We start from the raw sequence: 126,528 nt of genomic DNA, 5'->3' as shown, positions 1-126,528 counted from the left end.
TGAATATATCTCCTGGTTTCAGCTGGGATAGAGTTAATTGTCTTCCTAGTAGCTGGTACAGTGCTATGTTTTGAGTTCAGTATGTGAAGAATGTTGATAACACTGATGTGTTCAGTTGTTGCTCAGTAGTGTTTAGTCTAAAGTCAAGGATTTTTCAGCTTCTCATGCCCAGCCAGCGAGAAAGCTGGAGGGGCACAAGAAGTTGGCACAGGACACAGCCAGGGCACCTGACCCAAACTGGCCAACAGTGTATTCCATACCATGGGACGTCCCACCTAGTTTAGGAACTGGGAAGTGGGGGCAGGGAATCGCTGCTTGGGAACTGGCTGCGTGTCAGTCAGTGGGTGGTGAGCAATTGCCCTGCACATCATTTGTACATTCCAATCCTTTTGTTACTACTGTTGTCATTTTATTAGTATTATCATTATTAGTTTCTTCTTTTCTGTTCTATTAAACCATGCTTATCTCAACCCACGAGTTTTACTTCTTTTCCTGATTTTCTCCCCCATCCCACTGGGGGCGGGGGGGGGGGGGGGGGGGCGGTGAGTGAGTGAGTGACTGCATGGTGCTTAGTTGCTGGCTGGGGTTAAACCATGACAATATAATTTATAAAAGTATATGGCATCTAATAATTGCATAGCACCTGCTAGAAGTGTCTGCTACAAAAGCAGAGACATTTTTCATAATCTGGTCTCTGTGCTGAAGAGCACAGCCACTAAAGGCAGCAAGCAGCCTGGTCTACTCCCTTAGGTGAACCTGGAACATGAAAGGAGATGGGGAGAAACAACACATTTGAATTCAGAGGGCTAAAAAGGTGAGGAGGAGCTGGGAGAAAATATAAAGCAAGAGCTCAGGAGAAGCTCTGAGTAGGGGAAATAAGAAGGTGAGCAGGACTTGGAGTGGAGGCAGCTGGGATAGCTGTAGGAAGAGCAGGTGGTGGAGAAAGTGGGATACAGGCATAAGGAGCAGGGACATTTGGAGAGGAGAGAAGGCCTGGGATGGATTACAGGCGCACACACTGTGCCCACGGGCTGCTTTTCTCTAAAATCTGGAACTGAGCCTCAGAGACCCAAATCTCTGTGTTACTATACTGCAGAGAAAATGTGTCAAACCCATTGGGTGAGTGTAAGTTGCATGCATCGCAGCAGCCTGCTATTGCTATCAATTATTTTGGGTAGCGAGCTGGACTGCAGATGTAAGGGGTTTAAATGCAGCTGCTGGTGCCTGTTTTAGCATTGGTACAAGTCCAGGTGTTAGAAAACCTTTTTTAAAAATTATCTTTAAATTAGGAGGTACATTATAAATCCAGACAGTAGGTATAAAACCAAATCCTCAAAAGCCTAAGCTCCACTGCTGTGATTTGGAACTGCAGCTTCAGTCCTATTGTGCGTCTGCAATGTGACAGTCGTTACTTACGTATCATCCTGTCTTCACTCGATCCTTGCCTCATACCCTGTGCAGATTTATTCTCTGAATCAGCATAGTGCTGAGAGTGAAACTCTTCTCTGCAGGGCCCCTGCTTCATATAGGTGAAGAGAATGGATGGCCTTCTGTGGAAACCACGCAGAAGGAACAGTGGAGTGCAATGCTCTCCTGGCTTGAAGCAGCTGGTTGTGCCAGCTTTTTTGCTGGAGGTCACTTGTGCATTTCTGTCATTTGGTGCCCAGTATGAGTGGCCTGACTGGGATGTGCAGAAATGCTAATTTCTCCAGGATGTAGCTTAAGCAGTTAGGAGTTTTGCTTGTTTGACATACCATCAGGGCTCAGTGACACCAGGGGTCAGGTGCAGTGCGAAGCACCTGCAACTGCTGGAGCTCTTGTTTTCATCTTGTCACCCTGTTCTTAAACCTGTAATATACATTGTTATCCCTGTGTTACAGCAGGGTTGCAAAGACCAACTCTGAAATGCCATGCTCCTCATGCTCCTCTTTGTAGTTTGTCAGCGATATTCAAGAAGGACTCGGCTGATACAGGTATTAAACACATCTCAAAGGCGTGGGGGAATGCTCACTGTCCTAGGTCTGGATTCACTGTATGGTCACCAAAGAAAAGTATGTTCCTAGTTTAGGGGCTCTGAATCTTCCTCTGCAGATTCACTGATTTTGTCAGGGACATACTCACCTAACATTAGGGCATATATCTGCAGAGGGTCCTAATACTATACTCCATATAGGAATTAAACTGTGTGCCTTAAGGCTTGGGATTACTTGTAGAACATGAAGAGGCAAAAAACCACTTCTCATTGAACTGAAAGACACTGTGGTCTTGTGGAAAACAAAATAACGAGACTGAAGCTAGAGACTAATTCAAAGGAGAATCAAATTAAGGTATGCTAGATATTTTTGAATGTTTGCCTAAGCAGACTTACTGATCCTTCTGGCATAGTTTTCCACATGCTTAGTGATCTTTTTTGGCATAGTTTTGTATGTTTATAATATGTACCCACATATGCATGTGTGCAATAAACTGAATCGAGGCACCAAAATGAAGCTGACCCTCTCAGGCTTATATGCCCTACGGTGCTCTGCTGGGCTTCTACCTGTGTCCTCACTGTTTGTGTGACCAAGGTGGCATTTGCTGCTGACCTGCTACACCTGTACTAATGCTGGCAGTTGAGCTGTTGTGACTGATCCTTACATTAGGGCTGGATCATTGGGGGTTTATTAGTACATATGCATGCGCAGTCCCATGCTGCAGGTGTTTGCATGGTTGACACCAGGTCTAGCAAGCAAATTCCCTCAGAACACAAGTAGGTTTCCTGCTGGGATTGTTGTCATTGTGTGAGCCTCACCTCCCATATTTAAAGCAATAAAGTTATTAAATGGGGAGGGAGGGGGAGCAGAGGGGCAGTTTCAGCTCAGCTCAGCAGCCTCATCTGTGCCTTTGTCTCAGCTTTTCCAATGAAATATGTCTCAGTTGTTTTTAAATCTTTAAGTGATAAAACACTTGGTGTTTGTTTCCCTCAGACAGCAAAGAACTGCAGTGAGGGCAGCTTACTGAAGCCAGGTGTGGTTTTCAAGATGGCCTTAATCTGAGCTTGTCTTCAGAAGGCATTACACAAGGGGAGAAAAGCAAGTCCTTTGGATCAAACCTTAATCTGTTGACTGGCCTCCAGCTGCTCAGGAGGATGGCTCATAGGAAAAGGAGTTGTCCAGCATACCTTGGGTAGTTGTGGCCTTGTGCCATAATACAGAGAGCACCACAAACCTTGCTGCGGTACAAACCCTGAAGACCGCTGTGGTGTTCGGCTCCGTCCTAATGAGCCGCACTGTGTCAGACCTGGCCTGGCTCTGCAGAGGGATAAGCCTTTTGGACTCATATGTTGTATCGTGGGAAGAACAAGCCCTCCCATTCCACCCCAACCACTTTTGGTGGTATTGTTACAGCACCTTGTGCCTCTTTGGGGAATTCATCTGTAACAGAGTCCAGCTCTAGTAGGAAAAGAAACAGACAAATTGGCTTCTCTAGTGTGAGTCCCGGTGATATTTCTAATTGTTAACTGCAACATGTTTGTATAAATATCCAAAAGAACATGCTAGTCGGGATCTGCCCTATTGCTTGGAATAGCAACAAGTCTTGGCCACAGTGACACAGGGAAAGGGAAGGCAGTTCTGCTGCTCCTGCCACACAACTTCATCTCAGCATGCTTTTCCAAAGTCAGCGGACAGCTATATGGTCAGAGGAGCAGGTTGAGGTATGGTGGGATGTGCAGAAGAAGTGCGTGGTCATGGCAGAACCGGCTCTGTCTAGTGTCTATTCTAGTGTCCCCTCGGGCTGTCACTCAGGTCTGCAGAGCTGTGATATTGACTGAATTGTAATTTTTGCTGTGGTTGGAGCTGGTTTTTCAGGTCTTTCTCAGCTGGGGAAAAGGGTAGGAGGAGACTGCCTGGAAAAAACAAGTGAATGCTGGCAGCTGTGTGCAGACACTCCATGAGTAGTTGGACTGCTAATTTTCTTACTCCTTTATGCTCACCAGTGCAAGAAGTTTACAGAAGATGAGGTAACGAGTTTTGCTGGATCTCTTCCTAAGGCCCTTCAGCTCCTCACAGCAGCTGTGGAGAAGAGTCCGGGAGCAGCTTCCACAGGAGTTCAGAGCAGAATAGAAAGTATCTAACAGGCTCTTTAAAAAATGCAAAGGCTGGCTCAGGGTCCATAAGGCCTTTTCTGATCACATTTTGGCTTTTAAACTACAGGGAGCCTTAGCCCAAATACAAAAGCGTGGCTGTTTTGGAAACAAATCAAAAGCAGACATGAAGTGTGTGTGTGTGTGTCCCACACACACACGCCCTTCAAACCCTCCCTTTCCTCTCCTTCCTCAGCCCTAAATATCATCAAACATTTTGTCCAAATCTCAACAGCTTGGACCTGAAACCTGTTTGCACACAAATTCTACCAAAAATGCTTCTGGGGTTTTTGGGGGGGTTTGGTTGGGGTTTTGGGGGGTTTTTTTTTGGTTTTTTTCTTCATGGCTGTGTTATTTTACTGAGTGCAGGGACTGTGTTTTCATTAGGGGCACTAAAGCCTTTTGTCACTTAATGCTGAAGCAAGTTAAGAATCAACATGCAGCTGGCAACGGGTGTTTTGCAGCTGTTAGGACTATTGCAGGTTAGTCCACTTTCTCTTGGACTGAGCTGCCTCCCTCTGACAATGGCAAAATGAGTAGTTGTATAGCTGCTTTGTGCTCTTAAGGGTACAATTTTCCCCTCCTTTTTCATTTTGAAGGGGTGTCCTTTCCCTCTCTCTCCATCCTTGTCCACCTAGATTAAGTCTGTTCTGGCAACTTTCCTCCTCCTTTGGCCAGGGAGGAGGAAGCAGGGTGGGAAGGGAGGAACAAACAGCTGTCCTTTAGGCTTCAAATCAATGCAGCTCCTTAGCAGGCCAGCAGTGTGAGCTCAGTCATTAGGAAAGCTGCTCTTTCATTCAGGAGGTGGCCTGAGCCAATTCTCCCCCAGTCCAGCACCAAAGAGGTAGGGAGTTTGGTTCTCTCCAGCTTGTAGGACCATTGGAGCTGGCACAGGCTCTTATTCCCAGTGTTTCATTCATGCAGTGCACTGGAGGACCATTTTGGCACTTTTTGGAGGTTAGCCTGTCTCAGAAAACAGCATGTGCTGTGCATGCCTGAATTTCCTCCTCTTTGTGAAAGCCACCTTCCCCTGAGATTAGGAGTGGATGTAGCAAGGAGATGTGGATTTTCCAGTTAAGCCCTGCTTGGGTTAAACTTCTGAGTTGAGCAGGTTTTAAGAAAATGAGATGGATGGGGTCAGCACCTCAGGTGCTATTAGTACCATAGTTCCCCTTGACCTGTATGGGCAGTGCAGCCTAGCAACCGGGGGTCCTGCATGCAGGGACAGGGATGGTGAATATTTTTGTGATCTCTGAGGACTTGCAGACCTCACCTCAGTCCTGGTGAGAAAGGTGGCATTTGCCTTTGCCTTCTAAAATGTGTGCTGATCCCCTTGAAGTTTTCCTGTAAACTGCATGTGGATCATGGCTCTGCTACACTGGTGTGTTGTATGTTGGGTTGTATTGTGTCATTTATATGTGCTGGAAAGTATACTGAACCCCCAGGAAAAAATAGTCAGACCAGAGTTGGACTGACATACACTTAGACTAGTCCCTGACTAGCACCAGTAAGGTATAGCACTGCCCAGGCCAGCCTTAATGGTACCGCAGCATTAGGGGAGATAGTTCAGGACTTGCTGTCAACCTGTTTCTGAGCGTTCTGATCTCTGAAGTGTGTTTTGATCTCAGGGATGTGAGTGGGGAGGATCGCAGCTGGAAATCTCATTAGCAAATAATAGGTCTTATGTGCAGAAATCTGCCTCGCTGACATCTTGATCTTATTCTGCCACTTCTGATCAGTAGAGTTGAAAATTCATTCTTGTTCTGCAAGTGTGAACACAATGCCAGTGCCCTGGTTTACAAGTGATGGTGGAAAGAGCCATGGTATGAGTGGCAAGGGGGATTTTAGCATGTTTACAGGAAGAATTTTACAGATTTCCTAGTGTTGCTGCTAGAGAAGTTCATTTTTTGAGGGATACAGAAAGTGCTGTCTACGGCTATGGGATTTGAAAGATAAATATCCCTGTAATAAGGCAGCAGATCTCATTTAGCTGCAGAAAGGTTGGTTAGTGGAAGAAGTACTTCTTTCTCAGGTGCTCTGTTTTCTCCATGATTTTGGGTGTCTAATAACCTTCTGCCACCTGGCACACTGCTAAGTGGGCCCTAAATCAGTAATGATCCTCAAATCTGAGAGCTTGCAGGGTGATGACCTCACTACTGGCAACAGATGAAAAATGAAGTAATGCAATGGTATACTATGCTGCCCCAAATTAAATATTTCCACCTTCAAAAGAATAGCCCTACTCTCCAAATTTTAAAGAAACCTTTCAAGATGCTGTTGTGCTGCAGGCAGGGACATATTTGTGGTGTGTTGGAACAGCATGAGGCATGCGAGGAACTCCAGACTGTACCTTAGCACATGCGTTCCCAATGTAAAGTGGGAGGGGAGGCTGCACAGCCTTGGGATTGTATCACATTCTATACGGGCATGTGATTTTCTGGCCTTGCAAGCCTCCCGGTCCTCTACACTTGGGAAAGTTACACTGCTGGAAGACAGGTATCAATAGTGCCATTAGGTCCAGGTAGGCGTTCCTTGAATTTGCAGGGTTGTAAGTGAAGGTGGACTCTGCAGACCCCGAGATTAGCAGGGTGGTTCTGATTGCAAGGAACTCCTGTCAGCAGCTCTCCAGAAATTTTTAAAAAAGAAAGAAAAAAGGACAGAAAAAAAAAAAAAAGGCGGGGGGGGAGAAGCCTGTTTTTTCCTCTGTAAGGGCTGAGCTGGTTCTGCAGTGACAACAGTGTGACAGGCAGAATACAGCAAAGATGCACTAAGGGTTTATCTCAGCCTGCTTCCCTGCAGCGAGTGGAGCGCCGAGTTCCTTGGAGCAGAAGCATTAGGGTAAAGCTGGAGTGTTGGGAGGCGGGGGAAGACTTTGATTTATGTACTAGTAGGGTCTGTTCAATCTTTGGTCTGCCTTGTTCTCTTATTTTCTGTGTTGCTTATTTTTGTCTCCCTGGGTACTTCTCCCGAGACTTCTTAGCTCATTTGTGTTTAATCTTCCCGATTTGTCTACAGCCTTGGTTGCTCTAATCTCTGCAGGTCACGGTGCAGTTTGCATGTTTGTTACTCTTTGGCTGTTTGCTGCGATCAGCACATTTGATCATGGTTGAATTTACATCAAAGAAACACCTGACAAAGAAGCAGGCCTGATAATAGGCTCTAGTTTCTTCTCGGCAACCCAAATGGGTAGAGGCAGATGAGGGAACACTGGCAGGATCACAAGGGAGTTCATGCTCTACTTTCAATGTGGTGTGCTTTTTTCTCCTGCCTGATGGAGCACTGCAGGACCCTGCTGCTGCTGTAGGTTCCCCAAAAATAGAGCTGCCACTGGAAAAGAGGAAAACAAGACAGAGGTGAGCCTTGCCCTTCTGCAAAACAAACCCACGTGTGGGAAACTCTTAATTAACTAGAGGGGAGGAGGAAAAGACTCTCCTGCAGTTGCTGTTGTAGCTGCAGAAGTGCAGCTCACAAATTACAGGTGCCCTTTCCCTGCAAGGACAGTTGACTCAAATGCCAGGGTCAAGAGAGATGCTACAGTCAGAGTGTGATTGTTTCCTGCTTCTTCGGAGTTGGTCAGAGGCAAATAAATTCAAGACTGGCTTCTCTAGCAAAACACTTCAACTTAAGTGTCTAAATAGGGATTTTGCATTTGCTTTTGTTTGTAGAATTTATGCTGCCCAGTCAATTTTCCCTGTCTAGAGTTTGCTATTAGGAGCTTATTTTATATAATGGTCATATATAGTTATATATGGTTATTCACACACACAACTATAGATACGTAGAGATAGATACGTGTGACATTTGATGCAGTCAGGATTATTCTGTGAGGTACTGGATGCTGTTTAGATTGGTGTCAGGGTCCAGTACAGAGGTGTCTCACGAGTGCACCGCTCAGGGTTTTGCAGCACATGGGAGATGCTCATCTTCTGTGTTGCAGTGATGTATAGGATGCTGAGAGGAAAACCAGTGGCACCACATCATGTCTCCTGTAGGTTTCACCTGCTGGTGTTCAGCAGCTGGTACTCTCAAGGCCTGCAGTTCTCCAAGAAATAAGTGAGTCTCTGGGCTCTGATTGATCCTGGGAGGCTGTGTGTGCTTGCCCTGGGCTAGAGACCTCTGACAAGGGGAAAGCTTAGCTTCCAAAAGGCTGTGAGGGGAGATTTGGAGCAAGAGGATGTCTTTGTTCCTCTGGCGCAGCATGCAGCTGCAGCTTTAGGATAGGAGGTGTGAAACCAGGAGTAAGTGCAAGCCTGTCTGTCTGAAGGGGAAGGAGTGTGTGTGCTGGAAGCTCCCCGCAGCTCGTCTCTCCTCCTGGAACACAGCCAAGGACTGCAGAGGTGCTGGCGTGCAGGAACCCCAGCTCTCTGTACTCTTCTGCACAGAACTAAGCTTTCTTATTCTTTCATTTAACTCAGGTTAGCAATCCACTGCGTAAAACCTGGGTGTTTTATGGGGTGCTGTAAGCTGGAGAGGGGAAGGGATGAGATCCTGTGTTCTTTGGCTGAAGGACAGAAATGGTAGCTGGAGCTATCTGGTGCTAGAGCTCCCTGGGCTTCCGCTCTGAGTGCGCAGGGTTAAAAGCAACAGCCACCTTGGAGGGATTTCCAGCTCCTTTTATTCGAAGCAGGGTTGGAGATGGCTGGTTTCTCCCAGCTGTGAGTGCTGTTTCCCAGGAGAGCTGAGGATGGACAAGCAGGACAACCCTTCGCACCTGACCTGCTGGAAACACCATTGCCTAAGGGACCAGAGGTGCCATGCTGCCCAGCTGCTCGCCTCTAGCCCTGCTGTGCCCCTGTAGTACTGATCGCCAGCTGTTCAGGTATTAACAGTGCTCTTTAAAAAAAAAATCAAACTTGCCTGCAGTGCTATGTAGGGACTCCGGTATTCAAATGAACTCATGATAAATGGAAGTATTGGCTCATTAAATATTGCTTTGGAGTTTGCCCTTGGGAAGGCTACAGTTTCATAGTGTAGTTGTGATTTGAGATGGTCCAAGTTCTGCTTTGTTTTTGTGGGTTTTTTTCTTTCACAGATTTCTCTGTGTTCAAAGCCACTTTCAGTTGCAAGCTGTTAAAACAACTTCCAGCAAACTGTCGCAGCCCATCCTTGTGTGTTTATGAAATAGAAAAAACACCTTTATTTTGTTTTCTGCTGTTTTAAAACCAGGCTTGGGTGTGACATTTGTAGTATCTGCTCTTTGCTTTCTACTGTTTCTGCTGAGGAGTGTGGTGGGACATCTGGAAGCTGTGAATTATGAAGGCAAGGTGCGCTACAGCCCAGCTTAATTTAAAAATACAGCAGTTAGAAGAACACATCACCTCGCTCCCACTTGTCCCCTAACTCATGAAGCAATCATATTCTGAATGAATTTGAATGGATAAATCCCATCTATTTCTCTGGGCCCACGGGAAGGGCACTCTGCCTGTCCCAGCCAGCCAGGCTGTGTCCCCCAAGGCATCAAAACCATGGAGCAGCCAGTGAACTCAAGTATTAAACTCCCAGCAAAAAGCAAAACAGGAGGGGGGTGAGGCCATTCTGCTTTTGCTTTCTGGAAGTGCATATGGATGGCTGCCTTTTCTTCCTCTGTATCCCAAGGGTTTAACTCCTGGCTGCCCTGGGTCTTATGTTTGCCTGCTGCCTGGGTAGGTGCAGCTACAGAGCACAAATAAGCAGAGGCTTCAAATGAAACAAATCAGGAACTGAAATGAGAATCTCACTGTGGCGTGGCATCAAATCCTTCGATTGCATTAGTCTGAGTGGAAAGTCAGAAACCTGCATCCCGAGATTAAAAATAACTGCCTTCATGAGAGCAGCGAGATTGCCCACTAATTGTTGGTTTACAGGAGAAAAGCAGAAACATGCTCAAAAATTGGCTCACAATAGCAGTTGCTGTATCATAATCTCCTGGTTCCTTTCTTGCCTTGCTAATAAGAAGTAAGACTAATTTAATTTTTACAGCGTCCCAAATCTGTGGCTATAGGATTCAGAGACTTAATAAGATTCTCCTGCTGAGCCAAGAAAAGCTTAGTGGTTTTTAGCTTACTTTCTTCTTCTGGGTTTCAGTTTTGGGACATATGTACAGTGCCTGAGACCTTTTTTTTTTTTTTTTTTTTTTTTTTTTTTTTAAAGCCTGTATTTCATCAGCGTTACTAATGTCTGTTTAAGTTGTTATAGGTGTAAATTGGTTGTGCTGGAGCTGGGTAAAATTGTGAGAGAAAAAAAGACAAATTTTGGCAAAATGAAAACATTTTATGAGTTGTTTAGATATGCCAAACTTTTTTTCTGGAGAGAAAAGAAAAAAACCTAGTTTGTTTCAGCAATTTCCAAATGAAAGGCTTTGAGATTTTTTTCTTTGAAGCAACTTTTCATTTTGAATGATCTTTGGAGCTAACTTTTGTAAAGGGCTGAAGAGTCAAAGTGAAACATCTGTTTCAGTTGACCCCAAATGGATATTTTTTTTTTGGAAACTTTTTTTTTCAGGATTGCCAGCGAACCAAAAAATCAGTTATTCACCCAGCTTTATATACCATATACCGATAGAAACTTCAGATCACCCCAGTGACTGTTTATGTAGTGCAGCTGCCACTAAGCCCTCCATTTATATGTTGGTAAATTATTATGCTTCTCAGGGTTGCGTGAGATAATAAACCATCAGTAAGTGCCTGGTTTTTCTCCCTTGGCTTAACAAGGAGGCAATGTTTTACAAAATATGTTTCTAACTTTATTCTTGTTGCGTGGCAGGTATTAACTTTGCTGGCCGGTGTACAGTTGCAGGACCTGTTTTATGCAGAAGGCGCAAGTTAACTTCTTTGGAGACGGCTGTGTTAGGAGAAGGCGTCGCCTTAGGAGCTGTTTTAAAGCGGTGGAGTTGAGCTCAGCTTCAGGGATAGCTGTACTTCAAAAAGATGAGTGCAGTGATCAAGAAAAAACAAAGCCCCTAATTTCAGAGTTAGCCACAGTCAAAAAAACACATTTAAAATGTGCTTTTCCTATGGTTACTCTGGGTGATAGATTATATATAACATGAAGCTATTTATTTAAAACAGGTTGTTTTAACCCTTTTCAGCAGGGTGCGTTTTCCCTGTATAAATATTTATCTGCAGATGGCGCAGTGCATTCTTGAACAACAGGGCCAAATTGCCCATTCTACTGAAGCTGATGGAAAAAAGTTTAGATTAATTCCTGCAGAACAGAGACCATAACCAGAAATTGTTGGTCCTGCTCACCTGGTACAGATTGCAAGTCTGGCAGAGAGAAAGCAGTTGAGCTAAATAGGTTTGATCTTGCTGTTCATCTTAAATCTTAATTTAAGCTTAAATCTTGATGCGTCTCAGGTGAAGGCCTTTAGCATTTAGAACAGCCCAAGAAAACATGCTCAGTGTGTTAAGTGCTCCTGAGGTTGCAGTTTTTCCTTTGTGCCGCTGTCCCACTGAGAACTTACCAGCCAGCGTGTGTTTCAGCACCCAGCCATAATGCATAAAGCGGGTTTGGCTGGGCGTGGGTGCTAGACAGGCTGGAGCTGCCGTGCCCGCTCTGAACCAGTGCCAGGAAGGCACCGGCTAGGCTGGGATTAACTGGAGGGGAATATTCTTTATTTTTAATTTTTTTTTTTTTTTTTTTTTTTTAAATCCTCGCCTTTGGAGAGCACTGGCCCTGGCTCAGGTCGAGGCATGAAATGAAGTTGGTTGGAGCCAAGCAGATTCGCAGCCCCCCCAGGAGCAGCCTGTGGACTGTGGAAAGGTCAGTTTTTCACACGTCCCTTCTGAGGACGCTTCAGTTCAGCAAGTCCCGTGCCCTTGGAGCCCTTCTCCTTTCCCCGGTCTTACTCGCTTCATCCCCTGTGCCTCCAGTCCCCCACGGGGACCTGTTTTCTAGGCTCCAGTTTGATCTCCAGGTGCCAGCTCCTGCCTGGAGGGAGCGGCAGCATGGCAGCCGTGCCGGGAGGAAGGTCGCGGCGGGAGCATGGGGCATGGGAGGGGAGGCAGGAATAAGAGCTTCTGGCAGGAGGGAGCAAGTTGGGACTCGCCGCCTTTCCGAGCTCATTCCCAGGGCCATACTGGAGAGCCATCCCTCTGGCCCAGCACGTTTCACTCTCTTTCTCCCCCACTCCTTTGCCTGGGATTACACAGTCCGGGGGTGTCTTTGCTTTTGGGTGTGGGACTTCAAACTGGTTGAACCAATTCGTAGTGGGTGATTCACTGGACGCGTTTCGGCCCTTGCTTTGTTCCTGCAGCATCTGTCAGCAGTTTGCAATTTTTACAGACGTGCTAGCTGTCGTTCTGTATCGCTGCTATCCTGGGAGTCCCCGCCATGCAGCAGGCACTGCCCCGTCAGGCAGTGGGGATGTGCAAATCGTAATCATACTCCTTCCTGCAAGTAATTCTGGGTGTCCTCGTGATCCCTGAGCCATTAAGTCGAGGCTTTTCAATAACCCAATTTGAGTGGCAGAGGTGATTCGGTGATTTTATTTTTTTTGGTTGCATTAGGGTTATTCACTTAGATTGGACAAATGTAACCATCCAGAATTTGCTTTACAGTAATAAGCAGTGAGACTGGTGAGGCCACACAGCATTTGGGGAGTAATCTGTAGCACTGGAGAGGTGGAGGTGGTGTTTTGAACCCTGCTTAGAGCTGCTTCTGCTCTCTGTATTTGAGGCTGTAGCCAAGTGGTGGTGGGGGGTCATCTAAACAGGGGTGGCCTTGCTGCCAGCATTGCTTCTGCCAGAGCTGTCGCCTGCATCTGAGACGTCAAAAAGAGCAAACTGCAAGCTCAGCTCTTCCCTGGGTATCCTGCCCTATTGCTTCCCTGAATCCAAGGGAATTCCTTGGAATTTCCTTTCCAAGGTGGGAGCAACCTGGCCCCTAGAGCAGCAAAATCCAGTTTTCCTTCCATGGCTAAGGCAGCTGTGAGTCAGTGCGCTTGCGAGGTTCATCAGCAGGAGGAACTGGTCTGAGGAACCGTGACGGCGTTGGAGCACAGCCAGCTCGGGTCTGTGCTGATGGTGTACCCTGGGCTTTGCTTTCTCCCTGTTTGACAGTGTCAGAGGGCAGGAGACAGAGCAGCTGCTGCTTGCAGAGGCCACTACGGTCCACAGGTAACCCCCAGAGGCTTTTTGAGATCCTGGAGTTGAGCTGCCCTGTCCTGACCCCCAAGCCTCGCCTTGGACAAACGGCCCACAGCTGGGATCAAGTCTTGCTGCTGGACCTGGATTATCTCTGGGTGGTACTGGCCAGCCCCTGAGTGGGTTTTGGGTATCACTGCTGCTTCCATTTGTACATGTTTCCTCCTGGGGGATATGATCTGGGTCCAGACCCTGTTCTTGCTTTCATCCAGTGAAAGCTGAGGGCTGGCAGCTCATCTCACCAGACCTTCCTCAAACCCTGGTGTAGCCTAAAGTGGTGTCCTTGCAGCCATATTCACAGAGATCCATGCCTGTAGCCTGGAGGGAAGTAAGATGTTCTGGTGCACCTGCGCCAGGTGGTCTGTTGCTTTAAAAATGGAGTTACATACAGGACGGATGTTCTCCAAATTGAGAATAGGTGCTCCACAGCCCTGAAATGGAGCATTGCCTTGTCTCTCTCTAGCTGGGGGCAGCCATCAGTGGCTGAAGTGACCCTTGGTCCCATTCAGGGTGGCAGAAGCAGCTTCTTTACATTTGCTGGAGGCGAGAGATGCAAAAGCAGAGGGCTTTGCTTAAAAATGGTTGTCTTGAAATCAATAGCCCCTGATGTTCATGTTGTGAGCCAGCTGTCTGGCCTCACTTGAAAATGCTGCTGTCTACTAAAACAGCCAGGACTCAAAGCCCCCCGTCGTCTGTGGCCCCTGGGTTCACGGCCCCTAATGCTGAAGTTCCCCTCTGGATTTTTTCCCAGTGGGGTCTCCTGCTTCCCCTCCCCCCCCTTAATTTAAGGTTTTATTAGGCAGATCTGCTTCCCCAAGCTTTCCCACCAAACAGGACAGGCAGGGGAAGAGATGCAGACTGCTTGGTGTGACAATGCTGAAGGGTTTAGGAGGAAACCTTTGATTGAAGTAAGGTGCCACCTTGGCTGCAACCATATTAACACCTGGCAGGTCTGAGGCAGGAAAAGGCAGTAGTAGGTGACGACATTAGAGCAGAGGGAAGGGGGTTTCATCCCTCTGTGCCTCCTACCCCAGCGCAGACCCCCCACAGCAGGCAGGAGTGGGCAGCAGGAGCTCGCTGGCCATGTTTGCTCTGCTGAGGGATTGCGAGCAATACAGTAAACTCCGTTTGGAGCAGCCTGAATAATCCCTGCCCGAGTATTGTCTTCTAGCAAACTTCTAGGGGTTTGTGGCTTTTTTTTCTTTTTTTTCCTTCCCCTCTCTAATAAAGGCAGAGCTTGGCACAAGCACAAAATCTATGTCATCCCTTCTCGCACCAGGAAAGGAGACGTAAAGGCAGCAAGTAATGAAGGCTGTAGGCCAAACTGTGCAAAGGGGAGGAACAGGGGGAGGGGGAGGAAATCCAGTGAATAGTGGGAAAAGGAGAGGAAGCAGGAGAGGAAATAGTCCGGGGAGAGTAGCATGAGGTGGTTAAGGCAGGGCCAGAAGAATGAAAGGAAATCCTTGCAGAAATGGGCGATTTGAAACCTGTTCTTCTGTGCCCCATGATGTGCCTTCCCCTGGCAGATGCTCTAGATCTGGAGATGTTTGGGGAGGAACTGGCTGGCTTTTGGGGACATGTTGGCTGGAAAAGGAAGAGGGAAGGAGGACAAGAAAGAAATCTCCCTGCCCATGATCCCAGAGGACCTGGCATACCTGGAGCATCAGTCCCAGAGGATGAGTTTTGGAAGGTCGGTATGTGTTCCCAGCCCACTGCCACACACAGGGCTCCTGTGGCCACAGCACACGAGATCTTGTGGCTCCTTCCCCTTTCCTGGCCATCTCATTATTTGGAGGAGAAGGGGAGGTGGGAGGAAAAACCCATGATCTTGCTGGCCTGCTGCCAGTTGCTAAGGCAGTTTCTTCAAAAGGGGGAGGAGCTGTGGAAGGAGGGAGCTGCCTGGAGAGGAGGTAGACGATGCATGCAGGGACCAGGTGGAGAGAGGAGCCCGCAACAACCGAGCAATGGAGGCAAGTGGGACCACAGAGGCTCAGCGGGACGGAGGCTCAGCGGGAGCAGAGGTGGAGGAGCCTGGAGGAAAGGGGTGAAGTGGAAAGGGGCAGGGAGAAACAGCTCCTTGCACAGCTCTGCCATGGAGCCAGAATCCCTACGGACCTGTCTCAGCTGATCGGTGAGCTGTGGTTCAGAGCAGCTCTACAAAGCATTGCCTGTGGCTGGAAGGGGTTTTTTTCCCCAATGGCTTTTCCCTTCTGTGGTTTCTCTGGCGAGTACAAGATGCATGTGGTCTGGGGAAGCTGGCTCTGCTGTGCGGGCAGGGCCGGGAGCGGGGCTCACTCCTGTTGCCAGCACTGGGAGGAATGTGTGTCCCTCCGGGTCTGGATCAGATATGCAGGTTAGATGCAGGGAGCATTATCCCTCCTGGGTGAGGGCACCTGGAGCACGGTGGGACAAGGGTGCCTTTTGCTGTCCCCTCCTTACCTCGGTGCTGCGTTTGAGTGTTTTTTTACCTGCCCACATGGCATATACTTGAGCAAGGTTTGCATAAGCTGGGTGACTGGCCGCAATACCCCAATCTTCCAATTATTTGGGCCCAGAGAGAATCTTGGTGGCTGTTGTCAGCTGTGGAGTTGCTGCACTGGCTTGTGGTGATACTGAGCAGCAGTAGAGCTGAACGCAGACTTGGGCCAGCTCTGGGCCATTGCTGCCAGCCAGGAGCCGCTGCTCAGCACTGCAGTGACTTCTCTGTCTGGAAACCTGTCATGGTTTAACCCCAGCCAGCAACTAAGCACCATGCAGCCGCTCACTCACTCACCCCGCCCCACCCAGTGGGATGGGGGAGAAAATCGGGAAAAGAACACTCCTGGGTTGAGATAAGAACAGTTTAATAGAACAGAAAAGAAGAAACTAATAATGATAATGATAACACTAATAAAATGACAACAGCAATAATGAAAGGATTGGAATGTACAAATGATGTGCAGGGCAATTGCTCACCACCCGCCGACCAACACCCAGCCAGTCCCCGAGCGGTGATTCCCCGCCCCCACTTCCCAGTTCTTATACTAGATGGGATGTCCCATAGTATGGAGTACCCCGTTGGCCAGTTTGGGTCAGGAGCCCTAGCTGTGTCCTGTGCCAACTTCTTGTGCCCCTCCAGCTTTCTCACTGGCTGGGCATGAGAAGCTGAAAAATCCTTGACTTTAGACTAAACGCTACTTAGCAACAACTGAACACATCAGTGTTACCAACATTCTTCACATACTGAACTCAAAACATAGCACTGTACCAGCTACTAGGAAGACAGTTAACTCTATCCCAGCTGAAACCAGGACAAAAAACCACTCCTGAGGCACACTGGCAGATGCACCTGGGAGAGGAAGGGACTGTCCTTCAGTCTTGAGGGCACCCCAGACTCCTGTCACCCCAAGAAACGGGCAAGTGCCTTAGTCCCCTGGTGTGGTGTCAGTGTGAGATACCTCATCCACCACAGGTCAGTGCCTGCACTGAACCCCAAACCTGCTTTCTGCTGCCCCCCGTGTAGGCGAGCTCGGAGCAGGGGCTGGTTGCGGAGAAATGCCTGGCAGCTGCCAGGGAGTCTTCGGGCTGGGGACAGACACTAGAGGGAGATGCAGCTCATCGGCTCCCCACACAGGTACCCCATTTTAAAAGCCCACAGCAATTGTTTGCCCTTGCTGAGCTGGAAAGCCAGAGGGTTGGAGCGGGTGGGAAGCCACTCACTTAAGGAAGGGGTAAGTAGGGCTCTGTGTGTAGCCTTGACGTTCTGGGCCGGAGGCATCTCATATGTCACAAGTGAGAAAACAAGCTCTTACAAGGTAGGTGGCAACAAAACTGGAGCAGCTTTGGGAGTGCAACAGTGGCATCTCCTTGCGTCCTGCATCAGGTTGATGCACTGACAACTGGAAATGTGTGTACAGGAGCCAGCAGTCTGTCGGTGCAGGGCGAGCACTGTTGTAGCCTGGAAGGGAGCAGAGCCGCCAAGGGAAAGCGTTCGCACTGTAGTCTCGGGTGCGTTTCACCCCTTTGAGCGTGGCGCTTGCTGAGCAGACAGAAATTCAATCCCTGGGCTGGCTTTAATTCTTCCACTTCTCCTTTCTTTGCGTTTCCAGGGCCCCACGTCCCTGCAGCCATTTGTCCCCAAGCGGCAGCTGGTGCGCAGAGGCCTGTGCCCCGCTGCTGGCTGCTGCGCCGGTAACATGAGCCAGTTTGCTGCAGCAGAGATGCTATGTGTGGCATGTCAGGACGGGGAAAACTCGCTGCTTTTCTGTCTGGTTTTTGGTTTGCTGTAAATCCAAAATGGAGCAGTCATGTTTCTGTGGGTGTAGGAGGCCCGGCAAAGCATGTGCTGGGGGGGCTGGGAGGGGGGTGACTTGTGCTGTGCACCACAGCCGGGGCCAGCCCAAACGGCACTCCGGGGCTGTGCTCCCTGCTTTATTGCTGCAAAAGGCTTGAGCCAAAGACAGGGGTGAGATCTCCCTCCTGGCTGGCCCTGAAAGCGAACACCAGTCACCTGAGGGGGGGAAGAGGGCACTGAGAAATGAAGCAGTGGATTAAGATATCAGATGTTTCCTGCTGGGATTTAATGCCCTAAAGGACCGTGCATTATAGATATTAAAACTCGATAGATTCCACTCTCGGCTAGCCTAGTGGCACCCAGGTGAGCTGTGTGAACCACATGGCCCAGCTCAGAGCTGCGGCTCACACCATGGCAGAGCCAAGCAGCTCTTGGCACTTGTAGTCCAAGAACGGCCACAGAAGAACACAGCCACCGAGGGCACCTCTCTGTGTCGGGAACAAAAGCCTCAGGCCAGGAACAGGCCTCCCACAGGTGAGGTTTCTCTTGTCCAACTGGGCTGGCCCTCCCTTGTCCCCCTGCGGGGAGAGACCCCTCTCCTGCTGAGCTGTAGGGTCTGTCCCCCTTACCGAAAGAACAAAGCCAGAGTTTATTTTAACTGTTTATTGTATAATATAAAACTACAAAAGTAAGACTGCTCATTTCCATGTACATTTGTCCAATTGTTTTTTTTGATTACAGCCCATACCTACATGTGAATACAGTAATCTGGTTTCAGATGTATATGTCTGTAATATTGCATAGAAAAGGCACAGCTCTAAGGTCTGTGGGAGGGGAAGGGGAAATACAGCCTTTTTTCTTTTTTTTTCTTTTTTTTTTTTTCTTGACAATAACAAGCCCTGTTCAAACAACCATGCACTGAACATGTCACACTATTTACACCTTTTCCAGAATCTTAGCCTTTACAGGCACTAGTATGGATTACGCTCAGAACTAGATAGGAGTCGAGGTTGGGATTTTATCTGCAATTTGTGTTTTTAAAGAGGTTCCAGAACTTGCATTAGGCTTATTTTCAGAAAAAGAAAAAGTGCTTAAAAAAAGAACTAATTTTTTCTTCAAAAATGTTCAGTCTCATTAATTAATAGCACTGAAAGCAACTCACACAGAAGCAGGATACTGAAACCTGATTGGGGGGGGGGGGGGGGGGGGCCCACAACAAAACCAGAAGAATCCCAGTAACAGCAACAAAAAGTTCATGATGTGCTGGAGCGAATTAAACCGTTGTCAGACAGGACCCATTACAACTTAACCAATTTAATGGTGATAAAAGTGTAAACTTTGGATTCAAAACATTGGTTATAAACTACCCAGGGTATTACCACACAGCATTGAGGAAAACCAAATTACCTTTCACAAGGTCCAAATTTATTCTTAGCGATTGCTTCAGTCAGTGGCTTTACTGTCTTGCTGTTCCAGCTGGCTACAGGGAAGGTGCCAGATTGATGTATTTATATAGGACACTGCTCGACGATGTTCTCCTGAAGAGTGAAGTTCACCTTCCTTTGCATATAGGGCTGTGTGGTCCCATTAGGCTCTGGAAGGGGACCTGTAGTGTCCAAGGACGGACTGGTCAGACGCACAGAGCAACGTGGGTAGCTTGAACTCGAGCAAGCAAACCCTCTGCCACACGTGCAAACTGCGGTCGTGACTTCTTATCTGGCCTTACCTTCTGACAATGAGGTGGTGTCAGCTCTGTTGCAACTTCTGAGGCTGGAAATAACATCCTGCAACTTTCTTCAGCTGTCCAGCCCCAGGGACTTCAGCTAGGCTTCCCGTGAGTGTTTAAAAAAAAAAGAAAAAAAAAGAAAAACAAAAAAAAAACCCCACACCTTTTTCAAACATTTACCAGGTCAGCATGATGGAGATGATTGCATATGCTCCCGTCTCCTGTTGCAGATTCCAGCAGAGTGCTAGGGGAGGCCAGTCTCAAGAAGCTGACAGGGTAGGAGCCTGACTAAGACTAATTTTGAACATCAAACTGTCCCTCATCCATACCTTTTTTGCATATTTCAAACAACCAGACCCATATTAGAAAAGGGGGAAGGCAGGAAAAAGTCATGTGAACCATGCATATCCTGACTGGAACTCAATTAATTTTCTCTGAATCTGGCTCCCATACCCTTTTTCATATAGATTTACATTCCTACAAGAGAATACATTCCTACCATACATTCTGTACATGTTACAATCCAGATGTTGTTAGCTTCACAATAAAATAAATATATTTACAGAAGGAAAAAAAAGAATAAATAATTTATGAAAAACAAAAAAAAAATCACTTCAAATCCAAAGCTCTTTTATTCTGCTCCCATCTTGTCACTTCATTGCACATTAATGTCAATCTCCATCCCTGGTGTAGGTCTCAGAGATGTTCCATGCGTGGCTGCTGTTAGGACCATGGCAAAGGCCACGCTAGAGACCATGCGCGGAGAAAGCCACAGCTGAGCCCTTCCCTCCGTAGCCTGCTAACCTTTTTCTTAGTCCCATAAGTCAGGTATGTTTATGCCCTATGGGATTCCTGTAAGGACTCTGCCATAGGATATGTGCATCAGCACCAAGGATACACAGACATTGTCTTCTGAGTGGTAAAGTGGATTTAGAGCTTGTCTCCTGTTCTGCGGATACAAAACTTCAACTAACCCTGCTTAACAGCACAGCTCTCCAAAAATGGCATTGATGTGAACTCTTGCCTAGCATATGGCATTTGTTTAAATGCATAAGTAATCAAAAAAAAAAAGGGGGGTGGGGGGCAGCTCCAGCATACTGTAAATCAGTTTTTAACCATGGTAAGGCAAGTGCTTACCAAGTTACCGTGTGAAACTGTTGATGTTATCAGGTGCCTACAGGTTTGTGCCAGACGCACTACCCTTGCATATTAGCCTTCCCAGTTACTCCTGGTACAAGAGGTGCAGAATCCAGCAGGGCTGTTTTGTTTTCCTACAAGGGCTGAGCAAGGTCCAGTCACTGCTGGGTGCAAGATGGAGCTGTCTCCCCTCCTTCCCCAACCCCTCACTTCCGATGGTCCCTAAAGCTACACTTGGTCAATGGTTTTCTGTTTGAAGCAGTAACTTACTCTCCCCGCCCCCCCAGTCTGTGTAAGGTAACAACTGCAAATCCATCAGCATCCCGCTGCTTCACTGAGTTTGGCTTGGAAAAAAGAAGAAAGCAAACACCACCACACCACCACCCCCCCCCACCCCCCCAGCCAGTTCCCCCCATCAGCCCCACATCTCACCCTGGCAGATGAATTAGGAGCCAGAAGTGCATTTCATAATTGTACATGACGCATTTCATTTTGAGTTCCTTCATTGCAAAACATATTTGCTTTTATACTGTGTCTGTGTGCATATCTGTTACATCTATCTAGCTATATACTAATAAATATACATGGCCTGTTTTAAAGTGCCAATTTATAAAAAGCCGCCTCCTTAAAAGGCAGACAAGACCCAATTTCATCCATGACAAGAAGGGAGCAGAATTGACTGAACATTGCCAAATGACGTAAAACATAATTTAAAATTTCTTAAATAAATATAAAAGTTATTCCTAAAGAAGCCATAGGCATGTCAACAATATAGGTTGTAACCGGCGCTCAACAGCTAAAGTACCATTGAAAAACTAAAATGCCATAGTAACTTCAGCAATAGGCATGATACATCGCAAACTTTTTTTTTTTTTTAAATTAAATGTACACCACAATGAACTTAAAAAATGCTATTGGTGCAGTAATGAGACTCAGGTCTCAGGGGTAACGGGACCATGCATAGAAAGCTGTGTCTGTATATTCATTGTAAAACGGGTCTATAAAGTGTAAAGCAGGTAACACAGTTGATGCAAGAAACCAACCCTATACGAGATGCCAAGGGATGTAACACGACTGGCTCCAGTTTCAACAGCAATGGATATTAAAGCAAGTCCATCCAGTGCAGTTAAGAGATGAGCTTCACTGCAGTAATACTGAAGTTGCCTTTTTCAGCACTTAGCACAGTGAGGTGGGGAAAGGGAAGGAAAATGCTCCAAGAAAGGGTGAATGGACGCTGTCAATCAACACCAGTCTTCTGCCCGCTCCGCACATACGCCCATCGGTCAGGAAGTGGGCAACGGGCACGTTCCCCCTCAAAACCATTCCCCGGAGCTTCGGGTGAGGAAGTGCTGATCTGCCGCCATGTTAAGGTGCTCCACGTCACACGGGATGGACGCCCCGGCGCTGGGGTGGGGAGGCTGCAGCCGTGGTGGCGCTCAGGACCTCTTTGGGTGAAGTTCCACAACTGTTTCCTGCCAACTGCTTCACATACGTGTTGGAAAAGGACATGGCTCTAAGTTTCAGGAATCACAGTAGTGTGCAGTGGGTACAGCAGGGAGCAAACATTTGTGAAACTCCTGCAGAAGCAGCTCCCAGCCCTTTCTTAAAGCACTTTTTTGTTTGCATTCAGGGAAACCGACTGCAGGCTTATTTGATCCAATTTTCTCTTTTGCACCATACACATATAAAACATTACAACTCTGTATAAAAGTACAAGTGGTTCTTGTACATCTGAATTATGCAGGAACTATGTGAGCAAATCCTATCAAAATAGCTATTTTTCTGTGTGTATAAACAGCATTTGTTTTTAGAAAAAACAATATCATAAACTGCAGAATCTGTACAAAAATATAAAATAAATTTGGGCAGCAGTTTCTAAACAGCCATGTAAATGCAACACTTAAAGAGGAGCAGGTTAATGCCTCCAAAAGGCTGAATTGCTAAGTCAACCTATACAGGGCTAAAATGGTATTGAGATTATCTAAATAATAAAATTTTTTACCTCTTGCAATAAAACTTATAGAAAAAATAGACAAATATGCACATGCAATTTACAGCTTTCCCCAACATAATCCTTGTGCTTAGCTTTTACAATTTTTTTCTTTTTTTTTTTCTTTTTTTGTAATAACATAACATTGTCTACAATACATATTCTTTCCTATACCAGGATATTCGGTCTTCCTTGAGGAACCACTTTAAAAAAAATACATTAGAAGTGGTCATACATGGATGAAGGCACTCCAACTCTGCTTGAAGCAAAAACTAGTGTGATCCTTTTCTTTTCAAAAAAGGCAAGCAAGGACGCATGCACAGTGCTGTGAATCGGGGGTGGGAGGGACTATGGAAATACTACCAAGTGTATATACTGGTACTTAAAATTAAAAAACAAAAAGTTGCTATATTTCTATATTTTAAGACCCAACAAGCACCTCCATGATGTGATCCAGTTCTGTGAGGTCCATTTTGAAAGGCTGATTTGGAGTTACTGGTTGACTGCTGTATGGAGCAAGAGTTTTTAGGAGCTCATCTGCTGAGACAGGTGCCATTTTTGACGCAGGCCCCGTGGCAGACGTGCAGGGGTCAAAATCATACATGGACGTATCAATGTCAGCAAACAGAATATCATCCAGGGTCAAGTCTGTGAGGAAACCTGTGGAAGTTGTTATCTCAAAGTTGCCAGGTAGTGAGTCCATGAGTTTTGATTCAGCCGTTCTGCTCTCTGGGAGGCCCTCAGGCTTTTGAACGTTGGACTCGCTGGGGTGGTCTTTAGAGTCATCGGCTGCTGTTTCGGCTGCTACTGCCTCTGCGGAGGTAGGTGTTGGACAAAGCTCCTCAATTTCGTCCAAGGCTGAGGAGAAGCTGTCCTTTACTGGTTGGAGAGCAGGAGGTGGTGGTTTTGTCGGACCATCATGCTGGACAGTCGGGGAAGTGCAAAAAGTGTCATCCTCAAGCAAAGAGGCTGGGGTGAGGCAAGACTCCAGGGGCGTAGTGCTTACGAAGTCAGCAGGGAGAAGGGGCTGGGAGGCGAGATGGCTGAACGCTGGCTGGGCCTCGCGGAAGTTGTCGCTGAGAGGGTCGGCGGGCTGCGAAGAGGTCACGAACACAGGCCTCAAGCTGCCTTCTTGTTTGAGTTCTTCCTGGATTCGCCTCAACATGTTGTTAATTAAAACTGTCTTTTGCAAGCTTGGCTCGGTTAATGGCCTGTGGTTATAAAGTTTCATAAGGGAAATGTTGAAGATAGTCTGACGCTGTAAGGTGTAAGACACCTTAGAGGGACCGTCAGTAGGAGACACCACTTTGCCTTCCAACCCATCTTCATGCTCGTCAAACTTCCGCTTTCCTCCTTTCCCCAACATATATCTGAAAGGAAAGAGAAGAGACCAATGAAGCCAGCAAAGCTTGAAGCCTGTTCTTCCCACCTGAATCACCATCCCAGTCCATCTACTCCCTTGTACATGCAGCATGGACAGAATGGCCACTCTGTCCCCTCCTCACTTACTCCTAACAGTCAAAAGTGGAAATCTGTCCACGTAAATAACTCACTCATGGCCCACAGCAGTGTGATTGAGGAAGCAGAAGCTGCCTGAACACAGTGCTGTGGTCCATTGCGTTTAAGTACAGCTATACTGGTAAATTCCAAGCAAGAATTCAAACAGCTTCTATAAAACTCAAGCCCTTGCACGCTTGGCAGCAAATTTCACTCTTGCGTACATTGAGCGTATGGTCCCCAAATATCTGTATGTAGGTGCACAAGCTACAGATACCATACTGAACGTTTGTTTAAATTTCCTGCCTCATGTGGTACTATGCGTGGGAATACAGACGTAATACACCAAGGTTCTTATAACGAATTTCCCTTTTTATTCAAAAGTGTGCACATAGGGGGAAGGGGACCAAGGCTCAAGCAATCGTATACCGAGAGAAACCTTCCTGGTGAAGTCGGGAGATTCAACCTTTTAGCACACCAGGATAGATGCATAGCTGACCTCGTGGGTTTATTTAATTGATCACCTAAGGACTAAACTACTAGAGCAGGAAATACAGTCATTTCACTCGGAATTAGATAAATTACAGATGAAGATGATCCGTCAGGTCTTTCAGTCTGATCCCCAAGACCATTCTCTGCACTACGCTCTGCTGCTGCAGCCAGGGCCTTCAATCCTGACAGTGCCTGGGTCCCAGTTTGAGGATGGGGACATATGCCTCAGAAAGCTTTAAAGGAGTTTGGCGTCTCCTGAAGCACCGAGCACCCCACTCCAGGAACTGAGCCCCCAGGAGCACCCCTAGTTCCACACTCTGAATCCACATGGGACCGTGGGCCTTGCCTGCCCCTTACACTGGTGGGGGGGGATCTGCTGTGTCCCCACCTGCACATGAAACAATGGCAGCTCTGACAGAGGGCTGGGATGGGCTGTGCTCTCACCCCCTGCTCTTCTGGGTATGGGAAACATTTTCACACAGCGGTGTTTGAAATCCTTTCCTCAGCTTCTGACTGGCTAAGGCAATGCCAACAGCCTTTGCTTCCTCCCATAAGACTTTCAGGAGCTTGCTAGCCACAGACAGAATAGCTTTTGCACCACAGCAAGGATGCATCACTCCAGATGCACCATTCATCTTTGCTTCTCTCCCAGCAAAGCGTGTTCCTCACTCAGGACTACATCCATGTCAGGTTTCATTTGAGAACAAAAGAATGCCATAAGGCTTTCTAAAGAACAAAAATCAGCATAAACGCATGTGCTTTTCTCCTGGTCAGATGGCAGATTTTGAAGAAGGAAACAAAGGGAATTTTATCAAACTTGCCCCACATTATAAATAATTTCTGAGCTGAGAGTAAGTAGGGCAGTTTAATCCCCAGTGCTGTCTCTTCCAGGATGTTTCAGAGCACCTGGAAGTGCTCCTCTACACAGCACAGTCCCAGCCTCATTTTGTCACCATTATTTTTGTGACACGAAGATCCCCCCAAATGCAGAAGAATGAAGGAATCGCTGTACTGTGACAAAGGCACAACCTAATGTTATACATCTGAACTGGGAGGGCGTTAGGGTCAGAAACCCTCTGCCCCACACCACCACCCACCTTTGGTGAGTAGCCAGGGTTTGGTTTGTTGAAATATCCGTGATTACTTGGATGAAACAGCACAGTCCCTGTGACAGGCACTTCTTTCAGTGCTTGTGAAATGGCAGGTTCCCTTTGACTCTCTTCCCCACTACCTGCATGGACCCAGTTTACCAGACAGGCTGTTTTATCACATTTAAATCAAAACTAGAAGGAGCAGAGGCCGTTAATACACTCACTTGCCTGTCCCATGGGCTGCATCAAATCAGCTGAGGAAAAGTCCTGCTGAGACGGGTAGGATCGCAGGCATCGCAGAGGAGTAGCCCACGTTTGGCCTACTTCCACATATTAGGGCAAATGTTTGGCTTTCCTCTCTCATTTTTCCAGGTAGAGTGGTGAGGTGCTGGAGCGCTAACCCAGCTGCCCTTTTAATAGGATCAGACAGCTCCCTGTTTATCCCTGCATCCCTCCCTCCATTTAACAAAATGCTAATAAAGTGGCATGAAGATTTCTGCCTCGTTTAAAAAAAAATAAATAAAAATAAAGGAGGAAGATGCTTTCCAGCCCCAGCTACCCAAAGAGAAGTTGCAACAGACATATATATCTTTAATGCCAAACCTGACTCCTCTCATATGAGCTTTATTACGCAGCTATCATCTAGGACACAAAACTTACCTTCCTTATTTGAGTACAATTCCCAGTTTCCCCAGTGGGATCCGTGCCTGCAAAATGACTGCACCAGGCAGGTCTAACACCAATTTGATTGTCATACACCAGTTCTGCAGACAATGTAGCTAAGGACTTGCAAACATCTCCAAGACTGGCTGACAAACATTTAAAAGCAAAGAGCCCTTGCAAAGTGGGAGAAAGGGCAAAAGAAGCCAGGGTTTCAGTACAAAAAGAAAAGAGCTTCAGAAAGTATTTGCTGGATGTTAAAGCCAAAATCAGATTGGGTGAAGTGAGCCTCTTCTAGTTAAAAATAAGTCCCAAATCCAGATCATTTTCTAGCATATTATGCAATTAAAAAAAGAAAGGCAGGGGGAGGGAGAAAGCTGAGCAGAGCTGAGGAACGGGTAGGCTGCCATCCAAGCTCCTTGGCCAGCTACCAGCAATCCCCGCGCCTGGAATCTCGGGTGAACAAAACCCCTGAAATTTAGCACTACTGCTGAAGTCTGGTTTTTCTCTGCTCCCTAGTGTCACTTCCATGGACTACTCCAGAGCTGTGCACATGGGTTTGGGGCGTGAGGGGGGGCTTTGCTGTTCAAATGTTCATGACGGACAGGCTTCCTTCCACTTCGGACAGATAGAGCAGGAAAGGGAGGACCAGACTAGCAAGAATCGAAACCCCTGCCCAAGTCCAGCTCATTTTCAAGGCAACAGCGGGTTAGGAGGAGAGCTAGCAGCTTTCCATCCCTTCCTACTATCTCCTCCTCCTGAAAAAAGACAGACTCTGTCCTAAAGACATACCAATGCTCCTTCTGCAATGCTCTGTTAAAGGAGAAATTTTTAAATGGCTTGGGGACTATGAGAGTTTTGAAGTTTGTCAGGCTCTGCCAGGAATGTATAAAAATATTAACTGTACAAAGCAAACCTTTTTCCCTGTGATAAAGAAAACAGACCATTCGGGTGGCCATGCTCTGTTCCCTGTGCTCAATTATTAATTATTATTGTCAGGGGACATCAGCAGGCATTTCGAATGAACCCAGTTGAGCCCATTTGCATCCAAGATTCAGGTGCTGGTAGTTAAGACATTTTTTAAGCTTATCAGTAAAAGCTATGGAATCATTAGTAAACACAATGCTAACCTCACTACGTCATCTTCCAGGAAGCTTAGAAATTATTCAAGGTTTCCTGTATGTATGACTGTCAAGCTTTCACATCTCACTCAATCTTCACATAGCTTGGTTCAGAGCTTGTCCTTTTAAAAGATGAAATAGTTCAAGCAACTCCCAATTTCACCTACTAGCTTTTCAGCACAGCTTTCAGTTTCCTTTCCCCAGTAATGCTCTGTGAAGCAGGTTTAACCATTAAAGCAGCAAAGCAGGATGCCAGCCTAAGCAAGGGGGTTTTATTCCCCAAACAGGGGGCTCAAATGAGCACCGCTAGACTCTCAGCTTTATTAAGTTTTATTTTATTCCCTTCTCAGGCATGCAAATGAGAATTGTAAAAACATTTTCCTCCAGTCTCCATAAATCACTTTATTCATTCTAAGTAAAGCAAGAAGGCAGTATCTTTTTAGACCAACTGATAGGAGTTGGTAAAAACAGACATGCTTTCAGGCTTGCAAGCCTTTCTCTGGATCTCCATAAAGGAATTTTATAGTTTCTGACCATCAGAGCTTAAGACAACATTGTCTATTTGTTCTTTACAGTTCAAACCATCTCTTCCTGCCTTCAACCAACAGTTTCATGCCTACATTAAAGAGACCAATGTTGCACATCTTAAGATACTGAACAACATTAAAAAAAACCCCAAGCTGTACAATACCAACATTTGATCTGGTTCAGTTCTGTTCATCTCAAAAACTTTGCTCCTAGCCTTTCTAGCCAAAGCTCCTGCTGGGAAAACGAAAATGCCAAACTTACAGATTGGGTTGGCCAAAGATCAGTACAAAATGAGATATACCTGCACCCTCCCAAGTGTCAGAAGACAGAGTTGGCCTACCAAGTCATATGGCCATAATGGGGACAGCAAGACAACATCAACCCACCAAAACACAAGACTGGACAGGCAGCAACAAAGGGTCACGTCCATGGAGGGTCTTTTGTGCATCTATTTTGGCTGAGCAGCAATCCCAGCCAGATGTATTTCTGCTGCATGTCCATCTATCTGCCAGCAAACATAATTTTGGGGCCAAGCGTTAAAAGCTGAGATGGCATGTTGTTTTGTTGTTGTCATTTTAATAAAGGGTGTTGCAGGGGTTTTGGTATGCAAGTTAGTTTTCAATGTTATTTAGGTACGTGGAACCAGAAAGCTGAAGAAAGGCAATGGAAAAAATGCATTTATCCAGGGATTGGGACAGGGGGAGTTACTTGGAGGTCTTCCTCAATATTATGCACCAGTTGGCTCCCACTCTGGAAGACCCAGACCCAAAAGCTGAACCATTGTTGCTGAGATGCAACTTGCTTTTTTGCCCATTTAGGGTGATTGCACGTGCCTCAGAGCCAGAGAAACCCTAGCATTGTTTGGGAGTTGGCTTTTCTTAATTGAAAAACAAAAGCAATATATATTTTTTTCATTTGCATGTCATTTAGCTTCCTTTTATTAGCTCTGCATGCTCTTCAGACAGAGGTGGAAAAAAATGCAGTTGGGGCTCAGCAGAAAAGATAATCAGTCTGGAGCGGGTGGTTCTCTGGAGTCAACCATCATCGATTAAACACAGAAAAGCTTGTGCAATGCCTGACTATGTCTCTGAGCCCACTTAGTGACGAATCCTTCGCTCTCCAGAGGACAGAGGTACACACACATCACGAGAGAAGTATTGTATTTATCGATTGTACTTAGAATGTTATACTTTGTCACTGCTGGACTATTTCTGAAGTCTTTAATAATTGGGAGTTCGGCATAGGGAAGCACTAGATATGTAAAAACAGAGGGGAAAAGTGATTAGGTTATCTCACCAATAATAAAAATACCCTTTAACTTTAATTTTCGAAAGCTTAACCGTTTAGTTTAAGATGTCTCTCAAGACTGAGGGCTTCCCTTGGAGATCAGTTCCACAACCTGCTAGTCCCTCCCTACTCATCAAGGCAGACAGGAAGGAAAAAAGAGGAACTAAACACCAAAAGGGACAGCAGAAAAGGCTTTTTAAGAAGTCACATTTCCACTGACATATTTACGCCACCCTATCAGTAGGCCTAAAGGATGAACAGCTTAATACAGCAAGGTTCACATCTAGAACAAACGCCATGTTGCTTAAAAAGGTAAAAGCATCAAACCCCAGAGTCCACAGGCAACCATTCCTCTCCACACAGCCAAATGCCAAAAACCAGACGTGAACAGCAGGGCTTGTGCAAAAAGTGGAGTTTAAAGCAGGACTGGTTACTTTCTGAAATCTTGGGTAATTAAAACCACAGGAGAGAGAGAAAGAAAGAAAAAGGCAACTTGGGGGAATTAAAATAAAACACTACTTCACACATACATGTGTGAGAAAAAAAAAACAACCCACAAAAAACATCCCTCCCCCCATAAAAGACCCCAAACTGCAAAGAGAGTACTGAATTTGTACGTTTCATTCCCAAAACAAAGTTTCCCAAACTTCAGGTATAAATAAACCCCACCAGGGTTTCTCAGAGACTCTATCCAGTAAATTACGCAAGCGCCTTCTGTGTCACTTCTGGCACATGAAATATTATTTTCCTCTCCTCCATCCCTCACTCCTCATCCTTAAGGGTTGCATTGGCTGTATTCTGGCCCAACGGTAGTCAATGAATATTTTGTTACTGACTTCAGCAGGACCAGGATTTGGCATAGATAGCTGCAGGACCAAAATAAAAAGGCCTTTTGTGCCAACTGGGTTTAACTGGCAAGACGAGGACTAGATCCTCTGAGCTAGCAGAGGCAGGCTGGGTTGCCATGAGGCATTTCAGTGCTGCTGCATCCAGCCTGAGGGACCACCTGAAGTTGTAATCAGTCCCCATGGGGACTTCAAAGCATCTGTCCCCTAGAGGTAGGGAGGCAAACAGGTAAACCTCTCCCCATCCCTGTTTCCACATCCCCAAGGCCATGGCAGAGAGATGGAGAGCAGCCACATCTCAGGAAGACCCCCTCGGGACAGGACTATGGGCTCAGCCACCACAGAATGATGCTCCTTGGCCTGCAGGATCCTGGCAAAGCAGAGCAAACCTGCCCCAGCAGCTGGGAGCCAGCCTGCTCTCTGAGAGCGCGGGCATCCTCCTCCCATTCAAAGCTGGAAAGGAAGAGAAACAGTGGAGGGGAACGCCAGTATAAATCTGGCACCCTCTCCTAGCCTCGCTAAAAAACAAGGAAGAAAGCTCAACAGCCTCAGTGTCAAGGTTTAACTCCAGGACTGGAGCGAATAAGCAACATGGACTTTCAGAGGCGACAGCCACAGTGTGATGAAAATCACCCCTCCTTGAAGATTTCATCTGTTGACACTGGGGTCTTTAAATCCTGGCACAGCAGCATCCCCGGGAGCTAGTACAGCATGTACCACGCAGTAACGCACGGCTACATTCAATATGCTGCAGCTGGCTCGCAATTTGTACACTGATGGGTGGTATGGGTTTTTCCTTTTTTTTTTTTTTTTTGCAAGGCTGCTTCTCAGGCTCTGATGCAGATTTTACTTATTCGAGTGTAGTGCGTCCATGTTGCCTGGCTAGAGAGGACTCCTGACAACTGCTGCCTGGTAAGAACTGGGTCTCATGTCACATGTGAGTTAAAAAACAAAACCCCCAACACCAGAAAAGAGGTACAGAGAACAGAGCTGTGCTGAGGTTTCTGTCCTTTCCAGACCCTGTACTCAGACATTCCCCATTTACAAGGTTTGTTTTCCCCAACACTTACATTGTACATTAATTCTGGCAGCTTTTTTTTTTTTTTTTTTTTACACTGAATGAGGTTTAATAAGCACTTACAAAATTCTCCTTTAGAGCTATATCAAAAAATTGGCCTCCTGGGTAGCTCTGTGCTTCCAGAGAGTACAGGGAATTGTTTTTATGTTTGCAAGTCTTTGCTGCAAGGCTGTTGGTGCCAGCAGTAACTGTAAGTGGCAGGTATTTCTCCTGTATATTTTATAGGGACCTAACTTGGATCTCATCTCCTGTGGTGGATGGATGAACCTCAGCTCTTCCGGAAGAAGCAGAGGCAAGCAAAGCTGCTCTGCACCCCACTCCTGCATTTAGCAAGAAAGGCAGCTTCCCTCTCCCTACAGAAATGCAGCCTTAGCCCCCTGCTTTAGGCACCTGCAAGTGAAGACTGGGGGAGAGCAGTTAGCAAGCTGAGTCACAGGGGTCTCTTCTAGTCTCAAGTTAAAACTGAAGTAAGAAGGGAAACCATAGTGGGTGACTTTCAGAGGCTAATCTAAGCAGGAATTAGTTAGGGACTGTGCAAGGATATCTCCTGGCAAACACAAGACAAGACATCAGAGGAAGCTCAGACTCTCATTTGCAGAGCATCTGAAGTCATGCAGCTCTCACAGGGGTTGACTTTGGCATTCGGAGCCTGGAGTCCCCAGGTCCCCAAAGGAGTGTCCATGTTAATCAGAAAGTAAGGTGAAGCCTTCCCTAGCAAATAAGCAAAGCAATTATAAAACCAGTCAATAGTGTAACACCAGCCAACGTGTTCCAGCGATATTTTGAAACTGTAATCTGATCCTACTGTTTCCATCCTCGTGCCTTGCCTGCTCTCCCTTGTTGCATACTGTACTATTTGAGGCCCAGAGGGCAAAGCAAGCTCTTGCTGTTTGTTAATGATCAGAAACTGCGTTTCGAGCAATAGCTCTACATGCACCACCCACACTACTTTCTTGATAGTTTCTTAAACTTGCAGCCCATGGAAGCCCTGCTAGAAGGCTCTCTGAAAAACAAAAGCGAGCAAAACAACCAAAAATATGACTACAAAGTTCACTTCTGCCTTCAGTTTCCAGCTCCTTTTTACCATGCTAAAAAAAGGCAAAGCCACAGTCGAAGGCAATCTCCAACTCTGTAGTGTGTTAAGTCTTGCAGGAAACATATGCTTCTATTAAATTGGAAACAGTTTCTAATGCTGTCAGTTTGCTAAATGTAACATGTTCCCTTGGAAGAAGTGGAGTAGTTTTAATGTTTTTGACTAACTGCACACACCAAACAGAGTATGTCTGATAAAGCTGGAATGGGCTCCAATAAATATAGCTTAGAATAAATTACTGCCTCATTAAGTAATTGTTTGGAAAAAGGAGAGCAGGTTTTCTAGATTATAGCTGTGTTATTAAGGGTGTTTATAATATTAGGAATTCTATCAGGGTAGCAGAACGTAATGCAAGTTTAAATCAGACAAGCACTTGTTAGCTCATTAAACCATTAAAGACTACCCTGGCAGAATTAGAAGGTGAACAAGACCGCACAGGTTCTGTATGTGAAAAGCTAGCTAGGCGTATTTCAAACCAGCTGCAAGGCTGAAGTCGAGCAAAAGCTCCCAGCAACTCTGACAACTTCTTTTCAGTACGAAGCAAGAGGGGGGTATAGCTTTGTAACATAACAGGCCTAGAAAACATTTATTCAAAATAGGTTTTATTCACATACAGGAAGGCAGTTGTCTTTACTGGAAAAAAGAACAGGTTTGGATTGCCCAGCAGAAGTAATTTCTATCTCAAAGGTCTCACACAGCCAAAATGCCAATTCTCCAATGTTCTGCATCAGACAGGACTTCCCATCCTTACAACAGCACCCAGCAGATGCAAACAGGACCCCAGCCAGTCCTTTTTCAGTCTTGTCCTTAACTGGAAGTTTTATGAAACAAGCTTTCTATGACTGCTAATGCTGCCTCAGCCCTTCACAGGCTTGGTGCAGATGCGGCCCTGCTGACCACCAACCCCAGCAGTACCTGCTTTGAGCCAGACCAAGGTGGAGGATTCTCCCCTTTCCGCTACCAGGAGCTGTTTTGTTAGGGTTAGTCACTGTGGGGAGAGAGATTTTCAGCAAGATGGCAAAGCTGCTCTCTCCCCCAGGTCACTTCTGTGCCAAATCCTCTTTACATCCTTCCCCAGGACGGCTGCATGCACCGTCTACTCACAACAGCACCCGTGCTTACCACACAGGAGCCTCCTCACTGAGGATCAGCTCGCCTGAGATTCTGTGTTTCCAAGAGCCACCCAAAAGAGCTGGGCTGAGGTTATTCTGAAATTTGGGTCTCCACGTGGCAGCGTTAAGGAAGCAGCCAGGCCTGCCAAGCATGAATCAAATTATACTGTGCTGTGTACACACAGGCTGAGTAACTCTGCTGCCAATATCAAAAGCTCAAGGACTAGGAGCTGCATTACACACCTGGGTATCAGTAGTAGGAAATCAGAGCTGCAGTAAATAAAACCAGGCACAGCACTAGGCCAGATCCTCTGACTTTACTACGTGATTAGCTGATTATTCAGCAGACTCTGCTTGTTGTCACCCGAAAAATATGTGAGGGCTTCTATGCACAAACCTCCCTGGGATCAGCCAAGAAGCTCCCCCTGCTCCACATGGCTGTTTCTTTTCACAAGTCCGGCACTCTGGGCCTCCTTGCACAGGAGTAGGAGATGCTGGTCCCACAAGCAGGACCACGGCACGATGAAATTTCCCTACCAGTGGGCAGAGAGCCATGCTGGAGCCCGTGCGCGCAGCTCCATGCTAGGAGAACCAGAGCCATAATCTCTTCAAGAAGTGGAGCAACAGCAATTAAGACGGCTGTGTACTGCTTCAGGGCCCAATTCAGCCAAGGGCTGACTGCCTTCCATTTCTTCCTACTGCAGAGCCGGCAGGCATCAGCACAGTGAAAGCGCTGGCTAAAAAGAGGCACCTTACTTGCAAATTAAATTCAAAACAATCTGAAAGAGCTAGCACGGCCACCAGAAAGTGACACAGGCTAGCAAACACACGCTCCCTTTTCACTGCTAAAATTACATGCCTGTAATGACAAGATGCTACTGGTCAGACTCTAAGGGAGAATGATGAAATAGCAAGACTGGCTATACATCCCTCCTCCCCTGCAACATCGCTCTGAACAATAGATTATGGCAACATTGTGTTATATTGTACAAGACATCTCTATTGGCACATGCATGTCATGGCCCAGCTGATATTTTTAGCATACGTAGGGACTGAGTATTGTAGACCCATCTTCACTGGATGTGTGTAATTCCTACAAAGGTTAATGAGAATTGTGCGTGCATCCAAGAGAGACGAGACCCCTTTGTGTATAATAAGAGAGTTTCTCTCACATAGGTATAATTACTTGGACTGAATCCTTGCTTTCAAGCGTATTGTAGCATCTTTTCCCCAAAGATACCTTGTTTTTCCCCCTTGTCATAGACCCTTAATAAACACACACACACGGGGGGGGGGAAATACCCACACTACTGTGGAAAGAATTGAATGGTTTGCCAAAAAGTAGGTTATTGCTCTGAAAACAGTGTTGAATAAATTATCACAGTCAAACGGAAAAGCAGTGAATAGCAGGGGGAAAGAAGAGGAGGAAAAAAAAAACCTCTAAAGAAATGTATAATGCAAAATGCAACATACATCCCAGCAATGACAAGTCATTTTAGTTTCTGGCCTGCAGATTTTATTTGCTAACCAGTTTCTCACTACTGAGAGTTAAAAGAGGAGGAAAGAAAGGTGTTTCCCTGGCATTTTTTAAAGCAGCTATGCAGCATATGAGTTGCTTTCAACTTTTTTTCTTAAATGAAATGAACACAGCCCTGCAAACAAATATATTCTGTGAAAAAGCACCCACTCACCCCCAAGTTTCCCTTAAAGAGGTGGAAAAGCTGCAGGATATTTCTCCACCACCAGTGAAAACAAAACAAAAAAAAGAAAGGTAGTTAAAGTTTGACATGAAAGTTTGCTGAGACGGTGTTAAGTGATGTTAGACAAGATGATAACTGTTGGCCTTTCAGTCCAGTGTACTAAAGCTCTTGTGTTTGTTGAAATACAGCATGTGTTTTCACGTCCCACGAAGGAGCCTACTGAAAACTGATAGAGTGAACTTTGGCCAGCCTTGAACTATTCTCAACCTGTAACAGCTACGAGTTAGAGACGAAAGAGATCCCATTTTTCGTGGCACCTGCTTGATTTCACAATAAAAACTACTACACCAAAGTGATACCCTTTAAAAGAGCCACCATGGGATCAACGTAACATTTGTGTAGTCATTTTAACATTCGCAAATAAATTGTTTAAACTTATATGGGGACACCCTTTTAATAGTGTATCTTAACAACATGTTTATTAAACCTGTATTTCGAAGCAGGCTTAGTACAGGTCAATTAACATGGAACAAACAAACTTAACCACAAACTAAGACTTTGGAAATTGGGATTGGAAAATACAGAAGGAGAAGAGATCAGGAAACTGAAACTAAATGTCCTAAACTTCATTTCGTATTCAGTCAGGCACAACCCATTCACCTCACCCAAGGTAGTATTACGCTGATTCTCCCCACAATTAAAAAAATCCCCACACCACAGCACATGTGTATCACGTATGTTCCCCTGCCAGCAAGGGGAAGCACAGCAGCAACATGAAGCTTTACACTATATGTTACATACACAGAAAACATTCTCTCTCTTCTACTCATTCACAAGTGATTTGTGGAATACTTTAGTTAGGGGAGGAAAGGGGAAGGGGTTGTTTAGAAGAGCCAATTTTGCCAAACAGATGGAGTAGGAGGGTAAGGGAGACCATGAGCTAGACCACAGGAGGGTAACCTAAGCAGGTTATTTATTGTACCCCTGGGACAGCCAGCATGGAAGTACCTTGGTCAAAATCCCTTGGACAGCAGCACAGACTAATAAAGTGTAAGTCACTCCTCCTACACAGGGACAGGTAAAGGCACAAGAACCAACTGGCAACAAATCATGCTACACCAAAAAATGCTTAAGAGTGGCTTCTCTCTCACATGCACACAAATACACACACACAGAGTGATAAGAAAGCAAAATGTTACCACTGTTTAAAAAAACACTGTGGTTTGCGCATGAACGCCAGCCTCCTGTCTTGATGAAATGTGTATTTTTAAAATATGCAAATAATATACATGCACGTGTACATGTATCTATTAAATGCTTCTTCCAAGGGTGAAAGAGTGCCTGTGAAACACATGAAAAGTAAAGAGTTTGTGGAGGCACCGGAAGATGATGATGTATTTCTGAATTAGGTTTTAAAACTTCATTTTGCAGCTACCTGAAGTTAAGACAAAGCTGCCTTTAGGCATCTCAAACTAGTCAGACCTGCTGTAGCAGTTGCAGTCTGCTTCAAATATGCCCTCCATGCTCCCTTCAACCTCCACCCCAACATATATCCGCATAGTTTACCTCCAGTCATGGGTGGTTCTTTCTATAGCGCTGTTCACTCAACCTTATTGCCTGCCTGGCACGACAGGAGTTTTTTAAAGACTAATGTTACCAGCTACTGTAAGAAACTGTAAGAAAACAGCCAATAATTGTCATGTTTCCATTAAAGGTGAGTGTGGCTCAAACAGCACAAGGGTTTCCCAGGGAGATGGAAAATACGGGATCAGGAAAACAGTTGTGTTTGTTACAGATCATCCAAGCAAGTTTTAGAGCGGGTTGAGATCTTTCTACCAACTCAGGGTTCCTTTGAGAAGATAACTTCTTTCTTCTGCTACTTCCATATACTGCCCAGTTTTAAAAATAACAATAAAAGAAAACCACCCACATTTGCATTTTTCTCTTTGTATTCTACTATATTAAGAATACAATTTTTATTCTAACTTCACTGGGAAGAGCAGCTGTCAGATGAAATCCAATATATCTTACTGGTGTGAAAGCAAACAGGCTTTGGCTCCTAATAATTACACAGACTGAGACTCATGTCATTCAACGCCACTTAAAACTCAATTCCAGAGCAGTATTAACGAGAAATTCCTCTTTAAGCCCACTGCTCCTCAAAACACTGATCATGTTATATAGGTTGGAAACTTCAGATGTTATATGGCAACACCTACGATTTTACGTACCAAGCAGAGCAGAGTACCGAACCCAGCCCCTTATTTGGAAGAATAATGGTTTTAACTCGCCCAATGCAGGACTGAGCATAGTTTTAATATCACTGCAGCAGCCTGAATCCACAGTCCTCTGATGTGGTGGTGGCTGCTGTCTCACTTGAGCTAGCTGAGCCTCCACTCTCAAAGAAGGGACATGTGAAAACCAAACAACTCGCTCTCTGGTGACTTGACAGCTTCTCCGGTCCTTTCAAGCCATCTTGCTTGTCATCATAACCTAAAGCCATTCCTGAAGACCAATGAGGCTGTACCTCCAGCTGCTCAATGCCCCTGGAGACTGCCCCAGCTCTCCCTCACAAAGGTCCCTCAAATCAGCTTTTCCCCACCCAGGAATTCCCCTTTGCACCTGAGCAATCTCCCAGCTGCAGGTCTAGCACTTCTTCACAGCTCCTCCTGGCCACTTTGCAACAACACCAAGCATCTGACACATTCATCGGGAGCCATCAGTGAAGCAAATGCCACTGTGCAGTTTCTATTCTGCACAACAACACAAGGTTTAATACCCAGACAGCCATGAGACAGCGGGTAGGGACCCTGCTGTGATCGGTGCTGTACAGCTGCAGGACACACAGGCCTATTTCTTCCACAAAACCTCTGCTGTCTCTCAGCCACACGTTTGCTTTGGAAGCTGTTTTGCTCAACTTCAGCGCACGGAACCACAAAGTTAACACTCCATTTACAGGGCCTTCTTTCCCCACTTGTGTTGAACAGTCAGCATTGTTATCTTATTTTTTGTTATAGTGTTTGCACTGGTAATGCTGAACAAACCTGAAGCCTCCACTACAGCAAACACAAAAATTGACTTTGTTCATAAAAGAATTAAAGAACTAACAGATGTTGAGGGTCTCTCTCCATTTACAGAAAACAGGCATTTCTTCATGACAGCACAGTTGCTCTGACTGACGGAAGTTTAGAAATAAAACAAGTGGCAGAAAACATGCAATTACATCCCCCTGAAGAATGAGCGCTGTTCTCAGATTGGCAAATTCCATTTTCGACAGACTATTAATTAGGAAAAGATTCATCTACACTGAAGATCTGTGCTTACTGCTTACATTTAAGCTGGACCTTGCTCTCTCCTTTGGAACAGTCCTGATCTTTGAACCTGGTAACTGAAAGCTGCCGCTTCTGGCACCGATTTGTGTGCATGTGCATGTTAAGGAACCATTGCAACTGGAGCTGTCTTCTCATGAGCCAGTTATACATATGAAGCTGAGTTAAAAGGTGTCTCTCTTGCCACCCAGCCCTTATAAAAAGTAGATCACCAGAAGACTACTTACACTTTCAAAGTACTGCATTCTCCTTGCTTGACAGATTACACTGTAAGATGTTACATAAAAGCAAAAATAGTCACAAGTATTTTGGATCACCTGTCTAGTGTTAGCACTGCCAGAGATGAACTGTGCCAGGAGTGTTTTACATCAGTGTGAAAAAAGTCAGAGTTCCTAAAAAAATTTTTTTCCCTATGAATTATTTATTGGAAAAATAAAAACAGCTTCTGTAAATGATGGCAAAATCCTTCAAACTAGATATTGCATAAGATCTGTTGTACTTCACGGAAGCTAAAAAAAAAAATAAAATTTAGTATATGAAATTTGATGTTTTCCTTGATATTAGGAGATGATCTCAAACTCCCTGATGCCTCTCAGGCAGACAATTCAAGTGCTTGGATTACTTATATTATTATTTCCACCAAAACACTGAGAAACTGTCATTTCATCTTTCCCACTAAAAAGAGCAGGTGTATAAAGGAACACAATTACAATTCTTAATAAATCAGCATCTACAGACGTATTTAATGCTCTTTAAGACTGCTTCATCTACAGACAAAACCTGAAGTACCTACGGCTAGCAAGTTTCTTTTTGTTTTTAATCAGCTTCAGAGAAAAAGAAATCAGCTTGACACGAAAATCAAAGCTGTGTTTTAATATGCACAAAGTCTAGCTTCATTCGTTAGCAGTCCAATCCAGTTCCTGCAGAAAAGGAGTGGGTGGTTTTTGCTACCAACTTAAATGGAAGTAGGATCAGTCACAAAAGGAGGAAGATCTACAGTTGTTACTTTAGATGCTGCAATACTTGCCTGGACAATGGAAGTATTCCCTAGGACACACTCTCAGATACCTGTCTGTCAGATACCTGTCTGGCAGCACAAACTACTAATCCTCCTCCTATCTCTACCACCACCACTAGCTCATTATGTTAAATTAGATTCCAAAGATACCATCTTATTATGTAAAAATGCATGCATTTTAACTTCAAGCAGAAAGGGCTACTTTCAATTTACCCTGCTTAATCAACTGCTTAATTTCTACAGCAATATAAGCACAAGCAGCAGCAATCTTTAAGAAAAACAAGTCGTTTCTACAGTTCATTTTACCATGTGAAAGCTTCCCATTGCACACAGATGGAAACTGAGGTGCCTCTGTCAATTTTATACCCTGTGAGAAGCCTGTAAGACACAGGCACCTTCATTTGTGCAGGGGAATCCCTAAAAAAAAAACAGAATAAAAAGGTAGGAAGTGTCATGTCAACTCACACAAATAGAAACTGTTTACTCCATTTGAGAGACACAAGCATAAAACTGATGTTAGGGGGCAGCCAAGCCCTCTACCACCATTGTTTGAGCAATAGCATATCCTACAGTGGCCAAATCCAGCACCCACTGACAGCAGTGAGAGCCACCCTGCTGACTTCACCGGGCACTAGCTGAAAAAGCCTGGACTTCCCTGATCCCGAGAGCTTTGGGCTTGTCTGAACACAGACTGCCACACGCAACAGCTCTGGCATACTGTGCTGAAGTTCGAGTAAAGGGGCTGACAGCTCCTCCAGATGCAGATGAAATGGGCAGATTCGCTTTATTTTACACCGGCAGCTGACCCGTAGCTGTAAATGAGCCACCAAGGGTCCCAGAGGACTGCACAGAAACCCCTCCACAGATTTTCAACAAAAGTGGCTCTGGGTTTTCCAGCTGTGCTTCACAAAATGCAAGAAACAACAGCAGGTGACTGCACTCCTATCTTCACACTTTAGTATAACTTATCTTTCCAGATCCTGACACCCTGACATGAGTAGAGCAGAAAATGCTCTAAATGAAAGTGGCATCACAAAAGGATTTTTTCCAAGCGTTCCCCCACCCTGAAGGAAGTCCCAATAAACAGTTTTTTCACCATTGTTTCCAGAAGATGAACTACCCTGCTCACAAAAGCCCCCCAAATGCCTGTTTCTCCGTGCTGGCGGTGCTCTCAAGGAAGACCCAAGTGTGCTATTGCTCAGGGAAAAGACATGCTAATCCCCCGCCCTGCTGCCGCCCTAACACCAACCCCTGGAAAGGTCCAGCCAGCGAGGCCAGCCGGGTCCTGCCCAGCCATATGTCAGCTTTGCTCCAGAGACGTGAGAGTCTCCCCAGGCCCTTTTAGCTCTCCTGGCACTACGGCACGCACTTTTAGGGGTACCCTGAAGTCCCCACTCTTGCTGGGAAAACGGATCAAGGCAGCAGCCTCCCGGTTCAAGGGGTTCCCCGGCACACACGCTAACTTACCGGGATAAAGCCGGTTTTCCTCGAGTCGGATGTAGCACGGCTCTCGGGAGCACAACCGCCCGCACTACCGGGGGCGGCACAGCAGCCCTGATAAGAAGTATATTCCAACTACACGCACGCACCTGCTTCGGCCCGGAATCCCCGTGCGTCGGCAGGGGGGGTGGGTATTTGAAAAGCAACTCCGCCGCTCTCCCTCCTCTGCTCATCTCAGCACGATCACCCCCCGGAGGAGAGGAGGAGGACACCCGCCCCGAGCGCCTCTGCCCGGGCACAAATTTAAAGGTAGAGATAAAACAAGCCCCGATGACTCGTAAAGCCGGGGGGGGCCGGGGCGAGGTCCCCCCGCTCCCCCCGAGACGGACGCCGCTGCCCCGCAGCCCCCCAGCCCCACTCACCACATGCAGTTCCACCTGAGAACTAACGCATGGAGGGGGGGAGGTCGCAAACTCTCGCCCTAGAGCAGCTCCATATGTCGCCCCCGCGCCGCGCCGCTCCGGGGAGGGGCCGGGTGGGATGCGGAGGAGGAGAAGGAGGAGGAAGAGGAGGAGGCAGGCGCAAGCGGCGTGAGGATTTAAGCCTCCGCTCTGCCCCGGCGGCTGCGATCACGCAGCATTATACAATGGAGGAGGAGGAAGAGAGGGAGGGCGGCACCAGCCCCGGCTCCCAGCACTTGCCGCCAGCACTGACGACAGGGGCGGCTCCGGCGAGCTCCTCGCCCTCCGGCCCGCGTCAAAGCTCCGCCTCGGCCCCGGCCTTCCTCCCTCCCCCCCGCCCCCCGCTCCTTCTCCTCCCCCCGCTCCGCGGCCGCCGGCGCGGCTCCCCGCGCTGCCCACGCGTGCCTCTGCCCCGGGCGGGCGGCGCGACCCCCGCAGCGCGGCCGCCGCCGCCGGGGGTTCCCCGGGGAGCGCCGGGCCCCTCGCCGAGCCGCGGGCCGGGACAAAGCGGGTGCCAACGCGCCCCGACCGCAAATATGAGAAGTATCCCTGCTATCCAGCGGCGAGGACCCGGCCGGGGGACGGGGCTCGGCTGACCCTGGTCAGCCCTGCTCCCCCGCGGGGCTGTCCCCCTGGTCGTCCCGCCCCCACCCCCCCGGTCAGCCCCCGACCAGGCCAAGGGGGGGGGGGGGGGGCGCGCTGGAGAAAACCCGGAGTGCTGCCGGCCGCTCCCCGCCCCGGGAGCTCACCTGGGAGCCAAGGGAGGCAGCGGCCCCCCTCCGTGGGATCCTCCCTGCTAATTTGGGCTGTGCAGATACCACCGAAGCACAAAACTGAGGCCAAACGGAGATGTTCGAGCGCACGAAGACTTGGGGGAAGGGGAGGAGAGCTTGGCACCAGGCGCTATCTGGAAAGACGACGATTATTTTAAGTTACCTCAATGACCGTGTTTCGAAAGGGACTGTAATCCCAGCCAGCGCTGTAGAAGGCGATTCAAACACCTTACAGTTTTGGCTGCAGCCCCAGCGGCAACTCCGATCATTCCGGCCTTTCGTGTTCCACTAAACCGGTTGTACTTCGGGACAATAAAGCTTTTAGACCTAACATAAAGGCGATTATTAGTCATTAATATCACGACTCGTTTAGGTATTATGCTCAAAATGGTCTGTAATGATTTGTGATCAATCAAGCTGATGGTCTTGTTAGAAATGAACTTCCAGTTTCAGCTAGAAAAACGAAAAGAAAGAGAAGGATACTGTTAGAGGGAAGATTTCTTTAACCTAGAAATTGTATGTCAAAAATCTACAAAGAAAAAAAACAACAGTTAAAATGGTGAATCACCAAAACAGAAGGACATTAAGCGACGATTTTATGGATTCTTAAAATTATAATTGAAAAGACCCCATCTAATTGAGGTGTAAACACCAAGACTGGTATTTCAGATAATACTCTGCTGAAGCCACTAAAATGGGAGGAAAGGGCATCAGACCTAAAAACTGCTGTTTGACTTCACCAGTTCTGGAGGACTCGGCACACCCTTCCCTTTCCACCTGTGCTATCAGCTATTCCTTTGAGGAGATCCAAACTCTCTCATCCTCTGTCTGTGGTACAGAGGTAGCTCTGAACCAGACTGCAAAGCAATTCACAAACCCTTTACTGAATTTTGACAAGCGACTTGTGAATTGCTCAGGAGCTGGCAAAAACTAAAACTACAGTTTCCCCTGGCTGGATGCTTTCCAGCAGCAAAGCGCTGATATTTGGTCCTTCTACTTTGGAAAACTTGTCTCTTCTTAAAATTACAAGAGTCATAATAAAAATCACTAAATAAAAGGAAAAGATTAATTTTCTTTAGGGCCTGAGTGGAGTGGTACCTGTTCAGTGGGCTTCAGCCTACTCAAAAGCCAGCCAGAACATCTGTAATATTAGTACATTTTTGACCGGGGTTTTTTTGCATGCCAGGTCCACTGAATTTCATCAGGGCCACATTCTGCTCTCCTTTACACTGGATTTGTAACACAGCAGGATCTGGCTTCCTGTAATTGCGCTGTGGATGCACCCAGCCGAGCAGTGCCTGCCTTTCGGAGCTCAAAGTCCACAGCAGGTTTACAGTCCCTATGCCTGGGTGTGTGCACACTATCACCAGCACTATAGGCATAACCACAAACATTTACTAAATAAGCAGCTGGGCTCCAGTCTGATATCATCGGCCCCAGTGTTGCCATGTTATACTCGGCAGTAAAACATCTGAGCCTGTACCGTCCGAGTTTTAAATGCTTCTGACTTTGTTAGGTTGCTCCAATTTTACACTAGCAAAAGAGAAAACTCACCGCCCCTTCTGTTTCCTACTGTAACTCCCCTGGGCCTTTCTTGGCAGGAGTTTATAGTCACGCTGTAACTCAGATTGTTCCTCCGAACACAACTAGTACAACCTGCATCCACACTCAGAAGCACTCTCAACTGAGCATAGGTCATAATACAAATCGATATGAGTAGAGCTCCTTCCTACGCTTTGCGCACAGCAGAGGCTCCATCATGGCGGGACAAGGTTAGGCTACACAAGGCAAATAATCCTCCCACCAACGGCTCCTCACATTGCCTTGCATTTAATGAGACCTTTCTGGCCAAGAAACTCTGTTCTGCAGCTCCAGAGCAATCTTGACCAGAAGGTGTCTGCAAGGCCCAAACACGGTTTGCCCAAACATGTTAGCAAGTGCAGAGAAACAGCCTGCAAACTGAGCCACAAAACACTGTACAAGGAAGTGTGTCAGCAAAGGCTTCCAGAGCCTGCAGGAGCGGGGGGAAAAGTCTGCATGTCTGCGAGGAGGTGCCACCCAAACCGCATCCCATTTTGGAACAGTGCATGCAAGGGCTTCCCGAGGAGCAGTAGCACAGATGTAACTGTGCAGTCGTAGCCTTGACACATACCCTCGAACTGCGCACACATGAAGATGACGCGCTAGAAGAGAAGGAACTGAACTGCATTTTTCTACAGTGGTACTGATCGGACGTGGGCCACAGGCATAGTCTAAGTGCAGCTTTGTCTTTGAGCAAGGACAGTCAAAGCTTGCCTGATTGAGACCAGATCCCCTGTAGATCATTCAAAAACCCTGCTGGTGTTAAAGATAAATAAATGAACAAACAGAAATCAAAGATTGGAAAGATTGGGAGGGGGGAAACAGACACTGGACCTACATAGGGCAATTCATTAGAAATACTACAGACTGCCAGGTAATCTCTGCCTATCAACGCGTGTGCTAATTAGGAAAGAGTGGCAACATTTGGTGTACTGGAACACCAGCATCCCTCACGTTTTTCAAAAAAAGAGGCAGTGAACTGCTTCCTATGTTTCTAATTGCATCCTTGGCCTTTTTCTTTCTAATTTCAGTACACGTTAATACTGTGAGATTTCATCATATAATTGTACAACACATCTTCATTTTCTCCCTGGATGTATTTGCTTTAGTGCATGCAGGAACTGGCAGGTAAATACCTAATACTGCCCCCAGAGCAGACAACTTTTTGCAAATAAAGACCCCATCAGCATGGATAACTTGGGAAAAGCTAAACAAAGGGCCTGCCTACAGCTAAGGATACTCGTTCCACTAGAGCAGCACTCCCCACCGAGCAATGCAGGTCTCATGGGTAGCAAGCATGCTCCAAGCAAAGGTGTGATTAAACACTGCTAAGACCTCATACCATCTCCGTTCAGGCCAGCTCAGGGGTCAATACTGACCTTCTGAAGCGGAGCCCTTCTCATGCAGGGCTCAGCCACAAATAAAAGCAAGCCCCTCAAAAAAAAAAAAGGGGGGGGGGGCGGTGCTGCATTACTGCAGTCTGCACTTGTACATTAGCAGGGAGGGAGCTGCACCTGTAAGCTGGGCTGCTTTCCTTGAGATTTCAATTGCTTTTTTTCTTTTTTTTTGCTGGTGCTACTCTTCCACTGTAACAAGGCTGCCCCACACGTCCCAAGGCACAGAGGAATCCGTTAAAACTGAAGGAAGGAATGCCCCCCCCTTCTCGCTCCAATTTTAGCTCCTTTTTTCCCCTTCATTTTCTGCTTTAGTTCATGTTTTTCTCCTTTAATGTTTTTGTGGCAGTAGGAGAAACACCGTTCCCTAGAATGCATAATATGCTTAATTATCATTCTCCTTTAGTTCTCTAGGAAAAAAAACTACAGGAGAAATCAGTTTAATTAATGAGTATGACCAAATGCAGCCTTAGTTCTAATGCAGTATCATATATTATATGTCCAGTTGGGCAGTTGATCTTACTTGGGTAAAATGAACAGAGATGCAAAAAACCACAGAGCTCATGAATCAATATTCTGAGTGCAACTAATCCCTTTTGTATAGTTATTCTAAGCCTTCCTACAGATTTGGATGCCAACGTCTGTTCCCAAATACTGCTTTTGGCTTCAGTAATGCAGGATTGGGCCCATACAGTCTAGTAATAGAAAGCTGTTGCTTGGCAGTACCAAGGGTTGTGCCACATGGTAAATTCATTAAGTAATCAAGAAAAAAATCCCTTAACTCCAAGATAGGTCTCAAATAATCATACCCAGTAAAAATCCCCAGTGTGTGTCAAGGACAAGGGTGGCAAGGTTTCATCTGAAAGTAAGACTTGGTGATTGAGATGCTTTTCAAAAGAGCTACTCTTCACATATTAAATTATTAAGGAAATATTATGGAACAGGATTATCAGGAAAGGAAAAAAAAAACAACCCACAAACAGTGTGCATTAGCTGGCTTAGTCAGAGGAGGTTTTGCTGCATTCCTCATGCATGGAGATGACTCCCTCCCTCTGTAATTCCCTGTGCACTCCCAGTCCTCTGGAGACTGCTGGTGTGCATCATCCTTGCTCCAGCTGAAACACTCTGTCCTCTGTTTGGGCTGCCTACCATTGCCATATATCTTCTCACATCTTTTTGCCTTTTCATAAAAATCCGTGTTCCTTACAAAATCCCATACAGGCTGTATCACCTGCAAGATGTGCTTCATTTTTGAGCCAGACAGTTCACATTGATGCCGTCTGTACGGCACATGGGCTTCTAAAACAGTCTCCCCTTTGCACTGTGGCTTCTCGAGACATGGTGGATTGTACTTTGCATTGAGCTGAGTTTTAAACAATTTTAGGCTGCTTTTCTTTCCCTTTCAGTGCTCACTCTGCAGTCTCTATCAAAAGCACAACTCATTCTTTTCTGGAACACTTGGTTACTTTTTTGAAGAGAGGCTAGGCTGGTGTCCTGATATTCACCTCATACTGGGGCTAGTGGATGAAGAGAAAAAAAAAATCTGCAGATAAAACCAAAGGCTCTGTTTTACAACCAAGGAGGGAATACTTTTAATAAAGAAAAACCACAGAAATGGTGGGGAAAAAATACAGAGAGATGGCCAGTCTTCAGGCCTAATTAACCACTGGTGTAAACAGATGTCACTGCAATCAAGCCAGAAGACTTCGGCCACCCACTAGTCTTGAGCACAAACCCAACATGAGCCTGAAAATCTTAACAACATGGAGTTGTCAAACATGTGATCCACGCACATACTTCAATGCAAAGGTCATCACCATCTCCTTTATGCTGATGGACTGCCTGCTCCTGGTTCACCAGGGGAGAGCAGCTCTACTGATTTGGCTTACCACGTGCGCTGCACATATTACAGCCCCTTTTCTGAAGCAAAGCTACTCTAACAGACCTCTGTGTGGAGCCATATATTTCTGGAGCAGAGAATTCCCCCCTGCCCCCCACCGTGCTCTTAAGTGCTCTTGAAACCTGGAAGAGGCCTGGCTGCATAGGCAAGTTGGAATATGTTTAGCACTGCTCAACGCTGCTGACATGCCAAAGGCTCAATAGACCAAATGGGGCCACCAGTTGGGTGACTAGAGACTTCTATTAGTGGATGTTCCTGGTCAGATTTGTCACATGAAAGCATTGTACACCAGTAGCAATGTGTTAGAGGCTGAGAGGGCAAAACCAAAATGGTGTTGTGGCTACGGTGTTGATGTAGGGTTTTATATAGCATTGCAATAGGTTATATAGGACTTAAACCCATGTCAGTGGAGTTTAATGTGTTCATGCTCAGATGCATTACTGGGAAAAAAAAAAAAACCAACAACAAACTATTTCAAATCCTTATTTACATGAAAACATGAGTTAATACACTGGTATCCAAATGAATGTACCCACCTCTAGCTGCTTCTGCTGGCTGGAATACAACCTGCAGAGCATATTAAGACTCCTACAGTGTTTTGGGGGCTTGGGCATTTTGTTTAAAGCTAGTTTCTGCAGCTTCTTAGAGCCACTAGATTCAAGGAATGCTTACCAATTAAAACAGAGGCATTTTCAAGGTAATTCAAATTTGCAATGATAAATCCTTCCTCTGACTGTCCCAGGTGCAAAATTCTTTACAGACTATGTTTATCCATACTCCTTTCAGACAGAGGTTTCTGAGGGTCTAATTTTAAGTAAACAGTGAGTGACCTACACCACTTCTTTATTAAAAAAAAAACAAAACAACCAAAACCAACAACAACAACCAACCACAAACCCCAATAAAACAGAAGTTTAATCTGCAGGGCCAAATTTAGAAGAGGGGGAAAAAAAAAGAGCTGGCAAAAAACCTAGCACAAGAACATCAAATGTAGCATAAACTCCCACTGCCATTCTGTTCCACTACAAATAAATGAAGATCACATAGAACTGAACTCATTGAGTCAATGCAGTGAATGCACAAGTCTTTCCATTTTAACCCTTCATAAAATGTGTGATTTCTTAGATTATGTGCAAAGAAGAGATTAAAAATAAAAGAAATTTGAAAAAAAATGGAGTGACTGAGTACGTCAGATGCTTTTACTGACTATGCCTGTGGTAATGATTCATTTTGCCTCTCTACATTCCCTCGTGCTAGCACAGCTAAGAGTCAGCAAAAGCTCATACTGTATATGCAGGTAAACAGACTATGGGTGAAGTATGTATTTCTTAACTCTACCTAAAACCACCCCTTGTAACAGTCAGAAATGTATTTTAGCTTTCTGAAGAAAAAGAGAACTGCACAAATTAATTTAGGTTCTCCTCTAACCTTTTTTATGCTCTCTCACTTTAAAGTAAGGTGTTCATTGATAGCGACCATTAACCAAAGGCTAAAAGATGTTTACACCTAATTAGTATTCCCAAGCAAAGATGAAACACTAAATCACTGCAAACCCACCCAGTATTTAGGATCTACCACCAGGACAAAGAAAAAAGCTGAAAATGTACCATTTATCATCACATCACAGTCCATCTTTCCCTTCCTTTCACACCTCTTAAACTCTCTTTGTTCCTCCTACGGTGGCTTTGGGGTGGTAATGTCCTTGAAATGTGGCAGGGGGTCTGGAAGAGGGGAGAGGCAGCTCTCCTGTCTGGTCACCCTCATCTCACACAGCATGTGTCAGAATTTGCGGGGTGGGAGGGTGGGGTGCGGTTGGGGGAAGATATGTTGTGGGCAGGATGGCACAGAGCTAGGGAAGCAGATGCTACATGTGGCATACTGGTCCCTAAAGCCAGCAGTGGCTAAGACAGCCATTAAGCAGCGCTCTCAAACAGTAATAATTCTCCCTTTTAAAAAAATTTTAGCCTTGGGGGGGGGGGGGGGGGGGGGCAAAGCAAAGACATGATGGGAGTACAGAGGGGAACAAGCCACCTTGTAGAGTAGACACAAGAAACATGGAGGGAGAGCTGCATCGTCATCTATGGCATTGCTACTGAGTCCAGGGTGTTCTCTGGTTTGACCTCTGGACAGCAGCAGGAGAAGAAAATACCACAAGGAATATCACTGAGGCTCTCCCTGCTTCTTCTCCCAACTACAGACTTTCCCAGCATAAAGGGATGGGCAGAAGGCTTCCAAACCCCTCTCTCTTTCTCAGAGATCCACTTTCCTACAGAGGTTCAGCTTTATGAACCAGCTTCTATCAGTTTTATTAACAGAAGGAAAGATGTGAATGGCTGTCTTGAGCCATAACTCTCCACAGCCTGCCCACAAGAGCGGCCACCAGTCAGATACTTCACAGAAAGACACCAGCCTATTTGCAATAGCTGGGCAGAAATAGGCACCCTCTGCAAGAGGGTCACAGCCAGGGGCCAGCCAAGTCAAGGAGGGATTGTTCATCTGCTATACCTCATGACCCAAAGCATTTTCTAATCATCCGCACACAGGGGACATTCCTAGTGTGACTCCTGCGAAGCAAAAAAGTCATCATAAACCCCAGTTACTTTGCTTGCTTACTTACACCTATAGTCCAGTAGTGTTAACCTTCAGGTTAAATATTTTTCTTTTTTTTCCCCTAACCTGCTCTTCTGCTAACCTTCCTTTATTCTTAACTGGATGTTCAGCCCCTGCCATAAGAGCAAAAGAAGACGTTAAGCAGATGTCAAAGTGCTGATAATTTGACTCCACACACATACCCAAATACTATTCTATGTGCAGGTCAAAAGACAGAAACCTCTTTTTGCTGCCAGTGCTCTTCAAAGGAAACTCTTTCTCATCTGAACAGCTGGGAAAGTGCAAGTGCCCACTCCTACTCTAGTTGTGGGGTTCGTAGAAAGAGCTGCCCCCCAAGAACACCAGTATGTGTTACTCTTACCAGCAACAAGGGAGGCCTGGCATTCTATGGGTTTGTTTCAGTTTAAACCCAGAACAACCTAAAACAAACCACCTCTGTTAGAGAAACATTGTCTTCCATGAGATGTTCAGGTGAAAGACCTCAGACTCCCAGCATATTTTTGCTAGCTGTCATGGCTGATGTGGGTGAAATCATGAGAAGGAAATGCATTTGCTGTTCTGAACTTTCTTCTTTCATTTAGCAAAGATTCCCCTTAAATAAATGGAAGCGGGGAGATCTTGAAATAAGCCCTAGCAAGTTTTAATCACACTTTTTTCTTCTTGCGAGCAAGCCGTCATTCAGTAGCTAGGTGGTTCTAAATAAAGAACTCTAGTCAACAACAGGAAATAACTCCCACAGAAAAAAAAGGGCAGAATACAAACTCTCAGCAACTCTCGTACATAGCTTACAACGGCCTTTTGTTCCATGCACATTAATTCTAAAATCTTTACTTTTCAGAACATGTTTTTGCTCTAAGTAATTAAAACTTTTTTTCTTGTTGAAAGTACGGATCCCTTGCTTGCCTTTTGCCCAAAACAGTTGCATTTAAGAGTTGAAAAATCACAAGCTATTACCATTTCATTTAATAAGTAAGGACATTCTAGGAACATCACATGATGACCAGGATTTTCAAAAGTTACTGATGGTGGGTTTTTCTCTTTTTTTTTTTTTTTCCTTTTCTTTTTTTTTTTTTTTGGCAGGGGGAGGTGCACCATTGTGTCCTCAGCTGTGAACAGTTTACATCCTTCTTAACATTCAGAAACCACTTCATGTTCAGAAAGTACAGAGCACCTGGTCTGTGGGGAGGGGGATAAAGGAGAAACCACACATCTTTAGCCACTTTTTAAAAACTCAGGCTACTGTCTACAATCATCAGCTTTTAAATTACACAAGACATCATGGGCCAGTGCCTGCAAAGATTACCAGCAAAGACCACCTGTCCTCTTCTGCACAGTCTTCCCAAATTCAGCAGAAGAGCCTGGCACTGGAATCTAACGTGGCTGTCAGACAAGTGCCACACATGGGAAGCACTGGCTGTGCTTTTCAGAGGAAATATTTTCAACCACGACCCCAGGATATCTGGAGTTTTGACAGTTCAGATTAACCCATCTGGGTTGAAGGGCTATTCCTGCCTTTGCTGCACAGGTTAGGCGGATAGGACTACAGCATCCCTGCTGATCCCACTCCTCAATTCTCTTCCTCCTCCCAGCCTGTGGTTCATCCTCTCAATAGGAAAACAGCAATAGTGCCTGGCTATGGGAGAGAGCTGAGTTGTTAGCAAAGCTGATTGGAGCTGAATGTGTTCAGCCTCTTCAGCCAGGAGAGTACAAGAAGATGCACCTTGTTCTGTTGAAGACAAGGTGCTCTGACATGCTCTAGGAGGAAATCCTATCTAGTATAGACTCAGGCAGAAGGGCAGGTAGGATAAAAGCCTTTAGAAGATAGTGGAAAGCAGGCTGGGAAGAAGCACAGACCAACCAGGAACAGAACATACAACTCCAATTAATGAGAAACTTAGCCATACCAGGACTCGATGGATAAGAAACCAAGGGAATATAAACGGGGGGGGGGGGGGGGTCAAAACACAACACAAGAATTTGTTCTGGTTAAACGTTAGGCTGTGAAACAGCATCTAAAGCTGCTTTAACAGGAGCCTGCCTAGCCTACAGTGCTCACATTAGCTACACAGACAGTTCTATATTCTTGTAACAGAGCTTTCAGGAAAACCAGCATTAACAATCTGTTGGTTTTGTTGGGTTTTTGTTTTGTTTTCTTTTTTTTTTTTAGTTCCTTAAAGTTTTCACTTTTAGTATGGTGCTGTCAACAACCAAGCTCTTCTATTAGGTGTCATTTGGGAACATACCTCAGTCCTACCCTAGCTTCCAGTTTATGCTGAGCAAAGATGATCCCAGGTTTCAAGAAAGTGGATAAATTCCCCTTTTCACCCTCAAAGAAACTTAATCTGCAATCCCTCTTGGAGAGGTAAGATTGCTCCCTCAGTGGAGAAGTACAACTCTAAAACATGCATATTGTATACTCAGGCCAGATTCTCTCATCTCTATAAGGACGCAGCAGACACACCTTAGTTTATAAGAAACAGGAGGAGACTATCTCCATACAAAACTGGTAGTATCAGATGAGAAGAACCTGGCAATCTGATCAATACACAAACAGGTCCCTTTGCTTTGCTGGAGAAGAGGGTTAGGGCTAGCGAAAAAAAAAAATAATGCAGATTGCAGGATGAAGCACAACATAAAAAAATACATTACCAAAATCCCTGAAAGAATACACTAGTTGACTCCATCGGGCTTTGAAAAAGTGTGGGTTTGGTGTTCCTGGGGCCGGGGGGGAATTTTCAGATGGCTGCTGCTTGTTAGCTGCCATGGATAGGTCTCTGCAGGAGGTGGGAGAGCTTCTTTAGGAACACTGCTATCATTTGTGGCAATTATCTTCTGAGTACAAACATGTATATTTTAGTGGTCAGCTGATTCCAGCGTCTCTCCATCAAATCACCTCATGTGGCTCTGTCACATTACAACTTAACTGTAAAACCAATTTCCATTTTAGAAGTAAGACCTGTTTGAATTATAAAGCTGCAAGAATCAAGGTTACAGATCCAGACTAGATTTTTGTAGCTGGAATATGTGCACTAGCTCAGCGTGCACCCATGTGTACCTTTGTGTTCATGTGCACGTGCACCATCAAAAGTTTGCAGGAAGAGCAAATCAAATTTGCTTCCTAATGCAAAATGAACATACAGGCTGAAGTAACTCTGCGCTCAAATCTAGCCCGGAATAAATCTTGGTGGTTGTATTATAAAGTCCTCGAAAGTGGGTTCAAACCTGAACTTGCAATTATAGCCTTTTCTGGTTTGGAAAATAGATGTCACTGCTGAGAGGTCCATACTCCTCTTGAACTTTCAGAAAGGCAGAAAAATCAACGTAGCAAAGGATCCTAGAGCAGCTGTCCCACCATTTCCCAGCTCTCACCCATTAGGTTAAATACTACAACGATTTCAGTGGGACCAGCACACTTTAAAAGATGTAGTCTCTCTGTCTTTTTTGCTCTCTCACTGAATGATATTTCTGCCCACATGCACTGACACATACAATGTCTAACAAGGCTGTGATTCATTTTCAGTTCTAGTCATGCTCACAAGTGATGTAGCACACTTGCTGTGCCTTCAGGATCTGCGTAATTTAGCTTCATTTTCTCTGCCCCCACCCTGCATTAAGTGAAGTTCCAACTCACTTGGAAGCCAAGTCATCTCCCACCAACTCACCCTCCCACCTGCTTGGGGGATGTGTACAGCAGGAGTCTGAATAATAATAATAAAATTAAATTAATTTTTTTTAAAAGAGAGAGAAGGGGATGAGAGCTTGAGAGATATCGTGAGTTGTTAGAAAGCTTTCTAAGATCTACAGGGAGTGAATAATAATAACAAGGGGATGTATACTACCCAATCACTGAAGCAGCTGTATCAATCCTGAATCATCTCCTCTAACATATTAAAAGCAGCAATGTGTCTTGCATCGTGAATATCATGCATGTTCATGCTAAAAAATGATTGACATTAAATATGAATCCCTGATTTATAAAGGTAAACACCTCCTCAGTCTCTCCCACAGTACCCTCGTAGTGACCATTCACTTGTCCTCTGTCCTGTTGCAGTGACTTTGACCAAGCACAAATGTCAGTGAAAGCCATTAGGACATCCCAACTGCAAACCTCTCATATCCAGTGGCTACCATCCATCATGAATTACATGCGGTGGTTTTGTGATACAAATTACAAGCTGCTTCTGAGCTAAACTCCGTGTATTTGAGGCATGAGGCCAAGCTTGAACAAAGTGAAAGACAGGCTTTTTATTTGATAAATCTCATTATGTCGCTGGCATTCAAAATTAATCTCAGACACAGAAATGCATCACAAAGTAGTTCTCTAGTTACTTGGAAGAGCCAAGATGCTTTAACATGTACGTTAAAAGGTGTTTACACCCCTGTCACACTGATGTTTCTAGCTCTCCCCCACCTTCAACCTGGAACTATTTTTTGATGGAAGAGAAATCTCGATTTTTCAGAAGAAAAACAAGTCAACTGCATTTCTTCAGCAAATGTCCCCAGACAAAAGTGAGTCACTGCACACTCCTTCAAGCAGATCTTAGTGATCTGCATTATTTCCTTAATCCCTAACTGATGACACAGGGAAAGAAGGATTAGCACCAAAAGCTAGAAGATACTTCAACATCATAGATGTAATACTGAGAGGGTCGCTGTCACCACAGATCTACAGCAAACTAAGAGCACACATACAGCCTTTCTTCCTTTACATGAAACATGTATGCAAGGCTCCCAACCACATAAGATACACCCCCAGGTAAGCAACCTCTCCTGTTGCTGACCCCCATTCATGAGCAACACAAGCAAGCCAGAGCAGAGATTAAAATCCCTACTTGCTGTAGGGGCCCATCTCCTCCTCTTCCTCACTCACTAAACGCTCACTTAGTTTGGCCATGCAGCTCACCAACCCACTTAATAGCATGTCCCCAGTGTGGGCACACTTAACCATTCTGCAAAGGCAGAGCCCAAGAGGACACCAGAGTTTTGGGCCATCCCAGGCTTGTCCAAACCTAATGGTTGGAAGAGGTGGAGTTCCTCTCTCTGCCTTCCCACCACCATCCTCTTTTCTGCCAGGAGAAGCCTTGGCTGATCAGGAGCTGAAGAAATGTATTTCCTCATGGTCATTTGTTCCCAATCCCTTCTCTTCCTCAGAAGCTCTCAACTCTATCAAAGAAATGGAGGAGTAACTACAGCCCGGGAAGGGTTGATGTGCATTTCTGATGTATACCACACATGACTGGGAAGGAACTGGATCACCCCATGAAGCTGGTGTCATGAAGGGCTCTAGGAGCTCTGAAACATTCGGAGAAGGATAGTTCCTGGGGTGGGTACTTGTTGGGAGTAACGGGTCAGGCAAAGAAAGCAGCGGACTATCATGTCAGCAGACAGGCTACTGCCTCATTTTGCAAATTGAAGAAATGAAGCACAGGGAAACTACAGGATGGTTTATTGTGGAAATGAAAGTCAAGGCCATGTGTTTTGATTTCCAGAGCACTCAACACAAGTCCAGCCTTTCTCATCCACGAAGTCATATTGTAAACATCCTCAGGGCAGGGCCTGCACCTCTCGTTTGCTTTATGTCTGTGGCTTCCAATCTTTCCTGGTTTGCAGATCCCTTCATGCTTTCCAATAGGGCTATGCATTTAAACCTGCTGACAACAGGCTTGCTTTCCCTGGCTTTCCTGCACATCTTGCACGTAGCCTGTGGATCCTTGTGAGCCGAAAACCACAGTCTGTTCTCCGTGGCCCTTGCTGCAGATTCCTGTGTGTCCCTCTCTTCCTGCTGATCCTTACACACCGCAAGTCAGCAGCAGGCATTTTCAAAGTAGCCCTAACTCAGTCTAGTTGCCCTAATTCAAGACAAAAGCGCAGAGCTTCCCTGTCATTTCAGCATTTCCCATCTCAAGGTATGGGAGCTGTTGATCTCCCACATGAAAATACATTATGCTGTCAGCCCAGCCTAAGGGCTGTTATTTAATTTACTTGAGGAGGTAAGTGAAAGCCCCTTCATGCAAATGCTTACAATGCGATCTGGAAAACAGCAGGCGTAATTAGATAAAATGGCAGCAAAGCCCACCAGGGAAATAATGTTAATTCATGAGGATTTTCCTCTCCACCTCCCTCTCAGCAAGGTTTGAAGCCGGGGGGGGGGGGGGGGGGGGGGGAGGGGGGGGGGATAAAATAAAATAAAAAAATCAGAATGGACCTCAATGATCTATCTCTTGGTGAAGTAGAAAAAACAGGACAGCAACCAGTGGGGTCATCTAAAAGATGCCTCAGCATGGCACCTTTAGCAGGATTGGCAGCCCATGCTCCTGAGTGATGAAGCACTGAAAACAAAAATTGCTCTGTCACTGTCATAAGTTATTCTGAGTAGAGACATAATGAGCCAACATCCCTAAACTTCACATCATCTCCTGACCAAGGCCTAACCAGGCAATGAAGAAGATTTGTCACATGATAATGTCATCACTACAACCCCCTACCCCTGGTAATAATAAGAAAACCAGAGCTCTTTTGCAAGTCTTGAGAGCAGATCTGGATTTCCAACCACTCACAAATTCTTTCCCTCAAAAACATCCAGGAAAGGGTTTCGACCAAACCGTATCACAGCATCATCAGTAAAGGAGAATGCTAGGGCACCATGTTCTCAGCACATGGGGCACCAATACAAACAGCAGCAAAGCTCCTGAATGGCAGCAATGCTCTCGCAGCAGCCTTGGGAAGACTGTAGCTCTGTTTCAGCTTCTGCCAGCTTCTCCCTCCCACCTAGAACCCAGCCAGGAAAGTCGCCTCCTGATTGCTGACCTGCCACTACCAAAATGGATTCCAATTAGCCAACTCACTCACGGCTATTAGGAAGAGAGACATTTTTTGTTGTTGAGTAATTACTCCTCATGAAATGGCTTACACCCCTAGTTGATTAGGTCACAACACACTGTGAGCAAACTGATGTAACAGAGATATCTTTAACCTGATAAATTAAGGCATACTTTCTGGATATAGAAAGCTTAATTGAAGGCATGCACAGGGTACTTACCAAAGGCATCTAGACACAGAATTGTAACATTCACAAACAAACAATGGTTGAGATCAAAAGCCAACCCATACACATCCAACTTGCATATTAATTGGGGGAGGGGGGAAGCTGGTTTGTTTGCTTGCTGTGAGGATAGTAAATGACTCAAAGTGAACAGAGGAATTTGACATCAGCAGTTAAATATGTAATGGCAATATTCAGGTGGCATGTATGGAAAAAAAAAAAAAGATTTTGTTTGTTTGTTTCCCTATATACTTTCCCCCAGCTAACAGAGCAAAAACAGCTTCTTCTAGTCAGGGATTCACTTGTTAAAGCAATCAGAAATAAACAAAGTTTATACAAAGCCCAAGTAACCACATAGTAAGTGTGCCACAGAGAGGGTTCCCAAAACACAGCCCATAAAGCCCCCCCCCAAAGAATCTTTAACCACAATCAGCCTGGCTTGTATTACAAATAAGTTTGATTACATTTTCCCACCCTTCACGAAATCCCAACCTTTAGTATCCCTCCACAAATAAAACTTCCGCTGCCTAGAGAACAGCAGCTCCACTGCCATTTCTATCAAGTCATCCATCGTAGTACACTCATTTACTTAAAACCAAACCCAATTCCCCAAGCCTGTAAATACCAATGACTTCCTGATTTTGGGACTTGCCCATCCATTAAAAAGGAAGCCGTTCGCTTTACAGACCATGGCCCTAATCTTTCAAACAGTTACGCCTGTGCTTAGCAGGAGCACACGAGCACTTCAGTCCAAAGTAAGCATTTGTCAGAGTGAGGCCAATATTTCCTGTTGCAGTTAAAAACACATTATACAGTTAGGATGGAAAAATATGACTGTGACATAAAATCAACCCTTCTCTTCCCACTTCGGGGGTGGGGCAGGGAAGCATTCACAACATAAACATATGTGACAAAGGCCTGAGTAAAGTGAGTGCCATGAACAGCTTTCTACCCTGTTGGTTTCTAAGTCAGGAAACTGACTGGGTGTCATTTAATCTCCTAGATTAAAATCACTTAGCGAATATTGTATTGTTTCACTGTTCTTGCTGTCATTTCAGCATTTGGGGCCTCACCGGAGCTCTGCTGCTGGCTAACTTGCCGCTAATGAAACCTCACGCAGGAGCAGCTGCCGGAATCTGTGTCAAACTGCATCTGGCACCCATCTATCTTCCAGCCATCTAAATTCACCTCTGAAATCATACAAAAGCAGCCGCAGAGCTCCCTGCAGCCAATCCAACACACCAGTCTTTGTCTCATCAAACCTGTTAAGCAATTTAAAGCAATTTATTTTTTTAATTCGCCTTGTATTTTACAGCAGCAGCTTTTTCAAAAGAAGTGAAGAAGTTAAGAAAAAACTGGGGGTGGGGGGGAGAAGGGGAAAAAGTGCCGCCTTTGATTTTTTTTTTTTTTTTTTTTTTAAAAGCCTGTCAAGCTCTCAGTAGACTATCATTAAACCAGTTTTGGCTGAAACTGTATGTTTAGGGGCTTTCCAATGGAGACACTCTGGTGCCTGCAACACTCAGACAGGGAGGGGAGGCTTCTATACAATTGTTGAATTGTTGTCATGGCTATTAAATATGCTGTAGCACAAATACCCAACAGGGCTGAAGGTTTGCAGTGTATTGGCTCTGGAGAGGTATCAAAAATACTGGTATTAACTAGCAGATAACTGAGTTATACAAACACTGAATAAAAGATTAAGTCAAAAGTTTTAAAAGGTTTATTAACTTCACTCCAATCCCTTCCTACCTTCCTCCCCCTCGCCCCCCACTTGGGGCTTAAAGTACCCTGTAAATTCAAAATATTTGACATTTAGTGTAGCGTTAATTTGACTGAGTCTCCTCTAACATTTGAGGTAAAACTGCCTCTACTCTCTTTGCATTTTCTGCAGAGGACAGGAGTTTTGCTCCACCATCTCATTAGGCTTACGAGCGGCAGTTTGAGAGAGTGGCGCAGTAAAGCCATGACTTGCTGACTAAAACAGGTTAATGAAAAACAGGCTAGTGACTGAAATTGAAACTTCTCATTTCTCTCAAGAAAAGGGTGTATTGTCAAGATAAAGTAGAGCCTAGCGTGTCTATTAAGCAACTTCCAGAGAAGCGCTGCTCAAAACAGAAGCACCACAAGCTCCACAGCATGAGAGGAAGGGACACAGTCCCTGGTGCCCGCACAGCCACAGCGCTTGGCTGGGCCCTGCAGGGAGAAATACCATCCTCTCCACACCAAAACCCAGCCAGCTGCCAGGAAGAAGCATTAAAGAACATGGTGTGCGGAGGGCATGGGATGTGCTGGGCTCCCTTCCCAGGGTGAAGTTGTCCATCCAGCCAAACAGGTCACAAGCCAGGTCTCAGTGACATCCAGCCGTATGGCATGGAGAACTCTAGGTGAGTGTGCCAGGCCTACCATAAGGGCACTGGTGGGCGAATTCAGGAGGTGTTTCTTAGACTGAACACTGCAAACAGCGGAAGGAGCGGGAGAAACAGGATCTGTCAACCCGTCTAATTAAGGTGCATTTTCCCCACGCACACTCATACCTGTCTCTCCAGGCTATAGGGCCCTCATTTCTTGCCTCAACCCAAAACAGACAATGTGTTTTGCATTGCTATGACAATTTGTTCTCAGCACTTCTCAGGAAGGAGAAGCACAATGTATGTGTCCTAAGAAAATGTTTGCACGGTCACAGATACCTCCGTCTCTGCTGCTAATTGCATTGTATCCATTCCCTTTGCAGCTAATCTGTTGCAGCAAGAGGCCCTGTTACTCCATGCTAACCCCATTTGAAAAAAAACCTGAAAGCGTGCTCTTCTCCTGCGAGCTTTCCAAAGTAACCAAGTAGACAAGAAGTCGTGTTCTTGTCTAGAAGTCCAGCTGCTGGCATCACTGCTCTTTTACCCGCTAAGAAAAAAGAAATTTGTTTATGCCCTGCGTAGGGTCACATTATAAGGATGCCTAAAATGAAATCATCAGTGCTGAGAGGCTGAGTGAATATCCTGGGTGGCCCGCTCCAGTCCCCAGTTGAGATCTGCAGTAGGACTGACAACAGCCCCAGTACCATGGCCACTAAGAAAAGCAACATAGATCAACAACTCATTTTTTACAGGTCAATGGGCTGACCTCTGGGCAGCATTGGAACAAGTCAGCATAAAGGTGACAAAGCTCTGTATGCCATTATAAATCATCCAAACCAGCCAGCAGAAAATCCGTGCACTGATGGAGTTAGCTTATACCTTTTTCTTCCTTTTCTTTTTTTCCTTTGTAAACAGAGTTCTCTCCCCCGTCATCTCTGAACGCCCATATGGCAGGTATCACGAGGGGCGTTCTCACATCCCGCTCTCCGAGAAAGCTGGTTCTGCTAACCGAGCACTTGCACAGCACGCTCTGTGTCTTGCTGGACGTCACACCAACAGATGACGCAAGCGATGCCTGTTGTCCGGGTGGCGGTGTGTGACCCATTTCTGGGCCACAGAAGTTTGGTTTGGGAGGAATGTGCAATGTCTAGTAAGAGAAGGGGGAGGAGGAGCAAATCATTGTAAGAAAGTCAGGAATGAATCCTAAAGCCTATGTATTGGCTCTGTGTTTTCAGAGGGAAGTAAGAGGCCAAAATGAAAGCACAGTGTCACAGCCTCAGGACCTCACCATCAATCTGGAGTGGAAGTAAGGAGGAGAAAGCATCCTCACTGTGGGAAGTAGAAACTTTTGCTGCTTATGGAACTAATGTCCCCAAAATCTGGTTTCCTTAACAGCACATGGCATCAAGAAGGAAAAATACTTTAAAGACAGATAGGCAATTCCCTCCTCCCCTGCCTTCCAACAAGCCCGTTCATTCAAAACAATGTGTCCCTACTTGACCATTAATAGACAGTACCTGCCCAGCACCACTACCAGGTGTCTCAGGTTTTATGCATGTATGTTACAGGTTTTATGCATGTATAAGCTGTCCTATAACTGGGGAAAATGTATTCTCTGTTCACTTACCAGGTGGAGTATTTCTTCAATCATTCCTCTCTCACGTGATGTACACAACCAAATGAGCTCTGTAGCAACAAGGTAAATTTTCACAGCTAACTCTCCCTCTTGCAGGATTTTCTTTGGCATGGGTGGAAGCATCGCTGGTTTTCTTGTCACTTGATGGTTTTGCCATATTTTAGAGCAGCTCCTCTGACCCAAAAAGACACCAGCACTGTCTTCACATACACATACAAACAGTACTTGAAAATTTTGCCTTCAAGTCACAATCCAGAGGGCATCCCACAGAGGTTGTGAAGAGAAGGGAAGCAAAAACTGTTGATTTGCACAATACATAGTGCTCCTTTAATTAAAGGGGACTCGCAGTTGGTCTGTACATACTTTCTTGAAATCTTTGGGGCTTTCCAACCCTCCCAACCTACTGATACCTTCAGCCATAGGGAAGTCTTTGCAGATCCCTGTGGACAAGCTGTCCTGGCACTTCAGTCTGCACACACAACCCCTACAGCTCTGTGGTTGGTTTGTACTATGTGGCAGGTACACACTGCCTCTCCAGAAAAAAGTAATACCACAAACAAAAACCCCCTCTCCAAAATACCCCATTCCCTCTATTGATTATAGAAATCTCCCCAGTTCCAATTTCCAGGAACTCCTGGAAAAGCAGGAAAGCCTTTGTACCTACATGCCTTACAATATCATTTGAAGGAAATTATTATTTAAATAAAAAAAGTAAAGCCGTTTTTGATGGGGAAAACCAAAAAACTGAATAGAGCTGGTTTTGTATCAGGTGCTGTGATCATTAAATGAGTTTTTCTGTAGTGTAATAGTTTTCAAAACAGGGCAGCCAAGAATTCCCTTCTCCAGTTATCTATAAATCAGGGCTGGAGAGAGAAGAAACAGTCCCAGAGTGTGGTATGCATCGGTCTGAGCAATTGCTCCAGCAAGTCATGCAGGTAAACAGCTACTCAGCTGCAATTAGCAAAAAAAAAGGCTATCAACAAACCGAGTACAGAGAAAAGCTTACAAGCCTGCCAACCATCCACAGTTATCTGTTTAAAGAAGGGGGAAAGGCAGCTACCCTCCCCCCCCCCCCCCCAGCAGACACTGCCTAAGACAAGCAGAGACCAGGTTCCACTTTTAGGGGTTTAAATCGCAGAAAAAGCACCAGACACAGGGACAAAACCATTTAGCAAAGCAGTCATCATGTCCTGACCACACTCCTCCATGAACACTGTGAACAAACTGTGCAAACACTCTGCCTGACAGGCAAAGGGGCAGTCACAGGGCCAGTACACTTAACAGTATGCTTGAGCCATACCTGAAATTGTAGGGGCCACCAGAAGAAGGCACAGAGATCAAAGCACAGAGCAAGGGAGGAAAGGAAAGCACCTGAATAGAGAGGGAAATAAGGGCTAGAAATTGGGCAGGGGTCTTGCACGCAGTGAGATAAAAAAATATATACACAGCTGCAAATGGGCACAGGAAGAGCTCCAAAGGAAGGAGGTGGGGAAGGAAAGGTAAAGGGAAGAGGGGGATCTAGACCTGATTATGGCAGCAGGAAAGTTTGGGGGCTTTTCACACCCACACACACCCACACACACCAAGGATGGGAAAATTTGCTAAACTAGAAGCAAAAGATGATCCAGTTTGGACAAGAGGTTTAAGCAGAGGAAAATCAAGAGAAGAGAAGGAAGTTTGGAAACTTGTGTAGAGAAGATAACAGCAGGATTTAGCAACCCTAAGGAATGGGAAGGGGGATGGGTAAGGAGAGGGGACTTAAAAACAACAGACATGCAAGCTATGTTTCATGGCACTAATTCAGCAAAGAAACAGCCTCAAATGGATGTAAACAATGGACTATTCATTAGGGGTTTCATTCCCTGCAACCCAGCAAACTATTGTCTACAAGTTTTAAATATTCCCTTCACACACACACTATATTACAGAAAATATGAAACATCGGATAATCTCAACAACTTGCCTCAAAATCACTGCCCTCAAGCATGCACCATGCTCAGCAGGCTCTTCTTCTGACCATCTGCCAGCACATGTAGGAAAATAAATGATTAGACCCCAACACAGCAGTTCTATAGGGGTCTGAAAGTAAAAACCACTCCGCAAACATTTGAACAATGCATAAAATGTTTGTGAAGCTTAAAATGCAATTCTGCTATTGCCTGCTCCCATCCATCTCTCCCTCACATTTCAAGTAGGAGGTGGCTGTTCTGTGTGTCCTGTCCCATGACCACACCACCACCAGTGATCTTTGCATGGAGAGAGCTGGACAGCCTCCCACAGCTGTGCCCTACCTGTCCTTGTGCCATCTCTAGCACAGGTAATCAGTCTCCTACATGCTATACTTTGCTTTCACACTGCCTGAGACACTGGGGCCAACAGGGAGCAAAACCTGGCTTGCAGAGCCTGCAAGCCAGGCTCAGGGCTAAGGAAAGATGCTGCTGTGCTTCGGCAGCTGATGGTTGCTTATAGCAGCTGACACTTCGTAAGTAGTTAGGATCAGGGTTTTAAGCTTTTAAGCCAAGTACTGCTGGTGCAGAAATCATCAAGAGGTAGTACAGAGGAAATCTAATGGTGCTATTTCCATTTGGCTTGGACGAGGCAAGCCTTGCACATCTGGGGTCAGACTGTGAGCCACAGCAGCCAGCCTGAAACTCATGCACAGCTTTGCATGAGTAAAAGACAGGCAGTGACTAACAGCAAAGGTAGACGAACTCTGTGGAGCTTTATTTAAGCTGTCCCACCCCAAGCGTCCCTTCCACCTTGCAACAGGAGCCTCCCACACTGACAGGAGATGATGCTTGCTTGTATCTCACACTACCCATCTGACACAGCAGCTAAAACAGCAATTCAGAGTTTGGGGCTACATTTTCAGTTGCAGAAGGTACAGATACATATTTCCTTCTGATGCCTCTATTATGGTAAGGGGCAGACTGGAGAGCTAGAAAATATGTTTGGCATCAGTATTCGCTCATTTGAGCATTGTCTTATAGAGCTCTCCAGTAATATCCCTTCCTGAGCACTAGGGTGCATAACAGGGTGTCGTGGTTTAACCCCAGCCAGCAACTAAGCACCACCACACAGTGGCTCATTCACTTCTCCCCCTCCCCCCTTCAGTGGGAAAGGGAAGAGAATTGGGGAGGCAGTAAAACTCAGAGGCTGACATAAGAACAGTTTAATAGGACAGAAAGGAAGAACCTAATAATGATAATAATAACAATAATAAAATGACAATAATAAAAGAATTGGAATATACAAAACAAGTGGTGCACAATGCAATTGCTCACCACTCGCTGACCAATGCCCAGTTAGTCCCAAGCAGCAATTCCCACCCACCAGGCCAACTCCACCCAGTTTATATACTGGACATGACATCACATGGTGTGGAATAACCCTTTGGCCAGTTTGGGTCAGCTGTACTGGCTGTGTCCCCTCCCAACTTCTTGTGCCCCTCCAGCCTTCTCACTGGCTGGGCATGAGAAGCTGAAAAATCCTTGACTTAATATAAACACTACTTAGCAACAACTGAAAACGTCAGTGCGGCATCAACATTCTTCTCATACTAAATCCAAAACATAACACTATACCAGCTACTAGAAAGAAATTTAACTCTATCCCAGCTGAAACCAGGACACAAGGCATGCTAGTATCATCTGTATATCCTCCTCTTATTCTCAAAGGTAACTTGGCTGTTTGGGCTGCTCCAGTGCAAGCACTCGCCACCTCCGATCTACAGCCCCTTAGAGGGAAGGGTCTTGTGCTTCCCAGTAAAGGGCTAGCAACTGTGGGAGGCATTTGTAGGGTAAGATGGAAGAAGAGGCAGGTTACCTAGGCTTCCTTTTTCCTCACCTATGCAAAGGCACCTGCATAAAGGACTGTTCATAGTGCGTCCTTCCTGTATTCATGGGCAAAGGCTCAAAGGACCTATCTAGTCTGCAGACCTGCAAAGCACAGGCTGTACAGCCTCATTCAGTGTCTCTCATGTCTGGCAGGATATGACCTTTCAGGAATACAGACAGCCTGTCTGGAGGACTGCAGCGAAAAGCTCCTGACAAGAGGCTGTCTCACAGCATTTCTTCCTCTTGCCCAGGTCCAAAGTTACATGAGCACAGTGCGTCTGCTCAGTGTTACATCACATTGTTCCTACCATGAAGTACTTAGATGTAAGAAGAACTTGGACTCCCTTAAGGTTTTCACTCAACTTCTTCAAACTCTGACTCCTTGCGCTGAAGGTCTGTGGAGAGGAGGAAGGGAAGAAACAACAAGTCTTTTCTTATCCTTAGTCTTGGGCATATGGGTAGCAACAAAGCACTTAATTCTGTTTTGTCTGTTATCCAGAAGTGCTGTGTGTTTCATTGAGCCCTTCATTGGAAGCATGCAAGCAACACACAACCCACACAGGAAAAAATTGGCCTGGAAGTCGCAGGAGGAGGGGAAGAGCTCAACAGTTTTAATTCAATTTGTGTCTTTCATATTGCATGGATGCTCTTTGTTCATATTATGCAGTCCACAAGCGGCACACACAACAAATCCCTGTCCGCTACACTGGGAAAAGTAAAGACAGATAAGCTGAAAATATGCAAATTCATTTACGTTTCCCCTCTCATCTCAAGCATGCTTTTACATATTCGGTCCACATTTAGGGTTCATGTAGTTCACAGAGTATCTCAATATAGCAATTACACACTGACAACTACTGTGGTTTAGGGACACCTTCACAACTGCCACATGAGCAGCAGGAAGCAAAATACTTGCGTACAACTCTAAAATTCCCCTTTTCAGCTTTCTGAAAAGCCCCTGGGTTGGGTATAAGGCAGCCTTTGGGGCTGTAGGAGGTTAGCCCCAGAGCTTCTGCAGCTCTATATGTGTTTTAATTTTAACCTAAGCTTTCAGTGTGAAAGGAACACAATTTCTACCTCTTTTCATGATGAAGATAGCCACCAACAAAATGTGAACTGAAGGTTGGGCAGAAAAACTGAGGAAGCGCAGAGAGCAGCGGGTGTTGTAAGTCACATGTAGTCTCCAGCATATGGGTAACAGTCACACTTAAATAAGGAAATCAACTGTCAGTCCACTACTACCCTTTCCAAAATGAATCTCTCTACTGACTCCCAAGAACATCCAGCTTCAAAGGCTGAGTGCCTGCTTGCAGGAACAGGCAGGCAGTAGAAAATACACACAGGGAAATAACCTGAGTTTGCTCTGCTCCTCTCTTAGTCAAAGTCCTTTTCACTAAGCGTTTTTCACTGAGCTACACAAGAAAGAGAAGCAAGAGAGGAAGGGGGTGGTAGGAGAAGGGAAGGGAGAAATACAGCATTTCCCATCAGCTCTAACAGAGGAAAGGCATGGTGGGGAAATGGTAGAGGAGCTGGCTGCAGATGTCTTCCAGCCAGACAAGTGCAACTGAGGAACAAAAAGGAGTAACACATGGAGATCAGGGAAAGGAAAACCAGCACACAGGGGAAAGACCAAGAGAATACACAGGAAAGAAGAGGGTGAGGAGGCTCTTCTTTTGGTGGGACAAACTACGGAGGAAACTGCCAAACACATACACCAGTTTAAGAATGAAAGAGAAACACAGCTGAAGGTTTGAAGAAAGTATCCAAACACAGAAGAGAATAGGCTCTGTCTGAGGAAAAACCATGGTCTGGAAAACATCAACAGGAAAATAAATGCTAGCAAGGAGGTGGAAAAAAGGTAATGAGAAGGGGAAAAACAGAATACAGGCGTTTGGCTTTCTTTTACACATTGAAATCTTCACTCAAGTTCATGTCAAATTTCAAGAAGAGAGTCTCAAATCTCAATTTCAGCAGAAAAGATCCAAGTTCGAGTTAGTCCATAAAGGATATTTTGCCACTACCTCTAATATGCCTCCTATCACAACCAAGGACATGCCAAATATCTGAAGCAGACTTGGTTTAAAAGCTAAAACAGTACCAGTAATAGTAACAATTCCTGGCTGAGTCACATTTTCATTTTAAGCTACACGCATTACCCATTCAAAGGATTTCATTTGAAAATTGTTATTGTTGAAGTGTTTGTTGGGTGGTTTTTTTTAGTAGCTCAGATAAGTAGGAACAACATTTCCTGTAGTATGGATGAGATGCTTTTTTGAACATAACAGGGTTTTTCCTTCCTCCTCTTCCCAGCCCTCACACACCTCTATTGGTGGGAACTTTCCTTGCAGACACTGTCCTTCCCAAGGACAGATTTAGAGAAAAGATGATTTCCCTTACACAGTTTTAACACTGACTTGGGGGCTGATGAAAATGGTCACTTGGGTGTGCTGTGCGAGCCGATGAAGCTGCAACCAAATGTCTTCACTCTTTCTCTTGTAATTTGATACCTGGCTTTAGCGATCCCTCCAGCTCTTGAATTAGGAATGGAAAATATGAGAGCTCTGTTTCACAGCAAAGGTTTAGAAGGGGGGGGGGGGGGGGGGGGGGCCGACGACAGACATCTCAGGGCTACTTGCAAATGGTATTTGCTTTACGCTGGACTTTAACACCTGACAGGAACAACACATGTAGGCTCTGTGTACCCACATATACATACCTATGCCCATACCACAAAGCACTCCTCAGCCCTGTCAGAGCTGGTGGTTTGAAGCCTGAACCCAAATCAGGCCTGAAGCCTGATTTCTAAAGCCATTCCCTTTACTGTGTACCTCTCGGTTCCAACTGCTGTGGGTGCAAATAATGACATTTAAAGGCAAACAGCTACCGCTAGCTGCTGAGGGAATGACACATTAAAAAAGCCAATAGCTGCTTTCTGCATAACTGCAGTTTGTTGCAAGCGTCAAAAAGGATGCCGGGCTGGAGGCTTTATAAAAATGCTGTCCCTAATCAACATGCTCAACTTCCAAGTCCTTTGAAAAATATTTTTAAAGTATCTCTCTAGTTATAGGTCTTGTTACATGCTCTCAGCCACACAAGTAGCAAATTTCAAATCCCCAAACAGAGTACAAGAAACCCCACACAAACACAGCACTCACGGCAGTTTGCAGCATAACCAGCATTCGCAGACTGCCCTCGTGCACCAGTGAAGGGTATAATGTGTTCACAGGCTCACAAGGCAAAACCTGCTCCCTGAGCATTGTGGCTCAGCCATTTCAGTGACACAATTACAGCATTTGCCAAGTAGCTTGCATCATGTAACATGCTGTGAGGCTTTTCACGGCAACACGACTTGCAAGCTTCCCTTCGGAGGCCCATCCCCAAAAGTACTGGGGGGCCTGCTACAAAGTACTGTAACTCCTGACACCCACAAGCTTCCCCTACCTCTGTGGGCACAGTAGCAGGAATCCTGCACCTCTTTTACTCCTTTTTGTAGGAGGATCAGCTCTGCTGAGCTCAATTTAACACTGGCTCCCAGTGTTTACAGGGAAAGATAACTGTCACCTTTCAGAACATCACCAGAGTCATCTTCGCAAGAAGGTTTTGATGTAAATCATGTGGGAAAGCGACAGGGAACCAGCGAAAATACTTTTGCTGCATTCTTAGGAATATGAATTTGTGGTACCACTGGTTGTTTGACAGAGGTTAAAATTTAGTTAACGCAGGATTAAATCCTGTCCTTAGAGCCACATGATGATACTGGCACGTAATTTTGAAGATCCAGGTGGAAACAAACTTAACTTTGTCTTCTTCCACTATAGCATAAGAGCACTCATTTTTACACACTGGCTACAAGATTTCTAAAACAACATGCTAGAGCTATCAGATGACATATATCAATAAAGCTATAGTTTTCTTGGGATGGTGAGAAGTGAGCAGTGTGCGGTGCAAACTCAATAGTACAAAAACACAGTGAATTAAGCAGTTGGTTCCTGAGCTGAGGTTTGTAGAGATCTGGTGAGCTGCAGGATATTGGCTCTCCATCTTGCTTCCAGCTGCTTCTACAGATGTCCGGGCTCCTCATTGCCAAGAAGAGCTAGGAGGCTAGTGAAAGCAGCTGGAAGAGGAGGAGGTGGAGGAGGAGTCAGGCTTGCTGCCTCTGGGGAGGGCACAAAGAGGAGGAGAGGGAAGCAGGCACTGCCCACACGTGCTCCACAACTTTGGCTGAAGGTGCTGACCACTAGGAAAAGGCATAATGTCCAGGGAGAGGCAAATGAGGCACTGGACATATTGGAATGTTTTTTCCTTTTTCCCCTTTTTTTTTTCTTTTTTTTTCCTCCTTTTTCCCTTTTTTAAGGGAGCTAGGGGAGAGAATCAGGTCATTGGGTAGAATCTCTGCAAGAAGCTGGGAGCAAGGAGGGCAGAGACTCTAGAAAGAACCAACAAGGAGAGGGAGAGAGACAAAGAAAGAGAGAAATAAAGTGATCAAATATTAGTGGTGTATGCAAGAGTGAGAGAATCACTGAGCAGATGGGAGGAGGGAAGAAGAAATGATTAATAGAGAGTGTGAGGCCCTTCCCCCTCCCTCAAGCAGGACTAATCACGTGGAAGACAGATAAAATGTTACTTCCTAATATCGCTTTGCTGCAGTAGCTGCTGCCACATGATGGAGGAGAACGAGCCTGTCCCCAAGGCAAAAATCTCCCTAAAAGATGGGAACAAACCCCTCGCAACAACACGACCACCATCTTTTGACTGCTGGTGCTAAAGGGTCATCTGTCAGGATGCATCTGTCATATCCTGAGAGCTTATATCTGCTGTGCTCTTGCCACCAAGTCCTGCAGCAAGTCTAAAGCAGCATTCTTGCTTTCACCCTGGTCACCTCCCCTGCCTTCAGACTCCCAGAGAAAAATGACTGGCGTTCTTGTGCAAGCCAAATGCGAATGTTTAACTTCACTGCATCAGGAGCCAAAAATCTCATTGCCTGATGTCAGAGCATACCTCTGACCAAGCATTTGTGGAGCCACACCTGGATACTAATCCTCTGCCTTCTCAACACGAAAGCATGGGGCGACCTTTGCCATTACACGTATTGATCAGAGGTGCAGGTCAGCTCTGCAGCTGACCTGCTCTCCTCAGCTTACAGGACAAAAGACAGCCCTCCTGCAATGGGCAGCACGGGCTCCCATTGCACCACACGTTTCTCAGGCTCGCCACCATGTAACGGGAGAAAAGAAAGGACACCGCCACAGAAACACAGACCCAGATAAATACATTTGCTAAAAAGAAAAAGAGGCTCCCATGGATTTCTGGTGACAGCCTGTCACCAGGACTGCTCTGCACAAAGCTCCCACGAGACACAAGTATACAGTCCTATTCCTGAGATACGTGCTAAACCGTTTATTCCCTCCTACATTTTACAGGTGCTATCATGTCCATCCATTCCCTCAGTTTTTTCTTCCATGAACTGAACAACCCCAATACCTTCATTTTCTGTTCATGGGTCATGTCTGCTAAATCACCAATTAATGCTATTTTCCTCTAGATTTTTTTTTTGGCCCAATTTTGAGTAATTTTGCTGGTTTTGAAGGCTGTGAGCAGAAAACTGGTTCAAGGTTCAAGATTCCAGCTGAGACCTCCCCAGGCTGAACTAAGTGGAAGGATCACTGCACCCTCTTGCTTATAAACCCCAGCTTGCCTTTTCACAACCGTACCAGCCTGGTGAATCACAGTCAGCCTGGAAGCCACCATCAGCTTCAGCCCCCTTCTGCAGAGCTGCTGCTCAGCCAGCCATCTCCCATTTTGTATCTGGGCAGTCCATTATTCTCACCTAAGTTTACAACTTTGTGCTCATCCTTTTCTGAATCGCCTCTTATTTTTTTCCAGATGATTTCTGCACTTGGTCAACATTTTGAATCCTAACGCTGCTCTCCAGAAACCTCAGAGCTCCTCCCATGTCGGTATCATTTGCAAGTATAATTAGCATCCATAGCAGAAAAATCCCCACTGTGTGTCACTTCTGGGGAGGACACACAGGAATTGACCACTGTGGACGCAGACTGGTCCTAGTGTGTTGGTGACATTGCACCTCACAAAAGCCAGTCCCTGGAATTTCCCCTGGAAGTAACCTGAGAGCCACAGTAAAGCATGGAAGATGAGGGTGTCAAGGGTATCATGCAAACATGCTCTGCTCACGATGGACCACTATGCTCTGCCACAAGACATAATAAAAATAATTCAGATCAAGTGCCATCCTGCAATTCAACCCAGTGTGAGGGAGATAACCACAGCTGATTAAAAAAAAAAAAAAAAAAAGGTGCAAAAGCCTCAGCAAGAAAAAAATGAAGAGGAACATTTGCCTGATCATCATGGCGGAGCATCCAGAAGAACTAACTGTATGTCCCCTGTCAAGAAACAGGCAGGGCACCCTAAAAACTTTCATCAGCAAGCATCAGTCCCTCTGCAGCATTCATCAAAGCCAGTTAAATCCACACAAGAACTCTCTTCCACCAGGCACTGTTTTTCTCCAGGGCTTTGACACTACACTGTGACAGCAGGTATCTTTAGACTGATAAAGTGAGCAAAAATTCAACTGTCACTAAAAGCCAAGGAGGCAGAGGTAGGCAGAAGAGGTGGCTATGTTTGCATCAGACAACTGATCTGGAAGAAAGGACCTGAGAGCATTTCACATACAAGTTACTCCCCCTCAGCCTTCCTCTCCTTCCTGTGAAAGAACAGCAAACATGCCCTGGGCTGCAAGAGCGTCTGGTCACCATCCATAGCTCATGGGCAATATGGCAGAAGGGTGCTCTGATCCCAAGCAGTGTTTCAGGGCAGCAAATTGCAGGTGTCCTACAGGACATTGCTTATTAATCCTGTAGCACATAGTACTGCATGCTATAAATTCCATCAATTGCCCACTGTTTAAATAAATTAGTTTTCTTAAGAACAGGAGCATGCTGGGACCAGTTATAAACACAACTGACTCAAATCCATCTGATCCCTCCCCCCAGTTATGCAGCTGGAAATTCTTCAACTTCACACTGGGAAAAACGATGCTCAAAATTTGACATGTCCTTTTACTCCCAGTGTCCATGCTTAACAGAAAAGCAAAGAACAAAACCCAGCCTGTGTCTACTTTTATGATTTGAATCAACAGGCACATGGGACAAGCCCAAATGCCAGGAAAGTAAGGAAATCCTGGATCTTGGGGACCTCCAGCAGAAAAGTAGCTGGTCCTAATGCCATTGGGGGCTCCAACATTTTCCCTATGAATAAAAAGCCTCCTTTAGCATGGTATATGGCAGTAAGATTGCCAAGAGATTATCATAATCACCAGCACTGCAAACCTTTGCTTTGGACCGTTTCAGCCTCAAAATGACCAACACCTACCTCTGAGGCCAGACAGTGTAACCACTGGCAAACTAAGCAGTGCCCACAGCATTTCATAAGATGATGATGACAGTCTAGAAAGGAACCACTTAAAGCAATGAGAATGTATTTTATTTATTCCTTTATGCCAGATAGTTAAAAATTGCAGCAGGAGATTACAGTAGAGACAAACTGAGATTTTTCTTTGTTTGTTTCTACTTAGGGTAGAGCAGCCTCAATAGATGAAGTTTACACAGTATGAGAAGAAAAAGAAAAACAAAAAAAAAAGGCTTCAATACCCTTCATGATTTTATTAGGGTTTCTTTCCTAAGCTCAACAAAGCTTTGTAATTTTTCTAGCTCCATACACCGTACAAGTCCCCTGATCAGCAAGATTTACTGCATTCGGAAGTCCTGGGTGGAGTGCTCCAGCAGAACTGGACCACTGCTACAGAAGGATTTAAAGTGATGTCAGGAAATGGGTGGGGGCAGGGAAGGGGACCATAGCAAATGACATAGCCCACAATCAGGAAACTCACTTGGCAAGTTTTGTGGAAAACCCAGAGGTATACAGGAGTAAGGCCCCATAAAGCAGTGCTCCGGCTGCTCCCACCACTAATCTGTTCCCATTCTCGGACCTCAAAGAAAAGAGGACAGTTGCCAGCTCTGGAGAATTGGGAACAGTGCCAGCTGACGACACACTGTGATAGGCAGCCGCTTGGGTCTGGGTGAGGCCTGCTATCATGTGATCTGCGCTTGATAGCAAGGGAACAGGGGAGGAAGCACCAACTACAGAAAGCACCTACTCTGGTTATTGAATAAAGGTAAGAAGGATGCAGCAGGAAGGAAAAAAAGAAAGCATCCTGCAGCTGCAAGTCAGATGCAGATTACTATTAGAGAGGTAGTTTTCCCAGAGATGGCAAAAGCCAGGCGGCTTCACAGCAGCATGCAGATTAGGCAATGCCACTCTGGGCCAGGTGTAGATGCAGTGCTGTATCGCTTTCAGGGGGAAATCTGTTGAGACAGAAGTGAAGTAGCAAAGCATTTTAACACCTGCAGACAGGCCAGCAAATCCCCTGAACCTCACCAGAAAAGGAGTGACAGCAAAGTCACCCTGCTGGGTCTGGTTAATGGAGTTTGGGACTCCCTGATAACCAGCACTGCACCTCCTCTGACAGCGTGTGTAATGTGGGCCACAGTGATCACAGAGCCTCGGGGAAGGAGAGGAGTGGATGTGGCAGGATGCTCCTAGGAGCTTACATGTGCTGCAGCAACTTGCAGAGGAGTGTGGTTTTCTTGCTCCTACACTGAGTTACCTAGAGACAAGCAACCTCAAATACAGGAGCTCCCAAGATGGGAATATAATCACAGCAGCTGCAGGATGGTAACACTGTCACTGCTGTTCTTTCCCTGAGCTTGAAGATTCACTGGGGTCCTATTCTGCACATACATCCATGCCTGGACATGCAATTCTGTGCCACATATCTTAGAAGCTAAACAGATATGTCAGAGGCATGGGAAAAGGAATTATAATCATCAGGAATTAAACAGAGCAAAGGGAATAGCAAATGCAATACAGCAAAGGGAATGTTTAAGGGCTGGGCACTCAACTTGGTGTCTCCTGAGTTGCCCTCCCATCCAGCACATCCCCTGCTCTCCTCTCCTATATTTCAGTCCACTGGAAGACACCTGTTTTGGGGTTTTTTTAAAAAAGTTATTCTGCAAAGCACCTACGCTATTGGGTAGGTTAATCATTAACTAAAAAGTTTTCCCTTCTAAAGAAAACGGTAAACTCAAATGGAAAAGCAACCAAGCCAGCTCTGAAAGCCAAAAAACGACATGACAAATTTGGAGCAGCAGAGAAAAGATAGAAGTATGTATAACATACGCAAGAGTTAAAGCAAACACATCCAAAAAGAGGATAACTCAAAGGGATGAAAGTCTCTGAAGTCATCAATACTCTCACAACAGTTTGTATTCATAGACCATTAGGTACCAAACGATAAAAATTAGAGGTGGTTCATTTAAGAGTGCCTTGGCCTGGAAAGACACTTCTGTGGGCACCAACTGGTTTTTGATGAAAGAACAGGAGCGCAAGATGCGCAAACAGCCCTGCACCGCATACAGAGACTCAAAGCTACAAGTTAGCAGATCTAAGAGCTCAGCCAGGTTAGAAGCAAAAGGATCACAGATGGAAATTTTACCTATAGTAGGCCTGGCTTTTCACCAAGGACCATATATAAATTAAAAAAAAAAAAGGCACTAAGACTGCATCCCTTGGGGCATCCTACGCAGTATGCCAAAATGTTGCATCTTACATGCACTGTACCTCCCAAAATTGAACGTTTTTTGTTACTTCATTTCACTACTGTCCTGGTTTCAGCTGGGACAGAGTCAATTTTTTTCCTAGTAGCTAGTACAGTGCTGTACTTTGAATTTAGTATGAGAATAATGTTGATAACATGCTAATGTTTTAGTTGTTGCTAAGTAGTCCTTATCCTAAGTGAAGGATTTTTCAGTTTCCCATGCTCTGCAAGTGAGTAGATACACAAGAAGCTGGGAAGGAGCACGGCCAGGACAGCTGACCCGAACTAGCGATAGGGTTATTCTATACCATAGGATGTCATGCTCAGCATATAAATGGAGAGGAGCTGGCCAGTAGAGGCTGAGCCTCCTCACGTTATTCTGATAAGCAAAATACACTTTGCTGCTTCCTTCCTCCATTATACTTGCACAGAGAATTAAAAGCTTTACTTTCCATAGCTCTTTTTTCTCATACACTCACACAGACATACACATGTAAGAAGTGAGGGCCCAGTTACCACTTAGGTGAGGGTACTTGCTGATAAGCCCTAGAAATTTCCCCTTCCAAATCCTAGGCAGGATTCAGCATGCTCACAGCCATCCTAGGCAGCCATTCAGCATGTTCACAGAACAACCCAGTCCTACATGTTCATGACAGGTATCACTTATGGTTTGGCAATCAGATGTGAGACAGGCAGATGATTTAACACCACATATCTGACTTTCCAAGAGACAGAAAATACTTGGATATGCTTAGTAAAAACACAGCTAATGTTGAGATTGTATTCTTTTTGAGACTGTTTAATTAGGCCATGAGTCACACATGATACAGCAACCCGCAATGCATTTTGGAGAGAAGCAGACTTTACTTGCAACTGCCAGATAGTGGGGTTTGGTGCCTTGGCCTAGAGGAATCTGTTTTTCCTACTGATCAAAAGTAGTCAAAATTAGAGGCACAAAATCAATCAATTGTGGCTGTCTGAGTGATACTTGGAAAGCTATTGCTGGCACTATAACCTAACACTCCCTGTGTACACTCTGTCTGCCATGCAAAACCAGTACAGTCACTACCTGAAACTAGAATCACCAGTTTGGTTTAATTTCGTATGTCTAGTTATTGGTAATTCTCTCTCTCTTTAGGTGTCTGTGCTCCTGCTTAATTACCCCAAGTCTCTGCCTCTGGGCAGTGGCAACTCTTACAGTTACACACCCGTATCTCCAGTTATGTGAAGGAAAATATCTTCTACCCCCTTTATAGACCAAGACTAAACTCTTAAAAAAGGGTCAGCAGGTGACATTGACTCCATTACAGTCAGTAGCAGCTGGCTTTCCAGGGCCCAAGTTTCATACCAACTGTTCAGCTGACTTCCAAAAACATTATCACCCCCTTGGAATAATTAGCATGTTTTAATGGCTGGTGGCTTCAAAAGCTGCACTAACTTCAGCAGCATTAGAAATACCAGACTTTCTTTTTGCTTTGCAATCTGAATTGTCTTCAGATCTGAAAACAAAGTTGTTCAGTTTTGCTTCGTTTAGTTTTGAAATCATGCACAGATTCTGAATTTTGTGACATTTATGCCTAACTTCTATCCCAGGCTCATTTAAATCACTGCTGACATTTGCCCAATTCACATCAGGAAACATTAAGGTAATGGAAAATTTATGAAAAAGAAAACCTGAAGTCAAACAGATCTTTGACCAGTCAGCTTCTAGAACAGAAAGAGGAAAACAGAAGAGAAAGTGGTTTTGGTATATACAACCAAACAAAACCAATGCTTTAAGAGCAGCATGCGCTTCAAGTGGGAACACGTGTCACTAAAAATATTTCTGTACACACATATACTAAAACACAAAGGACCACATTATACCTTGAGTTATACCCCCAAACCAGCCCTACTAAGCCCATCAGCACTGTCTGGTCATAACTAAGGAAAAAATTTGACCTGTTATGCAAAATCAAATCAACTGAAAAAAAGCTGAAATGTGAACTCACTATCAGAGTGTGGCAGTTCAAGGGACCAGACTGAAACTACACACCAAAGGCCAAGCTGAAATATCCAAAATCCAAAGACATCCTCTTCTCCGTGGAACCTACACATGCATAGCTTCTCTTTGGTGAAATCATAGGTAATTTTTGTCACTGGAAACCTTTTGGTACATCACCTACCAAAAGTCTCGCTAACAGTATAAAAATCATCAGTGACCATGGCAAGCAAAAGTTTAGAGCTTGAGCTCCTTGCATCCCTCCAGAGTGAGGTCACTTCAATTTAAGGCTGAATGATCCTGTCAGAAAACCATGAGGGTATTCTGCCTATGTTCATGCCCATCCAGAATAAGAGAATGCTTTGGAAATGGTTTAATTAAGGGGTTTGGGCCTTTTTTTTTTTTTTTAATCATGTAGTTTTCAAACAACTGTTAAACATGCTGTACTGATGACAGATGAAAAGAGAAATGCATAAATGCTTTGGCTTTAGCATTCATTAAGAACACATAGGGCAGTATAAGGCTTCCTGCTCATTGATACAATCAGTGTCAGAACTTACACTTTCATGCCTACAGCCATACCACCTTTAGCTGTGATCTAGGCAGTTCCTGCAAGGCAAGCAGGGTCAGGTTGGGTCAATACGAAAAGGAGAGGCCCCCAGGGAAAGATCCAAGTGCTGCAGATACTAGAACTGGTACTGATGTAGCAGCACTGCTGCTCTCTCTCATCAACTGCCTACCCCCAGGGAAGCTGCTATACAGTCACCTGGCTGCGGCTGCATATCTGCAGCATGGTGTCTTACAGCCTAACAGCTCTGTGTAGATATCGAAGGAGACATAAGATGCCCTGATGCAACACAGATGACTCCACTTTCAAAGCAGATATCACATTATACATATGGGAGGGCATAAGGCAGAGCACCTTGTATATCGCCTTGCCTACCCCATGCCTTGGCTCAGTAACTGCCCTATAACCAAACCTGGAATAAGCAGGTTTTCATACCTCAGAAAAAAAACAACCAACCAAACAAAAACCCCCAACAAACTAACAGTCCACACTGCAGAGAAATGATGCTTCTCAATCAGCCAACTGCTAAAGACTCATGCCCTGATCAGCTTCCATTTTGGGTTACTTTAAATTCTTCACAGTTTCTACAGGACACAGTGAAGTTCTACTTGTGCCAATGCCACAGCCACACGTGCTGTCATGCTGTCAAACAGCTGCTGCGTTCCACCCCGTGCCAGGCTGTGCCAGAGGAGAGGGGAACAGTTCCCATGTTTGAGTATATATCATTTGCAAAGTGTGTTAGGATCTTCTGTGATTAAGTCTGTTAGAAGTATGTACTGTTGAGTTATTTTTGTTAGCATTATTAATGCAACATGGGGGAAAAGGTGTCTGAAAAGCACAGAAATTCTTCTTCAGCACTTATTTGTGAACAAGCTCTAAAACCCATTGGAAATAGTTTACGGGAACTTTTAGTATCAGTTAGCAACATGATTGGGTTTATATGCCTAGAGTGCATCCTGCCACCCCTGTCAATTTGACTTGACTGGAGGGGATACAAACTCTGAGGGACATGTTTTGCTAAGAACTTTGTATTCATTGCAATAAAAAGAAGCTGTAAGAGTCAGTTGAGGAAAATCCCCAGAACTCTCAAATACTTACCCCTCAGAGACAAGGTGATTTCATAGTCACGCAGCTTTAATAATGGGACTTCCTCAGGGACACAGTATTAAACATTTAGAGGAAGCATTTGAAAAGAAACTGTATTATCAACTTGATTGCTAATCTTTTCACTTTCAGCTACTTAGAGGTACTTCAGGGTTACTCCTAAATGATACAAAGTGACTACACGTGGCATTCTGCAGGCAGCAGGGCTGGGGGGAGACATCTCAGCTTCTCCCTCATTAATATTTCCTACAGATAAAGTTCAGGTTTTCATTTTTATTGATTGACATTTTTAATTTCTCAGTCCATTGGGTTGTTTTTAATATTAAGAACAGTGTCTTCGATAGAGCACTATACAAAAACCAAAAGAATTAACAAAACTAGCCCCAAAACACAGTTTCACTTTCCACTGATCTTGCAATAAGTAGTCCATCAGAAACTCAGCCTTCTAAAAAACTTATATGAAAATGGAGGGGACAGGAAGAGAAAGCAAAAGCAAACCACAAAAGTCCTTTTCTGTTGCAGCTGCCTGCAGACTCCAGGATCATCGCTGTTCATACTTGGTGTGTACTTAGAAGGAAGAAAAAACTGGATCATTGTATAAGGCTGATTTGAGTGAAGTATAGGATAGCACAAATTCAGGTTGCCTTTTGACATTGTTAGAAGAAAATCTCCAGATCAGTCATTACAAGAATCTTTAACACTTCTCGCATCAAGAAATTCACAACTAATAACCTCAGGAACGCCCTGCTCTCACCCCCCAAAATGGATCTGAAGCACAGCATCGCATTACTGCCTGTTTTCCCTCTGCATATCACAGGCACTGCACAACCTAAGAGTGAGCAGTAAGACCACTACTTGTTAGGAGTTGACAAGTATGAGATAAATATTAGTCTTGGATGCACATAATCTTTTTTTTCCCATTGACTTCACGTGTGACATGAAATAGACCAAATCTCCACATATTCCTTTAGTGTTGGTTTGTTGTTTTTTGTTAATTTGATGAAAAAAATTAAAAGTAAACAACCAACCAGTCTTAGGAGGCAGCAGAAAAACCTATGCCTTACTTTAAAAAAGCAAAACAAATGAAAATACTTTTTCTCCCTTACATCCAAAGGGAAACCTTGCCAACTCTGGAGCAAACAACTACAAAATAAATAAAGCAGGGTCTGCATCTGTCTTTACAGTCTGCTCATTTTCTTGTGACTTTACAGATGCCATGTCCCTGTTAAAATATATACAGATATACTTTCCCTCCCAGTTCCTCTGGAAAATACTGCCACCGTCAAGGAAACCTGACAGAGCAAAGGCAAAAAAAAAACCAAACCAACTAGTGATTCACAAAATGTTCTTGAAAGACAGAAACAAGTTATAGAATGGGTTGTGAAAGTGTTCTCTGTAATATCTGTCATTTATAGTAGCTTTCTAAGTCAAAGCTAATAGAAAATGTTTTCAGATTCACATGTTGATCTGTTGATCCCTCTTGGCTATTTTGCTTAAAATAACATTCATTATTCAGAAAGAAAAAGAAAAACCCTGCCACTTGTGAGAGTTAGGGCCTAAGAAACTACCAGGAGATAAGCAGAGCCCTGCCAGTTGTGCTGAGCCTGTGCTGCTGCTATCGCAGCAGTTCTGCTGAAGGCTTTGGTTGGCAAAGCCACACTGGGTGCTTGGCAGAGGGTGCCCACAGCTCCTGGCTTCTCTGCACAGCCCTGACAGAGACCAGTGCTGCAGAAGGAAGCAAGCTCGGGCCAGCAGATGTTACTAACACTTACGCCTGTCACCAAAAGAAAGGACAAGAAAAATCTTGAAGAGGCAGCAACTTGTTTTCTTTGTCAATAATTGGGAGATGGGACTGGGGGGAAGGGAGCAGGATGGCACCCCTCAGAACTGCTACTCATGCCTTTGTCAGCATGCCATCGCTTGACTATTATTGCTACCAAAAAGAAAAATAAAAGCAGTATTACAATTAAAGGCGGCCTTCAGCCATTTTAATTCAACACATTATTGTAGTAATGAGAAAATTGAGGTTTTAGTGGTAGAAACAGGCATTTCAGTTGTGAGACCTTTTGGGGTTTTTTTTCTGGTTCTGTTTTTGAGCAGTTTTTTAGTTTGTTTGTTTTTTACCATACTGTTTTATTCAGGGTGAAAAAAATCCACAAGGCCTTTGCACAGGTAAAACTGGGGCGCCTTGACAGGGAGCAGCAGTACCATGGAGTTGAACAGAGGGCTGTGTACTTTCCCTGACTGTCCAAATAGCACACAAATCCCCGTTTTGCTCTGTATAGATCCATAAAAGTACAATTCTTCCTGCTCATCAGTTTATCCCAACCTCTGCTCCAGTTTTCTTGATTTCTTCCTCCCTATTGGGCTTTTGTGGCATAACCAACAAGAAGAAATCAGTAAGTTTACTTGACACTACCCTTAAAAAGACCAAACAAGAAGGAAAACCTTTCCAGTCTGAAAAGAAGGCTGTGGGGAACTTTAGGATCCCTCTGGCTAGGACTGGTCTCCTATTCAGTGAGATATGAGCAAGGGAGGGGATGCGAAGGCATCACATGCTCCATAGGACCCTGTGCCCACTGGGAGGGCGAAATAATAATTAAAGATTTAAAAAAAAAAAAAGAGGAATGAGCAGGGCATGGTGGCTATCTCTAAGCTATAAAACAGGATCACTGTGACTCCCTTCCTTTTTGCTTCTGCTGGCCTCCTTCCGTTGGAAACTCAGACTTTATGCCAATAAGCTGTGAGGACCTGGCCAAGGTGTGAAACCAAGCCTGGGAATTGTTCTTGGCTTTTTGAGTTTAGATGGACCCAATACAAGTTGCAGAGTTATTCTGCTCCCTCACTTCATAAGAGTGTCTTAAAACAAACAAGAAAACCCCAAATCCCCCAGTCTACAGGGGACTGTCCACTTCATTAAACTCGCTGATATGCATGCTGTAGCAGACACAGAACAGGTCAGGGAGCAGCTCTTGCCTTATAAAGCAGCAAAGCTCCAGTGGTAAATGCTGGTAAGAATCCTCCCTCCCTCAGTCTTGCCCAGAGCTGTTTGTGCAGTCTGTTCCCATCTCACATCGTGATCAAGTATGGGGAGAGGCCATCCTTATGATGATTCTTTACTATTCAGAAATGTTGTAACCATTATAGAAGCACAGAAGGGGCAAAGGCAGGAACATGCAGTGTTGCCAAGTACTGAGAAGTGATTAAAGAACTTCAGCTTCACTCTTTTTCTTTTGGTTTTTGGTCCCTTATGTTACACACAAATCTTGAAAATACCAACCTGCAAGGATCAAAAAATAATCTGAGAACAAAAAAAATACTCAGTGTCATTTCTTCAGAAGCCTTGCAACATTACGTTGAAGGGCCTGACCACAAGATTTTTCTGAATCTTTGAGGAAGGATCATTCCTTTTAAGATGTGTGACAAAATTGTACCACAGTTACACCTTGATAGCAGACCAGCCAATTCAGAAGCCTTTTTAGGACTATCTCCATAAAAACAAAAAGCAAATTCAAGATTTTTTTGCAACTGGTTAAAATTCCGTATTATTGGATCCCTGACCACATTAAAGCTAAACTTAATGCTTCACTCAATACAAAGTGAACCATAACTTCAACAGCCATCCAGTAAACTTTGTTACATGAAGAAAAGAGCCAAGCAGGGCTGCCTATCCAAAAGGCCATACAGGTTCCCAGCAAGAGGAAACATGCTGCAACGTGTCTCTGACTTGTGGTTTAGGTCAAGGCTAGCGTGAGCAGTTCTGGCTAACTCTTACCACTGGGAGCAAATGCAAATGTTACCCACTCGGAGGTAGAGGCAAAGTACACAGGCCTTTCTCCGCAGCTCATCTCCCTACTTAAAGCAGTAGCAGGCTGGTTGGACAAGATGAGAGACAGTAAAGAAAGGGGGGAAAAAAAAAAAGAACATAAAGGAACTTTCCTGCTGCACATCTCCTCCCATTCATGGCATAACAGATCTTCAGTGAGGCTGCAGCTGAGAGATTAACTGCCTTTGCTAGTTGCTGGTACAGTTTTTGGAAGAGGAAGTTCTGCTGGAGGTTGTGACAAGCCCTCTGCAACACACAGTACTGCTGAAGTGACCTAGGATGAGATCCCTGCTCAGCTAAGTCTGTTGTAAGAGTTTTGCAGTCCTACAAGTCACAGTTTCACCCTTCCGAGGCACAAGTCAGACCCCAGAAAGGGAGGCAGGCTGTAGGGAAGGCACTGACAGTCTAGCAGCCTGCCACCAAACCACAGAGCAGGAAAGAGATAAACAGACCTAAGGCAACTTGCTCCAAACTTTGTACACAGGTAACACTGCCCAGCTTATGTCACACCTGCCCAGGAAGGGCAATTGAAGAGGTCTGCCTTTCTCCTATGCACCAGCAAGTTCACATTTGCATGGGGCCAAATTTGTGATGCTGGAGTTGCCCACAGGCCCTGACATGTAAGAAGTCTGCAGCTGGGGAAAGGTCACCTCACCACACTGATGCAGCTCCAATGGCCTCACCACCCACCTCACGTCTTCTGCCCTGCAGCAGAGTTCTGATTCTGCCCACGGCCAGTCACCAGCTCACCTATGGCCAGCCTGGCTATGTAGCCTGAGATTTTGGAAAGTTTTGCTCCAGCCAGTTCCTCTTGAACAAATTCCTTACCTGAGCTGTCAACTCTTGTGCTACTGCAAGCTCTCAAGCACAAGCTTTCCAATGGCTTGGCTTCTGGTCTCTTCTAAAACAGTCCTGGGCTTTTCTCATAAATCAAGAACAGTCAGGCCCTGCCACATGCCAGCCCCTCTGGGGAGGAGGATGTCAAGCAGCCACACAAGTCTCTGAGGAGAGTCAGACTCACAGAAAGTCAGGAATCTCCTGGTTTTGAAAGAGATGCTGTTCACCCTTTCCTTCCCCTCTGCAAGATTAGCAGTCCCAGTTGTACCATTCTCTTAATGAGATCCACAGATCTATCCCATACTTGCTTTTGATCTCTATGAATTCATTGAGAAGTATGGGCTCAGACAGACCCTCACTTTCTTGCTCACTTTCACAGAAACTGTGAATCTTTGAGACTTGCGCATCTCCATGACATTTGGTCAAAAGGCTCAAAAGCTACTAACAGGACAGACACCATCCTAGAAAAAAAACCTATTTTTCTTTCCTTCTCACATTCTTGTCCCTCCTTACTAAGACAGATTTTATGATTAACCTAGTCTGAATATACCCTAAAAGCAGATGTAAGAATTTGTACATTAGAAAATGTTAATATTGGCAGTTATTCACATTCCCTTCCAGGATTTCACAAAACTTTGTAAATCCCTCATGACAGGACCTAAATGGAATATGAACTTTTTGCTATCTTTGCAGCAGTACAAGAAACAAAGCAGAAGTTGATGCACTATTCTTTATATCCTTGAAATGTTTGCTTGGAAGCATCATTGATTCAAGAATAGCCCATCAAATAGTTATTCTGGTAGATTTATCAACTTCTTTTGCTTAACATTCTGATTTTCTGTCACACAACACAATGATTTTCATGTTTGTTTTGTCCTGTTACCAGAGCAAACCATTCATTTTTAACTGTTGGTTTTGGCATAAGAGTACTGTAAGTTCATAATGGAAATGTGTTTTCAGCGGTAGCACTGAACAATAGAAAAAGTCTCTTTCAACTGTCGGGTTATGAAGAGAACCATCTGTTATTAAATTTAAGTCACAGTGGCTCTGTTTCAGAAATGCAATGGAGGCTTCGCTAACTTTGCAGTCAAGGCATTTGTAGCATTGCAGGAAAACAGCTACTTTTCTAAAGGCCTTATCTGAAAACAGCACCACAAAATGGTACCTTTATTCTAGCCTACATTAAGACTGATTAATAACCAAGTATATTTCAGGTAAACCTTTTCTGGGTGTTGTGGTCACAGTTCGGGGCCTCAACAACTTAATATACATATAACCCAGTAATAAAAATTGAATATACAGAAACTAGCAAAAATCTTAGCATTACCAGGCTCAGTTCTTTGAACTATATCTACAACTGAATAAAGCAAACATCAGGAATTAAAATAATAATGAAAGTGCTTAATTCAACACAATAGAAAAGTCAAATTTCATCATCTGCTTGATTGACTATTATATGGCACTTGAATTGTTCTCCGACTTCCAACACGGAATGAATGTGAATTCTACAGAGCAGCCAGGATTTCAGAACCTGGAATAATACTGGAGAGAATGACTGCAGCTGACGAGGTGGGAATCAAAATACCCTTTGGTGTAAGACTTAAAAAGCACCTCTCCACCCCATATGAAGTTATCGGGAATTGCTCTATTATTTCTGTCATTAACAAACCATTCCTCCCCCACCTTTGCACCAATTCCTCTCAAGTGCAGCCAGAGATTATCAAACTCAGCAATAGCCTTTCAACAGCTCGGCCAGTTGAAAAATCTCTCAAGTTATACTGCTATCACCACTGCGTGAGCTGACGTCAGGCTGTTGTTTACTGGAGATGGGATGGTGCCAATTTCCACTGAGCTGAAGACAGCCGTGTCCGGCCTCTTTTGGCTGTGCGCAAGCAAGAACAAACTCCTTGTGTGTGTTTGCATGCATGCACACATGTGGGAGAGAGAGTGTGCATGTGTATCTATTTGTGGGCACACAAAAATCTGGGGGAAAAGCAACTTGCTTTTATTTTCCACTGTGATACGAGAAGTAAAAACAACAAAATATGCAACACTCCATCTTCTCTGAGAAACTGCAAAGAAGAGAAAGGGAAACACTGACAGTTTTCCTGCAAGAGCTATCACAGTATGGATGAAAATAATAATGAAAACATAGTAGAGTAAAAGAAAGCTTGGGATACCCCTAAAATCTCTATAAAGAATCTTATACAATTAAATAATTTAAAAAACAATGCCTGTCTATCAATAAAAGGACTGAGCTGAAAATTTGAATACTTGACAGCATAGAAGAAATAGCTAAGTTTTACTAGGACTATTTAAGTTTTCAGAGTAACTGCATTGCCTTCCTCTCCTAAGACTAGGAAAGTCCCAGGTCAGTGTTAAGTAAAATTACTTAATTAAAATTTGCTATATGAAAATATGCTAAACCATATTAACAGTCCAGAGGAAAAAATAAAAAGAAATCCAACCAAGTCTGACTTTTTTGTACCATTTATTCACTTACATTATTCCCTGTAAAGGGGCAAACTTTATTTGTGAGTGAATGTGTGCAGATGGGAAGGGACAGAAGATACATGACAGCATCAAATCCTGTTTTCAAGCACAACTTTTGTACATTACAAATATAATTATCTCGATGGCTGTAAGGATCTGCTTGAACTTTTAAGTGTTACACTATCATTTCTGCCTGGAAAAACGCTCCAGCATATTTGAATTTGAGAAATACAAAATGCAATTATTTGCACCTCAAGTGAAGTTTCCAGTATTTGTGCCCAAGCATGCACTGCCACTGTCATGTGAGTGAAAGAAGTAACTGTACTTAAGATTTTTGGTTCCATTTAATAGCTTCTTCCCCTCAGCACCTAAATACACACTCCTCTGCCTTCTTTCTTCCCATGAATGCATCACAAGAGGATCTTCATATGCACACCAACTCACTCTCCTGATGATTTTAACTCTGTCTTATCCCATCTTCTCATGGAATTTTTCTTTCAAGTTTAAATAGTTTCTCAAAAGTTTCTATTGAGTCAACTATCTGAAAAGGTTTTACAGACTATTAATACTGCTCTGTAGGTTAACCACAAACAACATAAATAATTGTTTTCTTCCTCATTTAAGGAACTACTGAGTTTGAGATTCCCCTCCCTCAACATCAGTGTCACAGAACACACAGAAAATATGCAAAACTGGGGGATCTTAATTTGAACTACCGGAAATAGTGAACTTAACTCCTTTGGTCCAATGTTCTACATTTACATTTATCAAGTCACCTATAAAAAAAGCTGGGAATCAGCACATCCATCCCAACACCCAAGACAGCTAAAACATGAAAGAAGCAAAAATATTTAACCTTTAACATAAAATGTATGAAGGTGGCACATTGGCTACAGCATGCAAGTCAGTCAAGACCTTGCAGACCGCCTTCACAAGAACACTGCTGGCCAGTGGTATTAAATTGATATACTATCAGACAATAAAATACATGCTGCCTTTCTAGTCTAATTTAGCTCTAGGGAGCTAATTTTGAGGGCTGGTGACAATTTTCAATATGAAAGTTTGGGAACTTTTACTCTGAAATGACACATGGCATCTCTTTATGTTACTGACTATTGCCTTCTCTCAGTCAATTATTTCTCCTCCATACTGGCTCAAAGATACCAGACAGGATATCACCACCTAAAACAAAACTGAGAACTGGCATTTTGAAGTCTAGACATGATTTCCTCTTTTGGAAGTCTTCTCATCTCTGTACCTTCCTCATGTAACCACACTGGGGTAAAGAGTTCTCAAGGTGGCCTCATTTAGCCCTTCTGTACGCAGACAATAGTTCAAAATAGCATTTATTTCTTTAAACCAGAACCATAGGCTAATAACTTGGTTGATAACTACATTGAATCAGCAACACTTATTTTTAACACTTTCACCTTTTGCTTCATGTCTCAGAGACAAGGGGGACACAGCATGGATCATACACACTGCTGGGAAGCAAGGAGCTGTATCAGTATCTCACACAACTTCTTTACCCATTCTTCCTTGAAATGCCTCTTGTATTATTTAAAAATGCTGCTCAGCACATACATTTGTAAAACTGCATTTGCAGAGTGTTTCCAATCAGGCTTATGAGACTTTCTGTTTCATAGCAAAGCACTACTGAATAGTAACGAACTTTACATAGACATGCCAACACAGGCTTTGCCACATGGGCTGATCTTGTGCCCAGCAGGTGAATGTGAGGGGGCTTATTTTTTTGCTTTTGTAAGGCCGGCACCAATCCTTTCTGCATTCATTCGCTTGAAATTTCACTGTACCTAGCTCCAGCACCTATTTGGAAATTCACTTTATGTGAATTTGCTTCCCAATGCATTGTACAGCCTTAAAGGGTTGCTTTAAACAAAGTGACCCCCAAGGAACACTGTTTCTGTGGTGACTGTGGTATTATGTTCTCCAGCCATGTTTTTTTGAACTCCTGTGCGCATTCTGTGCTTTGCAATTTGTTCTGATGACAGGCTTTCAGAATGTATGATTACATATATTATCTACATATATATGTATTATCTATGCATGGTAATATTCCCTGGGCTGGCCACCTTCATTTTATACTGCACTCTCTGTATGTATTGCAAATAAGTTTAGCCTCTGTCTGCATTCAGCCTACATGGTTTGACCTTTGTTTAGCTGTGCTCTTCAGCTCTTTACTGCTTTTTTCATTAGGGAATCATTTTCACTTGCCTTCCACACGCACACTGCTCTTTGGGGAAAAAACATCTCTATTTCTCACTGTGACTGACTTTCAGTTTTATCTGTGATAGATGCTGGGAAGTTTTTTGGGCTAGAAAACTTTTAGGGGTGTGCACAGCACTGCTCTGAATAAGGGAGCTGAACAGTTGTGATTATGCCCCCATGATACAGGAGAGATTCAGGCTGCTAGTGTAGTGAGCAGCTGTGGGGACTAGAGCTCCCTTTCCCTCTGCAGGTGAATCTGTCCCATGTTATGTTCAGCAAAATGTGGATTCAGGACTGAAATCAATTTGAATTCAATGAACAGCCCTTAAGATTCCTGTTTCTCTAAAAGCAGAAAACTGTTTTCAATCACTTACTCTTTAACCTAAAGGAGTTTAGACAATCCAAAATACTTGTGTTTATGATTACCCAAAATCATGATTTTTCATGTTAGCAAAAGAAATTTTTCATCTTTCAGTTCAAACCAACCCACATTTTTGGTTCAGCCACAAAATCAACACAGTTAATCACGGTTCTATATACCTCTATCACTACTCCCCAGTTTGCTAACTCTTCAAAAATAAAAATCTCATGACCGAGTTTTACACTACTATGTAATGCTAGAGCAAATGGCCTCAGCTGATCTCTAGTTCCTTTTAAAGAAGGAGGAACATCCCTTTCCCAGGTGATACTCCTCACACAAGTACACAGTTTTCAAATCACCTTCTGGGAGTTTGCAATCCTCTCCATTTCACCCACTGGAGCCTATAGTAAATCTCAATTATCACATATGCCAGACTTAGAACCAACACAGAGGATTTCAGCCTCTCCAATTCCCCGACACATCACTCAGGCCAGGAAGATGTGCAATGCTGCAGCCAGCATCTCCTCTGCCAGGCTCCATTCCGTACACTAAACAACTCTAGTGACTTAATTTACTCAGTTTATTTTTTTCCTGGTCTAAGGTGCAGTTTACTCCCAGCTCCAGTCATTGAACATCAGCTCCTTCGATGCATATGTAGGAGATTGTTTCCCACCTCTTGCCACCTGACATACTATTCCCTCCTCTTCATGCACACAAGACTAAAAGGCAAGCCAGCAGCAAACAAAAAACCCACCCTAGTACAATGTGTGAACATTATAGTAGTTCACAACCAATTACTGCAAGTGTTTCAATCATAAACTCAAGCCAATTCAGGACAGTTTTTCAGCATCTCTCTTCTTTTCCCAATGAAACCAACTCGTATTTCTTTCTTTCCTTTCCTCACCCACCCCTGCTCTCTTTCTTTTGGTCGGAGGTTGGCAACCTTCAGTGTAAGAAGAGAAATCCAGCCCCTGATCTCCAAAGTCTCAAGAGACATGGATCACTGCTGTGATCTTTTGTATCAGAGGGTCTTGGTGCTGCCAAAGATACAATTTCCCTACTTGGTCTTCTTCAAGATTCTAAGTTTTTGAGATTCACAGTTTGTTTTATTTTGTCTGGCAGAATATACTTGAGAAGGGCTTCTAGCAGTATCAAGGAAACAAAAGAAACACTTTTCATAGGTGAGCATACCAGGTGTATCCACTGATACACAGGCAGCATACAAAAGCATGGAGCCCTTCGTGATGGGTGAGAACACAGCACATCGAAGTCTACACTAGTGCCCCATGCAGAGCTGTATAAAAATTGATAGCAAAGTGATCCTGAAAAGAAGGCAGGCCTCGGATCTCAGCTATGGACCTCTGAATTCAATCAGAAGATCCTATGGAAGGTTAGGGTCTACTTTGATACCAAAGAAATCTTGTTCAAAAGACCCAAGGCATGAGGGAAAGACTGCATTCTCCAGCCTGCACACATCTCAGCATTGTTCTGGTTCAAGCAAACTGAATTTTTTTTTGTCAGTCAGCAATACAAGCCAGAAAATTACTCCCACTGTCAATTTGTCTTTCCACAGGCATCAAAGCACCAAAGGGACTCTGTGGACTTGTTGACTGTTTAGCCAAAAGCTTGTCAGGACTTTCCGGAACAGAGAGGACACAGACGGGCTTTGCACCTTCAGTGGTTCTTGGTTAAGCCACAAACACACATCATGAGCATGCTGTGGTGGAGTTACACAATCAAATTAAACATTGCATTGAGTACCCAGTCTCCTTCTCCCTACCATGCCCCCTCTTACACACATACACAGTGGGAAAACCCACTCCAACCAGTCCCAGAGATCCCTCAGTAACTGAAGTGTTTGGTTCTCCATTAAAAAGGAAAGGCTTTTATTTGTGCTACTGCCTAGGATCTTCAAGGACAAGAAGATCAAGGTCATCGCAGGCCTGAAGGCCTCAAGTCAGAACAGTGCTACTTGTCTTTCCATGAGCCAGCCCGTTTCATGTGCTGTGGCCATGTCAGAAGGAAACACAGGCAGAACACGGCTGTCAAGCAGCGTGCTCAGCACAGACATGACAGTGGCCCCACACACAGCTTCTGCTGCTTCTCCTTGTAAAGGTGCCAAGGCTGGATACGGTTAAATACCCCAGGGTGAGAGGAAAGCCCCAGTGATTTTCAAGCCACAGCTGCTACACCATTTGTACAGTGGAGAAAAGACTTAGTAGGTAGAGAGGCACAGAAGGAGCTGGCAAAGGATTGCAAGTTTTCCTTTGCTGTCCCTTTTCTAGGCAGTGGCAGATGATTTTGCTGTGGAGTCTCAGGTGTTCTGAACAATAGCTGTGGAGCTAGTCCCTATTTTGGTGGTAGAAAAGAAACTGGCTTTCTGGGGAGAGACAGAGACAAGTCAAGCCAGTTCCAGACTGTCATTTTTCCTACTGGCTCATTCTGCTCAAATCACAAGCTGGAAAAACTGGAAAGGTAAGCAGTCCAAATTAATGGGAACATCAAGTGAACTGGTTTGTTTATGTATTGGTTTAACTGGAACACAGAGCACAATTCCAGCTTTGGGCACTAGCTTTGTAGACATTCCCTTAGCTTACCTTCTACCTGAGAAAGCCATGTGCAGGCCTGAATTATTCCTGGTCTGTTCTCAAAACACATCACAGTCTCTTGAAGCTTCATGCTTGCATGGCACCCATGACAACTCTTATTATGGGATGGCAACATTCATATCCTACCAGCTCATTCTTCCAACTCCATGTAATTAGGAAGGAAAAAAAAAATCGGAAACAACAGAGCAGGAAGCTGTCATTTTCCTCACACTGCTCCTCACACATTATTGTTGCCACATCTTACCCACAACGTAGCATTTGCCCACCAAACTGATATTTTTCTTATGGAAGGAGAAAAAGTAGTTTTTAAGGAGTCCCACAACTGGTAGGAAATAATCAATTTAAGCCTAATGATTAAAAAATCCCCAGGTATATATTTATGGTTAATTTCTACCATAGAGGAGACTTCACCAGATGCTCAATTGCATTTCATCCTTAAGAGCAAACAAGGGCTCCTGCAGATTAGACCTTTCCAGCAGAGCTGTTGCAGATGGGCAGATCGCAGTGTCCTGCTAACTATCACTGAGACCACAGCGGTACAATGATTCTACTTACTAAAAGCAATAAGTTAAAGTAAGCACCACAAAGGGAAGAAAAGTGGCATGGATCTTGCACATCATTCCTCTTAAAGTTCTTTATAAACTGCAAGATGAACATATATTCTGCAGACAGGGAAATCCAAGCATAGTGGCTGTGTTACAAAACTCAGTGAAAGAGCGAATGCCTAATACCCCTGTACACCAGGGCTTGTCATCCCCACCTCCAATCTGTATAATCAGCAATCCCAGAAATTAGCTTCTTCTGTATGCACATTAAAGACCTGAATGAGAACATAAACGAGTCAAACCGCCTTGCACAGTTTAAAACTATAGCATGACATAATTGCAAGTCATCGCCATTAAAAGTTAAAAAAAAGTCCACACTTGCCAAATACAGCTTCATTGTCCACTGCTGAGTTTTAATGACAACTGCTGCATCTTGGAAAGCTGTTCAATAATAAGGTACTACATTTCCCCTCCAGGACCAGAAATCAGGTCCTGTCACTTATCTACATAAAAGGCACACATAGGAATATATCCCACAGCCATGTGGCTCACACAGCTATGAAAATCTTGGACACCCTCTGCACACAGAAATTTGCTCTTACTACAATATATTCCAGTTGGTCAGCATGCTAAAAATCTCCACTCAAGATTTCTGGCTTTTCCAATTAAGCTTATAGACAAAATGTCTTTTTTCCTTTAATGACATTGCCATTTATTGCAAAGCAATGATGGGTTCTTATCTCATTGTGGTGCCCCATGATAACTCATTATTCACTGAACTTCACTTTTGGATGTATGAGGAACAGCAACATATACTTAAATAGCTCTATTTAAACTGGGCCTATAGTTGAAACAAATCATTCCAAGAACAGCACTGCCTTACAGTCAGAACTGTTCAAAACCTTAGGATACAATATTCTTCAGTATTCTCGGAGCTTAATATCTTCAAACAGAAATTACTCAAGCTGATGTATCTCTCATTATTATTATTAAGTCAAAGTTCTTCCAAACGAGAAGAGGATGATTGATAGTCAGAGATTACCAGGGGCAACATAGTGAGAGATCACACTCTTTATGGCCACAAGCAAGCCTGGGAGGGCTCAGTTCCCCCCTAGCCAAGCATTCTGGGAATGCTGCAAAGCACCCTCAGTGCCACTTGTTCGAGACCCCAAGCGTCTCCCTCATGCAACACCAGATCCATCTGGTGCTGATGGGTAACAGAGCATTGCCTAGTCCTTCTAGGCCACAGGTGCAATGCAAGCTTTCAAACCTTATAAGAGGGAAAAACAACAAAAAAAACCACACAGCCAGAAAACAACATATGTACCAGCATAGCTCCAGGCCTCTCCCCCACCCCTCCAGTTACCCTCCAGAAGGTAAATGCTGTGAGATGTAAGGACCTTTTCCAGAATAAGCAGCACTGCTTGGATCAGGTTCTTTGCTCTGCCTAAGATTGATGGGATTGGCTTGAGAATTCAAATTAGACCTGGGTTAGAGGTGTGGAGTCCAGTTTGGTATGTCTAGAAACACTCTGAAAAGTGAAAATATGGTCATTGGCCTGGCCTGTTCACTACTAGCTTCCTACATTAGATGCTTATGACACACTGGTATCGTAGCAGAGGAAGAGCCAGATTCACATGCCCTAAATTGCACCTAAGTCCCTGTATCTTTTATTTCCCTCCGAGTCCTGACTTTCAAGCACAGAGCCTTAGGTGGAATTTAGTCCATGAGAACCTGGTCTTCAGCCTCTCAGCAAATGGAAATACACACAGTTGGCTCCGGCAGGAAGATATTGAACACATTACACCTGCTGAGTGTACACATACAAACACACACAGCAATGCAATTCTTCTGCCTTGGGGGTCCCCAGACTTTGAACTCTGACCTGTCACACAAAGAAAAGCAGAGCTGAATTTATATACATGGAGCATGTTGCAACTGGACACTGCAGGTGAAGGGTGCAATGTGAACAACCTCAGCCTGCTGACCATGCTCTGCAGGATCCAGAAGGCAGTGTTCAGAGCAAGACACTGTACGTATCACCCCTCATCCCTATTACCACTGTACTACTTACTGAAGGCAAGCTACTGAAATGTTTCCAAGAGCATGGGGAGTGTTATTTCCCTTCCAGAGCCGTTACGTATCAGGAAAGATCCTAAGCAGATAATATCTCAGGCACAGGTAAGAAAGATGGCAGAGCTAACATATCCTAATCTTTTTCACAGGCAAGAACACACCCTGAAATAAGACAGAAATGCTAATGATGTTTATTATATTATAAACAGCAATCATGAAGGTAAAGAAGCATCCCTGCCTGAAGGGTCTTCTCCAGGCTATTATGTATCAGAGGAAAGATAAAAGCAGAAGTTTGAGACATAGTAAAAGAAAAGCTCTCCCCAAATACAAAGTCCAGCACTGAGCCCTAATACACAGGAGTATTTCACTCTCCAGGGCTTTCTACCACACCATTTCACATCCCAGCTCCAGAGCATCCTCCCTAAAAGCACTTTGTGAGGGAGCAGACAGCTACAGTCTCTCTCATGCAGCATTCGGCTTCAGTGGTTCAAGGTGGGTGTCACTGTCCCTGCCTGCAGTCACAACAGCTCCAAAGGAAAGGAGCACAGCTGTTCTCACCTCAGAACAGGAACTCCACTGCAGAAAGCCTATAGACCCCATCAGCCATCTCTCTCTCTCCCCCAAACCCAAAGTACAGTAGGGAACAAGCCAGTACTTCACACTCCTGAGCTCAGCATGTCACTGTCTAGAGTCAGCTAATAAGAGATGTTAAGAACAGGGCTGCATCTTAAACCCACCCATCACAAAGAAGCAGAAAGGAGGTTCCTCCATCCACACATGAAGACAGGAACCTGTCCTTTAAAAAGCCAAACTTCCTCACTTCATATACAAGGCACTAGCAGCAGTGGCCACAAGTCTGTATCCTCCATGAAGCAGAGGAAGACTTAGATCCCTCAGGTGAGGCAGACTGATGATTTCCTCCCTGCCATTCCCACCCCAACCCAAGTTGGCTGAGGTCTTGCAGGAGCAGTGCCCTAAACCTCCAGACTATCCTGTGTGAGATGGAAAGATGACTCTCAGCTCCTGCAGCAGAAATGAGCCTGCCTTGCAGAACAGACACTGGTTAAAATGCAGAGCAGGAATGGGGAGCAGAGAGGCTCTTCCTGTTTGCACAGGCATTCCCCTGGGAGAAAGAGCCACTGGTCCCAGCTCTGAGAACAACTGGTCCAAACACCAGTTCATTAAATGCACCAAAGGCCCTGGGGGCTGGCAGCATATCCTGGACTCTACCTCATTTCCAACTGTCCTTCAAAAGGAAGCAGCAAAGACATGTCCAATCCCATGGGCATGCATTTGGTGAGTTTCAAGAGTGCCTCAAGGAACTTCAGCAGAACATCCAGCTTCTACATTTAGGTTTGAACTGCCTATTGAGTTGGTCACTGCTGCAAGATGAGGACATTTCCAGTCATGCTCAGCAACAGAGAAAGATAACAACAGATTTGTTAAAGCATAGTACTGAGATTAAGGGCCCTTCTTTCTACTGTCCATTCCGACACCACTTTAAACACCCCTCTACAAAAAGACAGGCAAAAAAATTCTTTCTTGACATCACAGGAACACTTGAGACTAACTTGAGTCAGGGCCTTGGTCTTCTTTGAATTCAAGTGAAGGACAGAATATATACAAGGTAGTCAGTTTACATGAGCAATGTATGACACTTTTTAAAATCAGAAATTTTTTCCTTGTGCTCTCAATACTACCAAATTTTGCCTTGCCCTGTGCAAAGCATACAAGGTCAGATGCAAAACAAAGTCTTCTCCCACACTTGATATTACACTGGCAGTGCTAGATGCCTTGCTGCTCATCTTCCCACACCTGGGGATGTTCTACAAGTACCCCACTGTTCCCATCCACTCCATTCCACACTCTAATAAAGAAAATCAGTTCATTGCTCTTACTCCCACTTCCCAGTTCATGGGTCACTGAGGAAGCAACACAAACAAAAGCGAACAACATGCAACTGCTGTTTGTGTGTCCCGAGGACTGGCTCTGCACACTGGTGCCTGAAGAACAAGCACATTGCAAAAGCATTATGTTTCCAGTGGCAAGATGGATGGGAAAAGTGCCAGCCACTAGCTGTAACCCTTTTGTCATGCCAATTGCCGGCTGCCATGAGGATGTACGTTAGATACCTCCTTGGAAAAGAGCTCTGCATCTCATCCTTCCAGATGGAGGAGGAATGATTCATACGCACATAAGCAATGCTAGAATGATGGCTGAAGAGAAAACATTTTCTTTCTGTTTTATGTTTTTTGTTACAGACATGCTCAGGGGCCTAAATCACAGCAAAAATTGAATTGAAGGTGATGACACTTTGTGCCCCAAGGAATGCATGTGCAAAACCCCAATGCTACTTCTCACTCGCCTTGTCAAGCCTCATGTTGCACGCACACACCTCACATGCCTCATTCCCCTGCTTTCTCATTTTCACAGCATTTCTCTGCACAGAACATGACATAATAACTCCACTTACACAGCCATCACATCACGCAATGACAAATACAGGGGAAAGAGTCTGACAAATACAGGGGAAAGAGTCCAAGAGACGGATCAGGTGTCAGGTGCTCTAAACTGACCAAGGACTGACTTGTAATGCAGAAGCAAAGCAAAGGATCTCTTTTCTTTCCAGACACACCAGGGACCAAAACGCGCACTTTTACTAGGCCTAGATGGCCGATAAATGCAGAATAGACAGAAGGCTCAGCAGTCAGAGCACTTGTCTGCATGGTGCCCATTTCTTTGATGGAGGCCACTGCACATATCCTCCTCCTCACCTGCACAGTGCCTTTGCCACACACTCACATTCTTAACAAGGGCCCTGTGTCCTGTGAATCTCATTCTGTTTCTCAGTACTAACCTGTAAATTCCCACCTATTTACTTTCCTCTGGCCTCTCTCAGATTTGTGAAGTCCTTGGAGCAGAGGTTACCTGTAAGCACACCTGGAAAGTGCCTGGAATATTCTGAGTCCTACTGCAAGTAAATAAACAAACAGCAATGCATAAGCACATGATATGTATATTAAGCTAAGCATATAGCAGTCATCTGTGACAATAAAAGCGAGGGTGGTAGCTTCTTCCTACAGACAGTGGTAGAAAATCTACACTTTGGGGTAAACCCACTGACCAGGAAAACCTTCAGATTTGCCTTCCCTGCCAACCATTTCCCCCCTTCCCCCATCACATTATCCATTTCTGAAATCCATGCGCCACTTTTTATTATAAATTATTCTAATCAGTTTTGTGGCATGGCAGAAATCCAGCATAACCTTCAGAAATACACATGCACACACTGGCTATATAGCTTCCTCATTTCATAGGAGCCTTTCACAACAGCATGGTGCAGAGTCTGGGACAATTTGGCAACCTTTCTTAGCAGTACCCCCATGGTGGTGACCCTTTCTTAAAGGGTGCTAGATGCATTTACCTACGCTACTTCCTCTCTTTGTAAGAGAAGGATTTTTCCTTAACCTCTCATTAAAGCCAGGAAAAAGTGTTCAAGCACAAGTTTTTCCTCTGCTGTTTTTTCAGGTTGAAGAAGTGTGACTTGGGAGTGGTGAAGGGGCTAGAAAGAACATCTGCAGTCCAATGCAGACCTTCTTTCTCACACCACCCTCTTCTGAATGGAAAGATGTAAGATAGGCTGGGTAATTGCTCCAGCTCCTTCAGAATCAGGGTTCAAATGTGGAAGAAAGGGAAAGGAAAAAGAAAAAAATAGAACAAAACCCACAGAGAAGCCCCAGAGATAATGAAGATTCTTAACTTTTGGGGGTAAGGAACACGGGCTACTTTTGTAGCTCTTGAAAGAAGCCCTACACAGTTTGTTCACTCATGCTGCAACAGCTCCAGAAAGAGTCTGGATCTGTGGCTTTCCCATAAAACTAATTAAGGAGGTCTGAACCCCACATTGGGAAGGGAGAATAAAAAATCCGTAACAACAAGCAATTTAAACACAGAGCACTACCATCTTCTTAAATAATGTTAAAAACTCATCTGCAAATCTGTCTTGGCCAATGAGAGACATAAATCAGGAAGATACAGTAATACTCACTAGCATGCAATTAGTCACTGCTGTAAGCACTTTAACTCTGGATTTCTTGGATTATAACATTTCAAACACTGTTGTTCTATAGGAGTGATTTGATAGCTGTCCAAGCACCACAATCAAATTATGCTACCAGGACTTTCGGGCAATGGATTATCACAGCAAAGGAAATGGATTATCACAGCTTTTATTCTGAACAAGGGAAGACTATCTCATTTTGAACACGGCAGGGGGGACAGTAGAAGACTATATCTTTTTTGTAATTTTTTTTTTCTTCTCTTTTGGACTTTCCAAGTGGCAATGCCGCAAAAATCTGCCAATCTAAAAAGACAGAAACTACCTTTCCCTAGAATTTGCACTGAAATATGTGAAAACAGGGAATAAATTAAAAATACTCCAATCAAAGGGCAGTTAAAACAGCCTCCTTATGTTGGCTGAATGCTGGAAGGATGCCCTATTTCTGGGCATTTTCCCATTGCATATCTGGCTGCTACCCCTTTCACCTGATATCAGGCAACAACCATCATCGTCCCCAAGCCTAGAGACTTCAGCTCTGTTTAGAAACTTTACCATCAGATACGTTCCCTCTCACAGGAAAGAGAGCTGCTTACCTTCCAAAACCTTCAAATTAGCAGGTTCAGAAAAGGATTGGTGTGTTCCTTTAAAAAGGTTTAATAGTTTAAAGGTTATCTTAAAAATGGTGCACCTTCTACCTTTACATCACCAGAGAAAACCTATCTCATTTTATACCTTAGTTGTCACATTGCATCACAAACCAAGTATTAGGGTTTTTAACTTTACAAATCTTGTTGGGGTGTTTTGTTTTGTTTTTATTTAAAGAGTATTTTGGTACCTTCAACACATACATACTTTTTGGCGCATAGTACTCAAGAGGCCCTGATTCTGACCTCAATTTCTTTGGCAATGGCCAAATATTCCAGCACAGGATGAGGGAAAACCCACTAAGTCTTAATAACATCCCTGCAATGCAGTCTGGGAGGTCATTAGTAGCCATGACATATTAAAGACAAGAAAAGACTAAACCAGAGAAGACAGCCAAATAAATAGAAGCAGAACAAACCCAGAACTGAGCTCCATAAAGCATAGAAGAAGAAAAAAAACTGCTTTGCTACAGCACAGGGCATGTGTCTGAAGCTGATGACACCTGGGTATTATTCCTGGCTGTGGTCCTTACTCCTGAATGACTGCGCTAACTCATGTCACACCTCCAACAGGCTCTCCCTTCACATTTTCCTTTCGGACTATGGGTGAGCAGTGGTGAACCTTTTCCTTGCCAAGGGCAGAGGACACTAAATATTACTGGCATCCCATACCTCAACACATGCCTTAGCACTGCATGACAGCAGCGCAACTGCTCTCCATACCAAAACCAAGAAGTGTGGGCCACAAAAAACAGGAGCTAGATGCCAGTCCCCCAATTTCACATTCCCACTGTAAGCTTTTTAAGGAAGGATCAGTTGCTATTTATTTGTACCCTGTGTAGAACAGTGTTATTCGGAGCTGTTAATGTGATTCTAGAAGCAAGCAGCAACACTGGTAGTTGATTAAGACTAGAAAGAACAACAACAAATGGAAAAAAAAAGTTGGCTGGAAAGAAGTGGAAGGAATTGAAAACAATGACAGAAAAGGAATTCAGTAGAATAGAAAGAAGGAAAGCAGACAATGAAAAGATACTTAGATGAAAGGAAATTGAAAAAAGATAACCAAAAGTGACAAGGCATCCACAGGAATATCTGACTTCATTTCAACAAAAAACAGGGTGTATATTTTTTTTTAATGAGAATGTTGAATCTGGATAATCAAATAAGCGGTATTTTATTTTGCCCCACAGCAAATATATGAATACAGACTTTTAAATTTTAAAGAGGAAGAACCCAAGCTGTTGACACACTTGTTCTCAGAACTAATGCTTTAACCACAGCTTATGAAAAGACAGCAAAGTGATTAGAATTCCTTCTCTATCTAGAAGCTACTTTTTGAGAGTCACCATCACTACTGTAATTTTTCAGTTATGAAAGACTTTATCCTCATTAATTCTTGGGACCTTCCTCCCTGTTTCCTCCTGTTAGTAAGAGCTAAAAAAGGTTTTGTTCAGGTTCAGCCGAGATCTCTTCATCCCTGGTTTTTTTCATTTCTGTGTTCTTAAACTGTCCTTAACTGGACACCCATGGCAATGCCAGAGACATGAAGTACTGTGGATCACTACAACTACAGGCAAATACTTTAGAGAATCAGGAATTTACTTGCATACTATGTTACTCCAACTCCCCTGTCCTTTCTGTGATTTCACCTGCTCATAATCATTAGAAAGCAGAGTGTCATTTCTAAGCTGTAGTTGAGCACTAAAAGCACTATGCTGGCCCTCACTGGGTCTAATTAGAAATTAGCAGAAACAATAAAGCATAGGGAGAATATAAACATAATTTTGCCAGTTTCTCAGTAAAAAGGTTTGCGTTACCAAAGAGATAAGAGACAGGCTGCCTATTTTATCTGTGTGGCCGGACCAGCAAGTTTACTTTCACTGGAACAACACCCCCACCAGAATTCCCTCTAAAATGTCAACACAAACCATATTATTAATTTTCCAAGTTGCTGACCTTTACTGTTGCCTGCATCACAAATCCAGCATTTTGAACTGTTTCTATTCATACAAGAACATGCTCCATATGCCTCACAATATCTGAACTCTATACATACGCTGCTCACATGTCACAAAACATGCTCACTGCAGCGTCCCTGAAGAAGCTGCTGAGTTGGACCATCCTAGTTCCATAAAGTCCAGCAGATTACCGTCAGTCATGCTATCCACTACTAAGGCAGACAGGTTTCCCAGGTTCCCGCAAAGTGCTCAGTACATCTTAGCTTGAATAAAATGTTTCAGAGTACTTTATCAAGTGTCATAGCATACAGATATTTTAAAATAAAATAACTGATTATGAACTTAAGTTTCATTTCAATCAGGAAGAAGGAAAAAAACAAAGTCCTTGGATTAGAAGACAGCCGTTCCCATTTACTGTTCCTCCCAATTAAAATGTTTTATATAGATCATCAGAACTTAATGCATCATACATGTTACACAGTGCTCAACATAAGGCTGTCGATCTGTCACTTCTCTAAGTGCTTAATGTGATGAATGATCTGGTTACTTGTCTTTCTGGAATAAAAGCCGGAGAAGCTTTGAGACAAAGAAATAAAGGCCAATGCATATTACGGATCTTACAGTGATTAATATCAGCCCTCTTGACTCACATCTCTGAAAACAGTTAAGGTCACTATTTCTCTTTTATTTTTACCATGGATTTCAGTACATCCCATCAGAACCCTCCAAACACTTGAGACAATTTAATTTAAAGCAGAAACAGGAATGTCAGGAACATAGAGCATTTGGGCTACAACAAAAAAAATGTCACACCAGCATGTCATAAGAAAAATAAGCGACCTTCACTCTTGCCTCTGCTGACAGACACACACACTTGAAGCCACTTGCAGGCTAGGATGTTAGTGTAATTTCTGGGAGACAATCTAATAAATAAAGATTTAAAAGAGTCAAAAAAAAATATCTGACTACTTATTGTCTGAACTGAAAAACTTTCCTTTCCAAATCAACTAATGGTTTAGCAAGCCTACATGAAAGGCAGACAAACAGCATCTTTTCCTTTTAACATGGAATCTGCAATAAGAAAAAGAAATCAGCATTTTATTGATTTCCATAATACCATCTCTTCAGCTTAACAAACTCACTCAGCTGCTAATGCTAATTCACTGATGCTGTGGAGCCTTCCCATATAATTATACACCCTCCACTTCGCTGAGCCCCAGGGCACTGTTTCTAACTTTCTAGAGGACCACTGCACCGAAAGTAGAAACAAAAACCCTCTCTTTCATTACCCAAAGCAAACTGCAAACCAAATTTTGCTTATTTAAATGGGAAATTAGAGAGACTTAATTTTTAAAACAGGGAATAATCTGCCAGTCTGCATATATTTTCAGATTTGATATCGTGACAACAAATTCTCATTTAAACTCTTCTCCCCACCCCTTTTTTTTTTTTTTCTTCCTGAGAGTACACAACAATACAACTTATAAACATTGCAACAATTACGATTTCTAGGGGGAGATTCTAAAGTCCTCAGCTCCTAAGTGTTTCAAGGAGGTGATTCAGAATCATATGTAGAGACTTTTGTGAATGTCACTATAATTAACATTATAAAAAAAATTGTAAAACGTTACCATTTCTATAGGGAGTATTTTATAAGTGAATGTATGTTTCAAAGATATTTTTAATAAGTTTTTCTTAAAAAAAACAAACCTGGAACACCTTCTAAACCAAATTAAAGGAAGATACCTTCTCTAAGTCTAAAATCCAAAATGTCCTAAATAATTAATGAAGTAAACTCTGCCACTTTTCTCCATTTCTCGAGCAAATTCAGCAGTCTACAACCAAGCAGACAGCTCGGGTATACTTCAGTGAGAGTTTTGCTCAATTAAGGGCTGCAGAATTTGGCCCAATTAATCTAGTACTGTCTATCTGGAAAGAATGTGGTGGAATTCTGCAGTGTAAACACCTTCGCCAAATGGCTGCACCTAGTCCTCTTTCTCGCTCCCCCCGTTTACCCTGCCTTGATATTTCAGATCCAACCATATTGTATTCACCATCTCCATCAAGATTCAGTGTGCCATTTGAGCTAAAATAGCTTAATTTTGCTATGGTTTCCCATTAATATATTAATTTGGAACCAGTTAATCTATTTCCTCTGAGAATGGTGAAATGTGAAATGTGTAGATTTTTTGCTCAACAAACAAACAAGTTGACAGTATCAATGCAGAGTTGGAGAGCCTCTAAAAACAATCTAGTTTGCATAATTAATGCTAATTACAATAACATTTCAATCAGTGACACAAAAGCTTAGCAATGAACACAGTCATATGAGGAAATGAAAACATGAAACAAACATTAAAGAATTGTGTCTTGTTCTGAAAGAGTATCAAGCAAACTTTCAAGAGATTTATAAATAAGAACATAAAGGCAGAAGACAATTCTGCTTTGTTAGACATATTTTCTTTACAGGCTGCTTAGTTTGAAGCTTTCTTCTGAGATTGTAATAAGACAGTGGATCTGAGCTGTGGACACACAAGATAATATTATCTTTCTACAACAACACATCTAAGCCATTATCAACTGCTTTAAAAACAACTAAGGGCCTGATCCTGCTGCCAGTGATTTCAACAGCAAACATTTAAACAATGCGATGTGGACGTTTGGAGGGGTTCTGGAGAAGAAGAGGAAGAAAAAAACCCTCCAACTTGAACACTGCGTGTAGGTATGGATTCCCTCAGGCATAAAGGAATTTCAGGACAGTAGAATGAATTTTTCAACAATCTTTTTCCTACTTTCCATAGCAACAAGGGAAAGCTAAACACACAGAAAACTTACCTGCCTGTTTCACTGGTAGCACAGAAGTCCTAAACAGGGTCTTTTTGATACAGTCACTTAACAGAGCAGCTTTACATTTAATCCTCAGAAGTTCTCTTCACAACCCAAGAAAAATAGTTATCCAACATATTCTTATTTCAAGGGAAGGGGAAAAAATAATTATCAAGAAAATAAGTGCCACTCTACCTCACCCAAATTGGTACTGTAGTACACAAGTAGTCATACAAGCATTGCAGGGAGAATTTGCGCAGTAAAGTACCTCTCAGCATGAGCAAGGGTGGCATAATTGGGTCTGATGAGAGAAGGAATCACAGCTTGTCACGTCACTACTATAAGGGCCTTTCTGAAAACATGGGTTTCTTGATTACTTTTCACATTAATGCAAATCCACTACCGTTAAAGTTAATGAAGTTACACTGGTGCTAAACTAGTACCAGAGGAGAAGCAGGCCCACTTCATATTGCTTTAAGAGACCACAGCTTAAGGACCCCCCATAAAGGCAAAGTAACATACATTTAGGAAGCTTTGGGGTTACATTGGGCAAATTACTCCTTCCGATAAGGACTAATTTGCTATTTGGGATAAATATCGGGGCTGATTTTTTTTTTTGTTTTCCTCCTTCTCCTTATAGATAAAAGCAAGACAAGATGTGTTAAAGACTTCATTTCCTCTCGAAATTTACTGATCTTAAGCATACTTAGGGCTACACTTAAGTAGCCACTGACTAGAGCCATACTTTACTACTTCTTATTTACAAGAGTGCTTGGCTTAAAAAAAGAAACTTCATGTGGAAGATTCTCAGAATGATGCTGGCCTTTCCTCTTAACAAAAGTTCAGTAGATTTATTTTTCAGATGTCTGAGAAAGATGATTTTGGAGTGCTGTGAGGTTTGCTAAACCTTCAATTCAGCAATTAGTTTCCATATGATATGAATTACAAAGATCGAGCAATTACTATTAATAACTAAACCCAGCAAAGTACTAAGGCTTCAGACACCCTGCATATGGAAACACTGCTGTACTTGCTGGGGTTTTCCATGTATCTGTTTTATTTTAGCTACTCTGAACGTATGGCACATGAGAAGGTACACCACATTCATGTTTCTAAAAATACATTAAGGAGGAAAAAAAAATAAAAATCAATAGCAATGAAAGAGAGACATAACCATTTTACATTAAGCACTCCCAACACCAATCCAAGCCACCAAAACTCCCCACTGTGGACCACGGCTTCACCCTACAATACATGCATTTTCCTGCCACGCCAAGTCAAGCCCTGGTAATATCAAAACATCCAGGCATAACAGGTTGGGGAGGAGGATGGTGCACCTGGAAATAAAAAAAGGTGGGTTTTCCCAAGAAGGACGGTGGCCGGAGCCCGGTCCGGAGGGGTCTGGCCCGCCAATCGACCCGAGTGGATTTCGGGAACCCCCTACCCCTCACGTCAACATTCACCACAGCCTCAGCCGCGGTCTCAACCGGGGATGGGGGGGGGATGATTACAACCGAACGTGTCATCGGCAGCATGACACGCATTTGTAGCTGGCAACGACGCCGGATTTTAATTTTTTTTTTTAAACCCCCCCCACCCCACCCCGCTCCAGTCCGAGGGGGAAAGTATCTCCCCGGCCGGTGCCAGGCTGCGCTGTGAGGCGAATGCCCCCAACTTTCAAACAGTTGGCAGCCAGCGGAGGGACCGCCGCCGCCGCCGCGCTGCCCCCGCCCGCCCCGCCACCTCCCCCAGACAACCGGGGGCTGCCCCGGCCCACCGTCTACCCTCTACCCCCCCCCCCCGCCCCCCCTCGCTTCGCACCCACACCCCCCACCCCCCAGCCCCGGCAGGCAGAAAGGAGCGAGCCCGGGAAGGCTGTGCCCGGCACTCACCCGCTCCGGGGGGCTCCGCGGCGAGGGCCGTTGAGGACCGTTGAGGGAGGCGCTGAGGGGAGTGGGGGGCGGCCAAAAGGGTAGGGGGTCAACGGAAAGACGGGACGCTGGGGAGGGTGTGAAGAAGCAGGGGGGGGGGGGGGGGGGAACGACACACAAGGGTGAGGAATTTAAACCGGAGAGGGGAATTAATTTAAAATGAGCGTGCGGCGAGGCGCCGGGCTGCGCGACGGAGGCGGCGGCCAGGCGCTGAGGCGGCTGTGCTCTATCCCATGCCGCTGCGGTGGCCCCGGGCGGCGGCGGCAGCCGAGCTGGGGGGGAAGTTGGGGCCGCAGCCGGCGGGGAGGATGTGACACCGTGACAAGTACGGCCCGCCAGCCATGTACCGGGGGAGGAGGCGGGGGAGGCTACCGCCCGCGCGCAGGGGGCCGGGGCAGCCCAGGCAGCGCCGCCCGCCCGCACACGGCATTTAACGGCGCTGACGGGCCGCGCCGTGACTCACACACGGGAGTTAGTCACAGGGCGGGACCGGGGAGGGTGGGGGAAGCCGCCCCGCCCCGCCCCCCGGGCGCCCCGCCAGCCTACGGGGCGCCGCGGCCCGCCGGATTGGCGCGGCAGCCGGCCAATGGGCGCGCGGATCTGCCGCCAGCGCTGGAGCAGCCCCTTCGGCCCAATGAGTCTTCTGAGGACACTGCCGCGAAGTGTTGGGGAGGGCTGGAGGGACGCCCGTGGGGCGGGAGCTGCGCCCTGGCCTGCCGCCGCGGCCAACCAGTATTGAGGATTGGGTTGATGGTCGGCACGGCCCGGCCCAATCAAAAGGGTGCGGGGGAAGGGGGGGGGGGGAGGGAGGGGGGAGAAATGCCTTCTCCCGCCTCTTCCCCGGGAGATGGTCGCGCGGAGGGCGGGGGAGGGAGCGTGACTGGAGCTGGCGGGCGGGTGGCCCCGCCCGGCGCGGCCCGGGGGAGGGGCGCGGGCATGCGGGCGGCCCCGAGAGCGGCGGGCGGGGGCGCCCAGCCGGCATCAGTGTGAGGGCGTTGGGCGGAGGTTACCTGAGCAAGCGGCGGGGGCGGGCACCGAGCTGGCCGAGGCGGGGGTTACCTCAGCGCGAGGGGGGCACCGAGCTGGCCGAGGCCGGGGTTACCTCAGCGAGCGAGGCGGGGCGGAGGGAGTGGGCCCGGCGCCTCTGAGACCCCGGGGAGGGGAAGGGCTCGCCCTGGGGCTGCCTGCGGAGCGGGACCGGCGGCCGGGAGATGTCCGGGGCGGAGAGGAGAGCAGCGGGGCGCAGCCAAGGTCGTTTCCCGCGGGAGGAAGAAGACCGGAGTTGAGGCCTGCTCCAGGGGAAGCCGGGGCAGCCCCGCTGGCACCGGGCGGGGAAGGGCTGGCCGGGCGCCGGGTGGGAGGTAAAAAGCCGGCGGGGAGGGAGGCTGACTGCAGCCAGCTCGGCTGTGAAAGCCTCGGCTTCCCTCAGCCCCAAAGGACCCCGGGGTTTGGAACTGGGAAGTTGGGGTTTGCTTGTGTTTGACAGGTGTCACGGCTCAAGGTCTGAATATTTCCACCTCCCCCCGCCCCCCTTTTCCTCCTTTTTTTAAATTATTTTTTTTTTTTTTTTTTATTCTGACAGATTTTTAGAGAACAAAGCACATCTCAGGTTCCGGCATGATGTCAAAATTTGACCAGATGAATGAAAAAACAAAAGCATTGACAGCTGCATTGCAAAGCGCAATTCCTCTTGTGCTGCTAGGAGGAGTTGACAGATAGGAGCAGTATCAGTGGTGTAAAAAAGCAACGCTGTTTTCACAAAGGATTAATATTGGAGGAATTTATTTTTGGGTAGAGTGAGGAAGTAATGCCCAGTAGGAGTTTCCAACAAATACTGGAGCCTTACCAAAAATTTAATCCCAGTGAAGGAAACTAGATACTCAAATTGTGTTTTACCTCTTCATCTCTACGTACAAACTCTTAAACTGAGACCTGGTTTTTGAAGTAAAAGCATAAAATAGCTGATAGACTTCTGTAAGACAATGAGGTAACGCTATCAGAATAAGGGACTACATTGGCGTTTTCCCAGGCTGCAAAAATACACAGTTTTGTTTGCTTTAAAAACTTGTTCCCTGGACAGCATGCTATAAATACAGAATTTTTTTCTTATTTTGGCATTCACAGTAATTGAAGAGCTGAAAAACTATAACCTGCAATAATTTGTTCTTGTTCTTCACTTTAGAAATAGTGGGACTAATTACATTTTTTTTCCTGCCTGCTTTTATCGAGATCTGGGGAGCTGAGGTGAAGATTTCATAGTTCCTCATTTGAAGCAGTAATGTTAAATCACACACCCAAAAAATGGCCTTCAGAGCTGTCTCTTAGTATCTAAGGCATCATCCCACCAGCTGTCCTATAGTCCATAGTGTCTTGCAAGAAATCCAGGATCAACAGTACTTAGATTGTTGCTAATATGAAAGGGGAAGAAAAATAAGACCAGTAAGGCCATCATATCAGGGAAAAAGGAAAAAAAAATAAAATAGTGGCATACAGATTTAGTCGGGTTTGAGTGGGATTTTTCTTTCATCAAAGAAAGAGCAGAAGTGGGGTCTTATACCTTCCTGAGCATCTAGCACTGGCACGCAGTGAAGTTTAAGAAATTAGCTATAATATTTTATGTTACAATTTTAACCCCCAACACTATGAAACATACCTGGCTTAATGCCTCTGGGGTTTTTTTCCCAACACCGTCTTCATCCTGCTGAGGGTCCAGGGAGTTTCTTACATGCAGAATTCCTTGGGTGGTCGTACCGCTCTGCTCGTCAGCTGCCTAAAGCCATGAATCTTTCAATTCTAAGATAATATTGGGAAAAATAAAGTTGTTTAATAACTACCTCATCTTCCCTGTTTCTTCAGTCTGCTTTGAAATCATCTGAATGTTTCCTCACCCCTCCTGGTGCATTCATAAAACTTTGAGGATTTGTTGGCTAATATTTCCTTTCCTGTTGGAATCTGCTGAGCTCTGCTATTGTAAATGCTCTTGCTTTAACTGCTGTTGGATTAGAACAAACTGAATCTACCCTATTGTTCTTTTATTATGTTTTGTTTTATGCATACTGCCTTTCGCTCTTCTTCTGAGTGATTGGTTCTTTGGATTAAAATTTATGAATACGAACGTGCATTTTGTTCGGCACAGACCTGTTTCCATTGAAACCCAAGACAGTTACCTTGGCGTAAGGGATTCGCTTCAGCTAATCATTGGAAATAACAAAGGATTTTTATAAGTGATCCCCATATTTGAATTGATAGCAAAAGCAGAGAATTTAAGATCTGTCTTTTTTTTTTTCCCCTGCCATAGTAAGAGGTTAAAATACTTGCAAGGTTCTGCAATCAATGCTCACACCCTGATGCATGCTTAGTGACTTCTGAACGCTGCACAAAAGAGGGTTTTGCATCAGATTCTGTGCAATTTGGCAAATAAAATGAAGCACAGAGTATTTACTGTTCAATAATAGAGAGATAAATATATATATGTATATGTACACACCCTCTTCAAAGAACTGGAAGGGGTGGGAATTTCAGGGTAGATTGTCTTTTTGTAGTTGTATCTTCTTTAATAGCAATATTCTAACAGAATTGAGACAGAAACTGAGTTCATGAATTTGGGCACAATTGCTTCTGGAGGGTGAAAGCCTATATGCAATCATCCTGCTCTGCTGCTACAACCTACTACAGGGGCTTTGCACGCGCGTGCTCCCAGAGACAGCAACCAGGGTAATATTTCATACCATTGCGGTGCTGCAGCTTCCCCAATATACATCAGGTTTTTCTTCAGGGCCAGTGCTGGTGAGGAAGTGATTATATGAAGATCTCGGCTTTTACTTTTAAAATCTCAATTTCACAGTTACAGAGAAAAGTTTGAAAACATGGCCTGCTGCCGAAGGTGATTTCTATTTGAGGTGGTTTATTTTGGGTTTTGCAAGTTTGATTGTTTAGGGTCAGTTGTTTAGAAGCGTGTTTGCTTCAACTGAACTGAGCCAAGCTACTCTTCAGTTAGACTGAGTTTAGAAATTACAGCGTTTCTACCAAACTGCTTCAAAACTGCTTACAATAAAACTAGTGCTGCTTAGACAAGGATCAGCATCAGCTCAGCAGGGATAGTTGTCATCCCTGGCTTGGAAATTCAGTAGCTCACCCTCCATAATTTGTGTGTGGTGCAAAACTCTGGAGTAAGGTTGCATGTCTTGGGTTTGGCTCTGGCTTTACCTGAAGGTTTCCACAGCTGCTACTACAGAAGTCATTAGAGAGAAAGAAACAAACCACAAAACTCGAAGTAACAGGAGTTCAGGCAACCAAGTCTGTTCGAGGTGTGTAGCATGCCTGTAGCTGGGCTAGGTCCCAGGAGCTTGATGCAGTTCTCCCACTCTTGTAAATGGGGAGTGATTCCCCTGAAGCCCATGAATTTGAGGTTTCAAAAGCCAAATCAAATCAGGCTTTGGCAAGAGGGGCCCAATCCCTCCCCACTTGCATCCATAAGCATCTCAAGCAGTCAGAAATCTTTGATCCCCGTGCAGGTGCTCTGGTGACATAAACTTCACTTCCAGCTACATCTTTCAGGGAGTGTCAGAAGGTGTGTGTCAGAAGGTGTGTGTTGTGTTCAAGGGAACACTTGCTAAAAATATTCTTTCTTTTGAGCATAATCGAGATGATTTCACAGATAGTTTCATTCAAAGGCCTCAGAGCCTGGCTCTTTTACTGCACCATAGTTGTTTACAAAATAAGGTTGTTTAGTTAGTTATTGGCCCTGGGGAATACCTTTAAAAACCTGCAAATACTCACTTATATGTGAATAAAAGCAATTAATTTCCTTCAGCTGTGTTTGCTTTTTGAAAACATTCCAGTCAATTAGATTAGCAGCTAAAAATGTTTATGGAAAGAATTTTAAGCCCATTTTAGAGGGTATTCATGGAAAGCAAAATTTTATCTCAAAAACACAGTCATCTTACTGGGTGTTAATTTATGTTCATCGACTCAGGGAATGCAAACCAGTATTATATGTCTGATTTGTTCAGGTCATCTTTCCTATTTATCCAGTCTCATCTTTTTTTCTGCTGGGCTGCTTCCTATTCTGCTGCTATGCCAGTGATGGAAAATGTAACATTTTGTTTGTTCACTTCACACCTTCTGCATTTCCCTCTGAACAGAGGGCTCCTTTCTTGAGCAACAGTGAAAGTAAACCGCTATCACAAAGCAAACTTGGGGCCCTGGAATATAAACCCGCTCCCTGCAATATTTAAATTCCTTTGAAAACCATCCTCTGCCATATGTCTATAAACACTGCCCAGCTGCAATGAGCTTACAGATTCTTGGAGACCATCTGAATTTAGCAAAGAAATAACAATACTGTGTGCTGAGATACAGATACAACAAACAAAAGGATACTTTTTATTCTTTCTCTGTTGGTGATTGTTAGGTAGAACTGGGAGCAAAGGTATGCCAATGTAATATACTTGCTTTTCTTAAATAAGGTTCATCTTTCTAAATATTTTTATGAAAATTATTGGGTTTATTATGGGACATACAGTATAATTGTGCAGTTTAAAAGACTGAGATTGAAGTTTAATGTCATTACTACCATCACATAAGCAGCCTAATGTGTGGGCTCCAGCAGTTTAGCATCACATTCTAAATCCTTTTGCTTTGCAAATGACTGAGAGAAGATCCAGAGCTCTTGTTGCAAGAAAACAGACCCTCCTTTACCTAAAGGAAAAAAAATTCTGTAATGGTTTTTATCCCTAAAGCATGCCATTTACACACAAGTTTGTAAGCTGCTCCTACACCTTACACTGCTGCTTCTGTTAGTTAACGCTTTCGGCTGTCTGGTGTCACTGTGTCCCCACACAGCACTGTCAAACACCAACTTTTCATGTAATTTTAAAACTGAAATTACTTCACTGATATCTTGTAAGTATGTCTGCTCAAACACCTTATTGCCTGGTTTACAAACCTTTCTGATCTAATACATGAATGTATAATGCGCTGAGTTGCTTGTATTATTCCATTACCAGAAACCACGTGACATTTATTATGTTAAAATACAATACTGACCACTTCACTCTTAAGTCCAAAGTCCAAACCACAGTTTAAATATGTTATTTTATTTTTTGTCCTGCATAAACTAGAACTTTTACACGGGCCTCTTAAATGCCTACTGGGTATTTGTTTGCAGACTTCCATAGCCAAGTTTGCTAGAAGCATTAAGATTACCTGCAGCACCTTGGTATTGCCAGTTGTCACCTGACTGCAGCCCTTTCAGGAGAAGGGCCATATGTTTTTTCCTGCTTAGGAATGGAGTGGCAGAACTGGAACACCAACAAAAATACAATAAATAATAGCAGTGAACCAAGCACACTTCCTCTGTCAAATGCCAAGTGTCAAGTACTTGTAGCAGGGACGCTTTTGTGTGGTCCATGAGAACAGGATTTAGTGGTAGGAAATAACTGATGAGAAAATTTCAAACAAGAAAACTGTAAGCTGCAAGTGGACAAGCACGCTGAGTTCAAGAATAAATTATATTCTGTGAGGTGTTTGTCCAGCTGGAGTTGCAAGTCCCTCAAAATCAGGATTTTATCATAGGAGAACTACCAGTTCTCCATCGGTTCCTTACACATTGGTGCTGGCAGAAAGTGGGGGATAAATGAAAGGAACACTTTTAGACATGCGACAATCCAGGAAAGCTCTTTTACATTTTAATTATGCTGCAGAAAGGTCAAGGCTGGATCTGTGTCAGTGGAGGGATCATTTGCTTTTATGGTTTATGAATGTGCCTGTTGAAAACTGAAGAACCGAGAACTGGAGAATAAAACAAAATTTTCCTCTGTAGGCTGTCGGTTCTTCTGATCCACTTTTAAAACAGCCTTCCAGAGGCATCCTGAAATTTTACTGGCTTGCCCCACATTTCCAGGGTGACCATGCAGTTCTTAAGGCAGGGTTGGAGCATCTCCAAGTTGAGAAGGACGCAAAACCCGAGTGTCCTGGCTGTCAGTAGTGGCACAGCGTTCGGCGTGCCGAGGGGAATCCATACGTGCAGGAAGCAATCCAAGGGGAATCCGTATGTGCTGATACACCTCTGAAAAAGGGTCTGTAGGCTTTCAGCGCCACAGAAGAATGGTGTGAGGAAGGAGGATGATGGGTTACGTGGCTTTTCAGTATCACATCGTGCACCACCCAGCATCATCAGATGAGAAGGGGTGCTTTCCCTGTGCCAGGACATTTCCCATCCCCTTTCCAGCAACTTGTTTTTAACTGGTGGCAGCCTGCTCACCTTAGCAGGGATAGCAAACACAATTTTGGAGACCTCTAAAGGAGCTGCATAGCGGTAATAAGAATTTTCTTTCTCTTACCCGATTTTCAGACCCAGTCCCGCATAGCCCGTAAGACCAGGTCATGACACAGCTCCCAGTGAGATGTCTTTAGCAAGAGCCTCGTGCACATCGAGGTTTAAAAATGTGATCAGAAAGTTGTGAAGGGATGAGCTTGTCAAGAGTAGGTGACATGCTCTTGTTTTGAGTCCAAATGTTAGGCACCATCCCCAAGTTCAGATATACCTCTTGAATTATCTGTATCCTTTTTCAATAAGCTATTTTCTAAAAATAAAAATAATAATTAAAAAAAGCGTAATATATTAGCTTTGAGACTAGCTGTTTGCAGTTGGGTATGTGGTTCCTCTCCAAGGAGAAAGACCCAGGCCCCGTTATTTGTTTGCCAGCATTGCTGCAAGCCTCAACCCCCCACCCAGGGTATGTGGCTGGGGTTGGTGCTGTACATCCCTCCCCAGCAGCGGGAGACAATCCCGGAGCCTGCAAGTCCAAACAGATAAGCGTGGAGCAGGGTGCCATACAAAAACAGAGAGGTAAAGTGATTTACTTAAGGATAACACTCATCTCTCCTGAGAAGACACCCCCACCCCTTGATGGCTTTATCTCTATGGTGCTGATGGAGCTGCAAGGAATGGAGTCTCTCCAGTAGGGCAATGGTTAATTCAATGAGAAAGCAGAAGGAAAACGTCTTGCTACAGATTTAATTCCCACAGTTGTCCTCTCTTACCTCTGTTGTAAACCTGAGGGCCTGCATGCAGGCAGGAGTGTTTCTATTAGAAATGCTTCTGACAATAAATATTGTGAAAATCAGTATTGTTTTGTTAAAAAAAGAATGGATGTGCACCTACAGTGACCTCTATTTTTCACTTCACTGAAGTGATTATAAATGGCTTTACTTCTCCATCAACATCTTTGCTGTGGACACTATTCATTGTTTTTACCTCGCTGCCCATATCCAGGTGTACTGAATTTTTTACTCACATTTCCAAATGCTGCCTTTGCCCTGAGCTGGGGCAGGCTGTGCTCCTGCAACAGCAATTTAAAACTTATTGCTGTGATTATCCACACTGAAGAAGTACCCAGGATTGAGGCACGGATGCTATATCCACCCACGGCTCAGCTTGGTCCTCACCGACTCACCTACTGGCATGGGAACAGGGTAGGGGCTGGGTGGATGCGTGGATGACGAGGGTGCTGGACTGGTGGGTCTGCCCTTGAGAGAGAGAGCATGGGAGCTGTAGCCTGGCCCAGCGGTCAGGAGAGCATCAGAAGATGTTGTGGGCCAAAATAAGGGTCAGGACTCAGCATAGGTATGGGAAGAGACACACAGGGAAGCGCTTGGCAGGAATTGGGGAAATTTGCCAAGCTCAATAGAGAGGTCTCCCCCTCTCTGGGCTTTATCCAATCCTGCCAAGGAATAGCCAAGCCAATGCCAGGAACTGGAAAGTGAAACTGCAGGAAGACAGAGAGGGAAAAGAGAGGGGAAAAAAAGCAAAAAGAGAAAGAAATCCAAGCTGAAAAGCTAGGAGGAAAGAACACCAGAGCAAAAAGCTAGTGTGCTGGAAATAATTTGTTCAGACTGAATCTGCCAGGTGATTTCAATAGCAGAGGGGCAGAAGCTTTGCCGTGCTTGGGAATGTCGCACTTGGACCCACTGGTTTATTTACAGCATTTCATTTGCTCCCCCTCCTGCGCTGAGCTGAAGCCAGTGAGCCAGACAGAGGGAGGGAGGGAGAAAAAGAGAGGCCGGAGAGCCTTCTGCGGTTGGCGGGGGCCTATAAATAGCCAGTGAAGTCTTCTAATACCAATAGGGTGCGTCATTATGGCCCTCCCCGGCTCCGCTCAGTAGCAGCCCAGCCAGCGGGAGCCGGAGCGGGAGCGGGAGCTGCAGCAGCACCCAGAGCCGAGCGGCTTGGCTTGGCACAGACCGAGCTGGGAGAGGGTGACCAGGAGGTGCAAAGGGGGTTGCATGCTGTCTGCCGCAGTTTGCCTCGGGAAGAAAGAGCGGGGGGAAATGAGCCACGTGTCTTTACGAGCCTCCTTGCCTCTCCCAGGCGTTGCAAAGCATATTCTAGTTCTTGCTCTCGTGGCTGCCTGGTTGGCACTGGGAAAATGCCTCTTCCCAGAATAAATGGGCGTCCGAGGTCTGTGTCTCCGCCTGACTTGGATGTTAGGGAGGTTTCTGAAGTCTTGCTGTGCTGTTCGCTCCCCCACCTCGCTCCTCCTTACTCCATAGTAAGGGCCAGAGGAGGAAGAAGAGGTGATGGAGTAAGTTCAGCAAAACGGGCAGGATGGTTTAGTGCCACCAGCCAGTGATCCCTTCTCCTTGCTCTCAAAGGTAACTAAAGGCAAAAGTCTGAAGGATGCTAGAGGGGATTTCTAGCCCAAATTTCCCATCCCTGTCACCGCCACCTCACGCCACTGGAGGTAACCCTTTTGTAAATAAGGCTGCTGCTCCTGCCTGGTCTTTTTAAACCACTGCTGTCTAATCCAGATTTCAGGACTGGGGTGTTAGAGGACCTGGTGCCTTCATTTTCTGATCTCCCGCTATCAGCCCCATGGTGGCAAGCTATGGTAAAGCACTCTTTGCAAAGAACCTGTATGTAAGACTGTATAAAATTATTGCATAAATATGGGGAGGACTCCTTCTGCTAATTAAAATGAGACTCCAATAATTTTCCCATTTTTTGCAACACTGTTATATTTTTTGAGCATCCTGACCTGTTTCATATCAGTCATTTCTCTTCACCATCTGCTTTGTATTCCTTTGTTGCTCCTTGGGAGGTTTTGCAAACTCAGAAACAATTTGATGTATATTTGCAGGAGCACAGTTAATGGAGATCTCCTGATCAGACACCAGTTTCAGTGACTTATGATGCCACTAATAAAAGTGTGAGGACAGAATGGCCAAATCTCACTGGTTTCAACTGTCTTCCAAAAGAAATTCTTCATTACGGAGCATTGTGGAAATTGCTTACCTCAATCTGACGGAAAGAAGTGGAGTAACCCGCTAATGAATTCTTCCTGTCTGGATCTCTTTGCTCAAAAATCGACCTGTTAAATAAGAAGATGCCAGGCTGTCACAGGCAGGTCTGTCTGCCGAGCCAATGCCATGAGATATGCTCCTTTTCAAGGAAGATGGCAATTTCTCCCAGATTTGGGGCTCTCCGTGGGGTCTACCAGCGCCACATCAATGTCCGGCAGAATAACCATCTCTCCATGAAATTGCACTGCATTCAGCAACTGGAGACCCCTCCAGGCATCCTAATTTCCAAAATTTCCTGAAGTTGAAGCTCCACAGCAGCGTGGAGTTGGCTAAGAGCAGCCTCTGCAAGAGGAGGTGCAGGTCTCCATGGATGTTTGAACACCCATTGGGTTTATCAGTAGAAAACCCACCACAGAGGGACGGGGATGAGGATGATGGTTAATCTGTTTGGATATCGACAGAGATCACTGGCACTTAAGGAGCAGCACGTGGTGGGCTCTGCTGTGTTAGGGGAGGCTGGAGTCCTTGCAGCAAGTGATAAAATGTTACTGAGAGAGAGCGGGACCATCCTTGCGTAGGAACAACTTGCTCCCAAGCTCAGCATTTGACTCCAAGCATCACTGGTTTCTCAGCGTCCAAAAAATTTAAGCTTCAAAACACTTGGTTTTGTGAGCACTTTGAAAGGACTGGTGCAGAAGGAACTAGCGGTCTTGCCCCCTCCCTGCCCAAAATCACCCTAAAATCCAGTGAATAAAATTCCTGCTGTGAAACTTCTGCCTGGGCTGACTTTTAAGAGGAGACAGTGGATTTGGGAATAGTCAATAAATTATTATAATAATATCATGTTATATAAAATATAATTACTATAAATTGAGCTCTGAATGTGGGAGCCAGGCTCACCCTTGGATGTGCTCTTCTGCATCCCTTTGCACCCAAGCCAAGCTCCGTACAGGTTGCAAGAGCCTGGGACGAAGATGGTTGTGCCCTGCCCTGTATTCTCTGCACCAGGCAAATCCCATTCCCAAGGATGTGATGTCTTGGGTGCTATGTCCTGCTGGCCACTTGCGTTTTTCTATCATGCTGGAAATGTCTCCATTACACTGATGCATTTGCTCTCAGCAAAGAGGAGCAAGAGCAGCCTCCTTAGACAGACCTGTCTCAGTCCTGGGGAAACCTCCCACCTGGTTTCCCCATCTCACAGCAGCATCCTCCATGTCCTTGTTAATCCAAATAAATTTGGGTATGTACGTCTTTTCATGGGGAAAAATAAAACGTGACTTAAAAGAGGTTCAAAACATCTTTTTTTCTAACAGTGAAGTCCACGCAGGCAACAGGCTTGATATGAGCTGGGATCTACCTTTCTGAACTGAAATCATGAGGATTACTCACATGTTTAAAAATAAACCCATGTTGAAATTCCCTTGTTGGATTAAGACCTAAGCCCTGCAATTGTCACTTTTCCCACCAAAGGAAAGTGCCAGTGGCTTAACTAAATATACTGTCCGCATAATGGCCTGCCATTTCCAGATTGTTTCTCTTTCCCCTTTTACTGGAACCACTCCACGTTTCTGTAAGTTTATTTTACTTTTTGGTTGGTTTGCTTTTTTTCACCAATTCATCACCTTTCCTGCTACGTCCCTTTCCCTGAGCCGTATATGTTCTCTCATCCTGTCCTTTCCATTTCTTCCCCAGCCTTCTCTGCCCATTTGCCACCCATTCCTTCAAACTTGGGAGAAACTACCCAAACTACAAATTTCTGCAGGTGGAGGAAAAAATAAAGCCAAATTCACCCTTTGTGTGGATTTGTGTCTCTTCCATGCAAGAGCTGACAGCAGTTTTTTCCAGGGTTGGGACAATTTGCTGTTAGGGATTCTCTGATGTTTAATAAGGATTGTGCTGACATGCAGCCATTTCCAGGTGGTACGCAGTCTTTGGGATGACTCTGATGAAAAAAGTGGACTCATGGTTTTGTCACACGTGATGAAGAAACTCAGAGCAAGAACAAGGAAAAGGCAAGGATTTCATACAAGTCCAGTGTTTTACTCTGTGCTTATTTTGCTTTGAAAGAAAAAATGTTCATGAACAGCTTTTTAAGCATTTTGGTTTCTGTTTATTCACCTGGTTTGGCCTCTCTCCCTCTGCAATTTTACTTGCTGAAAAAGAAAAGGAGATGCTACATTTAAAAAAAAAAAACAAACTAAAAAACGGGAAGAAACCAAATTACTTTTGAGAAAACTTCACAGAAACCCAGAATACTTCCATTAAATTGAAAGCATAGGATGGACCAGCACCCCTGCTTCCAGTATAGTGCTGACAGTCTGCTTAGATGTGGCTTCCAGGCATGAGCTGAATACCCTCCTGGTGTGATCTGCCCATGGCCTTGCTCAGGGACTTGGCAGGACCCGGCTACTTAGCTCTGGCCCTCACAGTCCATGGGAAGCACTCCATCAGGAGCAGCACTGAAGGCAGCTTTCTCCCTGGTTGCCAGCCAACCCTCGGCTTGCCAGCCTGATTTCAAGGGGCCTGGGGAGTTCATGGGCTGCCTGAGTCCCAGGGAGCTCCCTCAAATGCTGCTCTGCTGGTTGAGCCGAGGCTGCCCACAGGCCAACAGCTGCCGCTCGGCACTTGCATAGGCTGCAATAGCCCTAAAAATGCAGCAATAGGAGTGTGCGGCGTTTTGCTGATCACCTAAACCACTGCCATGGGAAAAAGCCCAGCCGTACCCAAGCCACTCCCAATGCAGGCAATATTGTGACTCCATGGGACTCCCCTAGGAGATAGGAAGATGTTGGCTTATTAAAAAAAAAAAAAAAAAAAAAAAAGTGAGAGGATATTGTTACAGCTGACCGCAGAGGTGGCTCACAGTGTTTCAGCTGAATTCACAGCCTTATTTTACAAAGCATATTCTTCCTTAACACACCTGCCCACTCCCATCTCTAAAGTAACCCCTCAGTGGTACTAAAAACAACCTCTGTTTGCTTACTTACTGATACTGGCTCACTCATCACTAGCTATGTTATGCTTCTTCTCAACTCCCATTGCCAGCAGCAGCTCTCCCAGACCATCCCTCTCCACCAGCAGTATTTCAGCCCAGGATATAGCAGGGTGCAGCCCAGGGCTCGCACACCACTCAGACATACCGACTATGCAGGAGCCAGATCCATCCTGCATCCTGAAGGGTTGATTCTGAAGGGTTGATTTCACCTGTGTTAGGTCATGATGTTAATTCCAAGACATCTCCCCTCTGCTGCTATTTATTTTTGCTGAAACCAGGAGGTCACAGCTGTGCCTGCCAATTCCCTGAGAACCTGCACTCTCGGCCCCCACAAATTAGCTTTCTACAAAGCAAGGAGGTCTTTGTGTTAATAACCCTTATGTTTTCATATCTCAGTCAATATCAGTAGCTTTGGGCAGCACCTATAAATTTTGATAAGTGTGCCAATGTGATAGACCCCCCCTCTGCCAAGACCCAGCTAATGAAACGAGGTGAGATTTCGTTCTTCTTTTCTGACCATCTCTTTCTGCAGCCTGCTCGCAAGGGCTTCATTTTTCCATCATCACAGCCCAATTGGCCACTGAGACACTGTAGCGATGACTGTGATTTAATCGCTTCTCCAGCTCTGTGATATCAGCTCCGTTAGACGCATGGAGTTTAATGGCACATGGGTATGCAAGGAGGATGTTAAATGCTCTTGAAGCATGATTACCTCTACGGGTACGTTGCCTGGGTGCAAATCCACCAGGTATGGTCCTGGATAGGAAAACTTAAGACACAAATATAATTTCTCATAATGCAGCGTAAGCTACCCCCACCTGTGTTTACAATAAATAGCCCTCTCTTGCCAGGAAGATATAATTTTTCCTCTCCAAGCTGCTTTTTTTCATACTGGCCTTCTTAGCTGCTGCATTGATCAGTTTCTCAAAGAGGTCTTAATCTGAGTAGTTTCCTAATGCACAGTGTGTGCAAGATTACGCTTTTTTCAAGAATTTGCTGATACAAAAGAAACATATTTCACAATGAGAAGAATGATCACCATTATAAATATCAAAGCGTGATGATGCCCACTTTGTAGTTATGTTCCAAAGGATACTTCTTATTAAAATTCCCTCTTTTCAGGAACTTCCCCTTCTGAAATTTCTCACTGTTGTTAAGTAGCCCAAAGGGGGATTTTTTTTTTGTGTATGTGTGCATGGAAAGGTTGGCATAATTCATTCAGGATATTGTGGTAATGGGGTTATTCTAAGCATGAAACAAGATAATTTTCATGCCTTTTGGAAGCCATTTTCCTGTTTGCTTAATTTCAAATCATTTCCCTTTTGATGGGTTACTCCTGTACGTTGCGGCTGATGTGACGCTGCATGTCCTGGACACCAGGGCAGCGCATCTGACCAGCTGGGACTGATCCTGACATGGGCACCAGGCTCTTCTCCATCACCTGGGATAAATCCCATCAGCGTGAGCAGGAGCTGTGGCTAGGGCCAAGGGGAAACTGCAGCATCAGGTCTCCTCGCTCGCTCTTCCCAGCAAACCCACTCCATTGCCTGGAGATCTGATGGTACCCCCCAAAATAGATAGGGATATCCTGCAAATTTGGGAAGGGCTGGCAGTAATCTTTCTTTGCTTGTCCTCTCTCTGGACTGGGCGAGCTGTGATTTTAGGGAGCACACTCAGATCCTTGTCTCCGTGCCAAAAAGAGGAGGCAAGCAGCCAGTGCCTGCTCTTACAAGGGACACCCCCCCCACTCCATCCCATCCCCCTCATGTTAGCCCCTGGTAACCATGGGTTAGATGCTTTGAGTGTATTTAGGGGCCTGGAAGTACAAATAGATGCCTAAAATCCCACTGACAGCACAGGGAGTTAGGTGCTGAACTGGCTTAGATGCTTTTGAAACTTCCCATCCCACAGCAAACTTCTGCCGAGCTCCTCGATGTATCTTCAGGGATGAAACAGCCTTGGGAGTTTTTGACCCGTGAGCGTGCACACCATGCATACGTGCTTTGCTGAATTAGAGCCTGGGGGTGTAAGCCTTTGAAATGCTTTCCCTCAATTTGAGAAGACAATGATTAATGACTGATTTTTGCCATATCACAGTCCTTCTCACTATTATCCTGAAAGTATAATAGCAGTATGCATGATTTTGATGATGATGATGATGATGATTTATAATACCTATAAATGCTGCTACTATTGCAGCTAAACCCTGCACACACACACCCCCCCCCCATTGCAAGTGATGCTGTTATTATGGATATATAAAATGCACATGGCAAACATGACTCAGTGATTTCAGGAGCCCAGACCCCCCACACTCCAGCGTGACGGCACTACCCGTTGTGCCAGGTGGAGGAGGGACAAAGGCTTGCCAATGGAGGCTTTATATCATCTTGGGGCTGGCCCCGTGCTGCAGCTGGCAGGGGACCAGCACAGCTCCTGGCATCTTTTCTCACCATTTCAGGGTGGCTCTGATTTATTCCTGGCTCCTGTGGTCCTCCAAGGGCTGTCCCAGCCAGGGCACCAGGCGCTTCCTGTATTTCCTGGCCATCTCCCATGGTTTCCACCCAAAGCCTAGTTTGGGGCAGAGAAGCAAGTACTGCTGTGCTTATGCTTGGTATATCTTGAGATCCCAGCTATACAGGAGGCTAGAATCTTTATGGCAGACAAAATATTTGTTTGAAATGTGAATTAATCAATAAACCCGCTTTTTGGTGGTGAAACTGAGCATGTATTTCCCTGGTATGTGAGAATGGGCATTCCCAGCCCCTGAAGCTTACAAAATAAAATACCACTGAAAATTTAATGCTGAACTGTGAAACGACAACCAGAAGAAAGGCTTTTGTTTTCCCTTGCCTTTTTTCTTGAACCGAACAGTACCTAACTGTTTAACTTGCGGCTAGGGATTATTTATATATGGCTCTTGTGTAGGTAAAGCACCATGTCCTTGGCCCTCTGCCCACGTAGCACAGTGCAGGATCTCTTGTTACAAATTGCAGCTGTATAACATAACAGGAAACGTGGGGCTTTAAGTTATTCCACTGGAAAGATTAATTATTTGGAAAATAGTTATGTAGCAGCTTTGTGTATTTTTGGAGCAAAGGTGACCAGCACCATATTAAATTTAAAGAAAGAAAGTCTCTAGGAAAGAAGAAATAGAGGCACTTTAGAGAGTGGAAGTGTTGTGGGACAATTTTATTATTTTTTTTTTAAATAATGTTTGAATCATCTGCTGTCATGGAAGGAACAAAGCTGAGCTCCATGAAGGGCAGCCCCGGCAGGGTGAGGGTGGTGGAGGAACAGGAGTTGCTGGATTCAACTGGACCTTGACCCTTCCCATCCAAAATCCCATCCACCTGCTTGAGGGGAAGATGCAGGAGTCCTGCCGATGGGGGAGACAGATGAGAAGCAAGATTGGAGGCACAGGCTCAGCACAACAGGTTGTGGTCTCCTCAAAGTACGCTGCGGACAGCCCATGGGAAGACACCAGATCCTGGGGAGCCTCTTCCCTCGAGTTAAACATTTTCGAAAAGGCAAATGCGGTGTTGGGAGGGGATCTTTTCCCATGGGGCAGAGGATGGGGTGACAAGTGATACCTCCCACTCATGTCAGTCCATCCAGCCTTGTCTGCCTAGATGTGAGCTTCTTTATACTGCCAAGTTCGTGGGATTTTAATTTGCTCCTCTGCATGCAAGTGATCACCCCAATTAAAGGAAACCACTAAAACAGCAAACTAGCTGCTGCAGTGTGTAGGCATGGGTGACAGCCAAGTTCACCCATCGCCTCTGTGGATGCTTCCCAGTGACTTCAGAGAGGCCTGTGGCCAAAGCAAAATGTCTCACTGATTAGGATTCCTCTTAGCATCCAAATGTGCTTAAATACTGGAGCTCTCTGGAGGGATGTGGTTTGGATAAAGAAGTGGTAGTTATTTTTAGGCAGCACAATGCACCTCAGTAAAGTTTTTCCACTCAGACACTTAAGCCGCGGCTATTTCACGAAGGCAGCTATCCCACACCTAACTTTACACTAACCTGGTCTCCCAGGGCTTTTGCCCACTGCTGTGATAGGGTCCTAGTGGTCCCTCTCTGTTTGCTCAGCTAGAGCTCCTGAAATGAAAGCTCCAAGGGAGAAACCCTCTTGCATGAGCATCTCGGTGAGTTTTGGGAGGAACCTAGTGAAGACCATGACTTGTGGCCTGGCAGTTGTGCTCTTGGACTCCTCTTCTCCGCTGCAGACAGGAGGAACAGGCAGGAGGTGCCCCAGGAGCAACAAGATGTGGATCCCAAACCATGTCCAAGCATCTCTCCTTCCATCAATGCCCAAGGGAAGCCTGTTTTCAAAGCAGCCCAGTTTTCGCTGTCTGTACTGGGAAAAGGACAATTAATAATAGATTAATAATAGCAATAGGCTACATTCAAGGTGTAAATGTCTAATAATTGATGCAGGATGGTCCATTATTTTTAATTTTTACATTCCAGGTCCTGGCAAAGAACAATATCAGATTAAGGAGGGGTGTAAAGAAAGTTTCTTATAAAATCAAGAATGCCTTCCATGTAAGTAGCGAACTGAACAGAAAGAGCAGTCTCTTAACTTTCCAAGTTTTTTATTTCTGCCTCATTTGCTGCTACCTCAGACTAACCAAAACTCCATGTTTGTCTAATATAAAAAACCCTATTTTTGCAAAACTCTTCGAGCCACAGTAGTTTAGTTCTACCACAATAATTCACCACTCTACTATAGCAAATGTTAATATATGAAAAAACCTGCTGCGTATTAAAAAAAACAAAAAAAAAAAAAAGGAGGAAATTATTTAATTTAATGCCTCTACATTTCAGTGCATTTGATAGAAGACAGAAGGCATATTTTTCATCAGCCAGAAAATAACATTAGCGGAAGGCTACTTTCTTCACTGTGTTGCACCTTATGTGGCTGTTGGCTCTTTTATACCAATAGTGCGCCCCCAAAGCAGATATCCACAAAATCCTTCTGGTTTGGGACCCAAAGAATCCCACCCTGCCCCATAGCCCAGATCTTAGCCCAGATACCTGTGTGATGCCTGGCTGAGGTCTGGAAAAAGCATCTCTGTTATCATCATAACACAAGTGAATTACAAGTTAGCTAACTGCATATGACTAAGCTGTCTAAGATAGGACCATGGTCATTCAAGGCTCCACCTAGACTCAGTGGAAAAAGAGACCCTCTAGAAGACAATCCTGCCTAGCTATAATTACTGCTGGGAGAAATACCTCTTGCGTCTTCTGGGCCATTGACTACAGGGGCAACCCAGGATGACAAACCTCCTTACTTAGGTTTTTCAGAGAACTGCTTGAAGTTGGGTGAGGAAAACAGAAGGCAAAAGTGAGGTGTGTGGGGAAAAGGTTAGCAAATCTTGGTGCAGTACATAACATAAACCTTTTACAAGGAAAGAAGAGGCCACTGTAAATAGCAAGAGGGTTGTTAGGTGTGAGGCTATCAAAAAGGTTCAGCTGACAAACAAGGACGGCATAGATTAGCTGAGAAGCTTTCAAGAAACCAGGTCTTTTGGGCAAAGCAACAAATCTTCTACATTCAAAAGTCACCTGAAGACAGAAGGTGCCTGGAAGAGCAAGATTTTATTGCCAGCCCACGTACAACCTCATTGTAAAACCAAAAGTGACACAGGAGAGGTTGGTCGGCATGATGGTCTTTTGAGTTTGCCAGAGGCAGATGTTCCTTGCCATGGGGAAATTATCTTCCACACCTTGGCATCTGGTTCCTGTAGCTGCCAGTAGAAGAATGGGACAGGCACATTGTGTGGAGGGGCAGGTGACACATTGCAACGGCTTTTTCAAATAATTACCAAGAAGCATTACAACATTTTTTTGCTGAAGTGATACAGATAAACACTGTGAACAAGCTCTGTGAATGTGGCTCCAGGAATCACTGAAATTAGCATTTATCTCTTGATATTTCAGAGTCCTGGGCTAGAGGATTTCAAGAATAAAGGATTATTTGGCAATAAAACCCTTTTCCTGGTGCTATGCCCATCAGCGAGCAGATCCTTAAGTGAGCAGCCAGGCAGGCAGGCTATGAGTTGCTGTGTGCCCACTTGCACCAACTTGTACTCTAAGGGGTGAACACCAAGCCCTCGCTAACCTTTCTGCAGGGTTGGGTATTTTGGAAACTAATCTGAGAGCAAGCAAAGGGCTTGAAAAATAAGACAGAAAAATAGCAATTCTCTTTATACTCCATTCAAGGAATGAACAAAGTTCTTTAGAGGCTTTTGCAAATGTGGCATCTCAGTTATCTGCTGGGGACAAACTATTGCCTTCATAAAGCTCTGTGAGGTCCGTCCCTCAAAGAGGGCATTTTCCTGGTGAGAAAAGCAGTATGAGCACAGGAACAATGGCTCCAGGAACAAATCCCCTGCTCATGGGAGAGGGTATCCCTTGCAGATCCCAACAGGGCAGAAGTTACACCAGCCTCAGTGCTCCCTATCCTGGGTTGGAGGGCCTCCAGCCAGTCCCTCCTACCTTTCCCTGGCTGCCGCTCCACCACCATCCCACTTTGGTCCTTGCCAATCTCCATGAGGTTAAAAAATGTAATGGGAAGGTCTTAAGAAGAGAAGTCTGGAAAAATCAGGAATGCTTCCTAAAACCCTGGCTTGTGTGACATCCATCTGCTCAGAGCACACATTAAATGGTTGTTTCTTCTAAATTAAAAGCTGTGATAAACTCAGCTGCTCTCAGCTCCATCACTATCTTTATCCTTTGGAGTGAATTTGCTGAGATGAAAGGGACTATTCCCCCCTTCTAGATAACTACTGGCCCGAGTTGCCTGCACGCTGGGGCAGACCTCTGCATCCCACTGTAACAGATTGTGGGTCTTTTTTATTTTCCTGGAGCTGCCAGCGGAGCAGGGCAGGGGTGCGAGTGGCACTGAACATCCTCGGGATGCAGCTTGGACCATGCGCAGTGGACCTGCTTGGCTCCTGAGCGCCGTCACCGTAATCACGGTGGAGCCTGGCAGACGCCTGAGCCACCGACACTAGCAATTAAGTGTAATTATCTAAGCGGTGTGTGTGTGTGTTATATGGAAACACAGCCCTGCCATGAGTGCTGATGTTCAAAGGTAAACACAAAGCTGAGTGGAGAAATAAAAGTCAACTCTCTTCAATTTTTTTTTTTTGTTTTTACAGACCTGCTCACTGTTACAGAGCTGAGCCTTAGGGGTTTTTTTTTACAGAGACCCTGTTCAAGTGGATGAGGGACACCCCACCATCCCACAAATGCCATAGAGGGATGAGGATCTGACCCCATCCTCCGTGCTGAATTACCCACAGGGGGATCAGTGAGACATTGCCACGAGGGACCAAGTAATTTTGTGAGCTCTCGATGTGGTGGGAAATAGGATGGAGAAGGCGAGGTGGGCATCCAAAGGATGGGTGAAGATGGACCCCACAAGCTGGGAGCTCCCGGTGTTATGGTTTATATGTGGGTTTGGGTTACCTTGAGCAGGGCTGAGCAGGAAAGGTAAAACAATGACCCAGATAACATTCCTGGGCAAAACAAAGGAGAAGATGTTTACTGGGGAGTAGCTCCTGGCTGGCTCCAGCTGGGCGGCGAAGAGTTTACTCTTCTCAAGGCTAAATCCAAGATCAAAAGGAAGACCTCAAACCTTAGAGGACCCCAGGGCCCAGCCAAGGCTTGGGGAGGAGGGGCATAGAGAGGCTATGGAGCTGTGCCCACTGATGGTGGCTGAGGAGAGCGGCCACATTTTTGAAATAAATAAAAATGGCTTTACTTGGATGGGGCTGGTTTGATGTTGATCAACCAGCTGGCTGGGCTCACGTACCTCCAGATCGAAGGCACTGCCAGGCATGAAATCCCAGACAGATGTGCCATAGCCACCTGGGACGGCTGTCCCTCTGCCTTGGGGGACCACTGGACCACTTCACTTTGGCTTTCATGTGTTTGACTGCATACCACATCTCAAAAAGATGCTAACATCTCCCCCCTGCACTAAAAAAGGAGCTCCTGAAAAAAAAAAAAAAAAAAGATAAAGTATTGCAAGTTAATAACAACTTGCAAAATATCTTTCTTTGGGCTAAGGAACTTTGGGTAGTATCAGGCAAGATTTTCAAAAGTGGCTTATAATTATAAAACAAGGAGCCATGGATTTGTGCCAAAGTCTCCTGAAGCTACGGGGTGGGGGGTGGGGGGGGATGATGATCTTGAATCTGGACAATGGGAATTGAAGAGGATAGTACCTTATAACCCCTCAACTTTAAATTACAAATGCCTCAGGGCAGCAGGGTTTTTACATATCAAGTGGAGTACTTGGTAAGAGGCTTTGAGGTAGGAATGGCAGCCCTTTATTTTTCTGAGCATCCCAGAAATGTATCAAGGCCGTAGGGAATGTTAATATATTTTATTGGACAAGCCGCTAGAGCTGGAAACAGCTTGTCAGCTGTTGGGCACACAAACATTTCCAGAAAAAAAGCAAAAAAAACCTTAAAAGCTTTAAAAAAAGTGCCCAGAAAGACTTCACTTGTGCCAAAAACACCTTAAACCATCAAAAGTAGCCAGACAAAAACTAGAAATATCCCCAGAAACCAAAGAAGTTCTGTGAGTGTGGATCACCTTTGGGCAAATTACAGCTGTTTTGCTTGAAAGGCAAAATTTTTCCCTACAAAATTTTCCTTGAGTGTGAACTTAATCCTCCTTTCTTGTCTATCAAAACTTGAAAAATTAATGAAAAGATTGATTGAAAACCAGCCAGGCTTGACACAGATGGAACGCTGGCCTAAGCAGGTTTTTTTTTAATTTGAAATCCTAATTTTTTTGTAAAAATAGTGCTATAGGAAATCCCTGTTGATTGGCAGGGTATTCTTGTGGTTGCTGGGAGAGTCTGAGCAGCCCAGGCATCTTGAATGAACAAGACCTGATGGCAGGAGAAATATTAATGTTATGAATGAACCCAAACTGGAGAATTCCAGCTCTGGAGCCTCAACGCATTTCGTGTTCAATCCTATTCAGTGTCCAGGACCAGACAGCTCATGGGTCTGAAGCTCTCCCAGTCACTGGGGTAGTTCAAAATTTGGATTTCTAAGAAACTTGGTTGAAAAGACAAGACAAAAGTCAAGGCAAAATAGAGTATTTCGCCTTCTCTGTATTCTTTCATGCTTCTTGCTTTCTTACTTCTCTTGTTTTATGAGTTGTAAGGAAGATTAGACAATTTGCTGTGAACCTGTACAGCCAAAGAGTTATTTAATCACTTATTACCCAA

The 126,528-nt window shown here is 44.8% G+C and overlaps 1 protein-coding gene across 10 annotated transcripts; it reads right to left on the bottom strand.

Moving 5' to 3' along the window:
* Positions 1 to 18,166: 18,166 nt before the first annotated feature.
* On the bottom strand, positions 18,167 to 104,290 carry SERTAD2 (SERTA domain containing 2). Of its 10 annotated transcripts, none has more exons than XR_007505981.1 (3): positions 41,085 to 41,403; positions 19,245 to 23,741; positions 18,167 to 19,124 (listed from the first exon to the last, which is right to left on the bottom strand). XR_007505981.1 is itself a non-coding variant. In XM_049799811.1 (3 exons), exon 3 carries the CDS (start codon positions 23,735 to 23,737, stop codon positions 22,793 to 22,795), a length of 945 nt encoding a protein of 314 aa, XP_049655768.1. In that variant the 5' UTR covers positions 23,738 to 23,741; positions 102,043 to 103,370; positions 103,926 to 103,969; the 3' UTR covers positions 18,167 to 22,792. The 10 variants fall into 10 exon arrangements, 9 of the variants coding, with proteins under 9 accessions (XP_049655768.1, XP_049655765.1, XP_049655763.1 ...); XM_049799811.1 differs by lacking the exon at positions 41,085 to 41,403 and adding exons at positions 102,043 to 103,370; positions 103,926 to 103,969 and having other exon boundaries at positions 18,167 to 23,741; XM_049799808.1 differs by lacking the exon at positions 41,085 to 41,403 and adding exons at positions 59,651 to 59,918; positions 60,399 to 60,738 and having other exon boundaries at positions 18,167 to 23,741.
* Between the last annotated feature and the right edge of the window lie 22,238 nt (positions 104,291 to 126,528).

The sequence above is a fragment of the Accipiter gentilis genome, chromosome 5, assembly GCF_929443795.1.
Source record: "Accipiter gentilis chromosome 5, bAccGen1.1, whole genome shotgun sequence".
NCBI lineage: Eukaryota > Metazoa > Chordata > Aves > Accipitriformes > Accipitridae > Astur > Astur gentilis.
This window is presented reverse-complemented; position numbering and strand designations above follow the sequence as displayed.

Bases quoted from the DNA above. Each gene is read 5' to 3' on its own strand.
- SERTAD2 (XM_049799806.1), bottom strand. From the start codon at position 23,737: ATGTTGGGGAAAGGAGGAAAGCGGAAGTTTGACGAGCATGAAGATGGG.